Genomic DNA, 121646 nt, shown 5'->3' with positions numbered 1-121646 from the left:
GCTATTGAAGTTTTTTTGAAGGAGAGTAACACTCTTATGTTCTAGAAAGATTAATTTGGCAACAACATATAAGATGAACTGAAAATGGAGGAACTGAATTGAAGATAGCATTTAGAAGTCTGCAACCCGAAATAACTGGCATTTTCCCTTATCAAAAGAAGTGCTATGGGAAAAACCATCACACAAGAAATTTTTGAAAATTCAAATCCATTGCATTGTAATTTATAGTTTATTTACTACCCCCATTGGACATATTTCAAGGGATTTCATGTTAGTGTAGCTCTGGAAATGGCGTCTCACCCAGAAGTTTCACAGATAGCTTATAATCAGGTTTATCCGTGTCTTTACGTTTTATCTCATCCATTAGCTGATGGGGACCCAAGTTGTACCAGATCTCTTTTTCAAATTCACTGAAAAGTTCTGTATCTAGTAGGGGGCAAAATCTAGATTCAAAGATGTATAGTTAGTAGTGTCAGGGCTTTGGGGAGAGAAATATGCAACCCGAATTGGCAAAAACTAGAAAATACTTGGTATTAGATGCCATTTCACACGTTTGATCCTAACAGTCTCCTAAGAGAAAAGAAGTACCCAGGCCAATTTAAAACACTAGTAAAAAGGAACACAGAATTTGTCAGTTTTAATTGTAGCATCCACCTTCTCCCTGATATTTTACTGAGGACTGAATTTCAATGTGTCCACAGTCACTAATAGCAAAAGAGAACTTTATATGCTGATACGAGAAATTTTAAAAATTAAAAAAAAATTATAACAGGTGAGAAAAGTCCAGTTTTATGAGGGGGTTTTCTAAAACGATAAGAACTTAGAGGTTGTTACTTTTGTATTTGTAAGGTAAATAAAAGGAAAGGGGGCAAAGTAGTAACCTGTTCTAGGTATAGGAAATAAGAAATTGGTCATAAAGTTTAAAGGAGACATCATGACCTAGCTAAATGTAAACATCACATATACCAACTTAAATTACTTTATGTTCTCTGATATCATTATCGTCCTACAATTTAGAAGCATACCTTACCAGTCTGGTTTAGCAGTAATAGAAAGGGTTAAGAAATGACTGTGTCTTGCGTTGAGCTTTTTCATATTTTGAGTTTTGCTGCTAGTCTCTCACTGTAGGATGACAAAAGCATGAACAGCTCTCAGTGTAGGAAGCAGCTTTAAAAAGCTAATTTATTTTTAAATAAAATACATTGAAATGTTCTAAAAATGGTCTTCTACCCCAAACATCACCTTACAGCAGTTCATGTTGTAGAAAATAAGACAATAAATAGAGTGATATATGCTTGTTTCTATGTAAACTAGCAGTACTCTCTGGGATCAGAAAAAATCAGATAATTTTAATTTCATGGTTTTCATGAGAGAGAATGTATTACAGTTCTCGGGTAACTCTGTTTGCCATAAGCAAATACTTCATTGTGCTCTTTCCATTGTGTAAGGTAGGAAGTGACCAGAAAAAGGTTACATATACATTCAGACATTAGATTTTGGGGGAATATTAACATCATTTTGTTCAGCACCTTGCAGGATAACTGAGTATATAATGGGATGATGGAGAAATAGGATTACTTTCAAAGTTAAGGGAGGCTTCTTTTTTTCTGATATTTTAGTTGTTCACCTGAAATTTTTTTAATGCTCCCTTTTCTAGGAAATAAGGGCTAGGTAATTCCATTTGGAGGAAAATAAGAGAAGACCAAGTGCTAAGAGATTTCATTTAAAAAATATTTGGAGGGAATTCCCTGGGAGTCCAGTGGTTAGGACTCCATGCTTTCACTGCTGTGGGCCAGGTTTCAATCCCTGGTTGGGGAACTAAGATCCCACAAGCCATCCAGTGTGGCAAAAAAAAATTTTTTTAATTTTTTAAAAATTTGGAATTTAGGGCTTCCCTGGTGGCGCAGTGTTTGAGAGTCCGCCTGCCGATGCAGGGGATGCGGGTTCGTGCCCCGGTCCGGGAAGATCCCACATGCTGTGGAGCGGCTGGGCCCGTGAGCCATGGCTGCTGAGCCTGCGCTCCGCAGTGGGAAAGGCCACAACAGTGAGAGGCCCGCGTACTGCAAAAAAAAAAAAAAAATTGGAATTTAGAGCCTACCATATGTCTGATACAGCAAAGCAATATTGTTCCTGACCTCCAGGAATTCTAGAAAAGGTAAATAAGTAAATAGATAAATTATAATGCATGTGACAAGTACTATATTAGAGCTGTAAACAGAGTACTGTGGGAACAGCAACCCAAAGAACTAAGTAGGGGCATCTGGGAAAGCATCAAAGAGGGGTAATGATCAAAGCTGAGTTTCAAAGGCTGAATGAATTTCTCCCAGGCCAATGGTGAGAGGTAGAAGAGGGTATTCCGGGAGGAGAATATGGAGAATATAGCATATGTAAAGCAGAGGCAATGGAATTATCAGGGATCTGTGCAAGGTTCAGTGTGGCCAGAGCCTAAGAGAGACTATAGGTAAAGGAGAGTGATGAGAGATAAGGCAGGAAGTTCAGTGGGTTCAGGCCAGATGGTAAAGGGCCCTATATGTCTGCTTAAAAGTTTGTACTTAATTCTATTGGCAACAAGTTTTTAATAGGAATGATGCTATAGCGTGAGTGGACAAGCTTCTTGCGTATAGGTACTGGTGTCATATTTGTTTGTTTCCAGTGCCAGACACATAATAGATGCTCAAAAATTTGTGGAATATAATTTGCTGTAAAAAGACTGCAGACAGGCCAGCTATGGTAGTTTAGGCAAGAGAGTAGAGCCAGAACTAAAGCAGTTGCTGAAGGGCTGAAGAGAAATGCTCACCCAGAATTTTGATACATTTCTGCCCTTGAAGACCAGTTAGAGAAGTGGGGAAGAGATAAAGAGGCTTCTAGTTTGGGAGAGGGGGTGAAATGTGACACCATTAGCTGAGACTGAAAGGGACAGATGGAGGAGTAAAAAGAGATAGTTTAATATTGTATATATTTAGTACTTGAGGGAAGGATTTTTATTTTTGTAGCTTGTTTAGGAATGAGGAGTGGTTTTTGTTTGTTTTTATCATGTTTGAAGAGTAAGAGAAGCAGCTAGTAGAAAGGGAGGGGTTGAAGACAGGATAACAGAGAACAAGGTCTGGTATGAAGCAGGAGAGGATAAAACACAGAGGAAAGAGGGAAGGAGATGAAAGCCTAAGGGCTTTTAAACTAGTATGTAAACAGGTTCTAAACTCCTTCACATACAAAAACTCAAGGCTTGGCTTGTAAGGAGGATCTCTTATGTAGTGTATATAGATAGAACTATTTTGGTACTCTAATCCTGGAATGTTAAAGTTTTGGCTTTGTGTGATAGACTGTATGCTTGTGTCCCCTGCAAAATTCATTGGTTGAAATCCTAACCTCCAGTGTGATGGTATTAGGAGGTGGGGACTTTGAGAGGTAATTAGGTCATGAGGGTGAACCATCATAAATGGGATTAGTGCCCATTTAGAAGGGACCCCAGAGACCTCTCTCTTCCCGTCATTCCACCATGTAAGGATACAATGAAAAGTCACAGTCTGCAACTGGGAAGAGAGCTTTCAGCAGAACCCAACCGTGCTAGTACCCTGATCTCAAACTTCTAGCCTCCAAAACTGTGAGAAATGAAGTTCAATTGTTTATAAGCTACCTAGTATATGGTACTTTGTTAGAGCAGCTTAACCTAAGACAATTTGCCAAAGACGATCAAGCATATATCAAAGTGATGATTTCATACAGATCTGATCACCTCTGTATAAACATTAATGATAACCAATAACAGGAATGGGGTATTATTGATAGAGTCCAGACACAGATACAAGAATATTTTGTACTGGACTTCCCTGGTGGTCCAGTGGTTGAGAATCTGCCTTCCAATGCAGGGGACGTGGGTTTGATTCCTGGTCGGGGAACTAAGATCCCACATGCCACCGGGCAACTAAGGCTACATGCTGCAACTACTGAGCACACACGCTCTGGAGCCCACACGCCACAACTAGAGAGCCCACTTGCCACAACTAAGACCCGACACAGCCGAATAAATATTTAAAAAAAAAATAGTGTGGTACTGGCTTAAAGGCAGACATGTAGACCAATGGAACAAAACAGAGAGACCAGAAACAAACCTTTGCATAATGGCCGAATAATTTTAAAAAAAGATTTTGTACTGAAACTAATATAATGTTATGTGTCAATTATATCTCAATAAAAAATAATTTTAAAAGGTACTTTGTTATCTAAATAGTGAAGTTTTACCACTTTTTTTTTTTTACCACTTTAATATTTTTATTTTCACTATAAAATTGTAGTTTTCTTGGGACTTCCCTGGTGGTGCAGTGGATAAGACTCCATACTCCCAATGGAGGGGGCCCGGGTTTGATCCCTGGTCAGGGAGCTAGATCCCACATGCATGCCGCAACTAAGAGTTCACATGCCACAACTAAGGAGCTTGTGAGCCGCAACTAAGACCCAGCGCAACCAAATAAATATTTTTAAAAATTGTAGTTTCCATAAAGTCAGAGATTTTGTTTTGTTTGTTGTACTCCTAGGGCCTGATATGTAATAGGCATTTCCTCCATTTATTCAACACATATTTATTGAGCACCTACTATGGCCCAGGTGTTGTTGTAGATGCTGAAGATATAACAATGAACAAAAGTCCTTACCGTCATACATCTTACATTTTAATGAGGGAGACAATAAAGAAGCAAGAAATATGCTGAGATGCATTATTCAATGTCTTTACAAAAAGATTTAAGAAATTACAATCACCTCCAAATTATCTAATATATATTAAAATTACACATTCTCAAGTATGTGGCCAAAGAAGGTTGCAAGGAAATGAATTGGTGATGACAAGGTTGCAGTTATTGGTGATGCAGTTATTTGGTGATGACAAGGTCATATAATCATTGAAATGGTGGCTCAGGTATGGTGAAGGAGAATATCATTGGAGGAGAAGAGGTCAAGGAACTTGAAACGCCAAAGTATTGAAGGGTTATTGATATCACCAAGAATTCTGATGGCTGTCCCTGGAGAGGGTGATAGAGAGCCAGGATCTAAAGCCTTAAAGGAATGAGTAGAAGTAACCTAGGGAAAGAGGCAATAAATTACAAGAAGAGCTAGTGTGTAGTATACAGATCTTCCTCAATTTACGATGGGGTTATGTCAAATCCATGGTAAGTTGAAAATACTGTAAGTCAGGACTTCCCTGGTGGCACAGTGGTTGAGAATCCACCTGCCAATGCAGGGGACACATGGTTTTGAGCCCTGGTCTGGGAAGATCCCATATGCCGCGGAGCAACTAAGCCCGTGCACCACAACTGCTGAGCCTGCGCTCTGGAGCCCGCAAGCCACAACTACTGCAGCCCGCAGGCCTAGAGCCTGTGCTCCGCAACAAGAGAAGCCGCCGCAATGAAAGGCCAGCACACCGCAAAGAAGAGTAGCCACCACTTGCCACAACTAGAGGAAACCTGCATGCAGCAACAAAGACCCAATGCAGCCAAAAATACAAAACAAACAAACAAACAAAACCAGTATGGAGGTTCCTCAGAAAACTAAAAATAGAACTACCATATGATCTAGCAATCCCACTCCTGGGCATATACCCAGACAAAACTATAATTCAAAAAGTTACATGCACCCTATGTTCATAGCAGTACTATATTCATAGCAGTACTATTCACAATAGCCAAGTCATGGAAACAACCTAAATGTCCATCGACAGATGAATGGATAAAGAAGATGTGGGACATAATATACAATGGAATACTACTCAGCCATAAAAAAGAACAAAATAATGCCATTTGCAGCAACATGGATGTAACTAGAGATTATCATACTAAGTGAAATCAGAAAAAAAGGCAAAATACCATATGATATCATTTATATGTGGAATCTAAAATATGGCACAAATGAACCTATCCACAAAACAGAAACAGACTCACAGATGTAGAGAACAGACTTGTGGTTGCCAAGGGGGAGGGAGGAGGGAGAGGGATGGACTGTGAGTTTAGGATTAGTAGATGTAAACTATTACATTTAGAATGGATAAATAACAAGGTCTTACTGTATAGCACAGGGAACTATATCCAATCTCCTGGGATAAACCGTAATGGAAAAAATATTTTTAAAAGAATGTAAAAATAAACGAATAAATAAGGGAGTTCCCTGGCAGTCCAGTGATTAGGACTCAGTGCTTTCACTGCCATAGCCCCGGGTTCAATCTCTGGATCTCTGGTCGGGGAATTAAGATCCCAGAAGCCACATGGCATGGCCAAAAAACAAACAAAGCAAAACTTTGAATAAATAAATATAGTAAAGTCTTGAACATCTCATGTAACTTACTGAATACAGGCATGCCTTGGAGATATTACAGGTTTGGTTCCAGACAACCACAATAAAGCAAATGTCAAAATGAGTCAGGCTTCCCTGGTGGCGCAGTGGTTGAGAGTCTGCCTGCCGATGCAGGGAACACGGGTTCGTGCCCCGGTCCGGGAGGATCCCACGTGCCGCGGAGCGGCTGGGCCCGTGAGCCATGGCCACTGAGCCTGCGCGTCCGGAGCCTGTGCTCCGCAGCGGGAGAGGCCACAGCGGTGAGGCCCACGTACCGCAAAAATAAATAAATAAATAAAGTGAGTCACACAAATCTTTTGGTTTCCCAGTGCATATAAAAGTTATGGTTACACTATACTATAGCCTAAGTGTGCAACAGCATTATGTCTAAAAAAACAATGTACATACCTTAATTAAAAAATACTTTATTGGTAATTCCCTGGCGGTCCAGTGGTTAGGACTGTGTTTCCACTGCAGGGGGTACAGGTTCGATCCCTGGTTGGGGATCTAAGATCCTGCATGCTGCGTGGCATGGCCAAAAAACCCCAAACCAAACCAAAACAACAACAAAACTTTATTGCTAAAAAATGCTAACCATTATCTGAGCCTTCAGTGAATCATAATCTTTTTGCAGTAGTAGCATTAAAAATCAGTGATCACAGATCACTATAACAAATATGATAATAATGCAAAAGTTTGAAATATTGCAAGAATTACCAATATGTGACATGGAAACAAAGTGCTGTTGGAAATAATAGCACCAATAGACACGCTAGATGCAGGGTTGCTACAAACCTTTAATTTGTAAAAAATGTAAAGTGAAGCACAATAAAACAAGGTATGCCTGTACTGTACTAAAAGCGAAAAACAGAATAGTTGTATGGGTACAGAATTGTTGTCAGTGTATGGCTTGTTTACCCTTGTGATCGAGTGGCTGACTGGGAGCTGTGGGTCACTGCACTGCCCCGCAACACAAGAGAGTATTGTACCACATATTGCTAGCCCAGGAAAAGATCAAAATTCAAAATTTGAAAGTATGGTTTCTTCTATATGCATATACTTTTGCACCATTGTAAAGCTGAAAAATCACCATGTCCAACAATTCTAAGTTGGAGGCTGTCTGTAGTCTGATAACTTATGATTTAAAGAGGACACTTACCCCACCTCTAGGCCCAATAGTAACAGAGTGTAGGAGAATAGCTACATTCAAGAGGGCTGCAGGGGAAACATTGCCATCAAAGGAGAGCCAGGTTACACTTAGAGCAAGAAGGTGAAGGAAATGTTCAGAGAAGAGATTGAGGATATAAGGGATTTTGCAGATATTTGATCTTGAGTTCAGTTGTGAAAGGATTTCAAAATGTGGGAAGGCATGTAAAATGGAGTTAGAAGCAATGATATACAGACTGTAGGAATTTTAGAGTCCAGGGCATAAGGCATGGCTGGGGACTCCTGGATTCTAATGATAACTGACTGCACAGGGATAAAGGGCATAATGATCTCAAGGGAGATGGTGGTAGAGAGGCTGTGAATATTGAGTACAGTGGGGAATCTTTTTTAAAAAATTAATTAATTAAGGCTGTGCCGGGTCTTAGTTGCAGGATGCAGGATCTTTTAGTTGCAGCATGCAGGATTTTTATTTGTGGCATGCAGGGTCTTTTAGTTGTGGCATTTGGGCTCATAGTTGTGGCATGAATGCAGGATCTATTTCCTCGACCAGGGATAGAACCCAGGCCCCCTCCATTGAGAGCATGGAGTCTTACCCACTGGACCACCAGGGAAGTCCCACAGTGGGGAATCTTGCCAGGACATGAAGAGTTCTGGGGTTCCCACTTGACCTCTGCTGATAGAGGTCAGTAGGGAGACATGCAGAAGGGCTGTTCTCACCCTGAGGATACTGACTCCCTCACTTTTTTAAAAATAAGAATTTGGGAATTCCCTGGTGACCTAGTGGTTAGGCTTCCGGGCTTTCACTGCTGTGGTCCTGGTTCAGTCCGTGGTCGGGGAACTGACATCCTGCAAGCCACACCGCACGGCAAAAAAAAAAAAAAAAAAAAATTGTATTAAAGTGTACAAATCTGAGTCCCTCTTGACTTCTCAGGAACCTCCACTCCAGGCTTATAGAGGGACATTCTTAATTCCTAGCCCATGGGTCACTCTCTTTTATTTTATTTTTAATTTTTAAAAATTTATTTAAAATTTTAAGATCCTGGCATGAGGGATCTTAGATCCCTGACGAGGGATCGAACCCGTGCCCCCTGCATGGAAGCAGGGAGTCTTAACCACTGCACTGCCAGGGAAGTCCCCATGGGTTACTCTCTTGACCCCTGCAGATGCCAACAGCAGTCTTTACAGGACTGGTTTCATTTCTAGTAGCTTTTTTTTTTCTTCTTTTTTTTTGCCACATCGAGCAGCAAGCGGGATCTTAGTTCCCCAATCAGGGATTGAATCCATGCTGCCTGCAGTGGAAGCGCGGAGTCCTAACCACTGGACCACCAGGGAAGTCTCTATTTCTAGCAGCTTTCTCTTGATTCCTGCTCAATAAATAATTTGTTGAAGGAGTGCATCAGGTGCCAGATCTGTGATAGAAATCACTTTTTACCTCAGAGGACCTCAGATCACTTGAGTTCTGTGTTTCCAGATTTGCAACATGGAAATAAAACTAATATCTAACTCCCACACAATATCTAAGATATATTTCTATATGGGTAACTTTAAGGGCTTCGAAATCCTCAGGAAAATGCCAAAGAAGCCCTTATGTTTTTTGATCCTCTGTTCAGCATGTATGGCTTATTGCCTGATGCTCATGAATAGAACACTGATTAAGTACTAACAGATATTTATAGCATTCATCAATATGAGGAAAGAGTAAAGGGATAGATATGATAATTGCTAAATTATTTCTATATCTAGATTGATTTTCTATCATAACTTCTTATCAGCTATATTCCCATCCAAGCTTCATATGTTTAATTCCCCACATTAGAGAAATGATCCTGAAGTGATATTAAATTTCAACTATTTCAGTTTTTAAACACCACATCTTAAGAAGAGCATACTAATATTGCGCCAATCTTTATTTTTCTAGGGCAACCCGAGGTTTATGAAATGTGAGGGTGAAGAAAGAAATATTTGAATGCGAGAATAGTGCAGGGCTATCTTCATCTTCACTGAAACTGAGGACAACCCTAAGTGCCATTTAAAAATTGTGAAGTACACACACACAGGATTCTGGAAATGGTATGGAGAGTTTGAGATATCATCAGAGATCCAGATTCTTTAAGTTTTCCACTCCTTGATCCCTAGGGCCCTTGTCCTTATGGTCTAAGATATCTGTTGGATTTCCAGCCATCACATTCATGTTCCAGGCAGTAGGATGGAGGATTGGAGAAAAAGAGAGAGAAAGAAGACATCCCAGCATTCTTTTATTTTTATTTATTTATTTATTGGCTGCGTTGGGTCTTCATTGCTGCGTAGTTGCGGCGAGCCGGGGCTGCTCTTTGTTGAAGTGCTCGGGCGTCTTATCGCGGTGGCTTCTTTTGTTGCGAAGCACGGCTTCTAGGCACGCGGGCTTCAGTAGTTGCAGCACATGGGCTCAGTAGTTGTGGCACAGGGGCTTAGTTGCTCCGTGGCGTGTAGGATCTTCTCTGACCAGGGATCGAGCCCGTGTCCCCTGCATTGGCAGGTGGATTCTTTTTTTTTTTTTTTTTTGCGGTACTTGGGCGTCTCACTGTTGTGGCCTCTCCCGCTGCGGAGCGCAGGCTCAGCGGCCATGGCTCACGAGCCCAGCCGCTCCGCGGCACGTGGGATCTTCCCGGACCGGGGCACGAACCCGTGTCCCCTGCATCGGCAGGCGGACTCTCAACCACTGCGCCACCAGGGAAGCCCGGCAGGTGGATTCTTAACCACTGTGCCACCAGGGAAGTTCCCCAGCAATCTTTTATTATTTTTTAAATTTATTTTTTACATTTATTTATTTTTTTTTTTTTGTGGCTGTGTTGGGTCTTCGTTGCTGTGTGCAGGCTTTCTCTAGTTGCGGCGAGCGGGGGCTACTCTTCGTTGCGGTGTCTGGGCTTCTCATTGCCCAGCAATCTTTTAAATCAATCTGCCAAAAGCTGGCACAGAACCTTTCTATTTGCAACTCACTGGCAAGAACTTACGTGGCTACATCTAGTTGCAAGGGAGAATGGGATTGTTTACCCAGGTGATTATGTGCCAAGCTAATATCAGAGATTGTATGATTTAGGAAGATAAAGAGATGTTGGAATAGGTGTTTAACAGTTTCTGTTTCAGATATTTCACATATTATATTCTTATTTATTTATTTTTATTATTTAAAAAAAAATTTTTTTTTGGCCACGCCGCTCAGCTGGTGGTTTCTTAGTTCCCCGGCCAGGGATTGAACCCGGGCCCTCAGCAGTGAGAGCACAGAGTCCTAACCACTGGACCGCCAGGGAATTCCCTATACTGTTTTTTAAAAGGTGGAGGAAAAGTGCAGTTCTCAGAAACTTAAGAAATTGGTTAACAGGGGTGGTTGGAAAAGGGGTAAAAAGAGGAGAATGGGAAGGGGTAGTACAGATGAGGATAGGGTTAACACTTCTTTGAGAAAACCTTTTTGTATAGCACCATGGTAATTCTTTACATGCCCTTCATATTCCCCCAAAATAAATAAAGCAAACAAATGAGGGCTTCCCTGGTGGTGCAGTGGTTAAGAATCCGCCTGCCAATGCAGGGGACATGGGTTCGAGCCCTGGTCCGGGACGATCCCACATGCCGCGGAGCAACTAAGCCAGTGCGCCACAACTACTGAGCCTGCGCTCTAGAGCCCGCGAGCCACAACTACTGAGCCCGCGTGCCACAACTACTGAAGCCCGCACGCCTAGAGCCTGTCCTCTGCAACAAGGGAAGCCACCGCAATGAGAAGCCCGCGCACTGCGACAAAGAGTAGCCCCCGCTCTCCACAACTACAGAAAGCCGCATGCAGCAACGAAGACCCAACGCAGCCAAAAATAAATAAATAAATATATTTTTTTTAAAAAAAAGAGAGAGAATGTGGAAGGAACCCAAAATGGTATACAAACAGTAACATATGGGTCTAACTGTATTTTACATAAAAAAACACAGTCACACTGAAAGAGTGATGAAGAAAAGAACTACCCTCAAGTAACTTTGGGAAACAGTATCTTGTCTAGATACTGCGAGGTTAAAGACAAAAATAACTATACATAAATTATGTAATAGAATTAGGAAGACGGGCTAGCAGTTCTGACACTACTTTATGGGCATGCTAGAGCTGAATAATTAAGTAAAAACACTATTAAAAAATAAACAAAAATTGTGGGCTTCCCTGGTGGTGCAGTGGTTTAGAATCCGCCCGCCAATGCCGGGGACAAGGGTTCAAGCCCTGGTCCGGGAAGATCCCACATGCCGCGGAGCAACTAAGCCCGTGTGCCACAACTACTGAGCCTGTGCTCTAGAGCCCACGAGCCACAACTACTGAGCCAACAAAGACTGAAGCCTGGACGCTTAGAGCCCCTGCTCCGCAACAAGAGACGCCAACGCAATGAGAAGCCCGCGCACCGCAGGGAAGAGTAGCCCCCGCTCGCCGCAACTAGAGAAAGCCTGCACGCAGCAACGAAGACCCAATGCAGCCCAAAATAAATAAATAAAATTTAAAATAAAATAAATAAACAAAAATTGTGACATCTACTTTTGCTTCCATAGCTAAAGAAGTGTCTTCCTTCAAGCCCAGGATGACCCTTCTCCCTTTCTTCTTTTTTTTTCCCTCTCCCTTTGCTCTTAATCTCAGTGTCTTTTGCCTTTTTCCAAGACTATGCATTTTCAGCTTGTTCCTTTAATCTTTCCATTCTGCCTACAAATATGCTTAGGTCCTCCATCTTAAAAAGCAAGACAAAAACATAAATCTTTCCTCAGGCCTCCCTTTCATGCTGTGGTCTACTAGACTTTTTCCAGATTTCTGAGGATAATATGCAATCATTTTCACAAAAATGGATACGTTGAAGGTCACTCAGCTGCCACGTTCAAAGACCTTTTTAAGTCCCCGTTCTTGACCTCTTTGAAGCATTTGACATAACTGATCAATCATTCCTTTTTCTTGAAACGGCTCTCTTCTAGTTCTTATCAGTCTCTGTGACTGATGACTGACTGGCCTTTCTCCATCCTTCACTGACTCTCTGCTGTCCTCTAAGCGTAGGTGATCTCCCAAATTTTACTCTGGAGCTCTCCTCTCCATCACTAGTGGTTGCCAAACTTTCTCGATCACAGTACCTTATTGAGATATATATATTATATATATATCTCTCAAAACAATATATATATTGATCTGTACATGTCTGTAGATGACCATGAATTCACAAACATGTAATTGTGAATAATAAGGATTGACTTTATATGCACATATATATGTATATTTATAAATTAAAAACTTGTGCTGCCAGTTATTCAGGTACTTGTCTTTGGCACCTACCTCCCTCCAAAAAACACACAAATTCCTTGAGGCAAGGCTACAAACTGATCTTTATATCTCCATCCCAGCAGCACACTATTGACATTTTGGGGGTTCTTTCACCTATGCCCCTTGTATCCAAAGATTCCTGAAAAGATGCAACAGCAGGGACCTACCAGTTAAATGCACAATATTCTTTTTTTTGGCTGTGCTGCGCTGCATATGGGATCTTAGTTCGCTGACCAAGGATCACCTGTGGCCCCTGCAGTGGAATCTCAGAGTCCTAACCACTGGACCGCCAGGGAAGTCCCTAAATGCACAATATTCTTGAAAGAATGAATCTTGATTTCCTTTCTTACCCTAATGATCTGGGTTGACTATATAGAAAACTTCATCTACCCTTACCTCAGCTTCTTAAATCCTAGACATAGTCCTAAGTAGTCAGGTCCCTATTCCTCTTCTCTGGGCCCCACCCAGAGTTCTCCATTGAGCACAGAAGCTTCCAAGAAACTTGGAGATCCAAAGCTTCAATGTTCCCTCCTATTTTAGCAGCCTTTTCCCTTCTGAATTTCTTAAAGGTGAAATTATTCTCCCCTGCTTGCCTAAGCAAGAGAATATTGGAGGGGCAGGGCACAGGAGGATGGGCAGTATTGTTTGACTTTCCATTGTAAGTTACCTCCTAACTAATTTCCTGCATTTCTGTGGTAGCTTTAATACAGACTATACTGTAATTCCTGGGTGGTTCCCATGGCCCTTCCCTAAGGTGGAGGCTGAGAGAACTACTTTACAACTTCAACATTTGATTATATATATATATTTTTTCTTAAATTAATTAATTAATTTTTGGCTGCGTTGGGTTTTCGTGGCTGTGCGCGGGCTTTCCCTAGTTGCGGCTAGCGGGGGCTACTCGACACTGTGGTGCACGGGCTTCTCATTGCGGTGGCTTCTCTTGTTGCGGAGCACAGGCTCTAGGCGCACAGGCTTCAGTAGTGTTAGCTCACAGGCTTAGTTGCTCCGCGGCATGTGAGATCTTCCCGGACTAGGGCTTGAACCCATGTCCTCTACATTGGTAGGCAGATTCTTAACCACTGTGCCACCAAGGAAGTCCTTGATTATATTTTTTTGCAGGGATTTCCAGGAATTGGGTCACCACCCACTTTTTGGGCTTTTTTGGTCATCCTCAGAACTGTCATGGCACCTGGTGGGTGTGTCATGTAGCATATGCTAAAGTATTACAATGAGCATATAATGAGGCTCAAGGTCCACTGCAAGTTGAATCTTCCGCCATCTTGGGCCTGATAGGTTCTAACCAGTTTTTGTCATGTCCTCTGGCTATGTCATTCTTTTAAAGGTTGTGCCCTGCTCTCTTCCCTCCTGTTTCATAATTTTCTTTAAAATTGTTCAGCAAATAAATAAATATGGCAAAATATTAATTGTTAAAAAACAAAACAAATATTAATTGTTGAATTTGGAAGGGAATATAGCTATTCACTATACTAATCTTTCTACTTTTCTCTATGTGTGAAAGTTTTCATATTAAGAACCCCCACCTTGGACTTCCCTGGTGGCACAGTGGTTAAGAATCCGCCTGCCAACGCAGGGGACATGGGTTCGATCCCTGGTCTGGGAAGATCCCACATGCTGCGGAGCAACTAAGCCTGTGTGCCACAACTACTGAGCCTGCGCTCTAGAGCCCGTGAGCCACAACTACTGAGCCTGTGCGCCACAACTACTGAAGCCCATGTGCCTAGAACCTGTGCTCTGCAGCAAGAGAAGCCACCACAATGAGAAGCTGGCACACCACAACAAAGAGTAGCCCCAGCTCACCACAACTAGAGAAAGCCCACACACAGCAATGAAGACCCAATGCAGCCAAATAAATAAATAATATACACAACATAAAATTTTTTTTTAAAAAAAAGCACTGAAAAATAAAAAGAACCCCCACCAAAAATATATATATATGGAAAAATGCTTATACATAAAGAAATCAAGAAAGTAATCTCATCTATTTTCCTATGCTTACTTTAACTCCCTCAGAGAATTGATAATCCATTCCTCAAAAAGAACCCTACCTACTTCAATTGCCATTTCTCCCCTTCACATTCTGTATTTGGAAGCAAAACTGATGACTCTCCTTTGTATTTGAAGATCACCTTTAGGTTCTTCCTTCAGCCTCCTGTCCTCTACTTCATGAGAAACAACTTTCAATTCCTTACATCCCTTCTCTCTGCATAACTGGGGGCAGGGAAGAGGAAGAGAGATATTTTGTGCCTTGATTTTGCCACATTCCAAATTATGAGATAACTGGTAATGTTGGAGCTGTCTACTAAATGCTTAAAATTTATTGTTGAAACAAAGTTTAACTTTAAAATGGTTTCTTCTAGGGAACTCCCTGGTGGTCCTGTGGTTAGGACTCAGCGCTTTCACTATGCAGTGCGGCCAAAAATAAATAAAATAAAATAAAATGCTTTCTTCTAATACTTTAGGGCTTCCTTTCCCTGTTGGGCTTGGGGGTGGAATGAGATGTCATATATTTTTTGGCTGCTTCTCGCAGATTGTGGGATTTTAGTTCCCTCACCAAGGATTGAACCTGGGCCCTCGGCAGTGGGAGTGCAGGGTCTTAACCACCGGACTGCCAGGAAATTCCTGAGATGTCATTTTAATAACATGTCATGGGTAAAATATAATGAGAAAAGTGAAACTCAGTATATTCCAAAAAAGAAAAACAAAACAAAAATAAAAATATTTTTCCTCAGGTAAGTTTTAAATTATATTTTACTGGCTTTAACTTCCATTACATGGACAATTGGAAATTGACTTCAATTTCAAGTGCAACTCCTAAGAAGCTTGATATTTTGATATATTCTCCATCCAGTAAGTGTAGGTTTCTTACTCTAGGAGAGGGAAGCCCCCTCCTTGCACCTTAAAGCAAATTCAAGGAGTAAGATGTTTAAGTCTGAGAACCTGTTCTCTTGTTTGGCTCAGGTCCAACAGATGGAGTATTGGACAAAATGAGATACATTCATGTTTTCTTATATGTGGTCAGAAAAAAAGATCTTTGTATCTGGTTTTCTTTATGCTAGTTTTTGGTGGAAAATCTATAATTGGATAAGACAAACTCAAATCAGCCACATATTTTACTTTATTGCCTCAAGCTTTTTTTTTTTTTTTTTCCGTGCTGCGCAACTTGTGGGATCTTAGTTCCCCAACCAGGGATTGAACCTGGGCAGTGAAAGCACAGAGTCCTAACCAATGGACCGCCAGGGAATTCCCTCAAGGTCTTTTGTAGACATCTCAAGAATAGTCATCTCTTTATCTGAGGACAACTCCCAAGGATGTGCCCATTCTATCTAAATGTATCTGGCCCATCACAATTCAGTCAGCCATTTCTGCATAACAACCACCACAAAATCTAGTAGCTTAAAGCAAAAACTTATTTCTTACTATTTTGTGGGTTGGATGGGCACAGCTGGTTTTTCTGCTCCATGTCATATCAGCTGGGGTCAGTCATGTGACAGTCTTCTGGAGGCTTGGCTGAGTCTGGGTGATCCAAGATGGCCTAATACATCGGTTAGTTGGTGCCTGCTGTTGGCCAGAGCTTTTCTCTTCACATAAACTCTCAAGCAGGATAGCTGGACTCCAAGGCTCCAAGAGTGAAAAGTGGAAGTTGCCAAGTCTCTTGCGTCCTAAGCCTCAAATTGTCACAGCTTTATTTCCAACACATTCTTATGGTTAAAGCAAGTAGCAAGGCCAGTCCAGATTCAAGGTGTGGGGAAATAGATGACACCTCTTGAAGAGAAGAGCAGCATGTATATATAGAAATGAGAGGAACTATTGGTAGCCATCCTTGCAGACAGTCTACCACACATGGGGAAGGAGAAAACTAAAAAGAGGGAAAAAGATTTTAGTTCAGAAAAGAGGAGAAACATGAGACGAGACAGGGAGTAAAACAATAGAGGTACACTTCTACAATGCTTTTGTGAGTTACTATTCTAGAACTCCCCCAGGAAAACTAGCTGAAGGTTTATGTATGTTTGTTTTAATAAGGGAAGGCAACGTCATTCATTTCGTCTGCCCTCTTATTATTATTATTATTTTTTGCGGTATGCAGGCCTCTCACTGTTGTGGCCTCTCCCGTTGTGGAGCACAGGCTCTGGACGTGCAGGCTCAGCGGCCATGGCTCACGGGTCCAGCCGCTCTGCGGCATGTGGGATCTTCCCAGACCGGGGCACGAACCCGTGTCCTCTACATCGGCAGGCGGACTCTCAACCACTGCGCCACCAGGGAAGCCCACCCCTATGTTTTCTTATGAGAGTTTTATGATTTTAGGTCTTACATTTAGGTCTTTGATCCATTTGTAGTTTTTTATTTTTTATTTATTTATTTTTTGGCTACACTGCGAGGCTTGTGGGAACTTAATTCCCCGACCAGAGATCGAACCTAGGCCCACAGCAGTGAAAGCACCGAGTCTTAACCACTGGACTGCCAGGGAACTCCCTGTAGTTAATTTTTGTACAGTAAGTCCCCTACATATGAATTAGTTCTGTTCTGAAAGTGCGTTCATAAGTCCAACAAAGTTAGTCTAGGTACCCAACTAACACAATCTGCTATATAGTACTGTACTGTAATAGATTTATAATACTTTTCACACACATAATACATAAAAAACAAACACAAAAACTAAAGAAAACATTTTTAATCTTACAGTACATTACCTTGGACAACAGCTGGCATACAGGGGCTGGCATCAAGTGAACAGGAAAGAAGGGTTACTGACTGGAGGAGGGAGAGGAGGTGGGAAATGGTAGAGCTGAAGGATTGTCAGCAATAGGAGACGGAGGGCAAGCTACAATTTCACTCACACCTGACGCTGATGGAACGCACATTTGCCTCTTTGAAAGTTTGTACGTAGGGGACTTACTGTATATGGTGTAAGATAAGGGTCTAACTTCATTCTTTTGCATGTGGATATTTAGTTTTCCCAACACAATTTGTTGCAAAGACCAAGTTCCTTTTTTTAAAGAAAAAGTAAAAAAAAATTATTTATATTTATTTATAATTTTTAAAAATATTTATTTATTTGGCTGTGCTGGGTCTTAGTTGCGGCCTTAGTTCGATCCTGACCAGGGATCGAACCCGGGCCCCCAGCATTGGGAGTGTGGACTCTTAACCACTGGACCACCAGGGAAATCCCTATTTATTTATTTTTGGCTGTACCACGTAGCTTGCAGGATGTTAGTTCCCCAGCCAGGGATTGAACCCGGGCTCTCGGCAGTGAGGGTGCAGAGTCCTAAGCACTGGACCCAGGGAATTCCATTTTTTTTTTTTTTTAATGTGAATGAATGGATAGCTGTGTCGTTCATTAGCTGTGTTAGCAGGAAATACATATGGGAAATTTTTGACAGGATAGATAACAGAACTAATTTTGGGTATCTTGAAACTGAAGATGAACTTGCTAAGTCAGAAAACTAATTTGAAGAAAGACAAATGCGGCCATGCATGAAGAGTATCCACGGGTATTAGCAACTAGGTGAACTGGACAAGAAACATTTGCTGGAGAGGTAGAGTTAAACAGCAGACTACAGGGACTTCTCGGGTGGCACAGTGGTTAAAAATCCACCTGCCAATGCAGGGGAAATGGGTTCGAGCCCTGGTTGGGGAAGATCCCACATGCTGTGGAGCAACTAAGCCCATGCACCACAACTACTGAGCCTGTGATCTAGAGCCTGCGAGCCACAACTGAGACCATATGCCACAACTACTGAAGCCCGTGTGCCTAGAGCCTGTGCTCCACAGCAACAGAAGCCACTGCAATGAGAAGCCTGCACACCGCAACGAAGAGTAGCCCCTGCTCACTGCAACTAGAAAAAGCCCATGTGCAGCAACGAAGACCCAACGCAGCCAAATAAGTAAATAAATAAAACCCTTTTTAAAAAAAAAGAAAAATAGGGAATATTAAAAAAAAAAGGCAGACTACAATGGACCAGGAAGAGAATGAATAGAACTACATCTATCATCATAGATAAATCTTGGAAAGTAAGTTGAAATGAAAGGCAATTTGCATGAAGATATGTAATGCACAATATAATTTTATTTAAAGTTTTAAAACTTGCAGAACACGAACTTTTTTGGGTATATTATAACTATGTATTAAGAGTAGGAACTCATGTACAGGAATTATAAAACATCAGTTTTTAAAAAATTAATTTATTTATTGGCTGTGTTGGGTCATCGTTGCTGCGCGCGGGCTTTTCTCTAGTTGCAGTAAGCAGGGGCTTCTCTTCGTTGCGGTGCGTGGGCTTCTCATTGCGGTGGCTTCTCTTGTTGTGGAGAACGGGCTCCAGGCGCGTGGGCTTCAGTAGTTGTGGCTCATGGACTCTAGAGCGCAGGCTCAGTAGTTGTGGCGCACGGGCTTAGTTGCTCTGCGGCATGTGGGATCTTCCCGGCCCAGGGCTCGAACCCGTGTCCCCTGCACTGGCAGGCGGATATCTTAACCACTGCACCACCAGGGAAGCCCACATCTCTCTTTTTAAATCAAGAGCTAGAAATGATTAAACTTAGTGAGGAAGCCATGTCAAAAGCAGAGATAGGTTGAAAGCTAGGCCTAAATTACACCAAACAGTTGGCCAAGTTGTGAATGCAATGAAAAAGTTCTTAAAGTAAATTAGTGCTGCTCCAGTAACACACAAAGAAAGCAAAACTGTCTTATTGCTGATATGGAGAATTTTTAGTGGTTTGGACAGAAGATCAAACCAGCCACAACATTCCCTTAAACCAAAGCCTAATCCAGAGCAAGGCCCCAACTCTCTTAGATTTGATGAAGGTGCAGAGGTGAGGAAGCTGCAGAAGAAAAATGTGACGTTGGTGGAGGTTGGTTCATGAGGTTTAAGGAAGTAAGCCATCTCCATGACACAGAAGGGCAAGGTGAAGAAGCATGTGCTGATGTAGAAGCTGCAGAAAGTTATCCAGAAGATCTAGCTCAGGTAATTAATGAAGGTGGCTATACTAAACAGATTTTCAGTGTAGACAAAACAGCTTTATATTGGAAGAAGATACCATGCAGGACTTTCACAGGTAGAGAGAAATCAATGCCCGGCTTCAAAGTTTCAAAGGACAGGCTGACTCTCGTTAGGGGATAATGCAGCTGGTGACTTTTAAGTTGAAGCCAATGCTCATTTATCATCCATTCCAGAAATCCTAGGGCTCTTAAAAATTATGCTAAGTCTACTCTGCCTGTGCTCTGTAACTGGGACAACAGAGCCTGGATGACAGCACATCTGTTTACAACATGGTTTACTGAATATTTTAAACCCACTGTTGACTTACTGCCAGAAAAAAGATTCCTTTCAAAATACTCATTGTGCTCATTGACAATGCACCTGGTCACCCAAGAGCTCTGACAGATGTAGTGAAGTTAATGTTGTTTTCACACCTAACACATCCATTCTGCAGTCCAGGAATCAAGGGGTAATTTCAACTCTTATGACTTAAGAAATACATTTTGTAAGGCTTATAGCTGCCATAGTGATTCCTCTGGGAATCTGGGCAAAGTAAATTGAAAACCTTCTGGAAAAGATTCACCATTCCAGATGCCATGAAGAGCATTAGTGACTCATGAGAAGAGGTCAAAACATCAATATTAAACAAGAGTTTGGAAGCTCATTCCAACACTCATGAATGACTTTAAGGGGTTCAAGATTTCAGTGGAGGAAGTAACTGCCGATGTGGAAACAGCAAGAGAACTAGAATAAGAAGTGGAGCCTGAAGATGTACCTGAATTGCTACAATCTCATGATAGAACGTGAATGGATGAGTTGCTTCTTATGGATGAGCAAAGTAGTTTCTTGAGATGGAATCTACTCTTGCTGAAGACACTGTGAAGATTTTGAAATGACAACAAAGAATTTAGAATACTACATAAACTTAGTTGATATAGCAGCGGCAGGGTTTGAGAAGATTGACTCCAATTTTGACATAAGTGCTGTGGGTGAAAATGCTATCAAAACAGCATTGCAGAGAAATCGTTCGTGAAGGGAAAAGTCAATCGATGTGGCAAACTTCATTGTTGTCTTATTTAAGAAAGTTACCCCAGGGAGTTCCCTGGTGGTCCAGTGGTTAGGACTCCACACTCTCACTGCTGAGGACCGGGGTTCTATCCCTGGTCAGGGAACTAAGATCCTGCAAGTCATGTGGTGTGGCCAAAAAAATAGTTACCCCAACCTTCAGAAATCCCCACCTGATCAGTCAGTAGCCTTCAACAAGACCCTCCACCAGTAAAATGAAGAATTATGACTCGAAGGCTCAGATGATAGAATTTTTTAGCAATATTCTTTAAGTAAGGTATGTACACTATTTTAATTATTTTTTTGTCCATGCTGCACGGCATGTGGGATCTTAGTTCCCTGACCAGGGATCGAACATGCGCCCCCTGCAGTGGAAGCGTGGAGTCTTAACCACTTGCCTGTACAGTAAGTCCCCTACATACGAACCTTCAAGTTGAGAACTTTCAAAGATGCAAACACGCGTTCGTTTGTCCAGTCACGTAAGTTAGTTCCTGTGTCTGGTGTACGTTGTCACGTGCGTTCATCCAAAAGTGGTTGTGCTTCTGTGTACTTTACTGTACAGTACTATATACAGTACAGTAGTACAGTATCTTTACCAAGCCCAGGATGTCCAGAAGCAAGGTTAAAGCAGTGGTGATGTAGCTGGTACTGCTAACAAGCACCAAGTGGTAACAATGGAATTGGAGGCCCAGAGAAAGGACGAAGAGACAAGAGGAAGAAGTAACTGAAGAACCGAAGAGATTCACAACACAGCAAATGGTAAGGGGATTTTCTTTACTTGAGGCAGCACTGTTAGTTTTTGAGGCACAGGACCTGAACATAGAACGGTACATGAAGGCTGCAGCAGCCGTTCAGAAAGCAATCCAGTGCTACCGTGTCATCTATGACTAGAAAAAAAGAGCTATTACCCAGACATCACTGGATTGTTTTCTCAAGGGGATAGATGGAATTGAAACCAGCAAGGAACCAGAACCTGTGCCATCAATGTCAGGCGAGTGAAATTGCAGCTTGCCCTCTGTCTCCTACTGCTGACGGTCCTTCAGCTCTACCATCTCCCACCTCCTCTCCGTCCTCCAGTAACTCTTCTTACCCGATCACTCGATGCCAGCCCCTGTATGCCAGCTGTTGTCCAAGGTAATGTACTGTAAGATTAAAAATGTTTGCTTTTTATGTATTGTGTGAAAAATATTATAAACCTGTTACAGTACAGTACTATACTACATAGCCGATTGTTAGTTGGGTACCTAGGCTAATTATTGGACTTACGAACAAACTGGACTTACGAATGTGCTCTCAGAACTCATTCATATGTAGGGGACTTGCTGTACACTGTTTTTTAGACATAATGGTATCACACACTAATAGACTACAATGTAGTGTATACATAACTTCTATATGCACTGGAAAACCAAAAAAAATTCATGACTCACTGTACTGTGATATTTGTTTATTGTGGTGGTCTGCAACCGAAGCCACATCTCTGAGGTTTGCCAGTAATACATGGTAGAAGGGGTAGCAACAGCAAGGTCTTTGAGGTGGAAATAAAGAGCATTACAGTTACCAGTGGCAGTAGTAGCCTTCAACAAGATACTTCTCTAAAAATGTAACCAAGAATTGGCAGTTTGTGAACTCTGTAGAGGGAAGGGTGAGGAAATGAGTTAATATCCCTAATTTCTTCCTGAAATGAGAATTACTAGGCTGACTCAGACTTGGCAGACTTTAGCCTCATGAGACTTTGTTCATTTAATGATCTAATTTGTTCTACTCCAGTGAAATGGAAGCAGATCATCCTCCTCCCCCAGACACCCATCTGTGCTTCTCCAGAGTAGCCTACCACAGCGAAAGGGCTCTGGTCTTTGTGGAAGTCATTTAACCTCTTTGGTCCTCAGCTTTTAATCACAACTGCTAAAATAATGCCTACTTTCTCAGAGATTGAGAAAATAATAAAAAAAGATCTAAACTTTAGTTCCAAAAGCCTTCAGCAATGTTAGTCTAATTTATTCTTATCCTAATATTCATTCTAAGTGTCTTACCACTTATTCATTTTAGGATTCTTGACTCTACATTTACTTGTAGGCTTCCTATTTCCAAATTTTAAGCCCTCCACTTTTCCCCAAACCATTTCCTAACAACCTAAACGCAGAACTTTCATTCTTCTTAGGACTTCTATAGAGCTATCTATATTTATCACGAACTGGCTAATTGTATGTACCAGTTTGCCTGGTACAGTTCTGGTTTTCATTTATTATCCTAGCATAACTATGGCTACCCTAATCATAATTTACTTTGTAGATTAATATATACCTGTACAGTGTATGTCTAAGAGCAGAGTGCTTGTACTGTATATCAATAGTCAAAATCTCTCCTTCGTGAGGTACCTTTTCATTTGCTACAAAGTACTGTCATTTCACCCCCACCCACTATGCATTCTCTCCAACTTTGTCCCAAGCTCTTACATGACAAGATGTAACCAACATGAAATGCTTGCCACAGAAGCCAGACGGGGCCCAATATGTATTCAGAAAGATCGCAGGTCAGAGAAGGGGATAATTATTAAATAAAGAAGAATCAGGGACTTCCCTGGTGGCGCAGTGGTTAAGAATCCGCCTGCCAACGCAGGGGACACAGGTTTGAGCCCTGGTCCGGGAAGATCCCACATGCCGCGGAGCAACTAAGCCCGCGTGCCTCCATGCTCTGCAACGAGAAGCCACTGCAATGAGAAGCCTGCGCACCGCAACGAAGACCCAACGCAGCCAAAAATAAATAATAAAAAGTAAATAAATTTATTTAAAAAAATGAATAAGAATAATCAGGATTTGCTACTAGTTAACATCTGGGAAAGAAATGAGAAACTTTCAGTTGTCTCTGAGAACAAGAAGTTCCTAATAGATAGCCTGAACAGTTATCATCTCACAAGAGGTGAAAAGGCTAGGTTTTAAGAGGGGAACCTGAAGTACTAAACCTTTTCATTTCTAGGGCTTTCATGTTTTTTGGGGGGAAGAGATCAAGCACCAACTGAGTTCATCCAACAAGAAGCCATAACTTTATTAATGATAGAAACAGTACAAATTTCAAACCCAGCTGCAGTTACTCTTTTGAAACACCAAAAAAAGGTCCTCTTTTCAAGATGGTTACATTGTTAATTCCTGTAAGAGAAAAGAGATCATCAGAGGTGGTTACAGGCAAATTGAGAGAATTCAGGTCACTAAAACCTGAGGCAACTCAGAAAAGGCTTTGGAAAGAGGCTTCCTAATTGGCTGATATTAAGCACAGAAAATAAAGTCACCCACGACTGGTTAGGGCAGAGGGAGTCAAGGAATAAAGGCTTGGACACTTACCATAATAGCATTTACAATATCATTACTGTTGTTCTTCAGGGCTCGGACTGCCTTTGCTCTCGACACATTTGCTTGTGACATGACCAATTCTATGTCCTTAACTTCCACACCTGTTTCATCAACCTAAAAGAGAGAGAAAAAACACTTAATAAACTAAAGGCAAGAACAACTTCAGTAGTTCTGTCAGGCATCTCCTGAATCTAGCTCTTAATATAACTCAAAAGCTACTTAACTCAATGGAGTTCAAGAGCCTAAAATAATATAGAATCCACCCATCAATACAAACATAATATTATCTTGTGAGGATTAAAAGCACAAAAGATTTCCTTATATACCTCTTCCTCTTCACTCTCCTCTTGTACAGTTGGAGTCTGTGTGTTTTCTTGAATGTTTGAGACAGCTTCACCCTGAACTTTGAATTTCTCAGCAGCTGCTAACTGTGCTTGCTGAGATAAATCCTCGATCTATAAGGCAGAAAATAGAGAGATTCATGTGAGTAGATTGATCAGCAGCAAACCAAAGAAATCATTTATATCTTTTCCAAACTCCCGCTCTTAAACCCACTTCACATTAACTTACTACGTTATCTTTAAATCACGCGGCCTCACTTGGATTATATATTACTGCAAAGAAATAACTTAGGTCTAAAGCAGTGGTTCTCCACTGGGGGTGGTGGTGATTTTGTTCCCCATCACACTGCAAGTGATGTTGCTAAACAGACAGCCCTTCCACAACAAAGAATTATTTGACCCAAAATGTCAATAGCGCTGAGGTTGAGAAACCCCGGTCTAGAGCAACTCCCAAGAACTTTCCTTACCTTGGCTTCCCCAAAAACTATGTAGGTATCTGAAGCTGGGCTCTTGTATACATCTGGTTTTGTGATGACAAAAAGGATATTCTTAGATTTCCGGATAGTGACTCTAGTAACCCCTGTAACCTGTCGAAGACCCAGTTTGGACATAGCCTAAAGAATAAAAAAGAACATCAGGTTTTCAACTTCTTTAGAAGCAGCTTCAGGAAGTAAGGAACATAATAAAACTACATTCTAAGCAAAGACTTTCTGTGGGCTAAGAAAAGGAAAAATACAGAATTGATTTCCAGGCCTCCTGGGCTTTCTGCCATAGTTAACTTCTGTTAGTTTAACTAAACGTGTTTATACCACTACCAAGAGTTCCACCACAGTTTCCCCTCTCGAAAGGTGCTTCATCAGCACCTTTAATCCTTCTTTATAACTTAAACTCTTACCTTCCGTGCCTTCTTTTCACTCCGGCTCTGTTTTGCTTTACTGACTGGTTCTTCATCGATTTCAGCTGCCGCTGCCAGCTAAGAAGATCAAACAGCTATGAGTAAACTGGAATGTAAGACCTGGATACCACAATCCCTATGTGGTTTTCCCTTTATGAAGATTCACAGCTCCAAATACGTAAGTCAGCTTCTCTGATCAACACTGGTCCTCCAATGCTTCCTTGACCTCCTTAACTTACTAGTACTTACACTAGTAAGTTAAGAGAATACCCACCTGGTGCAGTGGTTAAGAATCCGCCTGCCAATGCAGGGGACACAGGTTTGAGCCCTGGTCCGGCAAAATTCCACATGCCGCGGAGCAACTAAGCCCGTGCGCCACAACTACTGAGCCTGTGCTCTAGAGCCTGTGAGCCACAACTACTGAGCCCATGTGCCACAACTACTGAAGCCCATGTGCCTAGAGCCCACGCTCCACAACAGAAGCCACCGCAATGAGGAGCCCACGCACCTCAACAAAGAGTAAACCTCGCCCGCCGCAACTAGAGAAAGCCCACACGCAACAATGAAGACCCAATTCAGCCAAAAATAAATAAGTAAATTTATTAAAAAAAAAAAAAAAAAAGAGATATTAAAAAAAAAAAAAAAAAAAAGAGAATACCTACCTGGGCTTGTTGTGTGGTTGCCTGTGTAGAATCCTGTTCCTCAAGCTCTGGTACTGATTCATCACTATCAGATTCTGTTCCAGACCCTAAGAAGACAAGTAACTTTTACTATTTTATAGTAAAGATTACAAGGAAGAGGCACCTCACCATGGCCTCCCCAGACTAGAGGTCACTGGCTTATGCTAGACCTCGCAAAATTAAGTGTAAACCAACTGACTTGTATGAAGCCAGCTCGTACTGATACGATAGCCCCCAACTCAGTCACAAACTAGTGTGTACACATCTATTAAAGACCCAGCCCCAGAAACGAGAGATAATTACTAGATACAGCCGAGCAGTTTATGTAACTGCTTCCTTTCCCTCAAGGTCTTCACTTATGGCACAGGTAAACACCAATGACTTATGTAACGCCAAATTCTGCCCAAGAGCCCAACCGTCTTAGAAAGGTTCTGGTAAACAAGGTGCCTCCAGATATACTTAAGTGAAAAAAAAGTAAGATCACATTGTGGAGGCAGACTGGGGGTGGGGTGGGGGACGATTTCCCCTCATCCTTTAAACTGGGTTGGGGGAGGCCAAAAGCAGTTGTGTACACACATTTAGCCTTATTTTCAAACCACTCACCCTAGCAGTTTGATCTAATCAACACAGCTTGAAGATTCTCAAAAATGCTGATCTACAGTTCTGTAGCCACCTCTACTAGATACTCTCTTGTGACCTCTTCCATTTCTTCCAAAAATAATTCACATATTTACGTTTCCCTCAATTCAAAGGCCAAGCATCAATAGACTACTAAGGGAAAAAGCATACACCTGCACCATTCCCAGGCTAGGAAAAATAGGTCTTTTAAGAAAAGGGAGTCCCTGGGCACTGGTTATTACTAAGTCTAAGATGTGAAAAGAAATTCAAGTAGTTCTAGATTTCCCAATATTTTAGCAAATCCCAGGCCCAGGGACAAAGTTAGTGATATAGTAGAGTTTAGAGCAAATTAAAGGTCTAGAAGGTCTTGGTTTTCAATGTCAGATCAGTTAGGTAAAAAAGATGACAGATCCAGAGTTAGTCTGAACCACATTACACAGGATGGTACACAACAGACCATCTGAGGTGAAAACCAAGATTGTTTCATATTCCTAGAGCTTTGGCATTTAAACTTATCGTTCTACGTCCAAACACAAGCAGATATACTGGAGAAAGCGGCGCATCCTACGGTTAGTATCGGTGGGTAGCCCCCAGAGGGTTGTGGGCAACACACCATGCACACGGCAAACCAAGGCAAATACCCTTATTATTCTTCAGAACAGGCTGCTTGGCAGAGGGGGTTGGGGCAGGGATCCCAGCAGGTTTGGGGGTGGGCATGTTGACGAGGACCGGCTGGAAAGGCACTCCCCCCGAGATTGGCTCCGGGGGAATCAGAGGCGGCAGCTCATCCTCATCAGCAGGGGCTGAGGGCTTACGGGGTGATTCCAGCACCAGCCCAGGTGAGGACGGCAGAGATTGCTGTTTAGGGAGCAGAGGGGGAACTGGGGAGGGAGCAAGAGGCAGAGAGACTGATGGGGTAGGTGCTGGAGAGACAGATGCAGATCCAGCTTTAGGAAGGACCTTCTCTGGGGCAGCTGCTGCTGAAGGGGTAGACGTCTCAGACTCAGGAGGAGCCAAGGGGCCCTTTGGGGAATGGAAAGAGTCTTTGCCCTTTAAGAGAGAAGTAGGGAGGGCTTTTGGAGCCTTTGGAGAAGAACCTTTCTGAGTGCAGACTGTCAGTAGAGGAGCTGGAGCCACTGCAGGAAGGGATCCTTTAGTACCATTCTGAGCTGAGGGATCTGGGCACACAGGAGGTGAAACAGAACTCTTCTTCTGAGTGGGAGCTGTGACGACTGGTGCACTTTCTAGAGCTGGAGCATCAAGCACTGCTTTGAGAGCTGTGGGGCCTTTCTTTATTGGGGGCCCTTTAGATGCCTGAGGTGCAGTGGACCCCAAGGGACATGTGACTGAAACTGGGGAAGTACAGGGCTCTTTGGGGGAGGGAGGAATCACAGCTGGGGGAGTGGGAGCCCCTTTGGAGGATGAGGTTGCTGGCCCCCCTTTCGGGGCTAGAGACTTTTGGGGGGAGGAAGGAGTTACAGCTGAGGGAGTAGGGACCTCTTTGAGAGCTGGAGTTGCTGAGGCTCTTTTTGGGGAGGGAGGAGTCACAGATGGCGGAGTAGGGTCTCCTCTGAGAGGTGGGGCAGCTGGGGCTCTTCTGGGAGATGGAGTTGCTGGGCCCCCTTTGGGGGAGGAAGGAGCCATGGCTGGGGAAGCGGGGACTTCTTTGGGGTCTGGGGTTGCTGGAGACTCTTTGGGGACCAGAGTTGCTGAGGCTTTTTTGGGGGAGGGAGGAGCCACAGATGGGGGAGTAGGGTCTCCTTTGAGAGGTGAAGTAGCTGGGGCTCTTTTGGGAGATGGAGTTGCTGGGCCCCCTTTGGGGGAGGGAGGAGCCACAGCTGAGGGAGTGGGGATTCCTTTGAGTGATGGAGTTGCTGGGGCCTTTTTTGGAGAGGGAGGAGCCACAGCTGAGGGAGTTGAGGCTCCTTTGAGTGGAGTTGCTGGGGCCTCTTTGGGGGTGTGAGGAACCATAACTGGGGGAGTGGAATCTCTTTTGGGAGGTGGGGCAGCTGAGGCTCTTTTGGGAGACGGAGTTGCTGGGCCTCCTTTGGGGGAGGGAGGAACCACAGCTGGGGGAGTGGAATCCTCTATGGGAGGTGGGATAGCTGGAGCTCTTATGGGGGCTGGAGTCCCTTTGAGGGAGGAAGGAGTCAGAGCTGAGGGAACAGGAGCCTCTTTGGGAGATGGAGTTGCTGGGCCTCCTTTGGGGGAGGGAGGAGCCACAGCTGGGGGAGTGGAGCCCCCCTTTGGAGGTGGGGTAGCTGGGGCTCTTTTGGGAGATGTGGTTGCTGGGCCCCCTTTGGGAGAGGGAGGAGCTGCAGCTGATGGAGTGAGGGGCTCTCTGGGAGATGGGGTTGCTGGGCCCCCTTTGGGGGAAGTAAGGGCTCCTTTGGGAGGTGGGGTAGTTGGGGCTCCTTTGGGGGAGGAAGGAGTCACAGCTGGAGGAGTGGGGGTCTCTTTAGGTAATGAGGTTGCTGGTCCCCCTTTGGGGGAAGGAGGAGCCACAACTGAGGGACTGGGGGCCTCTTTGGGAGATGGGGTAGCTGGGGACTCTCTGGGAGACAGAGTTGCTGGGGCTCCTTTGGGGGAGGAAGGAGTCACAGCTGGAGGAGTTAGGGTTTCTTTAGGGGATGGGGTTGCTGGCCCTGCTTTGGGGGAAGGAGAAGACATAGGTAGGGGAATGGGAGCCTCTTTGGGGGATGGGGGAGTAGGGGAATGCTTCTTGGCTAGTGATCCTTTACGGACATGAAAAGAAAGATTGGCCTCTGGAAGAGAGGAAGGTTCAACTGGAGAAACAGTGAATGACAGATTTCCAGCAGGAGTATCAGGGATAGCAGGTACACTTTTAGAAACAGAAGGAGCAAGACTTAAGGTAGTAGTGGCTGAACCCTTCTTGGTTGGAGTTCTTTTGGTTTGAGGAGACACACTAGTCCCTAAAGGAGATGGGGAGTCAGTTAGGTAAGTTCCTTTGGAAGATGCAGTAACAGAAGCACCAGAATCCTCAGTTGGGTACCCTTCAGGAGAGGAAGCCACAGGTGCCAATGCTGAAGTTTGAGAAATACCATGAACTTTCTTTGCACCTTGAGGAGTACCAGCTGGAGGAAGAGGGGGAAAAGACTCAGACTTGGGAATTTCAGGGACCTGTGCCACAGCAGCTGGAGAAGCAGAAACATTCTGGGGAGATAAAGTCACAGCTGGAGCCAGAGGGCAACTTTCAGAGGTTGGAGGGACCAAAGGTAAAGTAGTAAGAGTGGAAGTACTCTTCTTGGCAGGGTGGCTTTTAGAATCTAAAGAGACAGCTCCTTCTAGAAAAGGACTGGCTACAGGTATAGGAGTGGAGGTACCTTTGGCAGTTGTAGGAGCCATCCCATCAATGGCAGTGCTTTCCAAAGGAAATGTACTTACGATTGGGGTAGTGAGAGAACTTTTGAGAAGCAGACTAGTTGGATCTGGGCTTGCATAAGAATCTGTCTTGATTATAGAGGTTGGGGAGTTGACCCCCAGAGAAGAGGTAGTAGTACTGGCTGGCTTAACTAGAGGGAGAGGCTCTAGGAAGCTTTTCTTTGCTAAGGTGGCTTCAGGAGAAAGAGCTATCTCCAGAGAAGATGATGTACTTTGGAGAGAAGGGAGATTTTTAGGGGCTGCCAGGGCTGGTGAAACAGGGAGACTTTTGGGGTTCTCGGGGGCTGGCAGAGGTTGAGAGACAGGTATCCCCAGAGTGGTGGTTACTTGAGGAGTAGGAAGCTCTTTGGGAGCCACAGGCGCCATAACCAAGGCAGTTTGGGAAACTGAGTCCTTACTGCTCATGGGACCTGATGAAACTGGAAGAGAGACACAAGTAGCTACCTCAAAGGTAATAGATGCTGCAGAAACTGTAGAGGAGTTAGCCATCCCAAGTGGGGTGGTTCCAACAGAAGAAACAGGAGCTTCTTTCAAGCCTGGCCTCCCTGGAGAAGAACCAAGAATCTGGGCCACCAAAGGTTGATGAGCAGCACTAGGAGAGTCTTTGAGAATCAGAGAGGCTGTAGGAGATATCAGAGAAGAGGTAGCTACATTGGAAGAGGCTATGTCAGTGATAGTAGAGAGGCCTTTGTCAGCAGACAGAGCCAGAGGGGAAGTTGGAGCTCCCCCTGGAAAAGCAGCCTCAGCAGTAGGAACCACCTCATTTTTGGAAAGAAGGGGAGAAATTAGAGATCTCTGAGAAGGGTAAGAGGTACCCGTGGAAGAATGATCTACAGAAACAGTATCCTCTATGGGATCTGACAGAATATTAGAACCTGAAGGTTGAACAGGAGAACCAAGAGCAGTGAGGAAAACTGGGGGGGCATGAGGAGCCACAGGAATAGACTGAGTTGAAAGAGATAAAGCAGCAGGTGGACTAAGGGGTCCCTTTAGGCTGAGGCTTGCAGGGTTTTGTGGAGAAGTCAGAGCTGAGGAAATAGGGATGCCTTTGACCTGAGGGGAAGGAATGGCTAAGGGAGTGGCAGGTGGCGTCTGAGGACATGAGGCTAGTCCAGACTGAAGAGAAACCAAAGGAGTTACAAGATGGGAAGAAACAGCACTGACTATACCTGGAGGGCTGGGGGTACCTTTTGGATTAGGGACTACTTGAGAGGGAGCTTGAAGAGGAGAGGGCTTTGGTTCTGAGGAAGCAACTGGAGCTGATAGAGACGTCACTGACCCTGACTCAATCACAGCAACCGAAGGAGGTGAACTAGGAGGGTTAGGTGGATAGCCAGAGCTCTTCTGAACTGAGTGGGGAGCCAAGGCCACCAGAGCCAAGGGAGCTGAAGAGGAATGAACACCTTTCAGAGTTGGAGTTATTATGGGAGAGGCCAGAGCTAAGGCAGCTGGGGAGATGGGAGGCCCTATTAGGTTTGGTAGGAAAGCTGGGGGGCCAGTGGGGGGAGGGGCAGCTCCCAAAGGCAGGGCTGTCCCAGTGGATGACTCAGGAAAAGGAGCTTCAAAAGGGGTTGAGGCAATAGTAGAGGGAGAAAGGAATGAGGAAGGCTGGTTAGGGGTTGCCAGAGGGCATTGCTGGGAGGCCAGGGAACAAGGAGGGGTAGGGGTAGGGGTAGGTTTAGGCTGCCCTAAAGCAGCAGTGACACTCAAGGCTGAAGACACAGGAAGCAAAGCTGGAGGAGAAAAGCAAAAAAAAAAAAAAAAAAACAAGAAACAAAAAACAAAAAGAGGATAAAGGAGGAAAGGGAAGGAAAAAAACAAAGGTGAGTTATACAGCCCAACTTGGTACAACATGCCTCACAGAAAACATTGGAATTTTAAATCTGAGAATGAAAGTCACCATACAGGATTAGACAAAGGTGACAAGCAACAGCAATCTTCCCCAAACATACTTCAGTGGTCAAGTAAGAATACATCCCTCTCCTCATCTCCCACATTTCCCAAGTTCTACTAAAGTAAGTGAAATATTTTAGGGTGAAAAACAGTCTAAGAGCAGCCTATTAGTCTCTAAATGGGGAGCACAGGCCCAGGAGTAAGTTGGGAACAGCATGCTTTCTACCCTTTCCCAGTTGTGCTCTTCCCTTCCCCCCTCAAACAAACCCTAAGTCTTTCTCACAGGCCATAGAATCACCACTAGAACAGTTCTACCCTGTCTACCCAAGGAGCATGAACTAACTGAAACAAATACTGAAAACTGGAACAAGGAAGACAGTCAGTGGCAATAATGATGGGGAATCAGAGCTGAATGATAAAAAACAGGCCTTTTAATGCTCAGGCTTCCACTAAGTCAGGAAAAATCTGACCCTTAATACTGTGTATTAAATACTACTTCACTTAGCCTCCCTACACTTCATTTTCCTTACCCAAGTCAAACAAAAAACCAACCACAAATGGGTGGACTCTACAGTCTCTAAGTAATGTTAAGTCTCCAAACATCAATCTAAGATGAATTAGACCACGAGAGACAGCTTAGTCACAAGGGTAGGAACTGTATTATGAAACTGTAACTCAACTTAATAAACCAGACTGTGGTTCTATTTTGAAAGTAGGGAACTGGAGTGGAGAAAATACATTGGATCCCCACCCCTTAATCCGGATGAGTATGCCATTCTGCCAAAATAGGCACTATCTGCACTAGAGTAAACCTAAGCAAAAGGTTTTCGAAATGATGAAAAAATACCATGCTTACTAATCAGGAGGTAACACAGGATTAGACCAACAAATGCTCAACACCTAGAAGGGAGTATTATTTAAAAAAAAAAAAAAAAAAAGCTTATAGCATCCAAATTCACTCAACCAAAAGTACCCCAACTACAGAAAAGACAGGTGGCTCAAGCAGTTTTTCCTCAAGAGCTGGTAGGTGAAAATCTTATGATTACAGTGCAAATGTTCTCAAACATATTAATCAGAATTTGAAACTTAGAATGTTTTAATCTCACTGGACCTCAAGATGGGATTAAGGCCCAAATTACTTGCTTTAGACACCATAACGAATCCCGAGTCAGTTTCCTCATTCATTCTAATAATTATTTAATTATAGTTATGTATTAAAAATACTCCAAGTGTTCATCACGGGTGCTTACTTAATATTATCATCTAACCTACTGTGCAATCTCAAAATATTCCGGAATAAGTTTAACAGCACTAAGGATTGCTTCAGAAGCAAATAGCATTAATTTTGAAGCTTGATCCAGATTATTCTAAATTCATCTGAATTTCAGTCTCCACATTTGTAAAATCAAGTTGAGATTCTCTAAAGTTTTGTTAGCACTGAAACTACAGAATCTTTTAGAGACCATTCCTTTATTTTTACCTTCCTTAAGTCCCTTGCAGTTCAAGGATTTCATATAGTTTACTTCCCAGCTCAGAGGCCCCCTCCTTTTTGTTTGCTAGCAGCTGTATTAATCCCTTCAGCTGCTAAAATCAGACAGGTGGGGAGGGAGAACCTTAATGCTTTCAACTATAAACAACTCTATTTTAATTCCAGAAGGAGACAAAAATTGCCGTTAAGTCACAGGTGGAGTTTAAAAGAAAATAATGCATTTACCATAAAGGGGGAATAAAAAAGGTGAGGATGGAGGTCACAGCCTGAAAATTCCCTTCGTTTAGCTCTGCACAACTAATCAGCAAGAAGACTACCATAAAAAAATTTTTTCCCTACCCCTTCTCAAGTTTTATAGAAATGTACTTTAATCAGAATTCAAAACTTGCCTTACACTATGTTCTACATTCATTAATTCCAAAGCCGAAGAGCAGTCAAAGGAAGGCTCTATTTCAATTCTGGGTTCCAGATAAGCTGTTGATGCAGGCACTGTTCCAGCACGCTAGAAACGTCTCAGCACCAATCCATAAAACAAGTTAACCAATCTAGGAGGGCCTGGGGCCCAGTAGGACACATTTACCATCAGCAAACATCTTATCCAGGCATGTGATGATGGCACAATGCCAAGCACTGCCATCTAAAACCTTGCAACCTGCTGGCTGGAACTTCACAAAAGCTCAGGTCTCCTGGACCTGCCAGTGTGTCACCTAGTTCCAACAGGTAAGAATCAGAGTCCCTTTCCTGCTCAGTTTTCCTATGTGAGGGGAGGCTTCCACAACAGAGCTACCTTTGAAGCAGCTCTCATAACCTACAAAGCAAGCCATGGAGCTTTTAATGTTCCCGAATCTTAAATATACGGTTTTTATTCCACTCTCTAAGCAAGTCCTTTCAGGAAAGCTACTATTGTGGACTCTACTCCCTGGTAAAGCTACAGCCCTATCTTCTTTAATGAGAGTCAACACTGAAATACACAAGTATATTCTATTTGTCACTTAACCCACCAAATAGTTTTAGGGTCAATCTTACTATCTTAATCAAGGGCAAGGGGTCTAGGGGAACCTACCTGTCTCAGCCTGGGGCTGTGGCAACTCCTGCTCTGTAGCAGGGACGGTTTCTGTGGCTTCACCGGGCATTTCTGAAGGGAATAAAAAGGAGGCCTGAAATGACTCGGATCCGTTCTGCTGCCCAACCCACAGTCAAGCTTCAAACTGCGGAGGGCTGTTAGAAAACCATAAGCGTGGGACAACCCTCCCCAAAGCAGCTGGAATAGGTGAAAACCACGACGTAACCCTCCCATTTTTGATCAGCAGAACCACCACCTTTTACCGCTCCTCTACACTCTGCAGAGAGCGGATTTCCCAGTGCCCAGGGATTCGTTTTATTCCACACTCCAAATCCCACACAGAAGCAATTACCACTGCGTTCTCCACCCGAGGGAGAGGCTCGCGGTCTGGCTCCTGAGCACGGGATGGGAGACTTCAGACGCTACCTTGAACAGTCGTCTCCCCTCGCCGCCCCGCCCCCCCGCCCCGCTTCCTGGGCTAGGACCTCAAGGACTGCCGTTTTCCGACTTTCAGGACCCAGGAGAAGAAACAGGGTGTCCTAGGTCCCAACACTCGCTTGTCACAATAAGAGTGTGTGTGTGAGCGCGCGCGCGCGTGCGGAGGGGCTGTTCCAAGGCTGTGACCCCTTAACCTCCTCTAGGTTCTCGTGAAGCGGTTCCCAACACCAGACGCAACCCACTTCCATCCCCGACGCCGCAACGGCTCCTATCTCCCCAGCCCTGGACTCGCGGCCTACGGCCTTTCTGCCCTGCTTTTGCCAGGACACCAACAGCAGACCCCATTTTGTCCGGAGGCCCCAAGGCCACACTGCCCAGGGCTAAGCAGGAACCCGGTGGCCCCATAAAACCTCCAATTCTCCTTAGTTCCCAGTCCTCGGGGCGGCTCAGCCCGCAAGAAAGACGGATGGCTACGGATAAAAAGTCGTGACGAAGACAGCACTTACTGTGCGGGGAACGCGGAACCAAGATGGCGGCAGAAAGAAAGCTGGCGAGAGCGTGACCCACGCCTGTTGCAGAACGAAGCCTGGCGGAGGGGGCGGGACCAGGATCCGATTCCGGGTCAGGAGCTGCCGGCAGTCACTTCCTTTAACCAGTGAGCCGTTCGGGTATTTCCAGTCTGGGGTGGTGACGAGGTCTAAATAAGGGTATGAATTTAGAACAGGACTCGCTGGCCTGGCAGGAACTCTCTTCTCTGAGCCATGCAGTCCTAAGATAGCCGACCCCTTCCCGTCCCCCAAGTCGAGGCATTTTTGATACGCGAAGGGCAATTGTAGGAGAAGCAAACTCTGCTCCCCCGTCGGTAAAGTAGCCACAGCAGTATTACTGCTACTTTCTGACTTCCTTTTCTCAAATAATTCAGGAAAATATGGTGTTAAGTAATGCTGAATGCCACAGAGATTGTATTCACACCATTGGAAGATAGCTGTGACCTAGGTTAATCCTCAATTTTATTTTTGGAATACATAATTTAGACTGAGATTATTATAAAGGTGTAAATTCCCCTATTCAGAAAAAAGAACATAGGCGCATATACAATTCTTTTTGCTTGTTTTGGACATTATATCCTGAAACTCATCCGTTCTAGAGGCCCAGGATCCCACGCTTTATACAGTAGGATTTTTGAAAAGTAGAATGTAACAGTGTTTTCTTAATGAAAAGGCTAGGGATCCTGACTCCCATATCCTCTCTCCAAAAGGACTCAACACATACATTACCTAAACCAGCTAACACTATTTGAGCCAGTGGCTTTAAGACAATGGTGGCTGCCTTTTAAGATAAGCAATGCTTTGAAAGCTACTTTAAAATTTCTGATATTTTACCATAGTGAAGTGAAGATTAGGATTAGTGAATTAGGATTAAATGAGTGGAGTTTACCAGGAATGAAAAATTCTGAAATTCTCTTTAGATAGGAGTGGCAATATTATGGAGTGAATAAGAACATGGATTTTGAAGCCAGACTCCTTTGTTTGAATCTCAGCTAGGTTACCTAATGGCGGCCTTCGGCAATTTAATTAACACATATATGCCTCAGTTTCCTTATCTATGAAATGGGGATAACAGTAGCTGCTTCATAGGATTGTTAGGAAGATTAAATTATGTACATTACTTAAAAAGTGTTAAAATTGTTAATAGAATTTCTACCTAATAGTGATCTGGGAGACTTGTCAATGCAGTCCATTTACCTTCAGAAGGGCCAGCAATAGCCATCTCCTTAGACAAACAAAACTACATTTTGACCATTCCCCTTTCTTTCCCAGCAAGCCCACTGACTTTTCTAACTCTGTTAATGATTAGCTAAGGAAGGACGTATTTTCTTTCTTTGGGTTTCTTTATAAACTGGGCAAGTTTGCAGACGGAAACCAGTTCTGTGCCCTTTGTTTCTACAATTCTCATATATGGATGAGAAGGCAAATCAGCTAGGGAAGTCAAGTCTTTATGTTTCTGTTGTCTTCAAGAACCAAACACTCTTTTGCACAAGCACAATATATTCTGTAATTTATTTTATGGGCAATTATACCGGTTTTTATCAAGGGCTCTAATATTAAAGCATTAAAATGTTTTAATGCTAGACATATTGGAAGCCTAAAACATCTCTTGCTGAAAGCATAATACCAGTCTTTCTACTCATTCTGAGTTAGGATGGACTAATGAGTCTTTAGTAATTAAAAATTTTTTATTTACTTGGCTGCGCTGGGTCTGCGAACTTGTAGCTGCAGTATGTGGCATCCAGTTCTCTGAACAGGGATGGAACTGGGGTCCCCTACATTGGGAGCACAGAGTCAGCCACTGGACCACCAGAGGAGTCCCAAGTCTTTAGGAATTTTGTATTCAGGAGTTTTAATTGACCAGTCACTGTTTTCCAAAAACACTGAACAATACATAGTAAACAGAAGCTCAGATGAGGAATTTTACACAATAGTCTTTAATATTTTTTCTTAAAAAATTAGAAAAAAAGAAATGAAAGGCATTTCAGTGTGTTGACTGTATTATAAATCTGTTTTATATAAATCAAAAACAAAAAACGGACTGTGGCAATAGAGAATACAATGTTATAGGTAGTGCAAAGGAAGGAAAATTTTCATAACTCACGGAAAGCACCAGCCTGATAGCTTGCTTCTCAGTGTTTCTCAAAAGACAGAATGTAAACCAGAATGACTGTTTTGTTAGGTTGGTTGTAAAACCAGGCAAAAGAAATCTGACACTTCAGAATCTATCACACGAAATCAAATACAGAAGAAATGAAACCTTTAAAATTAAATTTAAGTGTCTGGAGATATAGAGAGTCCAACTGTTTCGACAAGTACAAAAGGTTTTATGCTGGTGAAGTTGGTTATTTTTTCTAAATTGCTTAGAAAATTGTTCTGAGGGAAGAAGTTAGGAGCTACAATTGCCAACAGTTGTAAAAAATATTCTACTAGGCCCTAATATTGTAACATAGTAACTCGTATCTTTTGAACTAAAGTTTTAGTAGGTGTAGATGCTCATTTTAAAATAATTTTTTAAAAGACAAGCAGCGGGGTGTGGCCTGACCAATAAAAATATCAGTAAGCAAAATTAGGGAGTGACTGAATACACACTCCAGGTATAATTGACTTAAGTGTCTAAGACTTAAGAACAAAATGCTCATTCACCTAGAAATATGGAGGCTGAATCTGGTGAACTGACATCAAAATCTTGGGCATATTACTGCTCACTTACCTCCATATATGGCAACTGGTAGAAGTGAGTACCTATATCAGAAATCTTAGAATTATAATATTAAATTTTACAAATTAATCTGCAATCCACTTATATCCTCCTATTATTGCTCCTTCCAGGAGCCTGAATATTCTCCTTTGGTGGTCTCAGGAATCTTTTCAACATAATTATTTTTCAAGAAAAGAAAATTTTGCTTTGAGCATTAAGACACATACACAGTTCTGCTATATTTATTAAATGGCTCTTGAAGTATTTGATTCTTGGTTGAAGGGAGAAGGTATCCACATTGGTAAAAAGGGAGTTGTTATCTTCAGAAGTCTTTTTGTAAATCTAAAATAGAACAGATTTTTATCAAGGATAGTAAAGGAAAACAAAACAAAGCCCATTTATTTCACATCCTGATTTGCTTAATGCTTCCATTAAATTCACATCATGCATAAAGATTTGCTTTCACATTTGCTGAAGCCAACATTATAGGCTGAGCTAGTGCAGAACAAGAATACAAAGGACTTAATATGACCAGTTGGAATGGCAGCTTCAATGAGGCTTTCCAAGTTCAGAGTCATCACTGTTCATTCAACAAGCACATATTTGAGTGGCTACTATGAGTTAGAGCATTATCTTAGGCACTACTTTTTAACCACCACACATTTTGTTAAAAAATGAAGTGGAAAGGGAGTTTGTATTTTTATAACACTGCCAGTTTTCTATGGTATCCATCAATCTCTTGAATAATATTCACTGTTGATTTTTTTCCTTTTGGCTTACACATATGCTCAGGCATCTCCTATTCAAAGAACTCTTCCTTTGACACTGCTATCCTCCTAGCACCTCCTTCTCGCTCTTATATCCAACAGGATTTTATCAGTTCTCTACTGCATTTGACACTTGATAATCTCCTTGAAACTTTCCTTTCCCTTGGCTTCTGTGACACTTTTACTTAGATCTTTCAACTTCCAAAAAATCATTACCAAGTTTCAAGGATGGCTCCAGTAGTTGCACTTTTTGGAGATCTCCAATTCTACTGTTCTAATACTAATAGCTCAATTGATCTCTTGGGCTCTAGTCTATCCCCTGCTTCTCCCCAGATATACTGTTGCTAGATTTATCTTTCTATTATAGATAAAACTACAAATCATGGCACTCCCTTTCTCAAAAACCTTTAATAGCTTCCCTGTCCCATCTGAATTAAGCTCAAACTCCCAAGACTGGAATTCGAGGCCATCTATACTCTGGCTTCAGTCTGCTTCTTCGGATTTCTCTCCCATCACTTCCTGACGCATCTTTTACCAGATAAGCTGTACTACTTGATGGCCTCTAGAGTGACTTGATGCTTTCCTGCTTCTATGCCTTTGTTCCTGCTGTTCCTTCAAGAATGAACAACCTGTCTCCTTTTTCCACTCCTGTACCTTTACCTCATCAAATCTCTGCTTGCGGAAATCCTACTCATACCTCAAGGTATGATATATTAGCATTGGGGATTAGAATTCGTACAGCAGCTCACTGAAATAGAGTTCAAATACCACCCTTTTCATATAAAATCTTCTCAGGTTCTCTCAATCAGACGAGATCTCTTAGCATTTTGTACTTCTTTGTTTTGTACCAGTTAGTACTCCTTAAGGGCAGGGGAGCCATCATGTGGAATTCATCTTTGTATAATTCATTTTTGTTTCCCTCATAGTACCTGACACATAGAAGGTGTTAAAATGAGTGTGTGCTGAATTGAATTAAGGGACCCCACTTTTCAAAATACTAAGGATAGTGAGATAAACTAGTAACTTTTCTTGAGAGGAGAAAGATTACAGCTCTAAAAATTGTTCACTTGCTGGATGTTTTAAACTACCTGTACTAAGACCTAAATAGCTATAAGGGAAAGGTATAGAATCTTACCACTCTTCTTGAGAAGTTCTCCTTTTCGAGATTTATCCAGGTTTTCAAGAAACTGCTCAAAAACTTTTACAAAAGGACCTAGACTGGTCTTCTTGTAATCTAAATTATGAAGACCATGAATTATAATTAGCATTTTGGCAGCAAGAATAACATGAAAGTATAAGTTTCTTGTAAAAATTCTCTAGAATAGCGCTGTCCAATAGAAATATAATAAGAAATGTGTAATTTAAAACATTCTAGTAGCCATATTAAAAAGGTGAAATTAATTTTAATAATGTATTTTATTTAACCCATTATATCTAAAATATCATTTCATCTAAAATATCATTTCAACATGTGATAAAGATTGAAATATTTTACATTCTTTCACACTTCTTTGAAATCTAGTATTTTGTACTTAAAGTACATCTCAATTTAGATACTATATTATCATTGGAAATACTTGATCTAGATTTAAATTATAAAATATATAGATAAAAAAGCTCATATAACTAATTTTTCCAAACATACTTAAAAGTTCTCCAATAATTGAATCGATTATCAGTTTTTAAGTTTAAATTAATTAAAATTAAAAAAAATCTGTGGCTAATAGCCACATGTGGCTAATGTATCAGACAGTGCTGCTCTAAAACATCCAAACCACGTGTACACATCTACTCTAGCAGTCAGTCATAGCATCATCTACTGCTATGTGTTAAGTCCCATCAAACATTCCTTCCTTTAGAAATTGTGGCTTTAATAATAAATAGTTTTACCAACAGAGCAAAACATTAAAAATGTGAAGTCAGGGCCATGCCTTCTGACAACAATCAGAAGTTGATAGTCACATGCATTAAGTACAGGTATTCTTTGATCTATAAAACAGTCTTAAAAATGTACATAAAATTTTGAATACAGAATCTTAATCATCCATTTAATTAAACAATCTATAATTAATACCCAAAGGAGGCAAAAATCTAATTGAGATCAAAATGAGGTTTGGATTTTGTCTGCATGGAATTAAGAGTCCTCATAATAGTTTACCAGAAAGAGTAAAAAAAGAAACTAGGGACTTTGCCCTTGGTCCAGTGGTTAAGACTACACGCTTCCACTGCAGGGGGTGTAGGTTTGATCCCTGGTTGGGGAACTAAGATCCCGCATGCCACGTGGCCAAAAAATTAAACAAACAAACAAAAAATCTTAAAACAGAAAACAAAACATAAAAAAGAAACTATACTTAAAAATTTTTTTAGTAAATGTTATCTGACTTACCTGGGACTGGAAAAGGAATCTTGATGAGAGTATTATGGATGAATATCTCAATTGTGGCAATTATGAAAGTAGATTATAATTTCGTTCTAAATTTTTAATATATAAATTTTCTTAAGATAAATAAACTTATACCAAAGAAACAATTTAGTTTGGGTTCAACCACATTTTACTTTGAACCTTTAATTCAAAATTGTAAGCTCCTTGGATGAAGGCCTCTATATTTGTTTCACCATTGTGGAATATATAATAAGCTCTCCATATAATTATTAAACAAATACTTACAAATTAAACAAATATTTACAACTGCCTATTATACAATATATTGAGTACTATGCTAAATTATAAAAATGTATAAGCCATACTACTTGGTCTCAAGAAGTTTTTATTTTTTATTATTATTATTTTTTCTTTGCGGTACGCGGGCCTCTCACTGTTGTGGCCTCTCCCATTGCGGAGCACAGGCTCCGGATGTGCAGGCTCAGCAACCATGGCTCACGGGCCCAGCTGCTCCGCGGCATGTGGGATCTTCCCAGACCGGGGCACAAACCCATATCCCCTGCATCAGCAGGCGGACTCTCAACCACTGCGCCACCAGGGAAGCCCAAGAAGTTTTTATTTTTAAAAATTTATTTATTTGGGCCATGCTGTGTGGCTTGCAGGATCTTAGTTCCTCGACCAGGGATGGAACCCGGGGCCCAGTGGAAGCTCGGAGTCCTAACCACCGCAATGCCAGGGAATTCCCTCAAGAAGTTTTGGAATGAACTGGAAAAACAACTCCTATATGTAGTGATAGAAAACAATATATAATTAAAGGCCAAACAGGCATATGGATAAGTATGAGTCCAAAGAATTGACCAGAGCTTCCCTGGGGGTGCAGTGGTTGAGAATCCACCTGCCAATGCAGGGGACATGGGTTCAAGCCCTGGTCCAGGAACATTCCACATGTTGTGGAGCAACAAAGCCCGTGCGCCACAACTACTGAACCTGTGTGCCACAACTACTGAAGCCCACGCGCCTAGAGCCTGTGCACTGCAACGAGAAGCCACTGCAATGAGAAGCCTGTGCACCTCTATGAAGAGTAGCCCCTGCTCGCTGCAGCTAGAGAAACACTGCATGCAGCAACGAAGGCCCAACACAGCCAAAAATAAATAAATAAAATTAATTTAAAAAAAAAAAAGAAAAAAGGAATTGACCAATCAAAGTTGACTGAGGTGGCTATGAACTAGGTCTTAGAAAAAAAGATTTAATTAGATAGAAAGGAGAGTGGAGAACATTCCAGGATTTGAGAAGTAGAAGGGAAGCAGCAAATGGTACTAATCTGAAAGTGGACAAAAGCTTACAATCACAGAAACTAAAGAAATAATAAGGAACTTACATATCCCCTATTCCAGCCTCCCACTACCTCTAGAGCATCCCTGATTTACTGATGGCTATTAGCCTTTATGAATACTTGAAATGATAGGCAGTGCAGTTTATGTTTGAACACTTGTATTTATTACAAAGCTTCTCCTTATAGGGAGCCAAAACTTGCTTGCTCAAAACCTCTGAACAAAGGAAAAAGATGTCCACAAAGAGATAATATTAAATTTAAAAAGTTGTGTTACAGTAATATATGCACTTGGTTAAAAAAAGTAAAATAGTCCTAACAGGTTTATAGTGGAAAAAAATAGCAGCCTCCTGCCCTAATTCTGACCTTTCCATCTTCTTGAATGGCAACTACTTTTTTCTTTCCTAGCATTCACTTCTAAAAATGAATACTTCCATTGTTACTTAGAAATCTAAGGCCATTCTTCCTAGCTCTATGGCTTTTTTGTTGGGGAGGGGTAGTAGGAGGAAGGGGTCTGAAAGCTCTTAAGATCTTCTCTTAATTCTCAGTGTTAAATTTCAAAATGATGTGCCTTGGTGTAGGCACATCATTCTTATTATGCTGAGCCCTTTCAACAAGGGCTCATTTCTGGGATGTTGTCCTATATAATTTTGACAATTTTTTCCTCTCTGTTTTATTTATTCTTTTTCTGTCAGATATTAGACCTCCTGAACCAGTCTTTAATTTTATCTTTCTTTTCCTTAAAAAAACAACTAACTTGTCTTTTTTGTATTACTTTCTGGGAAATCTCAACTTTTCTCTTCCAGCCCTTCCATTGAATTTTTTATTCAAATGGTGATTTTTTTGATTTTTAAGATCTCTTTCTTATTCTCTGAGTGTTTCTTTTTCATAGCATTTTGGTCTTGTTTCATGGCTACACTATCTTCTCTTATTCTCTGAGGATATCGTTTTTCTTTTTAATATAAATTTATTTATTATATTTATTTTTATTTTTGGCTGTGTTGGGTCTTCGTTGCTGTGCGTGGGCCCTAGTTGCGCAGGCTTCAATAGATGTGGCACGCAGGCTCAGCAGCTGTGGCCCGCAGGCTCTAGAGCACAGGCTCAGTAGTTGTGATGCATGGGCTTAGTTGCTCTGTGGCATGTGGGATCTTCCCGGACCAGGGCTCGAACCCACGTCCCCTGCACTGGCAGGCGGATTCTTAACCACCACACCACCAGGGAAGACCAGATATCGTTTTTTTTAAAAAAGGTTTCCTGGGCTTCCCTGGTGGCACAGTGGTTGAGAGTCCGCCTGCCGATGCAGGGGACACGGGTTCGTGCCCCGGTCCGGGAAGATCCTACATGCTGCGGAGCGGCTGGGCCCGTGAGCCATGGCCGCTGAGCCTGCGCGTCCAGAGCCTGTGCTCCACAACGGGAGAGGCCACAACAGTTAGAGGCCCACGTACCACAAAAAACAAACAAACCAAACCAAACAAAAAAGGTTTCCTTTGTTCCTTGCATTGTCTGTTTTCCCTGAGTTCTTTTTTCCAGTTTATTTATGTTGGAGACTTTTTTCCGATATTTTAAACAGAACGCTTGTAATCATTCTACAAATAATGATGGTGGAATGTACTTGTTTACGTATTAAGTTAGAGCTAGAATATATGAAGTGATATTTGAACTTGGAATCTGAAAAAAGGGTAGCAACATTTGACTAAAAAGGTCAGAGATGAGAAATCTGCACTGCCCATTACAGTAGTCACTAGCCACATGAGGCTATTTAAAGTTAAATGAAATTAAAAATCCAGTTTCTCACATTTCAAGTGCTCAAAAGCCACATATGGCTAGTGATTACCATTTGGGCCATGCATAACATTTCCATCATCACAGAAAGTGCTATTGGACTCTACTGCTATAGTGTCTCTTGGGTATTGGTATAAGAAGATTTGACTTTCACTAACAGGAAGTTTTATATTCCCAGCTCCTTCAAATTCTTGAATATACAATTCAATCACAGTTTAGACAGAACACTCATCTAGCTATAAAGACAAAGTAGAGAACAAAATATTGCATATATAGTAGTTGTTAAATAAATAGTTGTTGAATATAAGACTGTGAGATTCACTACTGGGCATATACCCAGAGAAAACCATAATTCAAAAAGACACATGCACCCCAATGTTCATTGCAACACTATTTACAACAGCCAGGTCATGGAAGCAACCTAAATGCCCATCGACAGATAAATAGATAAAGAAGACGTGGTACATATATACAATGGAATATTACTCAGCCATAAAAGAAATGGAATTGGGTCATTTGTAGAGACATGGATGGATCTAGAGACTGTCATACAGAGTGAAGTAAGTCAGAAAGAGAAAAACAAATATCGTATATTAATGCATATATGTGGAACCTAGAAAAATGGTACAGATGAACTGGTGTGCAGGGCAGAAATAGAGACACAGATGTAGAGAACAAACGTATGGACACCAAGGGGGAAAGTGGCGGGCGGTGGTGGTGGTCGTGGGATGAATTGGGAGATTGGGATTCACATATATACACTAATATGTATAAAATGGATAACTAATAAGAACCTGCTGTATAAAAAAAAAAAAGACTGTGAGATTCAAACAACTATCAAAACCAACTGACAATTTAATCTTACAATATAGATCCTGGCATTCAGATGTTACTTGTGAATATTTGTTGACTCAAATTGGATTCAACAGCACCATCTAGGCAATTGATGAAGGACAGAAACATTGCTATAATATTATTTGTTACTGAGCTGGTTTCAGGATAAACATTGATCTATTCTGGTCTGAATCCAAGGCGAGTTAATTACTGGAGTCACAGAAAGATGTCTATATAGAAAGATTATGTTAAAGTGAGACTTCAATATATTAACCTACCTCTGGTTCTATGTTTGATATCAGATTCAGCTCCGTTCTCTTTTTCTTCTTCTTTAGTGGAAATAACATCCAATTCATGGCAAATGGAACTACAGATAGTAGAATAAGATAATTTTAAAGTTGGTTCTTGGTCAACATTACCCAGTGTATGAAAGCACATGAATCTCACAAGATTTTCTGTGAAAAAATTGTGTGGCCAACTAAATTTGGGATATTCTAAAAATGATAATCTCTTCTTGGAGTTTTCCATGCACATTAGCATATTAAAGACCAGGAAATTTTGCAGTAAATAACTTTTAATCTGCTTAAGTCAGCATTTCCCAAACTTATTTGAACTCTTTTTGCATAATAGCAGCTGAAAAACTTGTGTTCTATGGAACTCACTAGGAAATGTTGCTCTGCTAGGGCATCATCATACAGCCTCAGAGAAGCTGCCTCTCTTGAAGGGATCTAATCCAACACACGTCACATTTAGGACAACAATCACAAACAAAAAATGAGTGATCAGTAATCTGGAACATACCTGATGGTTGGAACAGTAAATGGATCAAACTGATCCACTTTCTGTAAATCAATAGGCACAGAAATGCGACCTGTGAGAATCAAAAGTTATAAACTGAAGACTGGAATACAGATCATTATAAGCTGTCTCCTATGAGTTATTTTTGGCTAAAATTTTAATCTAAGGCTTAGAAAGAGGGTTAGACTCATCTGTTAAGAACAGTATTTAGGCACATTAGGTGTGTCTTTTTTTTTTTTTTGCGGTACTCGGGGCTCTCCCGTTGCGGAGCACAGGCTCTGGATGCGCAGGCTCAGCGGCCATGGCTCACAGGCTCAGCCACTCTGCGGCACGTGGGATCTTCCCGGACCGGGGCACGAACCCGTGTTCCCTGCATCGGCAGGCGGACTCTCAACTACTGCGCCACCAGGAAAGCCCTAGGTGTGTCTTTTATTTCTCTTAACAAAACACCAAAAAATAGATGTGAAAGACTGTTGAGCTATTACCTAGTTGCTGTTATTTCTACTTTTATTTCTATCTTCCTCTTCCCTATATCCTCCTATATTTAAGTACAACAGTCTCAAATTTAGAGTCCTCAAAATGGAACAGAATAGATGGAAATAGTTCATTTCATTACCTTGAGTTATTTGCTGAAATTGAAAAGACACCTATGTGTTGGCAGTTCTGAAAAGGGGCTGTATAAATGTATACACTACAGAGTCACTGTAGATTATTAAAGGAAACAAGGCAATTTGGGAGTATTTTTAAAAAAAATTATTTATGGGACTTCCCTGGTGGCGCAGTGGTGTGTTAGTTTCTGTGCAATGGTGTGTTAGTTTCTGCTTTATAACAAAGTGAACAAAGTTGCTGGCTGCACTGCGAGGCTTGCAGGATCTTAGTTCCCTGACCAGGGATCAAACATGGGCCCCATGAGTGAAAGCGCCAAGTCCTCACCACTGGACCACCAAGGTATTCCCCACAATTTGTTTTAAGACTGTGGACAAGTCACTTAAACCTCTTGGGCCACTGTTTTCTCATCTGTACAATGAGAGCTATTGTTCTGTGATTTCTAAGTTCCTCTCCAACTCTACTTCTAACAATGAACCTCAGAAACCCAACTAAAAATTATTTACATAGTGGAAACTCATCAGGCAGCTACTAATCAACAATTGAAAAGTCAGTGAACGCGGGCATTAGCTGACAGAACAAGTCTTCAACCTTTACTATTTCAGACATTCACACCCAGTGATATGCTTTCTAAAACAAAAAATAACTTTGATTTTTCTTTTATTTTCCTTACTTTCTTTACATAGTACCTGTTTTAGGATGAACACTAAAAGGGCTCTTCAGTAAATGATTGATTCCTTTGCTAACATTGATATCCAGTCGTGGAAAACAGTACTGGAGCATGATCTCCCACTCAAGCCAGGGTCCACATTTGTCATTTTTGCTGTTATTCTAAAAGTAGATGCAAATCCAGCATGAGGATCAGTAGGAATTTTTGAGGATTTCTTTAAAGTGATTAAAAAGTGATCTTCATCATCTTTAACTTAGTAAGCAAAACAATCAGAATTTAATTAAAAATTGCATTATTGTATTTGTAATACAGATTTCAATGGAATATACCTGACATCTGCTGGCTGCTTTCTTCAAATGCTCCCAGCGCTGAAGTGAATTGTGATGCTTTTGGAAGCTTTGTTGAAGTTCATCATGCATTGGTGATGGGTCATTAAGGAACACACTCATTTAGGGCACATCAACGAACAACTTATTTTCAGTATGTATTACCACAAGGATATCTAAAGTTCACATAGAAAGTAATTATTGTTTTCTAAAATGCAAATATTAAACACATATCCTTAGAGAAATTCCCTTGTTAAACTATATTAGATATAACAAAGAATGCCAAAATAACTGTATAGTTTAAGGTAAAACTGGTCCCTGGTCTGTACATATTTTGAGGATGATCCCACATCCTTTAAGTAGTCATTAATTTTAGGAGGATCAACTTTCAAAATGAGGAAATTTATTTACAAAACGGCCTCGCTTCTTATTGTATTCCAGACTAGAGATTAAAAAACGCAGAAACACAGGAGATGTTTTGTGTAAAAACATTAGACTTATAAACATATGAGAATATGTAGGCAGAACACATTTATAATATCATAGATCAATACAATTAGCTCACATAGAAATGGTCTTGGGAAAGGATATTTTCAGGAACAAGGGCTAAAATCTTATCCCAGCTTTCTTTATTCTCAAGAATATCTTGATCAACCAAGGCATAGTCTTCAAAGTATTTTTTTATTATGTTTATAGATTTTCTGTAGGAATAACAATAACAAAGTCCCAACACTATTAGCAACACATATGCCACATGGCTTTTGTCCACTTGGAAGGCTAGTACTTATTTTCACTGAATTTCTAAAACTTAACTAGATAAAACTGGAATTACATCTCTTCACAGGGTTGTAAGAGTTAAATGAGACACTCTAAGGGGAAAGAACCTAGCATAATACTTGGTTTAGACTAGATATTCAAGAAATGTTTACTTTTTAAACTCCACAATTTAGAAGGTAATAGCATCATTAGTTTGTAACAAGGGTGGAAAGCAACCAAGTCAGGACAGCATAATAATACATCAGTAGTAGGATGTGGGATACAGTCTATAGTTTCTACTCTGAATTGCTTGCTTTAACATCTCAACACTTACATAGTGCTTAGCAGTTTGAAAATAGACTTCACATCTACTGTTTATTTATTTACCCGCGCCCCCTGCAGTGGAAGCACAGAGTCTTAACCACTGGACCGCCAGGGAAGTCCCTCTACTGTTTCATTTTATCTTTGCCACAACTCTGTGAGATAGATGGAGCAGACATTGTTCTCCCTATACTGATAAGAAACAGAGGCTCTAAAATTTATCAAGGTTGTATTAAACTGGCAGAATAGGGATTCTTACTCCTAATGCAAATCCTCTTTCCATTATCCTGGAGAAGTAGTGAATTCAGTGGAATCAAGCAGACCAGGACATGAATCCTGAATTTAATAATTACTTGTGTGAAGCCAAGCAAATTATACAATCTCTCCAAATCTCACTTCTCTCATCTGTAAATGGAGATACCATCATGTATCTAATGAGGTTGTTGTGAAGACCAATGAGAATATTTGTGAAGCACCTATCATGAATACTGGAGCGTATAAAATAGACACTCAATTAACTCTAGCTATTATTATTGTAAAATGCTACCCCAGCAGAGAAAATTAATCAGGTAATTCTAAAAGCACATGCAAGGTAAATCAGACACAACTTAAACTTCATGGAGTCTTTTCCAACAGACCTGACAAAAGGATGAATTTTTTCACTTAAGTGAACTTTCTTTTTAACATCTTGACCACCCTGAAAAACAAACCATCACAAAAACACTTCGTGTATATTATGTAACATAAATGAAATAATTAAAACTTTCTTTAACGTGTTCTAAAGATATTGATTAAATTCTGTCAAAGTATAGAACCTTCGATGACATTTTATATAGTCTCAATACATGTAACTTTCTGGGTTAACTTCACTTGACATACTTGAACCAGAAAAGTAAACTAATCTTCCTTATGCCACAAAGGAGGATGCTTAACAGCAAAATATGAAGCATCTTAAAAAATGTAGCTACTATGATTTTAATTGATCTACTGGTAAAATCATCTACTCTGAAATACAAATTCTTAAAAGATAGTTTAATTTTGTTACAAAACATACCAGGCTTGGTCATATCTAGCAAACAAAGAAATGTAAATATCATTAAGAAGACCTTACCTTTACAACACTCAAATATTCAACTATCCCAGAACGTACTGCAGAGGACAGTTTTCTAACTGATTCATCACAGACCCAGCAATGAACACCTCTTCTTCCGGAATATACCCAGAGACGATGTTTAAATCCAAAGTCCTCTGACAAGGGGAGAAAAAATAGGTTTTAAAACAAATCTATGAATTCCTGGTTCTTGCTTACTTCTTTAGCTTCATTTTTTTAACCTCTTATCCACATGTACTCATCTTAACTATATTAGTTGACCCTTGAACGAAGTGGGGATTGGCGTGCCAACGCTCCCCAGTCGAAAATCCATGTACAACTTATAGTGGGCCCTCCGTAGAAACAGTTCCTCTGCATCAGTTCCTTTGTGTTTGCGGTGCCACATCTGCAGATTTAACCAACTACAGATCATAGGGTACTGTAGAATTTACTATTGAAAAAAAATCTGTATAGGTGGACATGTGCTGTTCAAACCCTTGTTGTTCAAGGGTCAACTGTACATTATTTGTATTGGGTTGGCCAAAAAGTTCGTTCAGGTCTTTTGTAACCTCTTACAGAAAACCCCGAATGAACTTTTTGGCCAGCCCAATAGTTTCCCATGCCCCCATGCTCTTGCCTTCAGTTCTTTACCTACCCTGGTCTCTCTGCTAAGAATGTCTTCATGCCCCAGTACTTCCATTTCTCTCCCTGACCAACTGCCATTTATCTCTAAAGACCCAGTCTAGGGATATTAAGAGATTTAATAAATTTAAAGTGTTTGAAACAGTGCCTGGTACATCATAAGCCCCCTATATAAGAGTTAGCTATTATTATTATCATTATCATCCTCATCATCACCTCTTCTAGGAAGCCTTTTCTCATCTAATCTCTTCCCATTCCTGTATGCACTCCTGCTGTTCTATACCCCCATAGCATCCCGTGCATATTAATGCATATGTAATCCTGAATTTTCTTGTTTCCTCCTTAGACTGCATAACCTACCTGAAGTAAGAATTGTTATCTTTCATAGTTCCCTCATCTAGCACAGTACCTAGCCTGCAAAAGTTGCTCAATAGATTGAATTGGGAAAAAATTAAATGATTTGATCAATAGCTTTATCAAAGTTTTAACTACAACTTTATTCTAATCTTTTATTTTCCCTACCATATGTTTCAAAGAAACATGTCAGTAATTTATGAGATTTGACTATAAAATGGTATAGACAGGTTACTATTCAGAGGAAAACAGATTCTCGCATTTGACCCCACTCAGATACTGTTAATACTTGCCCTTCAATGCTCGGTCAATGATGTGTATGGCCATCGTCATGAGGGTCCAGCACTTAGAACATATGTCTGCAGAACTGGAGCAGAATCATCATTACTCCTTGTCAGTGATACCACCCACCTACCATCAAAACACGTGGAACTCACCTACAACATCTCCTCACATCATCGTAGTCTGTCATGTCAATGTCAAACACCAGTTCTTTTTCCTGAGCCTGGAAAGCTCCCAGCTTCACTGTATTGTGTTGATTGGGCTACAAGTACAAAATAACAATCAGTTTCTATAACAGCTGCCATGCTGCCAGATATGCTTATTTTCTACCTACACAGAAAAAGTGGCCAAAGAGAAGTGAAGAAACCATATAATGCCAAGTCTATGTCAGTTGAAGCTCACTGACTCGATCCTATACATCCAGAATGGATGACAGTGTAACTTTCATCTACTTAAAACAAGATGTGATAAATACGTTACCATATTTTTTCTCTAGTTCCATTGAGATATAATTGATATATATGACATTGTATAATAAACATTTGTTGATCAATAGAAATCGTAACAATGAGTTTTTAGGTTTCTGATAAGGAAAAGTACATACAAATAATTAATGCCCTACTGCAAGGTATTTTAAGGACCTTAATTGTTACTGAACATATAAGTAACAGAAATGTATTTAAAAATTTTCAATAATTCAAAAACATCTCTCAATTAGTCTGGTTCAAGCTGTAAGTAATCTCCTTTGAGGCGATAGACTACCTGGTAAAGAAGGTGGACTGAATACAAATACTTATTTGGCTTCCTCTAAACCTGTGCAAAAATAAATTTTTTTTGTTTTGTTTTGTTTTTTGTTTTTTGCGATATGCGGGCCTCTCACTGTTGTGGCCTCTCCTGTTGCGGAGCACAGGCTCTGGACACGCAGGTTCAGCGGCTATGGCTCACGGGCCCAGCCGCTCCACGGCACATGGGATCTTCCCGAACCGGGGCACGAACCCGTGTCCCCTGCATCGGCAGGCGGACTCTCAACCACAGCGCCACCAGGGAAGCCCTTTTTTTTTTTAAAAGAAAGGCACAAGTCTTTTATTCATTCACTTACTTTTTAATTCTTATTGAAGTATAGTTGATTTAAAATGTGTTACTTTCTGCTGTACGGCAAAGTGAATCAGTTTTAAATATACATATATCCACTTTTTAAAAAAAATTATTTATTTATTTATTTTTGGCTGTGTTGGGTCTTCGTTGCTGCGTGAGGGCTTTCTCTAGCTGTGGCGAGTGGGGGCTACTCCTTTTTTCTTTTTTTTTGGCGGTACGCTGGCCTCTCACTGTTGTGGCCTCTCCCGTTGTGGAGCACAGGCTCCGGACGCGCAGGCTCAGTGGCCATGGCTCACGGGCCCAGCTGCTCCGCGGCATGTGGGATCTTCCCGGACCGGGGCATGAACCCATGTCCCCTGCATCGGCAGGCGGACTCTCAACCACTGCGTCACCAGGGAAGCCCAGGGCTACTCTTGGTTGCAGTGCACAGGTTTCTTATCGTGGTGGCTTCTCTCATTGTGGAGCACGGGCTCTAGGCGTGTGGGCTTCAGTAGTTGCAGCTCGCAGGCTCAGTAGTTGTGGCTCACGGGCTCTAGAGCACAGGTTCAGTAGTTGTGGCGCACAGGCTTAGTTGCTCCACGGCATGTGGGATCTTCCCGGACCAGGGATTGAACCCGTGTCCCCTGCATTGTCAGGCGGATTTTCAACGACTGCGCACCATGGAAGCCCCTATTCACTCTTTTCTTTCTATTTATTTATTTATTTTTTGGCATGCAGGATCTTAGTTCCCTGACCAGGGATGGAACTCGAGCCCCCTGCAGTGGAAGTGCAGAGTCTTAACCACTGGGCCGCCAGGGAAGTTCCTATCCACTCTTTAGATTCTTTTCCTATATAGGTCATTACAGAGTATTGAGTAGAGAGTTCCCTGTGCTATACAGTAGGTCCTTATTAGTTACCTCTTATACGTAGTAGTGCGTATATGTCAATTCCGATTTCCCAATTTATCCCTCTCCCCTCCTTTCCCCCCTGGTATCCATAAGTTTGTTTTCTACATCTATGACTTTATTTCCTTTTTTTTTTCGGCTGCGCCCCACAGCATATGGAATCTTAGTTCCCCGACCAGGGATCAAATCCGCACCCCCTGCGTTGGAAGCGTGGAGTCTTAACCACTGGACTGCCAGTGAAGTCCCTGTGATTGTATATCTGTTTTGTAAGTAAGTTCATTGGCGTAAGTCTTTTAAAAAAGAACCAGAGAGGGGCCTGGTGCTGACCTGAGCAGCCCCTTTCCCTGCCTGACCTGCATGACCAGGCCCCTCCCCAGGAGGCACAGCTGGCTGAGGGACGGGCACTGGGTACCTCAGGGTGAGCAAAGGCCACGGGGCTAGGGGCACAGCCTGTACTCCCACCCTGAAGTTCCCCAACTGCACCTTTGTTGAATTGTGGTAGCTAGGAGGATCTTGGGGTGAAGGATGATGTCTTGGCAGCTGAAGCTGGGGCAAGAACCCTGGGCTCGGGTAAGGAGCAGGGGGAAGAAAGTATTCTGGTCTTAAGTCCAGCTCTGTCCTCAGTAGGCTCTGGCTTCCTGCCCTGGCTTTCCTCTGATGCTATAAATTTTCTGGTCCCCCTGGGTCTGGGGACAGTGTTGCCTTCCATGTCTAGAGAAACTGTTGTAACCAACCTTTTCTAACACAATAAAGAGGTGTCCTGGAAAAAAAAAAAAAAAGAACCAGAGAGGAGACAATATCACCACAATTTTTATAAGGAGAACCAAAAAACTGAATCTTCAGCTCTCAGTAAAGGATAAGAAGGAACCCAATTTACACCTCAGAATCCCCAAAAGTCTCAGGAATAGGTGACAACAGGCATCTCTGGAGGTGAGATTAAAAACAAGAGGATTGATTTAAAATCTACTTATGAAGCAGTTAGTTCCCCATAGTGCTAAACTTACTCTGTGGAGCTAGGTGACTGTGCTTCCATTTCCCTGGCAAAGATACCTGAATTATTATCTGCAGAGTGTAAAACAGAGGGTCTCTGGGCTGGGGAGAGGACAACAGTTACAGTTGAAGAAGGATGTGTTGTACAGATATTCAGAGGATTAATTAGACCTTTACATGGGGAATGCTGAGACCCAGCCCTCTCCTCCGTACCCTTCCACTAACACCCCAGGCAGGAGACGGGAAGATTCCTTTCTGAAGACTCTGTCCAAGTGTGCCAGGCACTGTTATTAGGCTCTAGGAATAGATCAGTCATCAACTGGAGTTTTCATTCTAGTAAAGATCTAGAGAAATTGACATCAGAGATTCGCCCCAATAAAACAGCCCAGCCAGATCACTCTGTAGTAAAGAAATCTCAGCCATGTATACAGAGTCTCCAATCAGCTTTTTAGTACTCTATTCTTAAATATAAGCAACAAGCAAGAAACTACCAGACATATGAGGAAAACCTCTGATATGAAAGAGTGAAAAAAAACAGAAAAAAATGCACCTTTAGAGAAAAGAGCCTGTGGAACAGAAAAAAATTTTAAAAACTATCATTGATATCCTCAGTGAGAGAAGATGTATCAATGAAAAAAGTACAGGATGTCCTAAAAAAAAGTTCTTGGAAATGAAAATATAATAGCAGAAATGAAAAACTTTTAAGGAAATTGCCCAGAAAGTAGAGAAAAAGGAGACTGAAAAATAGGAAGAAAGGGCTTCCCTGGTGGCGCAGTGGTTGAGAGTCCGCCTGTGATGCAGGGGACACGGGTTCGTGCCCCGGTCCGGGAAGATCCCACAGGCCACGGAGCGGCTGGGCCCATGAGCCATGGCCGCTAAGCCTGCGTCTCCGGAGCCTGTGCTCCACAATGGGAGAGGCCACAACAGTGAGAGGCCTGCATACTGAAAAAAAAAAAAAGGAAGAAAAAAACAGAATTAGAAGACCAGTCTAAGACATAAAATCACCTTTAGGAATTCTAGAGACCAGAGAAAATAGGTAGGAAAAATTATATTAAAAATAAAAAGGGTCAGACAAGAGGGCAGACCGAAGAAACAAGAACTATAATCCTGCAGCCTGAGGAACAAAAACCACATTCACAGAAAAGATGAAAGGCAGAGGGCTATGTATCAGATGAAGGAACAAGATAAAACCCCAGAAAAACAATTAAATGAAGTGGAGATAGGCAACCTTCCAGAAAAAGAATTCAGAATAATGATAGTGAAGATGATCCAGGACCTTGGAAAAAGAATGGAGGCAAAGATCGAGAAGATGCAATAAATGTTTAACAAAGCCCTAGAAGAATTAAAGAACAAACAAACAGAGATGAACAATACAATAACTGAAATGAAAAATACACTAGAAGGAATCAATAGCAGAATTACTGAGGCCGAAGAACAGATAAGTGACCTGGAAGACAGAATGGTGGAATTCACTGCTGCAGAACAGACTAAAGAAAAAAGAATGAAAAGAAATGAAGACAGCCTAAGGGACCTCTGGGACATTAAACGCAACAACATTCGCATTATAGGAGTCCCAGAAGGAGAGGAGAGAGAGAAAGGACCCAAGAAAATACCTGAAGAGATTATAGTCGAAAACTTCCCTAACATGGGAAAGGAAATAGCCACCCAAGTCCAGGAAGCACAGAGATAAATCCAAGGAGAAACACGCCGAGACACATAGTAATCAAATTGGCAGAAATTAAAGACAAAGAAAAATTATTGAAAGCAGCAAGGAAAAAATGACAAATAACATACAAGGGAACATAAGGTTAACAGCTGATTTCTCAGCAGAAACTCTCAGCCAGAAGGGAGAAGGGAGTGGCATGACATATTTAAAGTAATGAAAGGGAAAAACCTACAACCAAGATTACTCTACCCGGCAAGGATCTCATCCAGATTTGATGGAGAAATCAAAAGCTTTACAGACAAGCAAAAGCGAAGGGAATTCAGCACCACCAAACCAGCTCTACAACAAATGCTAAAGGAACTTCTCTAACTGGGAAACACAAGAGAAGAAAAGGACTTATAATAACAAACCCAAAGCAATTAAGAAAATGGTAATAGGAACATACATATCAGTAATTACCTTAAACGTAAATGGATTAAATGCTCCAACCAAAAGACACAGGCTCACTGAATGGATACAAAAACAAGACCCATATATATGCTGTCTACAAGAGACCCACTTCAGATCTAGGGACACATACAGACTGAAAGTGAGGGGATGGAAAAAGATATTCCATGCAAATGGAAATCAAAAGAAAGCTGGAGTAGCAATACTCATATCAGATAAAATAGACTTTAAAATAAAGACTGTTACAAGAGACGAGGAAGGACACTACATAATGATCAAGGGATCAATCCAAGAAGAAGATGTAACAATTATAAATATATATGCACCCAACATAGGAGTACCTCAATACATAAGGCAACTGCTAACAGCTATAAAAGAGGAAATCAACAGTAACACAATAATAGTGGGGGACTTTAACACCTCACTTACACCGATGGACAGATCATCCCGACAGAAAATTAATAAGGAAACACAAGCTTTAAATGACACAATAGACCAGATAGATTTAATTGATATTTACAGGACAGTCCATCCAAACAGCAGATTACCTTTCTTCTCAAATGCGCACAGAACATTCTCCAGGATAGATCACATCTTGGGTCACAAATCAAGCCTCAGTAAATTTAAGAAAATTGAAATCACATCAAGCATCTTTTCTGACCACAATGCTATGAGACTAGATCTCAATTACAGGGAAAAAAACGTAAAAAACACAAACACATGGAGGCTAAACAATATGTTACTAAATAACCAAGAGATCACTGAAGAAATCAAAGAGGAAATCAAAAAATACCTAGAGACAAATGATAATGAAAACACGATGATCCAAAACCTATGTGATGCAGCAAAAGCACTTCTAAGAGGGAAGTTTATAGCAATACAATCCTACCTCAAGAAACAACAAACATCTCAAACACACAATCTAACCTTACACCTAAAGGAAATAGAGAAAGAACAAACAAAACACAAAGTTAGTAAAAGGAAAGAAATCATAAAGATCAGAGCAGAAATAAATGAAATAGAAACAAAGAAAACAATAACAAAGATCAATAAAACTAAAAAATAAATTAAAAAAAATAAAAAGGGTCAGAATGGCCATTATCAAAAAATCTAGAAACAATAGATGCTGGAAAGGATGTGGTGAAAAGGGAAACCTCCTGCACTGTTGGTGGGAACGTAAATTGATACAACCACAATGGAAAACAGTATGGAGGTTTCTTAAAAAACTAAAAATAGAACTACCATACAACCCAGCTATCCCACTACTGGGCATATACCCTGAGAAAACCATAATTCAAAAAGAGACATGTACCACAATGTTCATTGCAGCACTATTTACAATAGCCAGGACTTGGAACCAACCTAAATGTCCATCCACAGATGAATGGGTAAAGAAGATGTGGCACATATACAAAATGGAATATTACTCAGTCATAAAAAGAAATGAAACTGAGTTATTTGTAGTCAGGTGGATGGGCCTAGAGTCTGTCACACAGAGTGAAGTAAGTCAGAAAGAGAAAAACAAATACCATATGCTAACACATATATGGAATCTAAAAAAAAAAATGGTACTGATGAACCTAGTTGCAGGGCAGGAATAAAGATGTAGACATAGAGAATGGACTTGAGGACACAGGGTGGGAGGGGGAAGCTGGGGCAAAGTGAGAGTAGCACTGACATATATACACTACCGAATGTAAAATAGTTAGTTAGTGGGAAGCAGCAGCATTGCACAGAGAGATCAGCTCGGTGCTTTGCGAAGACCTAGAGGGGTGGGAGAGGGAGGCTCAAGAGGGAGGGGATATGGGGACATATGTATGCATATGGCTGATTCACTTTTTTGTACAACAGAAACTAACACAGTATTGTGAAGCAATTATACTCCAATAAAGATCTATTAAAGAAAAAAAAAAAGGAAAATTTCCCAGGATTGAAGGATATGAGCTCATGATCATATGTGTCCATCAGGTATCTAGCACAATAGATGAAAAAAGATGTACACCATTAGGGACAGAGGGGATAGGTAGAAAATCCTAAGAGCGGGGCTTCCCTGGTGGCGCAGTGGTTAAGAATCCACCTGCCAATGCAGGCGACACGTATTCGAGCCCTAGTAAGGGAAGATCCCACATGCCGTGGAGCAACTAAGCCCGTGCGCCACAACTACTGAAGCCCATGTGCCTAGAGCCCGTGCTCCGCAACAAGAGAAGCCACCTCAATGAGAAGCCCGCGCACCGCAACGAAGAGTAGACCCCGCTTGCCGCAACTAGAGAAAGCCCGCACACAGCAACGAAGACTCAATGCAGCCAAAAATAAATAAAATAGGTACAACATTAAAGAAATAAATTTTTTTTTAAAAAAGAAAATCCTAAGAGTTTCCAGGTCCAACACAATGGAACAGGAATCAGAATGGCATTAGTCTTCTTAACAGCAACATTGGAAACTCGAAGATAATGTAGCAATGTCTTCAAAATTCTGAGGGAAAATGATTTACAAACTCAATCATTAGTTAAGCATAAAGATAGAATGAAGACATTTTCCAGATACAGAAGGTATGAAATATTTTGTCTTCCATGCACCTTTTCTTAGGAAGCTCCTGGAGGATGTGCTCCACCAAAACAAGGGAGTAAACCAAAAAGAGAACATAGGATCTAGGCAACAAGGATCACAGGAGAGAGGTAAAAGGAAACCAGGGTGATTACAAGTTCATATTTACCCGTCAGGCTTAGAGAGGAGGAGTTAAGAAGGCTGCAGGAGAAATTTCTTCAGGATGAAACTGACAAAATACTTGATGGATCTGAATACATTGGGAGATTTATATAATTAGCAGTTTGGGGTTGAATTAGTGATCTAATCCTAATTTTTAACAAACATACAAAGAGCATGTGGTAATAGGAAGGTTCTCTGTGTGGTGAGGGTAGGGGGTGAGACTAAAAAAACCCTAAACTCTCATCTGCCAGAATGGAAGGTCAGTAGATAATGCTTAAAATGGAAAAACAGAAGAAATATAATCATGTTATTTACAGACAAGGAGGCAAATACCTTAACAATCAGCAAAAAGAAAATGCTTGCCTCTGGGGAGCAAAAACTAGGGGGAAAAGTAGGAGACCTTAAAAAAAAAAAAAGCCTAATTAATAGTAGTTGATTCTGTAAACTACGCGCATAAAACTGATAAAAATCACAAACAAAACACACAAAAAAGGTGTACAGATGCCTCTGTCTTGGTCCAATTAAAAAAAATGATACTATCCCCCCCCCTTCTGTGCCAGGGAGAAGGAGTAGAGTGACAACTTGACCCTTCTACAGAGACTTCAATTTTTTGTTTTTTGTTTTTTTTTTGCGATACGCGGGCCTCTCACTGCTGTGGCCTCTCCCACCGTGGAGCATAGGCTCTGGACGCGCAGGCTCAGTGGCCATGGCTCACGGGCCCAGCCGCTCCGCAGTATGTGGGATCTTCCTGGACCGGGGCATGAACCCGTGTCCCCTGCATCCGCAGGTGGACTCTCAACCACTGCGCCACCAGGGAAGCACGAGACTTCAGTTTTAATCTCCACCTCTGAAGAGGAGTAAACTGTTCCAAAGCATTTTCCCTGCCTGCCTTATCTTACCTCTTCTTCTCCCCTTCCCCTGGGATTTAGTCAGAAAACCTGGATTCAGGTCCCATCTCCCTCATTTAGAAATTGTGTGACCTAGGGCAAATTATCGAAGTTCTCCTTTGTGAAAAGAATAATGAGGGCACTTCCCTGGTGGCACAGTGGTTGGGAGTCTGCCTGCCGATGCAGGGGACACGGGTTCGAGCCCTGGTCTGGGAAGATCCCACATGTTGCGGAGTGGCTGAGCCCGTGAGCCACAACTACTGAGCCCAAGGGCCACAACTACTGAAGCCTGCGCACCTAGAGCCCGTGCTCCGCAACGAGAGGACACTGCAATGAGAAGCCCACGCACTGCAACGAAGAGTAACCCCCGCTCGCCGCAACTAGAGAAAGCCCGCACACAGCAACGAAGACCCAACGCAGCCAAAAATAAATATAAACAAAATAAATTTATATTAAAAAAAGAATAATGAGGATTGATATGAAAAACAAGCTATAAAACATATGAAAAAGCTCCATACAAAAGCTATTATTTCATGTGTATATTTTCCCCACCATGTGTGTATTTTTAAGGAGAGGAAGAAGGACAATTTTGGTATGTTTATTCATTCAGCAGATAATTACTGTGTACTCTCTGCCTAGCAGTATTCTAGGCACTTAGAATGTATCAGTGAGGTGAGCAGGTAGGAGGAATGGCAGGCTGCAGACGCCTCACTGAGTAAGGACTTAAAGGAGGTGAGGGAATGAACCAATAAGATATTTGGGGAAATGGGTTCTAGGCAGTGGAAACTGCTTGAGCACGGGCCAGTGTGGCAGGTGAGGAGTGACTGAGCAGGAGAGAGGGGCTCTTACTTGGAGTGAAATGGGGAGCCACTGGAGAATGGTTTTGAGCAGAGGAATCATGACAATCTTGTTTTAAAAGGATCCTTCTGGCTGCTGTGTTGAGAATAGAGTCTAGAGTCTACAGGAGCAAAGTGTTAGAAAGTTTTTACAGTAATTTAGATTAGAGATGGTGATGATGATGGTAGCAGCACTAGTAGCAGTGGTTGGATTTTAGGTATTATTATGGTAGAGCTAAAGAGATTTCCTAGTGAAACAGATACAGGTGTGAGAGAAATAGAGAAATCAAGAATGATTCTCTCCAATGCCCTCTGTGCTCAACCACGCTGACTTCCTAGTCTTTTAGCCAGATACTCTTTTTTTTGTTCTAGTGAGAATACAACCAATTCACTTCCAAACTATTTCCAGTCAGCAATGTAAAGCATCAAAGGACAATTTGTGGCTCTTCAACTAAAATAAACTCTAAAAATTTATCTCAAAATGCTAGGGGCACCAATCCATTCTTGGTTTAAAAAACAACAAACTACATAAAAAATGGATTTCTTACTCTGTGGGAATATACCGCGCCTATATCAATCTTGTACGGATTCATTTTCTGCAGCTCCTTTTCCAGATCACTCTGGTTGTTGAAGGATTGGTAACGAATGTAAATATCATCTTTCAATGTGAAGGAAAATTCACGGTGTTGAAAGTAATTCTTTACCACTGCAAAATAAATGTACACTTTAAAAATTAATTTGGTACTTTACCCAGCTCAGAGCATTAAAACATTAACCAATGAGAATATATATATTTTTTTCTTTTTAATTTGTGCTTTTATTTGCCAGTATAACTACAGTAACCTGCAAACTTTTTTATTCTAAAAAGCACATTTTACATCACAGTCCAACAAACACATATATAATGTGTATACATATATAGAAGTGAAACAAAGGTTTTGCCAAAAACGTCTACCCTGAGTGTTAATTCTTTTTAAGACTTTTTTTTAAAAATTAAGGCTGAACTGCACTGACACATCATAATCACCAAAGTCCCTAGTTCATCTTAGGGTTCGCTTTACGAAGTGAATAGTGTTGCACATTCTACGGTTTGGACAATAGTATGATGACATAAAATCATTATAATGTCATACAAAGTATTTTCACCGCTCATAAAAACTTCTGTATTCTATGTATTCATCTCCCCTCCCCGCAAACTCCTGGCAACCACTGATCTTTTTATTGTCTCCATTGTTTTGCCTTTTCCAGAATGGCATATACACGGAATCTATTTTTCTTTTTTCCTTGAATAGAGGGGTTCAAAGCCTTTATGCCTATAACACCACTCATGGCCCAGCCACACGTGGACCGGACACGCTCCAGGTGGCAAACTCCCCCACTGAATACTGTAGCTTTCCTCCCAGTACTGAGCCCTGTCCCACTGGTCCTGCCCAGCAGCCACGTGCAGGTGAAGGGGGCATACGTGTTGGGTATCTGTTCATAGGAAGGCCACAAGTTTTGTGCCCCTTGTCACAATGAACCCTAATTCCTGTTGGGTGTGTTGTAAACACATGAGCCATTTCTTCAGACCCCCTGCTCTGAGCACACCCCAGAGAAGATATTTTTAATGAGTCCTCTGTGCTCAGCACTGTGCTACATGTTAAAAAAAAAAAAAAGACAAGAAGTAGTTCCTAATTTGAAGGGGTTTACCATCCCGCATCTAACAGGGAAAAGTAAAAATGAGGAAAAGATGCAGAAATATTTTCAATATGTAATACCACCTCTTTTTCCTCGGTGGGCACTAGTAAATTCCTGGGAAGAGTTAAGTACCTCTCCTCTTTTAGGAGATGCCCCTCTGTCCCTGAGCTGATCACGCCTCTGCAGCTTCATGCTATGACCCGGTAACCCCCCCTTGGCTGCAGATAAACACCGAACCGAAAGTGAGTCCGACCACTTGAGTCTGACCAAGGAGTGATAGGAGCAGCGGCTCTGCCTTACAATGCGTAGCAGTAGGCTGGTCATTACAACCTCTCTCGGCCCATTTACACCTCAGAGGTGAGGGGGAGGGCTCAAGATAACGCAAGACGGTGCCCGGCACAACGCCTGGCGCACAGGAGGCGCTTCATATTGTCATCCCAAGGTACCCTCCTGAAACCTCCTCACGTTCCCCTCCCAACCCACTTCCCACCCCGCTCCCCGCCTCCATCACCTCCGCCATAGTTGAGCCAGCGATAGTACTGGGCGTAGGGAAAGAGCCTCCGGTAATAAAGCTTAAGCAGCTCGGGCAGCTCGGCGGGGTCAAACGCCTCCATGAAGCGCGGAACTCAACCCCGGGAGGCCGGCCACGAGAAATGGCGGGAACCACACAGCCGGAGCCCCCGCCACTGCGCAGGCGCATCGTGGCCGCGGCCGGCGGTCTGCAGGGGCCACTGGGAATTGTAGTTCCCATTCGGAGGTCGGCCTGAGCGAGGGAGGCGCTCCCGCGGTCTCCACCCGCCCGCTTCGACACTCCACTGCTCAGGTGGGCAGAAGGAGGCTGCGCCCATTCCAGGGATATCTTCTGCCTAAACGTAAGCCTTGAAGCATATAGATTTAGGTTATTAAGATGAAGTAAAAGAGATGTTCTCCGCTAACTTTATGACTGTTTTAGAAACAATGTTAACCAGTATCTCTTTTTTTTAAGATTAAAAAATTTTTTATTTATCTTTGGCTGAGTTGGGTCTTCATTGCTGCGCATGGGCTTTCTCTAGTTGCGGGAATGGGAGCTACTCTTCGTTGCGGTGCGCGGGCTTCTCATTGCAGTGGCTTCTCTTGTTGTGGAGCATGGGCTCTAGGCGTGCAGGCTTCAGTAGTTATGGTACATGGGCTCAGTAGTTGTGGCTCGCGGCCTGTAGAGCACAGGCTCAGTAGTTGTGGCGCACGGGCTTAGTTGCTCCGCGGCACGTGGGATCTTCCCGGACCAGGGCTCGAACCTGTGACCGCTGCGTTGGCAGGCGTATTCTTAACCACTGTGCCACCACGGAAACCCAACCAATATCTTTTAAAGAGGGTTTGGAAATTAGTTCTTTGTAGAATTACTAGGTCCAATATGTGGAAATAAATGATGACCAACCAAATGAGAAAAGCAAAAGCTATTTATTCAAGAGCTTGCTATGTTTAGAAAGGGAGTCAGCCACCGTCACTTGTATTTTGGCAGAGACTCATAGACAGGCAGAGGAGTGGAAAAGATTAATAGTGAAAAAAGGGAAGGTTTCAGGTATGTCCTGATTCAAGGCTGTTTTCATGGGTAAGTTGTAGGTGGGCTAACTCAAGAGAGAGGCATCCTATGTGATTGGTTAGGGGTGCACATGTGGCTTTCTCTGGTTGGTCCTAAGTTGGAAGTGGGGACAAAAATTAGGGAAGCTCTCAGTTGTTAATCAAGTCCTGGCTATTTTGAGCGGATTGTTATATGGGTTATTTGGCTTCCTGGACTATCACTAGACACCGCAGTCTGACTTCCTATAAGTCTGACTTAAGCAGGCTGGCTTCCTGGGCTGTTTATTATAGATAAGGGGGCTGGTTTCCTGGGTAGGCTTCGGGCAGGTTGTGGGTCAGAGTTCTGTTTTTAAATATGGTCTGGTCATTGTTTGTTTGTATATTCAGTCTCTCAAATAGAACACCCAGGAATACTAAAATCTGAATCAGAGGAAGCTTGCAGAAGCATGGAGAGCTTTACTCTCCATGTAAAGGAGCCTGTTTGCTATCGATGTGCAGATCTGCCAATAAGTCTGACCAGGTAAAGATACATCTCATCTCAAAGGTGGACTGGGGTGGGCAGTCTGATAATCACATCAGTGTTGTGTCACATGAAAACTATCATTTTCATGAATTTTATTTTTACAATAATAGTAGGAAAGCAACGAGAGAATAGACTCTCTAGTAGGTTATTATTAGCCCAATCTTGAAAGTGATCATGGTCCCTTAGCTTCTGTGGGCAAAGTTGTGAAAAATAGGCTCTGGACAGATCATATTTATTTGAATATTTCTAGAAATGTGACATCCTGCACAAATCTTAGTTGATTTTCACAATCTCCGTGCATCCTGTTTTCAGTAGAGTGAATTTCATTGCTGGGAAGGTCTTCACTCTAATAACAGTAACAAGAGTGCCAGTAGAGTTCTCTTTTCCAGAACCACATGCCCTGGGCTTTTTAATGGAGGTTTCTCAGTTTCTTTACTGGAGATTCCTTATTGCTCCCTTTAGGAACTGACTTCTTTGAGCTATTTGGGAGTCCCCTATTTAAATTTCAGGACCATTAAGGAGGGCACACTGTAAGGAGCTAAGACATAAGGGGGGAAAGCAAAGGAGGTTTATTTATTGAGTTCCTATTGTATGCTTCATTTATTTAACATAAGTTTTCCTCACCAGAAAAAAGGGCATAATAATAGCTAACGTTTATATAGCATTTGCTATGCTGTCAAGGATGTATGTGATAGGTACTAATATTATCCCTGTTTTACAGATGGGGACATATGCTGAGAATTAATTTGCCCCAGGTCACAAACCTAGTAAGTAGGAGAGCCAGACATCCTGACGCCAGAGTCTGTGTGATTCACTCCTAATCTACAAGCTATGTGTCTACAAGGGATTGTTGTAAGGGTTAAATGAGATAAAGTAAGAGGTGCCTGGCCCAGCTCATAGCCCAGAACCACTCAAAGTGAGAAAGCTATTATTTTGTGAAAGTGCTCTGGTATAGAGGCTTTTATCCCAAGGGCCACTGGGAGGCAGTATTGCCATTCAGTTGGTTTCCCCTTGTGCTTTCATCCTCATAGGTGCAAAACCCCTTTGTCCTTCAAGCCTTATGCTATCTACCATCCCCTTTACATTTACTATTTATGTCTGCTATCAACCTCTTTGGGTAATCTGTCAGCCCTAGTTCTCTCTCTTCAAGTTCTTTGCAGACGTAGAACCTACTTCATGGACTTGCAGTCCAGCTCCTGTTGTTATTCTGGATGTTTTTAGCATGTAAAAGGATGATCTGTTCAGGAAAGATATAGTTCATTCAGTCATTCTTTAACTTATTCATTTATTCCACAAAGAGTTATTGAAAATTTGTGTTGGACATTTAGTTAGGCTCTGTGGAGAAAAAGTGATATGGGTTCTACTTCCGAGAAAGTTATAGTCTAGCAGGGGCAATGGACCCAAATCAAGAAGTATAATGACATGTTATAGATGAATTTATAACCCAGCTGTCTATTGGCATCAGCATTTCTTTTCAACATCTTTATTGGAATATAATTACTTTACAATGTTGTGTTAGTTTCTGCTATATAACAAAGTGAATCAGCTATACGTATAAATATATCCCCATATCACCTCCCTCTTGAGCCTCCCTCCCGCCCTCCCTATCCCACCCCTCTAGGTGGTCACAAAGCATGGAGATGATCTCCCTGTGCTATGCGGCTGCTTCCCACTAGCTATCTATTTTACATTTGGTAGTGTATATATGTCAATGCCACTCTCTCACTTTGTCCCAGCTTACCCTTCCCCCTCCCCGTGTCCTCAAGTCTACTTCTGCATCTTTATTCCTGTCCTGCCCTTAGGTTCTTCAGAACCATTTTTTTTAAATTTTAGATTCCATATATATGTGTTAGCATATGGTATTTGTTTTTCTCTTTCTGACTTACTTGACTCTGTATGACAGACGCTAGATCTATCCACCTCACTACAAATAACTCAATTTCGTTTCTTTTTATGGCTGAGTAATATTCCATTGTATACATGTGCCACATCTTCTTTGTCCATTCATCTGTTGATGGACGTTTAGGTTGGTTCCATGTCCTGGGTCTTGTAAACAGTGCTGCAATGAACATTGTGGTACATCTTTCTCTTTTTTTTTAATTGTTGAATTTTATTTAATTTATTTTTTTATACAGTAGGCTCTTATTCGTTATCCATTTTATACATATTAGTGTATACATGTCAATCCCAATCTCCCAATTCATCACACCACCCCCCACCCTTACCACTTTCCCCCTTAGTGTCCACATGTTTGTTCTCTGCATCTGTGTCTCTATTTCTGCCCTGCAAACTGGTTCATCTGTACCATTTTTCTAGGTTCCACATATATGCATTAATATATGATATTTGTTTTTCTCTTTCTGACTTACTTCACTCTGTATGACAGTCTCTAGATCCATCCACGTCTCAAAAAATGACCCAATTTCGTTCCCTTTTACGGCTGAGTAATATTCCATTGTATATATGTACCACATCTTCTTTATCCATTTGTCTGTCGATGGACATTTAGGTTGGTTCCATGTCCTGGCTATTGTAAATAATGCTGCAATGAACATTGTGGTGTATGTCTCTTTTTGAATTATGGTTTTCTCAGGGTATATGCCCAGTAGTGGGATTGCTGGGTTGTATGGTAGTTTTTAGTTTTTTAAGGAACCTCCATACTGTTCTCCATAGTGGCTGTATCAATTTACATTCCCAACAACAGTGCAAGAGGATTCCCTTTTCTCCACACCCTCTCCACCATTTATTGTTTGTAGATTTTTGATGATGCCATTCTGACCTGTGTGAGTTGATACCTCATTGTAGTTCTGATTTGCATTTCTCTAATGATTAGTGATGTTGGGCATCTTTTCATGTGTTTGTTGGCAATCTGTATATCTTCTTTGGAGAAATGTCTATTTAGGTCTACTGCCCATTTTTGGATTGGGTTGTTTGTTTTTTTGATATTGAGCTGCATGAGCTGCTTGTAAATTTTGGAGATTAATCCTTTGTCAGTTGCTTCATTTGCAAATATTTTCTCCTATTCTGAGGGTTGTCTTTTGGTCTTGTTTATGGTTTCCTTTGCTTTGAAAAAGCTTTAAAGTTTCATTAGGTCCCATTTGTTTATTTTTGTTTTTATTTCCATTTCTCTAGGAGGTGGGTTGAAAAGGATCTTGCTGTGATTTATGTCATAGAGTGTTCTGCCTATGTTTTCCACTAAGAGTTTTATAGTGTCTGGCCTTACATTTAGGTCTTTAATCCATCTGGAGTTTATTTTTATGTATGGTGTTAGGGAGTGTTCTAATTTCATTCTTTTACATGTAGCTGTCCAGCTTTCCCAGCACCACTTATTGAAGAGGCTGTCTTTTCTCCATTGTATATTCTTGCCTCCTTTATCAAAGATAAGGTGACCATATGTGCATGGGTTTATCTCTGGGTTTTCTATCCTGTTCCATTGATCTATATTTCTGTTTTTGTACCAGTATCATACTGCCTTGATTATTGTAGCTTTGTAGTATAGTCTGAAGCCAGGGCGCCTGATTCCTCCAGCTCCGTTTTTCGTTCTCAAGATTGCTTTGGCTATTCGGGGTCTTTTGTGTTTCCATACAAATTGTGAAATTTTTTGTTCTAGTTCTGTGAAAAGTGCCATTGGTAGTTTGATTAGGGATTGCATTGAATCTGTAGATTGCTTTGGGTAGTATAGTCATTTTCACAATGTTGATTCTTCCAATCCAGGAACATGGTATATCTCTCCATCTGTTTGTATCATCTTTAATTTCTTTCATCAGTGTCTTATAGTTTTCTGCATACAGGTCTTTTGTCTCCTTAGGTAGGTTTATTCCTAGGTATTTTATTCTTTTTGTTGCAGTGGTAAATGGGAGTGTTTCCTTGATTTCTCTTTCAGATTTTTCATCATTAGTGTATAGGAATGCAAGGGATTTCCATGCATTAATTTTGTATCCTGCTACTTTACCAAATTCATTGATTAGCTCTAGTAGTTTTCTGGTAGCATCTTTAGGATTCTCTATGTATAGTATCATGTCATCTGCAAGCAGTGACAGTTTTACTTCTTCTTTTCTGATTTGGATTCCTTTTATTTCTTTTTCTTCTCTGATTGCTGTGGCTAAAACTTCCAAAACTATGTTGAATAATAATGATGAGAGTGGGCAGCCTTGTCTTGTTCCTGATCTTAGTGGAAATGGTTTCAGTTTTTCACCATGGAGAACGATGTTGGCTGTGGGTTTGTCATATATGGCCTTTATTATTTTAAGGTAAGTTCCCTCTATGCCTCCTTTCTGGAGTGTTTTTATCATAAATGGTGTTAAATTTTGTCAAAAGCTTTTTCTGCATCTATTGAGATTATCATATGGTTTTTATCCTTCAGTTTGTTAGTATGGTGTATCACATTGATTTGATTGATTTGCGTATATTGAAGAATCCTTGCATTCCTGGGATAAACCTCACTTGATAATGGTGTATGATCCTTTTAATGTGGCATCAGCATTTTTTTAAAGTCTTGGACAGTATTGGTACAGGGAGCAAAGGCATAAAAGCGGAAATGGCATGGTGCTTTCAGGAACCTGCCAGTATAGTTCCATATGGTCAGAACTCAGACTTCAAGGGAGGGCATAGTGAGAAATGGGACTAAGAGGCAAGCTATGGCCAGAGCATTGCATGCCAAGCTAAAGAGTGTGGAAATAAAAGTTATTCATCTTCCCCCGGTCAGAGAAATTCTGCATGCCATGAGGTGTGGCCAAAAAAAAAAAAAAAAGAAAGTTATTCGTCTTCCATTTTAATTCAGTTTTGGTTAAAATTATAATAAAATATTGATCATAAAGAGTACCCTCATATTTATTTAAATGACAAAGTTTTAGTTTAATCTCACAGGAATGATTCTTTTAACCACAAAACAAATGATAACTTCAAAGCTGATAAAACATGTGTTATAGGATATTGCAATTGTTTTTTAATCTATATGATGGATATAATATATGAAATTGAATTTCTCACCTAAGCTATAAATGAACCTAGCAGATTTTTGGTAAATAACCTGCCAATATACATATTGTATTAGGTTTTCTTGTTAATCATAAAGCTATATACTGTTGGGATCTAGCTTCCTCCTTGCAGACTGCTTAAAATAAAGGATGGCAGATTCAGATCAAAACACAGTGTCAAACCTTGTTCCTCCACAGGAACTCGGATTTGTCTGAAGACAGTGGGGAGTCTTGGAAGGCTTTTAAGAAGGGGAGAAACATAATCAGAATTGTGTTTTAGAAATAAACTCTGGAGCCCTGTAAAGGGCAAACAGAAGGGGAAAGAGCAAACAGAGGCAGAGCAATCCCAAGAAACTGTTGCTGGAATCCAGGGCACAAGTACTTGTGGCCTGAAGTAAGGCAGTAAAGTAGAGATGGTTGTGATTGTGTGGACGTAAGTGACTTAAGAGATATTACTAAGAATTAATATTGATTGGATGTGGGGGATGAGGAAGTGGTCTAGGATGATTTCCCAGGTTTCAGAATTGGGCACCTGGTTGGAAGGGGTTGTTTGGCACCTAGTGGGCAATCATTAAATGTGTTGAGTATTTGTTGAATACATGTAGGGATAGGAAATAATGTGAAAATAAGGAGGAGGATCAGATTGTACTGAATCATCATTATTTCAGTTTTGAAAAGTTGAGTTTGAGTTGCTACTGTGATACTCCCTAAGCTCTCTATGCTTTTCTTTCATAGCCCTCATCACAGTGTGTAATAATATATTTATTTGTGGGAATATATGTTTAATGTTTATTTTTCCTACTAAAATAATAAGTTCTAAGATTTCAAATATCATGTCTATTTTACGCACCTCTTTTAGCTCTAGTAACTAGCATTGGACCTAGCACATAGTAGGGACTCTATGTTTATGGAATGAATGGATGAATTCAAGTGGAAGATGCCCAGCACGTAGTTGGATATGAGGAGCTAGATGTCAGGAGAGGTCTTGACTGAAGGCAGAGATTTGCAAGTCATTAGAACTCGGATCAGGATTGAAGCTGATGATGACTGAGGTCCCCAAACAAGAAGGGTGTGTACAGTGAGAAGAGAGGAAGGGCCAGGATAGAACTCTTAAAGATATTGACTTTAAAAATTGGGTAGAGGAAGAGAAACCAGCAAAAGACAATGAGAACAAATAGGAATAGAAGCAGGAGAACTAGGAGAGTGTGATTTCATAGGCGCCAAGAGAGCAGAGAGCTGTGAAAGGGTGCTGAAGGATTCTGATACCAGTTCCATTGTGGGGCATGGGTGTGTTTCCCCACACATCCAAACCAATTCTTTGGATTCCAGCCTAGGTTTCCTATAGTTCAACTCAATTCTGACACTATCTATCCAGAGATAGTGTCAGATTCCACAGGTTAAGGGTTCAGTCCCACAAGACTCCCCCGCCCTCTTCAGATGCCAATTGCAAGCCCAGGTTGTTAACCTGTGCTTCTGACTGACTGGCTTTAAATCGAAGGTTCCCACAACTCCCTCCCTGGGTTTGATTAATTTGCTAGAGCGGATTAGGACACGAAGCAGCTGCAGCTCTTTTTTTTTTTTTTTTAATGTATTTATTTATTTATGGTCGTGTTGGGTCTTCGTTTCTGTGCAAGAGCTTTCTCTAGTTGTGGCAAGCGGGGGTCACTCTTCATCGCGGTGCGCAGGCCTCTCACTATCGCGGCCTCTGTTGTTGCGGAGCACAGGCTCCAGACGCGCAGGCTCAGTAATTGTGGCTCACGGGCCCAGTTGCTCCGCGGCATGTGGGATCTTCCCAGACCAGGGCTTGAACCCGTGTCCCCTGCATTGGCAGGCAGATTCTCAACCACTGCGCCACCAGGGAAGCCCAGCTCTTTTTTTTTTTTAATTTTTTAACATCTTTATTGGAGTATAATTGCTTTACAATGCTGTGTTAGTTTCTGCTGTACAACAGAGTGAATCAGCTATACATATACATATATCCCCACATCTCCTCCCTCTTGCGTCTCCCTCCCACCCTCCCTATCCTACCCCTCTGGTAGGACACAAAGCACGGAGCTGATCTCCCTGTGCTATGCAGCTGCTTCCCACTAGCTATCTATTTTACATTTGGTAGTGTATATATGTCCATGCCACTCTCTCACTTCGTCCCAGCTTCCCCTTCCCCCTCCCCGTGTCCTCAAGTCCATTCTCTATGTCTGCATCTTTATTCCTGTCCAGCTGCAGCTCTTTTGGAAAGGTGTCTGACAGCGTTAAGGCTGAGAGCCCCAGTTTGCAGAAGCTGATCTCAGGTTGGCAATCTCAAAGGGGACTCTGCTTCCCCGCTCCCTGACTCCAGCAGAGGCTCCAACTTACTCAGAGGATGGGGGCTTCCTACTTTTAATTTTGGCTGTAACACATCTGATCCTCCAGTTGAGCAAGAATGACACTGGTGAGAACTGTGGGCTTGGCACAAAGGAGTGGAGCAACCTGGACTCTGACCACAAGAGGGCGGTGTTGTGAAGGAGGTGAGGAAGCGGAGGGTGGGCAGCGTTGGGGAAAGGAAAGGAACCCTGCCCAGTGGGGATTCACGAAGTCCTCTGAAGTCTCCAGGACAGGGAATCTTCCTGAGCAAATCGTGTGTGTGTGTGTGTGTGTGTGTGTGTGTGTGTGTGTGTGTGTGTGTGTGTGTGTGTGTGTGTGTGTGTGTGTGTGTGTGTGTGTGTGTATGTTGGCTTGGGGATAAGATCTGTTTGGAGAAAGTTTTTTTTAAAATAAATTTATTTATTTATTTATTTTTGGCTGTGTTGGGTCAGGTCTTCGTTGCTGCGTGGACTTTAGTTGCGGCGAGCGGTGGCTTCTCTTGTTGCAGAGCACGGGCTGTAGGTGTGCGGGCTTCAGTAGTTGTGGCACGCAGGCTCAGTAGTTGCGGCACACGGGCTTAGTTGCTCTGCAGCATGTGGGATCTTCCCGGACCGGGGCTTGAACCCATGTCCCCTGCATTGGCAGGTGGATTCTTTTTTTTTTTTTGGCAGGCGGATTCTTAACCACTGCGCCACCAGGGAAGTCCTGAGAAAGATGTTTTTTAAAAAAATTTTTTTAAGTTAAAAAAAATTTTTTTAAGTTAAAAAAATTTTTTTTAAAAAGATCTTGATTATGGTTTTTAATTTTCTTAAAAGACCCTTCAACTTTGATTTCTGAGAGAAATTTCATTGCCACTGTGTTCTCTGCTTTTTTGATCTTTATTCTTTTGGAGTTTGAGAAAGTATTGTTTAGAAGTTGAGAGTGATTTTATACTTATAAATAGGACCCCCTGGGTATACTCTGTAAATTGGAATTCTTGACAGTGTGGAAAACCAGCTCTTTTATGATAATGCTGGGAGCTGTGGGGTAAGTTTGTGAACTTTTGGGTAAGCAAGAGCGACCTTATATAATTAAGTCCTGAGAACTGTGTTGCTGAAGCTCTGTGGCCTAGTTTGTGTCCTGCCTTAACCCTACCCCCATCTCCTACTGTGAGCAAGCTCTTTGCAGTGGGAGTGGCGAAACTGTTTTTTCTTTCTTTTTTTTAACCCACGTGACCAGTAAACAAGGGTTTAATAGTCCCATTATTCCTTCTCACTTGTTACATTTCTAATCCTGTGGAGAACAGAGAAGAAGTAAAATTCCAAAGGTAGGTGAAATCTGATGTACATTCCCAAACAAGAATTCCTCAGGTAACATTTTTCCTTTCTCTTTGTGGAATCTCATATACTGATATGAAATGAAGTATGATATATATATACATGTGTATATATATACATTAACTATATTTCATATATGTATATATATATATTTATATTTATGCCAGTACAAGGCATCAGCTGCTGGAGTATTTGCTAATTTTTTCCCACTTGGCAGAGGGATTGAGTCAGCTTTTGGGATGAGACTGAGGTTGGAAAATCTGTTAAGTTTTATGCTTGGACAATGTAGCATCTTCAAAAAGAGTTTGAGGTAACTTATAGTAAAAGACATATATACAAAAAAGTTATTAAAATGCAAATGGAAACATAAAAAGAAATAGAAAATCAAAGTGATGAAAGAGAAGAAAAAAATGCTGTCTACAAGGACTAATAGAATTACTATGATTGAATATTAAATTTGGCCTTAAACTTCTAAGATAATATACAGAACTAGATAATTGAAAAATAATCAATAGTATACTATTTACTTAGAAAAGACAAAATCTTGCCTGGTACTAAATGCATGACAGGATTTATCATGTGGGATCTTGCACAGTGTATAGATGCACAGTGTTCTGGATAAGAATTTTATAACAAACACAGAAGTGATTTTCTTCACACTGTTTGTTTTCTTCTTCTCTTTTTAATAAAAGCGGTATTTTTATTTTCCTAATTTGAGTTGAGAACACACAGGTGGATGCTCAATGAATTTTCACAAAATTAGTACTTCTGTTAACAGCCACACAGGTCAAGTAATAGAACATTATGAGCACTGTAAACAGCTCACTAATACCTTTCTCAATCATGGACCCCTACTTCCTCCCCAAAGGTAACCAGTAATCTTTTGTAGCACCCTAAATTAGTTTTGTCTCTTTAAAACTTTGTGTAGATGGAATAATATAGTATGTGTTCTTTTGTGTCACAATATTATGTTTATGAGATTCATTCATGTGATTGTGTGTAGCTATAGTTTGTTTTTGTCACCGTATAGCATTCCATTCCATGAGCATATCTCAACTTATTTATCCATTCTACTCTTTGTGCATGTTTGGGTTGTTTCCAGGTTTTGGCTATCAAAAATAATGCTGCTGCAAACCCATCTTATGGTGCACATATTGTGTTGTTGTTGTTAAATACCTAAAATGGAATCTATGGGTATAGGGAAGGTGGGTCTTTATCTTCAGTAGATAATGACAAACTGTTTTTTTCAGATTGATTGAATAAATTTACTCTTTCAATAGCAGTGCTTGATTGTTCTTGCCAACACTTGACATTGTCAGCCTTTTTCAGTTAAAACATTATGGTGGGTGCATAGTGGCATCTAACTGTGATAAACAATTGTTGGCTTGAGTACGTCAACTGAAAGAAAAACACACAGTGTAAGAGCTGTGAGTTGAATTTATTCAAGGTCTTACTGAGGACTACAGCCTGGGAGACAGCCTCTCAGATAGCTCTGAGGAACTGCTCCAAAGGGGTAGGAGGAGAAGCCAGTATATGTATGATTTTGGCTAGGGAATGTGTGCAGTCAAGCATACATCTTGGTAACAGGTTACTACTAATCATGAGGATCAGATATCTTAGTTAATGATTTTAGTGCTTTTCTCTGTAGGAGAAGATGCAAGAATCTGGGTTCATTAAAATTTTCCCCCCTGAGATATCTCTTTCTATCTAAGGCATCTGTTTTTCCAAAGCACAGAGTGCCTTATCACATTTTTCATCCTGAATTCTTTTCAGGGTGTACTGCCGGTCAGTGACTGCAGAGGTGGGCAACATTCTTTGTTTTAAAGTAACACCTAGTCTGTATGCCCAATGTGAGAACAAAGAATGTCATGATGGATCTATCGGTCCATGAATCCATGTGCTGTTTATAGACTCACTCTTAGGATCAGTGACTAGACTGGAGCTTATAGACAAGCCCAGGTCTGAAGATTTAAAAGAAGGGAGTAAAAACTATTCTTTACTTTGCCATGTGCTATAGAGAGTGCAGAGAGAGAAGTCCTCTGCTTGAGACTGAAGAAAGTCAGAGTGAACCAGGATGGCCCAACGTCGTGATAAAAAGCAGATAGAAATGACTAAGGATGTTGCTATACCTGGAGTTGCACATATTGTGAAAAAGTGGAAGTGGTAGGGCTCAGGGAGAAAGGCCCAGAATGGCAATAATAAAACAACAACCAGGGCTTCCCTGGTGGCGCAGTGGTTGAGAGTCCGCCTGCCGATGCAGGGGACACGGGTTCGTGCCCCGGTCCGGGAGGATCCCACGTGCTGCGGAGCGGCTGGGCCCGTGAGCCATGGCCGCTGGGCTTGCGTGTTTGGAGCCTGTGCTCCGCAACGGGAGAGGCCACGACAGTGAGAGGCCCACGTACCGCAGAAAAAAAACAACAAAAAAACAAGAACCACCAAAATAATGCTAATAATATCTAACAATTACATAGTGCTTTACACGCGTTAACTCATTTAACTATCCCAACAAATCACTGAAGGGTTCTTTTCCCATTTTGAAGATGAGCACACAGGTAGAGAGGTTAATTCACTTGCCCAAGGCCACACAACAAGTAAATGGTAAAGCCTGATTTGAACCCAAGTAATCTGGCTTCAGAATCCATGCTCATATTTCTATGTTATCCACAAAGTCAGGGTTAGGGGCAGGGGAACTCATGCAGAGAGATTCTTGGAAAGGAATAAAAGGAAAAGTAGGCAGGGAATTAGCCAAGTAGTCTCATTGGTATCATAACAGACTCCAGAAAAAGTGTTCTGAGAAATGGAATATGTTCTGCACTGTTGCTGAAGAGGAAAGTCATGGAAGCCTGAAACACCTCCAGGTTTGCATATGAGAGTCTTCAGCACACCCCAAGCACAATGACTAGGTGGGGAAGCCCAGTTTAGCAGACAGCCTAAAGCACTGAGGATTGCCAATCTCCCTAGGACTTTCCCTTGGTTTTCCCTTTCATTTTCACACCCATGTCAGGTCTTTTTGGTTGCTCTACTGAGAGTCAGATGACATAGTATCATGGCTAGTTTCTGTTGGGTTTCCAGGTTGTAGAGAAACCAATCAGGGGTAGTAGTCAATATTAACATTTCTAATATCCATACCAATGGCTTGTGACCCTATGTTCACCCCAGATTCCAAGGTAACCAGAGAGGTCAATTCATGGGGCCCCAAAGCTTCCTGCTTCCTCTCTAGGGCCCCGTCACTGACCAAGACCTGGGCTGGTGAGGATGGGATCTGGAGACTGATGATGGGGAGGGAGGAACAAAGAAGGGACACCCTGGTGGGTGCTTAGGCAGAGATTAAAGCCATCTCTGCTTCCTCCTGGAGCCCCTGGACACTTTCTACTTCTCCACACCTTTTTATACCTTTCTTTCCTCTTCCCCTAGACTCTACTTTTTCCCCCATACTTACATTGCCCCATCCACAAAAATAAATACCCTTCCTTTGGAGAAGATCTCACTCTGCTAAGTGGGGAGAGCAGAAAGGGAATCTCAGGCTGGGGGATGGCCAGATGACCTCTATAGTTCATTGTAGATAGTCCCAGGATGAAATCTCCAAGACAGAATGGGCCAATGACGTCACTGTTGGTAAAGAAAAGTCTCAGGGGAAACACCTACAGAGTCATGTTTGGATTTGAGCATCTTCATCCCAAGGAGGTGGCTCAGTGAAGACACCTGCTAAGCAGAGCTCAGCTCTCAGTATTGCCCATCTCTCTGAGGCTTCTCTCAGGCTTTCCCTTTCTTTCTCCCAACCTCCTTCAGGTGGTTCTAGTTGTTCAGCCTCAGGACTGATGACACAGGAGGATTTTTCCCCGCATCTTTGCAAATACTTGTTATCTCTTGTCTTTTTGATAACAGCCATTCTAACATGAAGTGATAGGTTTGATTTGCATTTCCCTGATGATTAGTGATGTTGAGCATCTTTTCATGTACCTGTTGGTCATTTATATGACTTCTTTAGAAAAATGTCCATTCAGATCCTCTGCCCATTTTTTGATTGGATTTTTTTTTGCTATTGAGTTTTATGAGTTCCTTATATATTTTGGATATTAACTCCTTAACAGATATATGGTTTGCAGATATTTTCTCTCATTCTATAGGTTGCCTTTTCATTTCACTGACTGTTTCTTTCATTGTGCAGAAACTTTCTAGTCTGATGTCCCACTTATTTTTGCCTTTATTGCTTTTGCTTTTGGTGTCATATCCAAAAACATTGTTGCCAAGACCGATGTCAGGGAATTTTTCCCTGTGTTTTCTTTTAGGAGTTTTATGGTTTCAGGTGTTACATTTAAGTCTTTAATCCATTTTGAATTAATTTCTGTGAGTGGTGAAAATAGGGTCCAATTTCCTTCTTTTATGTGTGAATATTCCACCACCATTTATTGAGGAGATAATCCTTTCCCCACTGGCTTCTTTGTCAAATATTAGTTGACCATATATGTGTGGGTTTATTTCTGGGCTCTTGATTCTGTTCCATTGGTCAATGTGTCTATTTTTATGCCAGTACTATATTGCTTTGATTACTGTAGCCTTTGTAGTATAGTTTGAATTCAGGAATTGTGAAGTCTCCAGCTTTATTCTTCTTTCTCAGAATTGCATTAGTAGTTCAGGGTCTCTTGTGGTTCCATAAGAATTTTAGGATTGTTTTTTCTATTTCTGTGAAAAATGCCATTGGAATTTCGATAGGGATCATATTGAATCTATAGATGGTTTGGGTAGTATGGACATTTAACAATATGAATTCTTGGGACTTCCCTGGTGACACAGTGGTTAATAATCCACCTGCCAATGCATGGGACATGGGTTCAAGCCCTGGTCTGGAAAGATCCCACATGCCACAGAGCAACTAAGCCCGTGTGCCACAACTACTGAGCCTGCGCTCTAGAGCCCGTGCTCCGCAACAAGAGAAGCCACCGCAATGAGAAGCCCTCGCACCACAATGAAGAGTAGCTCCCGCTCACTGCAACTAGAGAAAGCCCACGTGCAGCAGTGAAGATCCAACACAGCCATAAATAAATAAATAAATAAATAAAATTAAAAAACCCCAAAAATAATATGAATTGTTCTGATTTATGAATATGGGATATCTTTCCATTTGTTTGTGTCTTCTACAGTTTCTTTAGTCAAGTCTTGTAGTTTTCAGTGTATAGTTCTTTCACCTCCTTGGTTAAATTATTCCTAAGTATTTTATTGTTTTTGATACTATGGTAAATAGAATTTTTCTTTTTCAGATAGTTCATTGTTAGTGTACAGAAATGCAACTGATTTTTTCTGTGTTTCTTTTTTTAAAACTTGAAACTTTACTGAATTATTTCATTAGTTCTAACAGATTTTTGTGGAGTGTTTAGCATTTTCTATGTACAAGACCACAGTATCTGCAAATGGAGACAATTTTACTTCTTCCTTTCTGATTTGGATGCTTTTATTCTTTCTCATTCCTGATTGCTCTAGCTAGGGCTTCTAGTACTACACTGAATAGGAATGGTGAGAGTGGGCACCTTGTCTTTCTTGTTCTTGATCTTAGAGGAAAAAGCCTTCAGTCTTTAACCATTGAGTATGATGTTAGCTGTGGGCTTGTCATATATGGCCTTTATTATGTTGAAGCATGTTCCTTCTATACCCAATTTGTTGAGAGTTTTCATCCTGAAAGGATGTTGAATTTTGTCAAATGCTTTTTCTGCATCTATTGAGATGATCATATGATTTTAATCTTTCATTCTGTTAATGTGCTATATCACATTTATTGATACATTCTTGTGTATATTCAACCATCCTTGCATCTCAGGGATTTTAAACTGGGAATTTTCCTAGGACTATCCCATCTAATTACTAGGTCCTAGGACATCTGCCTCTTGCGTATTTCAAATTCTTCCCTTCCTGCTCATACCTGTTTCATGTTCAACTCTTCTGCCTCCTGTCTTTGCTCAGATGTTGCTTTCTCAGTGAGGCCTACTCTGATCACCATATTTAATGCTGCAAACTGCCCCCCCTCAGCCCTCTTGATCCCCCTTACTCTGCTATTTTTCTTTTTTTTTTGGTTGTGAGGTGTGGCATGTGGGATCTTAGTTCCCCGACCTGGGATCGAACCCATGCCCCCTGAAGTGGAAACGTGGAGTCTTAACCACTGGACCGCCAGGGAAGTCCCTGCTTTTCTTCTTTTTTCCAAAGTGCATACCGTCTTTTTTTTTTTGCGGTACACGGGCCTCTCACTGTTTTGGCCTCTCCCGTTGTGGAGCACAGGCTCCGGACGCGCAGGCTCAGTGGCCATGGCTCACAGGTCCAGCCGCTCCGCGGCATGTGGGATCTTCCTGGACCAGGGCACGAACCTGTGTTCCCTGCATCAGCAGGCAGACTCTCAACCACTGCGCCACCAGGGAAGCCCTGCATACCCTCTTATAACATATTTATTATGTCTATTTTATTTATTTAAAAACTTTATTGAGGTATAATTCACACATACAATTCACCCATTTAAAGTATACAATTCATTAGCTCTTAGTATATTCACAGAGTTGTGTGACCATCACTACAATCAATTTTAGAACATTTTCATTACTCCCAAAAGAATTCCCTTACACTTTAGCAGTCACCCTCCCTATTTTCCCCCAACTCCCCCAATCCAGTCCTAGGCAACCACTCACCTACTTTCTGTTTCTATAGGTTTGCCTATGCTGGAAATTTCATATAAATTGAATCATACAATATGTGATCTTTTTCAACTAAGCATAATGTTTTCAAGGTTCCAGTGCAGCTATACCATTTTATGTTGCCATCAGCAGTATATGAGTGGTCAGCACCTAACAGTGCCTGGCACATAGTGGGTGCTCAAAAAATGTTGATTGAATGCATAAATGACAAAATTGAGAACACAATCTACATTTTTTATTTTTGTCTGCGTTGGGTCTTCGTTGCTGCACGCAGGCTTTCTCTGGTTGTGGCGAGCAGGGGCTACTTTTTGTTACAGTGCATGGGCTTCTCATTGCGGTGGCTTCTCTTGTTGCAGAGCACGGGCTCTAGGCACGTGAGCTTCACTAGTTGTGGCACATGGGCTCAGTAGTTGCGGCTCGTGGGCTCTAGAGCGCAGACTCAGTAGTTGTGGCACACGGGCTTAGTTGCTCCGTGGCATGTGGGATCTTCCCGGACCAGGGATGGAACCCGTGTCCCCTGCATTGGCAGGCGGGCTCTCAACCACTGTGCCACCAGGGAAGTCCTACATTCTTTGGTATGCCAACCAAGGGCTTTCATGATCAGGCCCCTACCTGTCTTTCCAGCATCACCTTTTGCTACTCCATGGCATATAGCCTTATAAACCTCTGTGCCGTCTCCCATCCTGTTCCTGCTGCCTGAGGTATGCTTCTCTTCATTCTGCTTAGTGCGCTGAGCTTCTGTTCACCTCTAATGCTACCTCTTCCGTGACACCTTAGGCAAAAATAAGCACTTTCTCTTGTTGTCCTTTCCACATTTTCTTAATAATTTATTTCTGTTTTTATATCCCCTACTAGTTCTGTGAGCTCCTTAAGGGTAGGCACTAGGTTACGCTCATCTCTGTATTCTCAGCACTTACCCAGAACTTGGTGCAGATTTGATGTTTAATAACTGCTTGTTTCAGTGAACGAGCAGAGGAAATAGCAAAAGCAAAGCCCTAGAGGTCAAAATACACTGGCAGGTTTGAGAAACAGTGAGTTTCCTAACTAGACTGCAAGCTGACATTTGTGAGATGGACTATAGTGGAGGGCCTAGAATCATCTGGTGAGGAGTTTATCCTGTATTTGGTGGACCACTGGGGACTGCTGAAAGGGAATGGCATGACAGGGCTTGAGAAAAATTCATCCAGCAGTGGTGTGTAGAATGAACTGGAAATGGGGAGATAATTTAGGAGGCTTTAGGCCAGGTAAGAAGAGTGAAGGTAAAAACCAAGATAGAATGTAAGGAAGGGCAGAGATGTAAGAGATAATATTAAAGAATCTCTAGGGTTTGGAATGTGACTGAATATGATGAGTGAGGATGTACCAGGTTCCAGGCAGAATGGTCAGGGTGAGGGAGCACAGTCTTGCGTTACTCTTGCTTCTCTGTGTCTTCATGAAGTTAGACACTTTCTAAATATCTATAGAGAAGGAAAAAATGTGTAGAAACACTTACTATGTATTATATTATAGTTGCTACTTTCAAGAAAAAGAAAAATAATGCAGCAAATAAAATGGTGATGTACAACCATAGTTGATCAATTGGGTACAGTGGCACCGTTTTCTGAATATATATTAAAAACAAACAGGCTCTTCCAGAAGTGGTAACTGTTTATTCAGTTCAACTATATACTGGACCAAAGCCCTGAAGTAGGTCCTGTGTATAAAGATGAACCGGTCACAGAACTACCCCAGGAGTACCAGTCCAGTTGGAGAGATGAGCTACACAGGAGAGGTATGAATAGATTGTTATGGGAGAGCAGACCTGCTGTTGATAATTCAGAGATGGCTTTATATGGAGGAAGTGTGATTTGCTGAGTCTTGCAGGACAGGTAGTCTACTGACATGCACAGATAAGCAAGAAGGGCATTTCAGGCAAAGGGAATGGTGAGACCACAGATCTGGAGCGTGGAAAGAGCAGGGCATGAATAAATGGAGAGCAGCAGGCTGTTTGGTTTGGATGGAACATAGGCCATGTGAGTGGGAGGAGGGGGAGATAAGGTTGAGGCCCAATCGTGGATTAAGATGATTTAGATTTTATTTGGTAGGTTGGATGCTTTTCAGGTAGTCACATCACCAGAGCTGTGCTTTAGGAAAATTAACCAGACAGCACCATGTGGAGGAGAGGGGAAGGGACTGACGCTGTGGGGATGGTGAGAAGGCTTCTATGATAGGCCAAGCAAGAGGTACTGAACGTTGAAGGCTTGAACAATGGATGTGGCCATAGGAATGAAGGGGAGGGGACAGGTGCTCCAGATACTAGAGAGCTAGACTCTACAGCCTCGTCTCCCGAGGGAATGCATGGGGCAATGAAGAGGAAGTGTCAGAGCCTTAAGACTAAAAAGTAATACAAATAGAAATTGGGAATACTGGAGGAGAAACAGTTTTAGGAGAAAATATGATGTGTTCTATCTCGGATATATTGAGTTTCTTGCTACACAGCTGGCTGGAGAGTACTTAAGGAAATTAGAAATACAGGACAGAACCTCAGAAAATGGTCAGGTCAAGGGATATAGATATTTGAAATAGTCAAGGCATCTGCAGGTATTTGATTAATGTTCACTTTTGGCTCACGTTTTGGGATTCTGCCTGGCCTGGCATATTTCTTCTGCAGGTTTAGTCTTCTTGCTCTGTGGTGGTTGAATAGTAGTAATACCCAGAGAGGCTGTGGGTTCCAAGCTTCTTCCTAATGGGGGAAATGGATTTTCATCTTTGACTGGCATCAGGAAATTACCCTTTTAGTCAGTAAACAAGCAGGATGAAGCTCTGTTACTACAGTGCACCAGAGAATGACAGTTGGGCAGAACAGAGGCAGCTGGCTAGAGAACACAGAGCTCTCAGATTGGAGAGAGCAGAAAGCTTGGGGGAGGGGAGAGAATAGGGAGGTGGGGGGAGGGGGAAAAGGAGAGAAAGAGAAGAGGAGGGAGGGAGTATTAAATGTCTCTATCCACTGTTTTCTCCCCTTCACTGCCTCTATAATTTTATTCCCCTATACCCTTAACAGTTCTGGACCCAATTACAACAAGCAATTCTCTGTAACACCAGCTAGATGTCCCACAATTCAACTCAGTTCTGACACTAACTACCAGGAGACAGCATCAGATTCCACAGGTCAAGGGTTCAGTCCTACAAGACTACCCTCTTCACCCCTCACTTCAGACACCAGTTGCAAGCCCAGATTATCATCTGTGCTTCTGACGGACTGGCTATAGATTGGAGGATCCAACAACCCCATCCTTGGGTTCGATTCATTTGCTAGAGTGGCTAACAGAACTCAGAGAAACATTTTACTTATCTGATTACTAGTTTATTAAAAAAGCATACAACTCAGGAGCAGCCAGATGGAAGAGATGCTTAGGGCAAGTTATGGGGAAAGGGTGCAGAGCTTCCATGCCCTCTCCAAGTGCACCACTTTCCCTGAATCTCCATACGTTCATCTGGAAGCTCTCTGAACCCTGTTCTTCTTGGTTTTGATGAGGCTTCATTACTTAGGCATAATTGATTTAAATCATTAGCCATTAGTGATTGAACTCAATCTCCAGCCCCTCTCCTCTCCCTGGAGGTGGGACTGAAAGTTCTAACCAGTTCGGCCCAATGTGGGACTCTACTGGCAGTCTTTGCTCCAGGACCCTCATCAGCCTAGCTGAGACTTTCTCAGGGCTGAACTGTAGTTAAAGTTTCTTCCTTTTAATTCCTTCTTTCTTCTCTCTCTTCTTTCAGAGGTGTCAGACATGTATTGGCACCTATTCCTACACTTTCCTCCTTTATTCTCTATAAGTTGTTTCCTTCAGTGAGTCCCTTGCCTGTCTAGTTCTGTCTTGGCATCTGAACCGACACACAGGGATATTGACAGGACCTGCCTTATGGGGCTGTTGTGAGAATTCAATAAGTTAATATATGTGAAATGCTTAGAACAGGGCCTGATACACAGCAAGTGCTATGCAAGCATTAGCTGCTTTTGTTTTTAGTTTATTATGCTTTAGATCTCAAGTTATATTTTACTCTCACTAGGAAACTTCTCAGATCTCCCTGGACTGGCTTGGAAGCCTCTCCTGTATGCTCCAACAGCATCCTGCCCTTACTTCTATTGTGGTTGGCTCTCTATATCTACGAGTTTTGCACCTGCAGATTCAACCATCCACAGATCAAAAATATTAGAAAAAAAAATTCCAGAAAGTTCCAAAAGGCAAAACTTGAATTTGCTGCATGCCAGCAACTATTTACATAGCATTTACATTGTTTTTATAACTAATTATCGATACATAGCATTTACATTGTGTTTACAACTATTCCATAGCACTTAGATTGAATTAAGTATTATAAGTAATCTAGAGATGATTTAAAGTGTACGGTTAAAACACCATTGTAAAGCAATTATACCCCAATAAAGATGTTAAAAAGAAAAAAAGTGTACGGGAGGATGTTCATAGGTTATATGCAAATACTATGCCATTTTACATAAGGGATGTAAACATGTTCAGATTCTGGTATCTGTGAAGGGTCCTGTAACCAGTCCTCTGTGGCTACCAAGGGACGACTGTATATTGCATTGTTTTCTTGTCAGTCTTTACACTTAGACTGTGAATTCAATGAATAATGGAACCTTGTTTTGTTCACTTGTGTGTATCAGTGCCTAACATCATGTCTGACTCATAGTAGATGTTGAATTGATGTTTGTTGAATGAAAATGATGGTTCAGTGGAGGCTTAACAGATGAGTATTATTTGTCAAGTGGATGAGAGCTGGGAAAGAAGGAATTGTAGAGAGAGTTGTATGCTGAGGCATGAAAAGCCTGTACTGTGTGGAGTACTGCAGGGTGCTTGTTATGCAAAAGAGGTGTGGTAAAAGAGAAAGCTAAGAAGGAAATCAAGGGCCAGAGCACGGGAGGACCTTAAAGCCAAGCTAAGGTAGGCATTGTGTAGGCCTTATGATGTCCTAGTGGGCCCACACCCGTCTTTGACCTCTGCCTATGACTTTATGAGTCATATGTTAGTTCAGCCAACAACTATAGATTGCCCCAAATGGTGGATGTTTCTCTAGAACTACGTATAGAAAGGTAGGCATCTCTGAACACTCATTTCAATAGTGCATCTGATTGGTCTATATTTACAAACTGCTTTGGCTGCAATGTCTCACCCAAACTGCTGGGTCTCTTAACTAATCTCTTTGCCTTCATCACACCCCTTCCTGTTTAATCCATCCTCCACTCCCACTGTGAGACAGATCTTGCTAAAGCTAACTCTGGACATTAGTCTTCAGTTTAATACCTTCTAATGGCACACCCTTGTTGCCTATAAGATAACCTCCAGATTTCTTAGTGTGACCCACAGGACCCTTCCTAGTCTGGCCCTTCACTACCTCATCTTCCATTTCTTCCTCCATGTGCTCTCTGCATCATCTGAACTTCTCACAGGTATCAGGAAGTTTTATGCTGCTCACCACTCCATTCATGTACACACTATTGCTGCCTGGAATGTCCTTTTATCCTTGTCCACTTTTTTTTTTTTTAGAATTTTATTTATTTTTTTATACAGCAGGTTCTTATTAGTTATCCATTTCATACATATTAGTGTATATATGTCAGTCCCAATCCCCCAATTCATCACACACACCCCCATCCCCGCCACCCGCCTTGTCCACTTTTTGAACTCTTAACTATTTTGTTGGAAGTAGTTCCAAAATCACTGCCCCTGTGAATCCGTTTCTAACTTCGCAGGCAGTGGGTCACCCTCCTTTATAGTCTCATTAGACTGTATATACTTCTGTTTGGCACCTACCACATTGCAGTGCATTTGTTTGGTTACTTCCCTGACTCCCCCCTCTAGACTGTGGCTAGAGGGTAGGACCAAGTATTAGTTAATACAGAGTCCCAGCACTTAGTGCAATGCCTGGCACATAGTCAATACTCAGTAAATACTAGTGAAAGAAAAAAGGAAGGAATAAAATGAAAGCTCTTTTTCTTTTCTTTTTTTAAAAAATTATTTATTTTTGGCTGCGTTGGGTCTTCGTTTCTGCGCGCGGGCTTTCTCTAGTTGCGGCAAGAGAGGGCTACTCTTGATTGCAGTGCGCAGGCTTCTCATTGCAGCGGCTTCTCTTGTTGCGGAGTACGGGCTCTAGGCGCTCGGGCTTCAGTAGTTGTGGCACGCAGCCTCAGTAGTTGTGGCGCACGGGCTTAGTTGCTCTGCAGCATGTGGGATCTTCCTGGACCAGGGCTTGAACCCGTGTCCCTGCATTGGCAGGCGGATTCTTAGCCACTGCGCCACCAGGGAAGTCCCCCTTCTTTTTCTTTCGAAGGAGGTCCCCTCACCATGTGGCTGTACCTGGCGGTCCTTGTGGGCCTGTACTACCTCCTGCGCTGGTACCGGGAGAGGCAGGTGGTGAGCCACCTCCAGGACAAGTTCGTCTTCATCACGGGCTGTGACTCGGGCTTCGGGAACCTGCTGGCCAGGCAGCTGCACCTGCGAGGCTTGAGGGTTCTGGCTGCGTGTCTGACGGAGCAGGGGGCCGAGCAGCTGAGGAACCAGACATCAGACAGGTTGGAGACGGTGATCCTGGACGTCACCAAGACTGAGAGCATCGCTGCGGCCACTGAGTGGGTGAAGGAGCGTGTGGGGAACAGAGGTATGGAGAAGTATTTTTTCTTTCATTTACTTAGGAATGAAGATGTTAAAGTTTTATGTGTATATATATATATATATTATATATATATAATCTCAAAAGCAGGGCTTGAAAAGCTGGCTTTGTCATTTGAAGGACAGTTGTGATCTTCTGCAGTGTTTCATTTCCTTAACAAGGTAACATTGAAAAATGAACCCAGTAGATTTGAGGCTGTTATCTCACCTTGCAAGTGGAGTATTTACAACCGCAATTCTTTATGTCTGAAGAATTTTCAAGGTGTTCTTAAGAATCTGATTCTTCTACTATCTAAAATATAGACATCTGATTCTTCTACTATCTAAAATATAGACATCCCTGGAAGTCGGCCTTTGGTCTTTTATTTTATTTTATTTTATTTTTTGCGGTACGCGGGCCTCTCACTGCTGTGGCCTCTCCCGTTGCGGAGCACAGGCTCCGGACGCGCAGGCTCAGCGGCCAGGGCTCACGGGCCCAGCCGCTCCGCGGCACGTGGGATCCTCCCGGACCGGGGCACGAACCCACGTCCCCTGCATCGGCAGGCGGATCCTCAACCACTCCGCCACCAGGGAAGCCCTATTTTACTTTTTGTAATTAATAGACTGTATCTCTTAGAGCAGTTATAGGTTTATAGAAAAGTTGAAAAGTACAGAGTTCCCATATACAACCCCCCTCTTACAGTTTCTCCTGTTATTAATATCTTGCATTGGTGTAGTACATTTATTACATTGATAAACCAATATTGATACATTATCATTAACTAAAGTCCATAGTTTACATTAGGATCCACTTTGTGTTGTACGGTTCTATGGGTTTTGCCAAGTGTAAACTATCCTGTATCTACCGTTATAGTACAATAATGTAGAATAATTTCAGTGCCCTAAAAATCCTCTGTGCTCCACCAATTCATCTCCTCTGCTCTCCCCACCTCCCCCCAAACCTTGGCAAGTACACAGCTTTTTACTGTTTCCATAGTTTTGCCTTTTCCCCAATGTCATGTAGTTGGAATCATATTGTATGAAGTCTTTTAGACTGACTTCTTCCATTTAACAATATGCATTTAATGTCCCTCCATGTTTTTCTGTGGCTTGATACCTCATTTCATTTTATCACTGAATAATATTCCATTGTAGGTACCACAGTTTGCTTATCCATTCACTTACTGAAGGACGTCTTGGTTGGTTTTAATTTTTGGCAATTATGGATAAATTCTCTTTTCTAAGTTTCATTTTCTCTGGATATTATCCAAATCCTCTTTGATCCCCTTCTTTTTCCTCCACTTGTTTTATGATTCAATAGCTCCTGATAATTGGACCCCCTAAATATATATTCATCCTAGGAGTTGCAAACTAGTAATAAAATTGTTTTGTTTGGATTGAGGAATTTTTTTTTTTAATTTACTTTAAATTAGAAAGTTGACTTTAAAATGTTACTCCTACCTGAGGATGTTCTTGACTCTAGAGTCAGGTGTTATGGGTAATTATAGCCTCTGTGCTGCGCACAGTGGTTTATTTCTACTGTATTGTTATTATTATTTTTATTGTTTTCCCATCTGTTAGAGAGTGTGCTCCTTGAGGACATGGACCTCTCTTACCCATTATTGTATTTCCAGTTTCCGACATATTGTCTGGTACATGTTAAGGGCTCAACAATTGTTGAATGGACCCTAGTTACCCATAGTTTAACCTATTACCTTTTTGTCCTTGATTTCTAAATTATTTCTTCCCTGAATTCCCAACTACTTGCTGGCTTTCTCATCTGGAAATTCTGCTGGAACCTCAAACTCACCAAATCTAAAGGAGGAAGGACTCTTATTATCTCATCTCCACCAAATCTTCTTTTCTTTTGGTCCTTGGGGCCGATTCTTCCCTCCTCCCCCCAACACCAGAGCTCAAGATAGGCAGTTTTACTTTCAGTCCTTTGAAAGTCCTTTCTATCTCTATCACTAAAGAGATAGTGTAGCCATTTAGGATTCCAGTTTAATGCAGAAAGTGTCTTTTATTAGACTCCCTACCTTAGGTGGGCCCTGGACTTCGTGTCTTCTTATTGTATATGTTTTTTGATGCTATAAATACTAAAGTTCAAAGTCACACTGGTTGGCAAACTCCCTCGAATCAAAAGCTAGCGTCAGGGCTCTGTTTATCCTCTCTGGATTTGTGCCTTCTCTTAGTTTTTGGCCTGAACTTCCTTTACCTTCTTAGTGATAGATGTGTTTAAGAAGATTGAAAAAATATGTTTTGTCTAGCATTTTTAGTTGTCTTCAGCAGGAAGATCGATCAAGGTAGAAGTCTGTCGTTTTTGTGTGAAACTGAACTCCTGCTTTGATTTTTATTGTTTCAGGGCTCTGGGGTCTGGTCAACAACGCAGGCGTTTTTCACCCGCATGGCTACACTGAGTGGCTGAAGATTGAGGCCTGTATGGATACCCTCAAAGTGAACCTCATTGGTTTGATAGAGGTGACCTTGAGCATGCTTCCCTTGGTAAGGAGAGCACAGGGGAGGATTGTCAATGTCTCCAGCATTCTGGGAAGAATTGCTTTCTTTGGAGGAGTCTACTCTTGCACCAAGTATGGAGTGCAAGCCTTTTCAGATATTCTGAGGTAACTCTCAAGTTAAAACAAAAGCAACTACTGAGCACTTAAATATGTCTTAGACACCATGCTAGTCACTTTCACCTACATTATCTTTTTTCTTAATTTTTAAAATTAAAAACAATTTTATTTTTGGCTGCGTTGGGTCTTCGTTGCTGCGCGCAGGCTTTCTCTAGTTGCGGCGAGTGGGGGCTACTCTTCGTTGCGGTGTGCGGGCTTCTCATTGCTAGGGCTTCTCTTGCTGCGGAGCACAGGCTCTAGGCACGCAGGCCTCAGTAGTTGTGGCACGTGGGCTCAGTAGTTGTGGCTTGCAGGCTCTAGAGCGCAGGCTCAATAGTTGTTGCGCACGGGCTTAGTTGCTCTGTGGCATGTGGTATTTTCCCGGACCAGGGCTCGAACCCGTGTCCCCTGCATTGGCAGGCAGATTCTTAACCACTGCGCCACCAGGGAAGCCCTCATCTGCATTATCTTATTTCATCACTTCCAAAATCTGATGTGTAGGTATTATCACTAGTCTGTTTTATACAGGAAACTGAGGCTCAGATTTTGGTATCTTTCTCAAAGTTCAGCTGCAACGACCATGATTTGGCAGACCTGTGTTTTGACCCCAAGTCTCTGTCTACTGTCACCACATCACATTTTAACTCTCAAGGTTTATCCTTAAGAAAATTTCATTTCTGGAGAGAGGATGACTGTCTTCTTTCCTCCTTAAAGTAAACCTATCCTCGTTTCTTCACAGTGACTCTTTCTGGTGCTCATCTGCTTCTAACTAACTTTTTCCATCCCTTTACTCTGTATATCTTTTCTTTATCTAATAGCTTCTTTTCTTTCTTATAGCTTCAGTTTGCCACAATCCCTAATTGCCCTGCCTCTACCTCCTGGTTTTTTAAAATACATCATTTCAACTTCATGTCCCTCTATCAGCTGCTCCTTCTTATTATAGTCCCCCTTATATTTTAATTTCTGAGACAGAGATTCCTACTGGCTGAGTTCATTTTTTGTGTGCCGGGTGACACCGCATCATGTGATATTTTTTGCACTTATTATGTGTCAGGCACTGTTGTGAGTACTTTCCATCTAATAAATCATTTAATTTTCATGGCAACCCAATGAGAAAGGAATTATTTTATCTTTATTGTGTTGACTATATCTAGGGAAACTGAGGCACAGAGGTTCAGTAATTCGCCAAGGCCATATAGGTAATAACAGGCAGAGTCACTGTCTAGCCCTGAGAGGGGCTCCCCTCCCATCAAGTACCATTCCTGGTCCAGTCAGCTACAGACATGAGGGTGCAGTCACATGGTACAAAATAGTGCTGCACAGACTCTCCCTTAGCAGGGGCTGACTCTAGGGCAGTTTCACTTGGAAATGAGCTATAAATATTATAGGCACCATGTATTAGCTTCCTATGGCTGCTGTAATAAATTACCACAAGTAATTTATGGTATATGGTGTCCTACAACAACACACATTTATTCCCTCAGAGTTCTGGAGTCTAGAAGTCTGAAATCAGTATCACTGGGCTAAAATCAGTTGTTGACAGGGCCACGTTCCTTCCGGAGGCTCTAGGAGAGAATTCATTACTTGCCTCTTCCAGCTTCTGGTGGCTGCCAGCATTCCTTGGCTTGTGGCCACATCACTCCAATCTCTGCTTTCATGATCATGCTGCCTTCTCTTCCTCTGTTGGTCTTCAAATCTACCTCTGCCTCTTTTATAAGGATAGTTGTGATTGCATTTAGGATGCACCCAGATAATCTGGCACAGTTTTCCTATCTCAAGATCCTTAACACAATCAAACTTGCAAAATCTTTGCCACATAAGGTAATATTTACAGGTTCCGGGGATTAGGACCTGGTATCTTTGGGGGCCATTATTTAGCCTATCACATGCCATGACTGGTATATATCTAATACATTGTGCATATATTATCTGCTCAGGAAGGGAATAGGGAAATAACTGTGGACACTACATGAGTTGTTACTATGTGGCAGGCACCTTGTCTGGCTTTCTGCCTACCCAACATCCTGTCTATTTCCACAGGGCTGCTGCCTTCTGATTTACTACCACTCATGACTCTTGGACTCCTTGACTCATTCCCAGACCAAGAACAAAGATATGCCCTTCCAACCTTTAAATCACTAATTCCTTTAGAAAATTCCAGTTTGCCTTAATTGTGCTAAGGATTAAACAGGAAAAGGAAGTTTTGTCCCACATTTGAACTGGAGTTTTAGAGGGGCTGGAGATGTTGTGGCGTGTTGGGAATCTGTGAGAAAGCTGCAAGGGGAGGTGCAATGTAGAGGGCTGAAGCACCCCTGGCTTGCGTAGCCCCTCCTTCTTCCCCAGCACGCACAGGCACCTGGAGAATCATTTTCTGAAGCTCTGACTTGGAAAGTTTTAGGTTTGGGTTTGATAAGGGAGGCTTTTCCTTTAGAGCAGTGGTTCTTAACTTTTAGCATGCCTCAGAGCCACCTGAAGGGCTTGTTCAAACAGATTATTGGTTCTCACCCCCAGAGTTTCTGACTGTAAGTTTGGACTGGGGCTCAGTAATCTGCATTTCCAACCAGCTCCCAGATGCTGATGCTGTTGATCTGGGGTCTACACTTTGAGAACCACTCATGGCTTCAGAGACTCATGATGCTTTACGTTTTACATTCTGATGGACCATGGTTCCAAACATTTCTCCTTGACATCAGCTTGGGCTTCATCTTCTCGAACGAGGCTGCTTGAACCTCTAGATCAGGGAGCACCCCTCATCACTGTCCCCGGAGTACTGAGAGAATACCTCTCACATGGTGCGCCATGTCATCTTACTTTACTTGGTGAAGGCAGCACTTAGCACAGTGCCTGGCACATACACAGCTCCTGATAAGTATTTTTGGAACTGTTTTTTGAACTAACCCGAATATTCTGGAATGACCAATGGCCTGTTATTTTAATGCCCACATCATATTCCACTAATGGTCTCTTGCTGTCTTTGAACACACTGTAATTTTGCACAGCCCCCTGCGCTCTGTGTGCAGTTTCTGCTGCCTGGTATTCCATTCCACCTCTTTCCTCACTGGGAAATTTCCTCTTTATCCTTCGAAGCTCAACTGAAACATTTTCTCCTCAATGAAGCCTTCTCTGACTCCCTCAGAAAATCTATATCCTCCTCTCTACTTATGTAGCCCCTTGAATACCTCTCCTTTAAATTCTTTTGAATTGTATTGCAATTATTTGCTTACTTGTCAGACTCACCCACTGTGAGCTTTTTGGGGTGGTGAACAGAGTCTTAATTTACTGAGGTTGTGCATGTAAAACACTTAGCACAGTAGATTCCATGAAAATGCTAATTTTCTTTATTATTCTTTGTAGTTTTCATATTTCCAGTGTATAGCACGTGGTAGAAACTTAATGACTCTGTTAAATGAGTGGGTGTGGGATTGAATGGTTATGGTGGTTTGTATAATCATGTCCCAATTGTTGCATCTAGGGATGTTTAAAATTTTATTTTTTTCCTTTCCATTTCTTTATTCTTTAAAATATTCAGTAAAGGTGTTTTTATAACTATTTTTTGTTTTGTTTTGTTTTTTCCCTGAGAACGTTGAAATTGTGGTATCTTTCAATCAGAGGAGTTAACTTGAGGATTTCTTTTTCCTAGGCGTGAGCTTCAACATTTTGGGGTGAAAATCAGCATAATTGAACCCGGCTACTTCAGAACAGGAATGTCAGATTTGCAGAAGTCCTCAGAGGCAGCGAAACAAGTCTGGAAAGAAGTCCCTGTGCATATTAAGGAGTCCTATGGACAGAAGTTTTTTGATACCTGTGAGCTTTTCTTTTGACGGTATAATGGATAACCTTGCATGAGAAGGACAAAGAGGGTTGGTGGAGAATGATTGGTAGATCTTCTGAGAAAAAAGCTCCTTAAACAAAGCCTTCCCAGGACAAGAGGGGTTCAGGAAGGTCCCAGTGCCTTCATGGTTGGCTTGGTGATGGCTGTTGTGGCTGAGGAAGAGGCCATATAGGCAGCCTAGGGCCAGGGCCTGCCCTGCCTTGTCACCTGTGAGCCTGGCCACCTGCGCACCAGGGAGGTATTACATGGTTAGAGGCATGGAGCCTCTGGGTCTTGGGAGGGGGTGCCCTCCACAGTTTGTCAGGACTGGTGTGGGGGCCTGCTTCACTAAAGTTCAGCCTTGAATATTATCTACCCTTTGGGTAACAGCCTAGCCACAAACTCCACGTTTTATTGTGAGGGGAGGGAGGGTATATATAGGTGGGGAGAGGTAAGTGAGTTAGGACCGGATTTGCAGGGCCCTATTGGCCATTCGCAGAGGCTAGACCTCATGTGCAGGCCCTGGGAGCCTGGCAGGAGTGAGATGGTTTAATTTCGTGTAAGAATGCCATTCTGATGATTTGGAGGAGGAGGCAGTTTTGGGGGAACAGGGAAGGCAGTCCTCTAAGTAGAATTAAGTCATGCACACTGTGTGGGTCTGCACCTTCCTGGGGGGAAGGGATGCTTTTTCTTCACACAGAGAAGTCAGCAGCTTGCCAAGGGCAAAGGGAGCAGCTCTCTTTTCCCTTTCACAAAAAGGCCCTGTGGTGGGTAGCAGTAGTCCTGTGCCTGGCTTTGGGTGATATTGCGGTACAGAGAAAAGAAGGGGGATGTGCAGACAGAAGAGTCCCGACCTACAACCCTGTCTTCTAGGTGCATCAGGCGTAAGAGGGTCACCATCAACAAAGGGGAGAGAAATTGGAACAAGGAAAAGCTAGCTGACAGCGAACTTCCTCAGCCTCTCAGAACTCAAGCTAGAGAACTACAGTTCCTAACATGTCAGGGGCACAGCCATTGTTCTAAGCTCTTCTCCACCTAAAGTTTTAAACTATTAGGGAATTCGTTTCCCCTTGCGAGTACATGTAGTTTGGCAATAGAAATCAAAGGAAAATAGAATTTACTAAGAAGTGACAATATGTAAAAGGAGAGATATATGTATTTCATGATTTAAGAAGTTGAAATTTTTCATATACTTGTCCATGGATCAGAATAATCTAGATCAGTGCTGTCCAACAGATATATGAGAGCCACATATGTAATCTTAAATTTTCTAGTAGCTACTTTCTAAAAAAGGAAAAGAAACAGGTTAAATAAATTTTAATAATACATTTTATTTAAGACTGATATATCCAAAATACTATCATTTCAACATTTATTATCAATATAAAAGCTATTAATAAGATATTTTATATTCTTTTTCCTATTAGTCTTTGAAAATTGGTGTGTATTTTACACTTATAACACATCTCAACTTGCATGCTAAATTTTCCTAGGAGGTACTTCTTCTGTATTTGGATTAATACAATTTATGGTTACCAGCAGCATTATTCATAAGAGCCCCAGAGTGGAAACAGTTCAGATGTCCATCGACTGTTGAATGGGTAAACAAAATGTGGTATAGCCCTACAATGGAATATTACTTGGCAATCAAAAGAAATGAAGTACTGATCCATGCTATGACAGGATGAACCTTGAGAACATTTTGCCCCTGAGAGAAGCCAGTCACAAAAGACCACAATGTATGATTCTATTTACATGAAGTGTCCAGAAAAGGCAAGCCATAGAGACAGAAAGTAGATTGGTTGTTGCCTAGGGCTGGGTGGGTTGGCAGGAAATGCGAGTGATTGCTAATGGGTATGGGGTTTCTTTTTGGGATGATGAAAATGTCCTAAACTTAGATTGTGGTGATGGTTGCACAACTCTGGATATACTAAAAGTCATTGATTTGTATACTTTAAATGGATGGTTTTTATGAATGTGAATTATCTCAATAAAGATGTTAAAAATTTTCCAGTTGAAAAAGTAGATTCACATACCTATATTGTTCCAAACATACTTAAAAGTTTTCCAATAACAGAATTGAGTTTTAAAATTAAAATCAATTAAATTAAAAAATTCAGTTTTCAGGGAATTCCCTGGCAGTCCAGTGGTTAGGACTTGGCGCTTTCACTGCTGGGGCCCGGCTTCAGTCGCTGGTCGAAGAACTAAGATACCGCAAGCTGTGCTGCGCAGCAACACCTCCCACCCCCCCAAAATTCAGTTTTCAGTCATGCTAGCTGTATTTTAAGTGCTCATTAGCTGCATGTGGCTAGTGGCTGTTATATTGCGAAGCACAGGTCTGATTGGCCTAATCCCTGTGGCAATTAAATGTAATTAGACTTCTGTGACTGCATGCAACAGGATCTTAAAAATATAAGCAATAAGATTGCTGACCACCATTTTTCTTTTTGTATACAGATCACGATCTCCTGAAACAAGGGATGTTGAGTTGTAGCACAAACCTGAACCTGGTTACTGACTGTATGGAACATGCCCTGACATCTGTTCATCCCCGCACTCGATACTCAGCTGGCTGGGATGCTAAATTTTTCTTCATCCCTCTATCTTATTTACCTACATCACTGGCAGACTACATATTGACTAGATCTTGGCCCAAACCAGCCCAGGCAGTCTAAAGAAAACGGGTTGGTGGCTCTTGAAATGAAGAAGACAAAAATCTGAAATTGATTGTTAGTGTCCCAATAATCTTTATGTGTCATCTATACTTTTTGTAACAATAAACTTTCTTGCCTAAACTCATTTATCTGGCACCATCAGAGAACCAATAGGTTTTTATTCCAGATATCCAAAGCTTACACCTTTAGGTGATAAATCTTTACCATTTTAACCATCTTTTGATGATAGTATTTCCAAAATGCATCAATCTTCCTTGCCCTATTAAACAGAGTAGACCAGAAACAATTTAGCTTGTTTTGATGTTATTTTTTAATGTAAATGAATAGCTGTTCTGTGCTGTGCTAAACTATTGCTCAAGGACTATTGAGAAATGTGGATCTGTTCATCCTTAACTTGAAATGGGTCTATACTTTGGTACTTCTAGTAAATGTTTAATTTTGTTTTCTCCTCCCTATTTGCCAGCTGTTTTGGGATATATTTCTTCCTTATTTAAAAAGAAATGATTTTTATTTTTATTTATTTATTTTTTTTGCGGTACGCGGGCCTCTCACTGTTGTGGCCTCTCCCGTTGCGGAGCACAGGCTCCGGACGCGCAGGCCCAGTGGCCATGGCTCACGGGCCCAGCCGCTCCGCGGCATGCGGGATCCTCCCGGACCGGGGCACGAACCCGTGTCCCCTGCATCGGCAGGCAGACTCTGAACCACTGCGCCACCAGGGAAGCCCATGATTTTTAATTTTTAAATCAAAATAATATACACATACATAGTTAAAAATTCAGTTAATACTCAAAAGCTTAAAAATGAAAGCACAACAAACAGTTCGCCACCTTCATTGCTGTTCCTCAGAGGTGAATGCTTTTGACTTTTAGCTATTTTTTCTGGTATTTACTGCTATATTTCTGAATAATATACTTCATACTGTTTTTCTTGATTTATTAATTTTAGATATTCTCAATTAACTTCCTGTTAGGGTAAATGAGAATTTAGCTTTTTACACCACTTTCCTGACCATTTCCTTTATCCCCATATTTCTAATATAATTTTTATCACATTTCAGTTAAATTAATAGTGTTTGCATTATTAGCATGTGTTTTTTTTGTTTTTCTTGGAGTTAATTATTACCTTTCTTTTTCTTTTTTTTTTTTTGAGCCATGCTGAGGCTTGTGGGATCTCAGTTCCCCGACCAGGGATTGAACCCAGGCCATGGCAGTGAAAGCCTGGAATCCTAACCACCAGAGAACTCCCTACCTTGCTTTTTTATTTGCATAATTTTTTATTCACTTTAATATTTTCACCTGTTTTCTCTGATTTCAGAATACTTTCAGTAGTATTCTTTAGATAGTTAAATGGATCATAGAATTATCCATTCCATTTCAACTGATCCAATACAGGATCACACTTTGACTTAATTTTCATGTCCCTGTACTCTGATTTATAATAGTTTCTTAATGTTTTTTTTAAAACTTTTTATTTTATATTGGAGTATAGCCAATTAACAATGTTATGATAGTTTCAGGTGCACAACAAAGTGACTCAGCCATACTTATACATGTATCCATTCTCCCCCAAACTCCCCTCCCATTGAGGCTGCCACATAATATTGAGCAGAGTTCCCTGTGCCATACAGTAGGTCCTCGTTGGTTATCCATTTTAAATATAGCAGTGTTTACATATTGATCCCAAACTCCCTAACTATCCCTTCCCCCAACCCTTCCCCCCAGTTTCCTTTGCTGTGCAAAAGCTTGTAAATTTGATTAGGTCCCATTTATTTATTTCTGTTTTTATTTCTATCGCCTGGGAGACTTACCTAAGAAAACGTTGCTATGATTGATGTCAGAGAATGTTTTGCCTATGTTCTCTTCTAGGAGTTGTATGGTATCATTTATAGTCTTTTTTTTTTAATTACTTTAAAATTTATTTTTATTTTTGGCTGCATTGGGTCTTCTTTGTTGCACGCGGGCTTTCTCTAGTTGCAGCGAGTGGGGGCTACTCTTCGTTGCAGTGTGCAGTCTTGTCATTGCAGTGGCTCCTAGGTGCCATTGCAGAGCACGAGCTCTAGGCGTATGGGCTTCAGTAGTTGCAGCATGTGGGCTCAGTTGTTGTGGCTCGCGGACTCTAGAGCGCAGGCTCAGTAGTTGTGGCTCATGGGCCTAGCTGCTCTGCAGCATGTGGGATCTTCCTGGACCAGGGCTCAAACCTGTCTCCCCTGCATTGGCAAGTGGATTTTTAACCACTGTGCCACCAGGGAAGTCCCTATAGTCTTATATTTAAGTCTTGAAGCTATTTTGAGTTTGTTTTTGTGTATGGTGTGAGGGAGTGTTCTAACTTCATTGATTTACATGCAGCTGTCCAACTTTCCCATCACTACTTGCTGAAGAGACTGTCTTTTCTCCATTGTATATTCTTGCTACCTTGTCGGAGAATAATTGACCATAGGTGTGTGGGTTTATTTCTGGGCTCTCTATTTTGTTCCATTGATCCATATGTCTGTTTTTGTGCCAATACCATGCTATTTTGATTACTGTAGCTTTGTAGTATTGTCTGAAGTCTGGGAGGGTTATGCCTCCAGCTTTGTTCTTTTGTTTTATATATAAATTTATTTATTTTATTTTTTGGCTGCGTTGGGTCTTCATTGCTGCATGTGGGCTTTCTCTAATTGTGGCGAGTGGGGGCTACTCTTTGTTGCAGTGCACGGGCTTTTCATAGCGGTGGTTTCTCTTGTTGCGGAGCACAGGCTCTAGGTGCGTGGGCTTCAGTAGTTGTGGCTCGCAGGCTCTAGAGTGCAGGCTCACTAGTTGTGGTGCACGGGATTAGTTGCTCCGTGGCATGTGGGATCTTCCCGGACCAGGGCTTGAACCCATGTCCCCTGTGTTGGCACGTGGATTCTTAACTACTGCACCACCAGGGAAGCCCCACTCAGGCACTTCTTTTTATCTAAAGTCCATATGTTATCAAGAAAATAAGACATTGGAGATCATCTGAAGCATAGTGTCACCATCAAAGTTTTGGTGACAAACTTCCAATAGGCCTGACCCAGATATCTTGGAAAAGCTGTCTCATCAGATGTCATCTGCTTCAATTCCAGGAAATCTTTACTTTTAGGTCACCAGATGAGGTACAGGTCCAGTCAGTGTTTGGTGCTTTCTTTTTTCTTTTTTTAAAATAAATTTTTACCGGAGTATAGTTGCTTTACAATGTTGTGTTAGTTTCTGCTATATAGCAAAGTGAATCAGCTGTACGTATACATACATCCCCTCTTTTTTGGATTTCCTTCCCATTTAGGTCACCACAGAGCACTGAGTAGAGTTCCTTGTGCTATACAGTAAGTTCTCATTAGTCGGTGCTTTCTTTAAGTGTGTCACATGAATCCAAGAGTCTTTTCCTTGGGGTTCAGTGGCACAAGGGTTGGTTAGCAGTACCTGATGGGGGCCTCTCCAACAAGGTTGAAGAGAGTTCTTCTGGAGATGTCTTTTGCTATAGATGAAATCTCCATTTTGCAACTTGTGATGCTTAAGGTCTTCATCCTCCTGAGAGTCCACTGTGAAAAGACTCCTCTAACAAAACATGGCTATTTTTAATAGAAACAATTAGGCCTTTGCAATACTGGAGTTTCTCTCCTTTTATCAGTTGTGGGTCAAAAGAAGCAGGAGCCAAGTGTGTTTGGCATCCTGTACTATCTCAAAGGGTGAGACTTTATGAGTTCCGGAAGTGGTGGATCTGAAATAAGAAGGACCAGTGTCAATGCTTTTGGCTAAGGTATTTGGAGGGCCTCTACAAATTTTGCCAAATAAGTCTTAATAATGTTGTTGGTGCATTCAACTAAACCAGAGGATCGAGGGTGGTAAACACAGTAAAAGTGTTGTAAAACTGGCCAAAGAGTACAAACCTGTCAAAGTACCTGGCCAGTAAAATAGGTTCCTCAATCACTATGAAGTTTGAGAAGAGTTCCCCAGGTAGGGGTAATCTTTTCCAAATGGAATTTAGCCACAGAAGCGGCAGTAGCCTGCTTGCAAGGGAAGGCTTCAATGCAGTGTGAAAACATACAGATCATGACTAAAACATATTTATATCCATTAGACACAGGAAGTTGTAGGAAATCCATTTGCCTACAAATGTAGGAAAATCCGTCAAAAGAAGTTGCAGTAGCACACCTAGCACAATATTTGCCATTGTCACCTTTTAAATAAGAACCAGCAGTGAACCACAAGAAGTCAGTGTTACCTAAAGGAACTTCCTTTAGATCATCACAAAGAGTGAGAAGATGATCTGTCAGCATTAAGAAATTGTGAGAGGGACTTCCCTGGTGGCGCAGTGGTTAAGAATCCACCTACCAATGCAGGGGACAAGGGTTCAAGCCCTGGTCCAGGAAGATCCCACATGCCGCGGAGTAACTAAGCCCGTGCGCCACAACTACTGATCCTGCGCTGTACAGCCCACATGCCGCAACTGCTGAAGCCCGCGTGCCTAGAGCCCATGCTCTGCAACAAGAGAAGCCACCGCAATGAGAAGCCTGCACACTGCAACAAAGAGTAGCCCCCGCTCGCTGCAACTAGAGAACACCCAGCAACGAAGACCCAAGGCAGCCAAAAATAAAATATAAATAAATAGATAAATTAAAAAAAAAAAGAAATTGTGAGGGACTTTGTTGGCAATGGAGGGGAGAAGAGTAGCAGGGTTAATGGGTGAAGGGGGATGAAAACATACAAACTTCCAATTCTAAAATACATAAGTCATGGGGATATAATACATAGCATGGCAACTATATTAATACTGTATTGCCTATTGAAATTTGCTAAGAGTAAATCTTTAAAGTTCTCATGACGAGAGAAGAATTCTGTAACTGTGTGGTGATGGATGTTAACTAGACTTATTGTGGTGATCATTTCACAATATATACAAATATGGAATCATGTATGTTGTACAACTGAAACTATTATAATGTTGTATGTCAATTATACCTCAATTTAAAAAAAAAAGAATAACAAGTATAAATTGAGTTCTGCTGATATGTGGACATGGGGGTGTTTTTAATTCTTCCCTGAGAGTCATTAAATTTGTATAATTTTTATTGAAACAACAACAACAAAATGAGTAGCAGGGTTAAGATTACTACAACATAAAGGAATAATGTGAGGGGCGGTTAACAAAAAGACTTCATAAGAGTTGTGGTGGCTGACTGAGAAATGTTTTGTGTGGTGAGAGTTCAGGAGAGCTTCTACTGTATTAGGTACAAAAATGGTTAAAGGGGATCCCATAATGATTTTTCTGATAGTCTTAACCAAAAGGGCAGTGACTGTAGCGGCTCTAGGGCAAGGGGGTAGGGGGGAATCTCTGTGCCACAGGATTCAGTTTCTGGCTATAATACACTAATGGGTCAATGGTGGTCCAATGTATTTGGGTGAGTACCCCAAGGGCATTTCCCTCCTTTTCAAATACAAAAAGGAAAAAAAAAGTCTGATCATTGGTATGACTAAGGGCACTGGGTTCATCAGACTCCTTTAAGGACTTGAAAGCTATGTTGTCCATAAAATTGGGTCAGAGTTGTTATTGTTTAGTAAAACATACAGAGGTTTGACCATAAAAGAGAAATTTGGAATCCAATTTTGGCAATAGCCAACTAGCCAGAGAAAACCTCACTTAGTTTTGGGTTTGGGGAAATTTAGGACACCACAAAGTCTATCTGGATCTAGGTGTAGCCCTTGTTCTGATATCAGATGACCTCTTGCAGGGGTCCCCAAGCCCTGGGCCATGGACTGGTACCTGTCCGTGGCCTGTTAGGAACCGGGCTGCACAGCAGGAGGTGAGTGGTGGGCAAGCAGGGAAGCTTCCTCTGCTGCTCCGCATCGCCTCCCGTCACTTGTATCACTGCCTGAACCATCCCTTCCCCACCCCCTACCCCCCCACCCCATCCGTGGAAAAATTGCCTTCCATGAAACCAGTCCCTGGTGCCCAAAAGGTTGGGGACTGTTGCCCTATCAAACCAGAGTTTGGGCAAACAGAAAAATTTCTTTGATGACCTTATGGCTTTTTAAAGTTAAAAGCTTTAGCAAGTAGATACTTTCTTCCTGTGAGGAAGCTTGAGAAGGAGAGCAAAGAAATCAAATCCTCCACATATTGCAACAAAGTAGAACCTCCAGGGAGCTTTATATCATCCAGATCAGCTTTCAGGATTTGGAGGAAATAAGGACTCACAGTAAAACCCTAAGGCATTGCTGTCCAAGTGAATTGTTTTTCTTCCCAAATGAAGGAAAAAAGGTATTGGCTAGCTTCATCAACTGGAATACTGAAGAATGCACTACATAAATCATTTACAGAAAAGAAATTACTTTCGGTGGGAATGGATGCTAGTAACATAACGTTAGGAACAACAGGGTGTCAAGGGATAACAATGTTGTTTATTGCTCGGAGGTCCTGGACAAATGTCCACCCGCGGCCCTTAGATTTTCTTACTGGTAAAATGGGAGTGTTACAGGGGCCAGTACAAGGGATAATGAGGCCTTGAGCTGTGTAATCTTCTATTATGGGCTTTATGCTTTGAAGGGCTTTCTTTACTTACAGGGCATTGATTAATATTGGGAAGAGGTTTTGAGGGACCTATTTGAATTTTCATGGGAGATGCACTATAAATTTTGCCAGCATCATTTGGAGATTTTGTCCATAAGAAGGATGGTAGCTAATTCAATAGGGACAAACAATCAGTTTTTCCAGAATCAGCTCTATTAACATCAGAGGTGGAACAAATAAAAGATGTCAAAGAGTCATTTAATTCACCTGGTGGTTTACTTTAATGACTACTGTCAAATTCTAGAATTATTTCCTCCTTTTGGGGGAAAGAAATTCTGGCTTAATACTCCTAAGAAGTCTCAGATATGGAAAGAATATTAGAATGAATAGGGGCAGAGTTACTAAGGGAAAAAGTACGTATCTCTCTCGAAGGGCCTAAACAAAGGCAATAGGTTAAGAGGCAGGAACCTCTTAACCTATTCATTGGAGATCTTCACTATTTGAACTGTTTTAGCTCTCTGAGGCAGGGGCTGCTTTATAGTAGTGGGGCTGAGCACCAAGAGTGTGGCTCCAGTGTCAGTTAGACCTGGAAAAAATTCATCCCCAATCTGGAGAAATGTTTCTCAAAGTTGATTAGGAGGGAGGATTGGGAAGAGTCCCAACTACAGTTCCTTGGAGCCCCAACATTAAGAGTTGGGAGGAAGTTGGAAAGGCTGGTTAGACGGCTGAAGGCACCTAAAGTGCTTAAATTTGGAGCAATCTCTTTCCCAGTGTCCTGGATCTTTGCAATAATAGCAGAAACTAGGAGGGTGTTGGTTTCATTTAGGAGCCTTCATTTTCCAGAATTGTATATTAAGAATTTTGGTGACCTTCCTTAGAGATGACTCATCTAGAGAGTGTAAGGGAGCTGGTTTGCCAGATTAACTAAATCTGGAGTGGAGATAGTTTCTGATTCCATCCTGGTCCTTTTTACTAAAAGGGAAATCTCCCGGTTCATCCCATTAATAAACATAGAGTTAAAAGCTAGCTGGGTATTATCAACATCTGAAGGAAGACCAGAATTTTCTTCAAAAACAATCTGAAGTTGATTACAATAGTTATGAACAGGTTCATCAGATTTTTGTGTGCAAGCCTGAATTTGGTTCCAATCAACAGGCTTTGGAAAATCCCTAGGAATTTCTTGATGAAGTCGCCTTGTGATTGCCTGAGCCTGACCATATAAGAAACAGGCTGGTCTCCTAGTTGTAATTCTAGAGAACTTACAGGACTTTCCCAGTTAGCGATTTTCATCTAATGGTGGGCCTGGCCTTCACCGACAAGCATATGAACTAGTTGATGTAAGTCAGAGAAACCAAGCTGATATGGCTGAATGACTATATTATATTCCTCAGCAAATCTGTGAGGATTTTCAGTTACTTTGGGAAAATCTTTGACTATGGTTTACAGTTCAACTTTAGTTCAGGGAATATAAGAAATTAATGGTTTACCCTCTGGATCCTCAGAAGGCTTAATTTAATTAATCATTTGGCTGCGTCAGGTCTTAGTTGTGGCATGCGGGATCTTAGTTGTGGTATGCGGGATCTTTCATTGCAGCTTGCAGGCTCTTCCTTGTGGCGCACGGGCTTCTCTCTAGCTGTTGTCGTGCGGGCTGCAGAGCACGCGGGCTCCAGATCGCATGGGCTCAGTAGTTGCGGCATGCAGGCTCTCTAGTTGTGGCGCATGAGCTCTAGAGCACACGGGCTCAGTGGTCGAGGCACGCGGGCTTAGTTGCCCTGCAGCATGTGGGATCTTAGTTCCCCGACCAGGGATCGAACCCACATCCCCTGCATTGGAAGGTGGATTCTTAACCACTGGACCACCAGGGAGGTCCCAGAAGGCTTAATTTTAAAGGGAAAAGTTCTGACAAATTCAGAGGAAAAGGGAGTAGGGAGAGTTTCAGAGAAAAGGGGAAGTTTGGCAAGAGAATTAGTATGGGAGATTTGAGGGTATAGAGGAGGCATAGGCAACATAGAAGGGGAGGAGGAAGATGGTGCCAGAGGCAGAGTCTGAGACAAAGAAGCCAAAGAAGAGCCTTAGCCTTCAGGAGTCATTTTATCTTTCTCTAATCATTTGTTTGCCTCCATAAATCTTAAAATCTTATTTTGCAGAGAGGTAGCTTTAGACACACACACACACACACACACACACACACACACACACACACACACACAAAAGGGAATACTACTCAGCTGTAAAAAGGAATGAAATTTTGCCATTTGCAACAACATGGATGGACTTGGAGGGTATTATGCTAAGTGAAATAAGACAGAGAAAGACAAATACTGTATGATATCACTTATATGTGGATCTAAAAAATAAAACTAGTAAATATAACAGAAAGGAAACAGACTCACAGATATAGAGAACAAACTAGTGGTTACCGTGGGGGGGGAGGGGCAGAATAGGGGTAGTGATGAGGAGGTACAAACTACTGTGTATTGATATAAAATAAATAAACTACAAGAATATATTGTACAGGGACTTCCCTAGTGGTCCAGTGGTAAAGAATCTGCCTTCCAATGCAGGGGACGTGGGTTCGATCCTTGGTCGGGGAACTAAGATCTCACATGTCATGGGGCAACTAAGTCCGCGTGCCACAACTACTGAGCCCACGCACCTCAACTAGAGAGCCTGCGTGCCACAAACTACAGAGCCCACACACTCTGGAGCCCATGCGCCACAACTAGAGAGAGAAAACCCGCATGCAGCAACAAAAAGATCCCGCGTGCCGTGACGAAGATCCCACATGCCGCAATGAAGACCTGATGTAGCCAAAATAAAAATTAAAAAAAATAATAAAATAAATAAAGAATATATTGTACAACACAGGGAATATAGCCAATATTTTATAATAACTATAAATGGAATATAACCTTTAAAAATTGTGAATCACTATGCTGTGCTTCTGCAACTTATATAATATTGTATATCAACTATATCTCAATAAAAAAAGAAATTAAAAAAAAACTGTCTGCCATGAAAGGGCCAAAGTAAGGTGATCGTCAGTTCTAGACTCAGACTGTGCGGTCACTAAGGGCCATGGAACACACACACACACACACACACACACACACACACACACACACACCAGGAAGGACACCCTTCCCCCCGTGATGTTCCTCCAACACCCTCTACTAGCCTCTATTGACAGTACTTAATTTAAGAAACTTCTTGAGGGACTTCCCTGGTGGTCCAGTGGTTAGGACTCCATGCTTCCACTGCAGGGGGCCTGGGTTTGATCCCTCGTCGGGGAACTAGATCCCGTATGCATGCTGCAACTAAGAGTCTGCATGCCACAACTAAGAAGTCCACATGCCACAACTAAGAGTCCTCATGCTGTAATGAAGATCCCATGTGCCACAACTAAGACACAGCACAATGCTGGAGAGGATGTGGAGAAAAGGGAACCCTCTTGCACTGTTGTTGGAAATGTAAATTGATACAGCCACTATGAAGAACAATATGGAAATTCCTTAAAAAACTAAAAATAGAACTACCATATGACCCAGAAATCCCACTACTGGGCATATACCTGGAGAAAACCATAATTCAAAAAGAGACATGTACCACAATATTCATTGCAGCACTATTTACAATAGCCAGGACATGGAAGCAACCTAAATGTCCATCGACAGATGAATGGATTAAGAAGATGTGGCACATACATACAATGGAATATTACTCAGCCATAAAAAGAAACGAAACTGAGTTATTTGTAGTGAGGTGGATGGACCTAGAGTCTGTCATACAGAGTGAAGTAGAAAAACAAATACCATATGCTAACGCATATATATGAAATCTAGAAAACTGGTACTGATGAACCTAGTGGCATGACAGGAATAAAGACGCAGACATAGAGAATGGACTTGAGGACATGGTGGGTGAGGAAGGGTAAGCTGGGACAAAGTAAGAGAGTGGCATGGACATACATACACTACCAAATATAAAATAGATAGCTAGTGGGAAGCAGCTGCACAGCATAGGGAGATCAGCTCGGTGCTTTGTGACCACCTAGAGGGGTAGAATAGGGAGGGTGGGAGGGAGGCTCAAGGGGGAGGGGATATGGGGATATATGCATACATATAGCTGATTCACTTTGTTATACAGCAGAAACTAACAATATTATAAAGCAATTATACTCTAATAAAGATGTAAAAAAAAAAGGGACCTGGCGCACCTAAATAAATAAACAAACAAAAAAAAAGGAACTGCTTGAACAGTCCAGTCCATTGTCACAGAGCAGGTTCTGAAGAATGAATTTGGAGCTAAGAACAATAAATTGATAATTGGCACAGATGGTCAATTGTTCCAATACCAGTTAGTGAAAATCCATTCTTTTCTAAGTAATTTAAAACATCATCCCTTGTGGTACATATATACAGTGGAATATTACTCAGCCATAAAAGGGAACGAAATTGGGTCGTTTGTAGAGACATGGATGGACCTAGAGACTGTCATACAGCATGGAGTAAGTCAGAAAGAGAAAAACAAATATCATATATTAACGCATATATGTGGAATCTGAAAAAATTGGTATAGATGATCTTATTTACAAAGCAGAAATAGAGGCACAGATGTAGAGAACAAACATATGGATACCAAGGGGGAAAGGGGGAGGTGGGATGAATTGGGAGATTGGGATTGACATACATACACTATTGATACTATGTATACAATAGATAACTAATGAGAACCTACTGTATAACACAGGGAACTCTACTCAATGCTCTGTGGTGACCTAAAAGGGAAGGAAATCCAAAAAAGAGGGGATATATGTATACGTATTGCTGATTCACTTTATTGTACAGTAGAAACTAACACAATATTGGAAAGCAACTATACTCCAATAAAAATGTTTAAAAAAAAATAAAACATCAGCCTTATACTTTCATATATTCATGATTCTGTTTGGGGATTCTGTATTCTACAAAACTATTTGTAAATCTCTGTGTTAAGACCACACAGTTTTATCACTATGGCAAAACAAGTTTTGACACTTGGTAAGGCAAGTTTCCCCTCATTATTCTTTTTCAAATATTTTTACGATATTCCCAAGCATTTTTCTTCCAGGTGTACTTCATTACCAATTTGTCAAATCCAATTGGTTTACATTAAATTCATTTGTTAACTTGGATAGATTTACAATATCAGCCTTCCTGTCTAGGTGCTTAAGAAAAATATAATTCCTTAAAAAAATATTTAATGTGTGGTAAACTGGTGCAGCCACTGTGGAAAACAGCATGGCTCAAAAAATTAAACAAAATCACCATATGATCCAGCAATTCCACTTCTAGGTATACACCCAAAAGAATTGAAAGCCAGGACTCAAACAGCTGTTTGGACTCTCATGTTCATAGCAGCATTACTCACGATAGCCAAAAGGTAGAAACAACCTAAATATCCACAGATGGATGAATGGGTAAACAAATGTGGTATATACATACAATGGAATATCATTCAGTCTCAAAAAGGGATGCAACTCTGATATACGCTATAACGTGGATGAACCTCAAAGACACTGTGCTAAGTGAAATGAGCCAGTCACAAAAGGAGAAAGATCGTATGACACCACCTATATGAGGTACCTAAAATACGCAAATTCATAGAGACAGAAAGTAGAATAGTGGTTACCAGGGCCTGGAGGAGGGGGAAATGGAAAGTTCGTGTTTAATGGGTACAGAGTTTCAGGTGGGGAAAATGAAAAAGTTCTGGAGACGGATGGTGGTGATGGTTGCACAACAACGTGAACGTACTTAATGCTCACTTAAAATGATTTAAATGGTAAACTTTATGTTATATATGTTTTACTACAATAAAAATAAATAAAAATAAAATGTGTGCGTTTTATTTACTTTATTAATTATGAAATGATATACAGGGAATTCGAAAATATAGAAAAACATGAAAAAAGTTATCCATAATTCTATCAATTAGAGATAACCATGATTAAATTTTGATGTGTTTCCTTCTAGTTTTTAAATAATGTTTGTATATACATCTTTGAGATTATACTGAATATGCAGCTTTGTATCCTGCCTTTTTAATTTAACCGAAACTTTTCTCTTATGCTATTAAACTTCTTCAAAATGTCATTAATAATGGTTATGTAGTAGCACATCTTTCAGCAGCAAAGTTTGTTTAAGGATTCCTATATTATGAAACATTTAGTTAATTTCTAACTTTTCAGTATTGTAAATTTTGCTGCTACAAATGTCTTTGTGTGAGAGTTTTTCTGCATTTGTTTTTTTTCCTTAGTGTAGGTGCCAAGAAGTGGAATTGCTAATTCAAAGGATATAAATTTTTGAAGACCCTTGATAAATTTGAAAATTATTCTCTACAAGTATTGTAGTTATCTTTACCCTCAGCAGTGTTTGAACATGTTCATTTTCCCCAAACTTACCAGTATTTAGAATTTGTCTTTCTAAAAAGTTTGTGTTTGTTACTACAGAAAATGAAAAATGTTATTTCTGTATTTAAATTCACATTTCTTTGCTCACTAGTGAGGCAGAACATTTCATTTCTTTGTTATTTCTTGTTCATGATTTTTGTGTTCAGTTATTTTCTTATTGATATATATGAGCTTTTTATGTATTTTCTAAATTAAAGAAAAGTTTTTAGAGCCCTTCATATTCTTGCAATACATCACCCTGCCCCTTTGCTTTCTCCACCGCCCACCCCCACCCCAGGATTAGCCTAAACCCAACAATACGATGTTATGTACTCCACTCTGTCCCCAGTTCCTTTGACCCTACCAACTGTTAGGAGGGAAAAATTCTCCCCTCTTCTCCCTTAGTTCTTTTGACTGGTTGAATAATTTAAATGACATAAGACGGATTAACAGAAGAAAAAAAATTAAATTACGTATATACGAGGAATCCAGGCAAACATAGGAGATTCCAAAGACAGGCAAAATAAGGTATATGCGTCATTCAGGAGTAAGGAGAAGCGGGTAGGGGTCTGGGACTTCAAAGGGAAGGAAGGCAACTCACAGGAAGATGAAAAAGAGCAAATGTTTGGTAAACAAATATTTGCTATGCTGTGGAGAGACAATAGGACAGAGAGGACTTTGGTCTCCAGGCCCTGCAGGGTTCCCCCTACCATACCTAGTCCACATTCTTTGTGGGTATCTCTGGTGATAGTGCTTTCCCTGGGCCAGGCCTGTATCCAAATTCTGTAGGCAGTTAAGGAGGAGGTAAAAAGAAGGACTTCCTGAGTCTTCTGTTTCTTAAATATAATTAGCCTAAAATAATCCTCATGCCAAAAAGACACATATCGGGGTGACAGATTTTGCTCCCCTAGACAATGAAGCAAACCCTTAAATATGGGTAAACCAATGGCTGCTTCTCTGCTCTTATATCCCTACTGCTGAGTACTACAGTTAACCAATTCCACAGCTTTTGTGAAGGTTGGTGCCACTACATGGTCACTAATCAATTTCCGCTCATGCTCCCCAACCTCTAGTCTCCCTTCACCTCCCTCAATTGCATTTATCCACTCATATTTCCTTTTCTCTCAGGAGATGACCTTGCCTTTTACTTATATGAGAAATTAGAGACCTCAGGTTAATCTCTTTCAGTGCCCTGCACCATTCCACTCCGCCAATTTATCCACATCCCAGTTAATCCTTATGATTTTGCCCATAGTACAAAGAACAGATTTTCCTTTCTTCCAACTCAGGCTATGGATCCTATTTCCTTTCACTCTTCGCAATCACCTTGCCCCATCAACTATTTCCACTCTCATTGATTTTTTTGCTAAATCTTTATTCTCACCCTTGATCCACCACCCCCTCTTCCTCTACTCTCAGCCTTCTAATCTTTCACTTCTCCACCCTCCCTCCCCACCTCAGGTCTTTATTATATAAATTGATTTAAGTTTTTTCCCCCAGTAATCCTTGTCTTATTCCACTCATCTTTCAGGAAGGGTCCTCCTCTTCCCATTTTCTAGAACTATTTATACATTGTTGTATAATAAACTGGATTGATATTTCTGGAAAATATGCATCAAAGCTAAAAACAAAACAAAACAAAAAACTATCCATACCCTTTGAATCAGCAATTTCTGTAAATAGGAAGAGTACCTTAAGGAAACCATCAGAAACAATCCAAATGGACAGCAATAAGGAATTTACCAAAGCCCATTCAAACATCACCTTCATTCATTGATTTATGCAACAATTATTTATTGAGCCACTGACTTTATACAGATGTAGAGAATACAGTGATAAAATAGATATGGTCCATGCCCTAAGGAGTTCACAGTCTTGTATAGAGGAAAACACTAGAGAAATAAGTAGCCCTTCCTCTTCCCCCGAGGGGCTGCATATTCAGAGCTGAGGAGACCACAGCAACCGGCACATTCAGGATCAAGGAGATGGCCACCAGTGGGATGGAGGCTGAGGAGATGGCACCTTGCCACCAAGGAGGCAGTGGGCATGGCCAGAACCAGTGGGGTGAGGTCGAAAAGGCTAAGGAAGTGGCTGGTGGGTCAGTATATTGGTTAGGGGCAGGAGAAAGATAGGAAGTTGTATAAATACACAGATTGACGATAATGGAAGCCATAATTCTCGCTATTGGAGAAATAATTTATAAATAGGAAAAGGGAGAAGGCAACAATCAACCCTGTACTGTTGGACTGGAATTGGAGGTATTGGTATAAAGGCCACCAAAAGAAGACCAGGCTCCTTGAAGAAATGGCTGAATCCAGGGCTGAGGCAGGGAAAGTGCAAGATGAACCTGGAATATCTTGTTTTGCTAGAAAGTAAGAAAATATTCAAAGAATGATAAAGATGTTTTTAAAAGGGTAGAGGGGGAGGCAACTTGGCTCCCACTGGTTAAATCTAGACTATTTGAGCATCAAAATAAACAATGATGGTAACAAATTATAACCCATTGAATAAAATAGGAATCCATGAGTTGATATAGATTAAATAAATAAATAAATAAATAAATAAATAACTCTTCCTTACTGTAGAATACCAATTAATAAATGTAGAAGAATGATGGAGTTAGAAAATCACCATTTCGCAAGCATCACAGAAATAATTGATTCAAGCAAGAATTGTGAATGGATGCTAAAGCCAGTGGGTGAAAATTTGATGAGAATTAAGGTATTTACATAATCTCAAAGTGTTTCCCAGAAAGTACTTATGAATTACAAAGGGAAAATAGTAAATTTTTTTTTACATCTTTATTGGAGTATAATTGCTTTACAATGGTGTGTTAGTTTCTGCTTTATAACAAAGTGAATCAGTTATACATATACATATGTTCCCATATCTCTTGCGTCTCCCTCCCTCCCACCCTCCCTATCCCACCCCTCTAGGTTGTCACAAAGCACCGAGCTGATCTCCCTGTGCTATGCGGCTGCTTCCCACTAGCTTTCTATTTTACGTTTGGTAGTGTATATATGTCCATGTTCATCAGTGATATTGGCCTGTAGTTTTCTTTCTTTGTGACATCTTTGGTTTTGGTATCTGGGTGATGGTGGCCACATAGAATGAGTTTGGAAGTGTTCCTCCCTCTGCTATATTTTGGAAGAGTTTGGGAAGGATAGGTGTTAGCTCTTCTCCAAATGTTTGATAGAATTCGCCTGTGAAGCCATCTGGTCCTGGGCTTTCCGTGTGCTGGAAGATTTTTTTTTGGCTGCGTTGGGTCTTCGCTGCTGCTCGCGGGCTTCCTCTAGTTGCGGCGAGTGGGGGCTACTCTTACTTGTGGTGCATGGGCTCTCATTGTGGTGGCTTCTCTTGTTGTGGAGAACGGACTCTGGGTGTGTGGGCTTCATTAGTTGTGGCACGTGGGCTCAGTAGTTGTGGCTCATGGGCTCTAGAGCACAGGCTCAGTAGTTGTGGTGCATGTGCTTAGTTGCTCCCCGGCATGTGGGATCTTCCTGGACCAGGGCTTGACCCCGTGTCCCCTGCATTGGGGGGTGGATTCTTAACCACTCTGCCACCAGAGAAGTTCTTGTTGCAAGATTTTTAATCACAGTTTCAATTTCAGTGCTTGTGATTGGTCTGTTCATATTTTCTATTTCTTCCTGGTTCAGTCTCAGAAGGTTGTGCTGTTCTAAGAATTTGTCCATTTCTTCCAGGTTGTCCATTTTATCGGCATATAGTTGCTTGTAGAAATCTCTCATGATCCTCTTCTCCCTTTTTTTCTTGATGAGTCTGGCTAATGATTTATCAGTTTTGTTTATCTTCTCAAAGAACCAGCTTTTAGTTTTATTGATCTTTGCTATTGTTTCCTTCATTTCTTTTTCATTTATTTCTGACCTGATCTCTATGATTTCTTTCCTTCTGCTAACTTTGGGGTTTTTTGTTGTTGTTCTTCTTCTTTCTCTAATTGCTTTAGGTGTAAGGTTAGGTTGTTTATTTGAGATGTTTCTTGTTTCTTGAGGTAGGATTGTATTGCTCTAAACTTCCCTCTTAAAACTGCTTTTGCTGCATCCCATAGGTTTTGGGTCATCGTGTTTTCATCGTCATTTGTTTCTAGGTATTTTTTGATTTCCCCTTTGATTTCTTCAGTGATCTCTTGGTTATTTAGTAGCATATTGTTTAGCGCCCATGTGTTTGTATTTTTTACAGTTTTTTTTTCCTGTAATTGATATCTAGTCTCATAGGTTGTGGTAGGAAAAGACACTTGATATGATTTCAATGTTCTTAAAATTACCAAGGCATAAAAAAAAAAAATTACCAAGGCTTGATTTGTGACCCAAGATATGCTCTATCCTGGAGAATGTCTCATGAGAACTTGAGAAGAAAGTGTATTCTGTTGTTTTTGGATGGAATGTCCTGTGAATATCAATTAAGTCTATCTTGTCTAATGTGTCATTTAAAGCTCGTGTTTCCTTATTAATTTTCATTTTGGATGATCTGTCCATTGATGAAAGTGGGGTGTTAAATCCCCTACTATTATTGTGTTACTGTCAATTTCCCCTTTTATGGCTGTTAGCATTTGTCTTATGTATTGAGGTGCTCCTATGTTGGGTGCATAAATATTTACAATTGTTATATCTTCTTCTTGGATCTATCCCTTGATTATTATGTAGTGTCCTTCTTTGTCTCTTGTAATAGTCTTTATTTTAAAGTCTATTTTGTCTGATATGAGAATTGCTACTTCAGTTTCTTTGATTTCTATTTGGATGGAATATCTTTTTCCATCCCCTCACTTTCAGTCTCTATGTGTCCCTAGGTTTGAAGTGGGTCTCTTGTAGACAGCATGTATACAGGTCTTGTTTTTGTATCCATTCAGCCAGTTTATGTCTTTTGGTTGGAGCATTTAATCCATTTACATTTAAGGTGATTATCGATATATATGTTCCTATTACCATTTTCTTAATTGTTTTGGATTTGTTTTTTTAGGTCTTTTCCTTCTCTAGTTTCCTGCCTAGAGAAGTTCCTTTAACATTTGCTGTAAAGCTGGTTTGGTGGTGCTGAGTTCTCTTAACTTTTGCTTGTCTGTAAATGTTTTAATTTCTCCGTCGAATCTGAATGAAATCTTTGCTGGGTAGAGTAATCTTCGTTGTAGGTTTTTCCCTTTCATCACTTTAAATATGTCCTGCCACTCCCTTCTGGCTTGCAGAGTTTCTGCTGAAAGATCAGCTGTTAACCTTATGGAGATTCCCTTGTGTGTTATTTGTTGCTTTTCCCTCGCTGCTTTTAATATTTTTTCTCTGTATTTAATTTTTGATACTTTGATTAATATGTGTCTTAGCATGTTTCTCCTTGGATTTATCCTGTATGGGACTCTCTGCACTTCCTGGACTTGGTTGACTATTTCCTTTCCCATGTTAGGGAAGTTTTCAACTATAATCTCTTCAAATATTTTCTAAGACACTTTCTTTTTCTTTTCTTCTTCTGGGACCCCTATAATTCAAATGTTGGTGAGTTTAATGTTGTCCCAGAGGTCTCTGAGACTGTTCTCAATTCTTTTCATTCTTTATTCTGCTCTGCAGTAGTTATTTCCACTATTTTATCTTCCAGGTCACTTATCCATTCTTCTGCCTCAGTTATTCTGCTATTGATTCCTTCTAGATAATTTTAAATTTCATTTATTGTGTTGTTCGTCATTGTTTATTTGCTCTTTAGTTCTTCTAGGTCCTTGTTAAACGTTTCTTGTATTTTCTCCATTCTATTTCCAAGCTTTTGGATCATCTTTACTATCATTACTCTGAATTCTTTTTCAGGTAGACTCCCTATTTCCTCTTCATTTGTTAGGTCTGGTGGGTTTTAACCTTGCTCCTTCACCTGCTGCATATTTCTCTGTCTTCTCATTTTGTTTAACTTACTGTGTTTGGGGTCTCTGGCCGCTGAGGGACCACAGATCATAGCGAGAAAGCAGCGCCACTACTGTACTGCATTCACCCAGTTGCAGCTGCCGCAGCTGGAGAACATTTTCCACAGCCATTAGTACCCTGACATGTTCTTGCAGTTTGAATCATTTTTTTGACTTAACCCCTGGCACTAGCACCAGCCTGAGCATGCTTTTACAAATGACATGGTTCTTTTTCTGTTTATGTAACCTCTCAAGTAAAATCTCCTCTTGCTGAGCTCAGCCCAGGACTCATCCAGCTGGTCCAGCAGCACTGGGCACTGACAATGTCCTTATGTAACTGTACAATGACACTTCTTCTCGCTCACTTTCCTTATTTGTATTTTCAAGGCAGACTCTACACAAATGCTTACCTCTACTTTCTATGGCAGCCATGGTTTGCAGTAATTCACCTGAGTCAGTTGACTCTATTATGAATTCTGCTCGTACTGCATTAACTTGTTCTGCAGACCTGACCAACTCCCTTATCTCAGACAGTTGACTAATCTTACTAGCCTTTGGCCTGCTGGTCGTAGGCTTGTTCACTTAAGGTCAATGCACTCAATTTGTAGCTATAATCCGAAAATCCTAAATGACTAAAGCTAATAGCTACATTGTTCCAGTTTTAGGAGATTTCACAGAGCATAATCCCTCCCACACCTTGCACCAAATGACCAAATTTCAATATGTGAGCTTGTCTTCTGAGGTTTAATATCTTGGATCTGGAAAGGACCTGGATTGGAAAGAATAGATGGCCTTATTTTCAAGGCAGCAGGTGCTTCTTTCTAATTCTTCAAAGTGTTGGCCAAGGCAAGGGTTAACTGACTGCTCTAATCTTTGTCAATATCATGTATTTATCAGGGTTTTGTAATAAGAATAAATTCTTTCCTTGTAAAGTCTGGTTCCCAATTAGATGGATGAGAAATATATCACTTTACACTCTTTCCACTAAAGTAAACTGTGTCTGTATTTGGCCTCCTTTTGAATAACTTAGACAGTCTTTACCTTGATAATTGCCGTAACTATGTTCAGAGCTTGAAGTCCCAGGATCTGTTCTAAATCATCACTCAATTTTTGTTACTAACCGTTGTTTTTCCTAGGTCATACCACTAAGGATAGTTGTGTGAATTGAAGTTGAAAGATCCTGGTCAATTGATCTCCAAACATAATTTAATACTGTTGAATGGAACATTAAGGGCCATTGTTACGGATTAGTGCTTCTTGATTTTTTTATTTGTCTATGAATTAGCTGGAGATCTTGTTAAAATGTGGATTCTGGGGCTTCCCTGGTGGCGCAGTGGTTGAGAGTCCGCCTGCCGATGCAGGGGACACGGGTTCGTGCCCTAGTCCAGGAAAATCCCACATGCCGCGGAGCGGCTGGGCCCGTGGGCCATGGCCGCTGAGCCTGCGCGTACGGAACCTGTGCTCCGCAACGGGAGAGGCCACAACAGTGAGAGGCCCGTGTACGGCAAAAAAAAAAAAAAAAAAAAAAAAAAAATGTGGATTCTGATTCAGTAAATTTGAGGGGGGTGCTGAGTTTCTGCATTTAAAAGTAAATTCCCAGGTAATGCCAGTGATGCTGGTCTATAGAACATATTTTATTTTGTCTTATTTTATTTATTTATTTGTTTTTTATCTTTTATTTTTTGGCCATGCTGGGTGGCATGTGGGATCTTAGTTCCCCGACAGGGATCGAAACTGCATTCTCTGGATTGGAAGCATGGAGTCTTAACCACTGGACTGACGGGGAAGTCCCTACAGAGCATATTTTAAATAGCAAGGTTCTAGACAGTGTGATAAGTGGCTTCTCCTGACTTTTCACCGTGCTCAGAGTAGGTGTCATGAACACTTTCACAAGCAGGTTCCCAGAAAAACTGGACAGCTACATGTACAAGAATGAAATTAGAACATCCTCCTACACCATACAGAAAATAAACTCAAAAATGTATTAAACACCTAAATGTAAATCAGATACTATAAAACTCCTAGAGGAAAACACAGGCAGAACACTCTTTGACATAAATCACAGCAATATCTTTTTGGATCCATCTCCTAGAGTAATGGAAATAAAAACAAAAATAAATGGGATCTAATTAAACTTAAAAGCTTTTGCAGAGCAAAGGAAACCATAAACAAAACAAAAAGACAACCTACAGAAATGGGAGAAATATTTGCAAACAACCAACAAGGGATTGATCTCCAAAATATACCAATAGCTCATACAGCTCAATGTTAAAAAATCAGACAACTCAATCAAAAAATGGGCAGAAGATCTAAATAGACATTTCTCCAAGGAAGACATACAGATGGGAATTCCCTGGTGGCCCAGTGGTTAGGACTCCATGCTTCCACTGCAGACAGCACAAGTTCTCTACCTGGTTGGGGAACTAAGATTCCGCATACCACGTGGTGCGGCCAAAAAAAAAAAAAAAGACATACAGATGGCCAAAAGGCACCTGAAAAGATGCTCCACATTGCTCATTATAGAGAAATGCAAATCAAAACTATAATACTAAAATGAGGTATCACCTCACACCAGTCAGAATGGCCATCATTAAAAAGTCTACAAATAATAAATGCTAGAGAGGGTGTGGAGAAAAAGGAACCTTCCTCTACAGTTGGTGGGTTGTAAATTGCTACAGCCACTATGGAGAACAGTACGGCAGTTTCTTAAAAAACTAAAAATAGAGCTACCATATGATCCTGCAATCCAACTCCTGGGCATATACCCAGAGAAAGCCATAATTTGAAATGGTACATGCACCCCAAAGTTCATTGCAGCACTATTTGCAGTAGCCAAGACATGGAAGCAACCTAAATGTCCACTGACAGATGAATGGATAAAGATGTGGTATATATATGTACAATGGAATATTAGTCAAAAAAAGAATGAAATAATGCCATTTGCAGCAACATGGATGGACCTACAGATTATCATACTAAGTGAAGTAAATATCATATGATGTTACTTATAAGTGGAATCTTAAAAAAATGATACAAATGAACTTACATACAAAACAGAAATAGGCCCACAGACATAGAAAACAAATTCATGGTACCAAAGGAGGAAGGCGGGGGGAGGGATAAATTAGGAGTTTGGGATTAACATATACACACTACTACACATAAAATAGAGAACTAACAAGGACCAACTGTATAGCACAGGGAATCATACTATTTTGTAATAGCCTATAAGGGAAAAGAATCTGAAAAAGAATATATACATACACACATATATATACATATATGTATAACTAAATTATTTTGCTGTACACCTGAAACTAACACAACATTGTAAATCAATTATATTTCAATAAAAACAGCAACAACAAAAGCAGGTTCCCAGAACCTGTTTGTGCATCTGTTGTGACATTTGAGATTGAATGGTAAGAAAAACAATACACAGTGGCAGCTTTAGCATATTAATTTATGTGTGCTTCCTCCTGAAAATCCACTAAAATGATAGTAAATATCTTTTTAAATAAGGCAATAAAACCACAAGAAATAGAGAAGACTCACAGCATCACAGTTTTAGGAGAGAGAAAGCAAATGGAAAGTGTTAAATGACTTAGCAGAATTGAAAATGTTGAATAACAAGCCAGCAACGGAGGACCTAAGAAGCAACTCAGTTTAGCTGAAGAACTCCCAAAGGCTTAAGAATTGAAGCACTAGATATCTCTGGAATTAGGGGTAGAGAAGGGATGGAGAAAAGGATTGTTTGAAAGCCTATTTAAGAAACAGACCATTGGATCCCCTCCCAAATATGTACAGCAACTGTCCCTCTCACACCTGGGAAGAGGGGGTGTAGATACAACAATATGAAGATACAGCAAAAGGTATCTAGATGAGAATGGGGTTGGGCATTTGGCAGAGTTGAGGGCATGGATATTGTACTGAAAATGGGATGGAGTGAAATGTACATAAGGAGCACTGAAACCCTGGGCCCAGCATTCTTCCTACATTTAGCAACCAAAATGGTGGCAGCCAGAGATACTCTCTCCAGGTGGGAGACTGGAGGAGCTTCTCTAGGGAATTTGACAAATCCAAGAGAAAAAAAAAAAAACCAAAACAACAACAGCCTAGGACACTGGTATCAGGTATCCACTGAAATAGTCCAGTCAGAGCAAAATAGCAAAGATAATAATTGACAAGCACTACCAATTTGCAGTTCTTTAGTTCCCCACTCTTAAATGTGAGCAAATAGCTAAGGATCAACAGACTTTAGAAGGAAACATCAAGTATGAAAGGTAGAGACCAAAATGAGCTGACAGAATAAAGTCACCTGAAGGAAGCAGAAAATGCAAATGGAAAAATATACATAAAGCATTCTCAATATCTTCAGAGAGATAAGAGAAAATACTACATACATGAAGCAAGAAGAGGATACTAGGGACTTCCCTGGTGGCCCAGTGGTAAAGAATTTGCCTTCCAATGCAGGGGACGCGGGTTCGATCCCTGGTCGGGGAACTAAGATCCCACATGCCGCGGGAAAACTGAGCCAGCGCGCCTCAACTAGAGAGCCCGCATGCCGCAAACTACAGAGCCCATGTGCTCTGGTGCCCACGCGCCACAACTAGAGAGAGAAAACCCTCACGCCACAACCAGAGAGAAGTCCGTGCACCACAACTAGAGAGAAGCCCACTTGCTGCAACAAAAATATCCCGCATGCCACAATGAAGATCCTGCATGCCACAACGAAGACCCGACACAGCCAAAAATAAAAATAAAGAAATAAAGAAGAGAACACTATTAAAAAAAAGGAACAATCAGAGAACAAAAAAGAGCTCTCGGAAATTACAATAGCACAATGAAAACTCAGTGGAAGGGCTAAGGCAAAGACATAGAATGCAGAAAAGAAAACCATAGAAGTGTAACTTCCAAATAATAGAAATTCTAGATAGAGGGCACAAAAATAGTGAAGAGTATAAAATTATCAAGGAAAAATTCAGTAAGATTTTCTAGAAACGAAGGACATGAATTTCCAGATTGATAGGGCCCAGGGAGCGCCCAGCACAATGGGTGAAAGCAGACCCTGGCTCTGGCACTGGGGCATATCAGAGTGAAAATAAGGAGCAGCAAGGACAGAGAAGATCCTACAGACATCCAGAGAGGGAAGCATGATTCTTGTAAAGGGTCAGGAGTCAGAATGGCATCAGATTCCTCAATAGCCATGATGAAAGCTAGAAGAGAAGGGAGCTAGCTATGCCTTAAAATTTCAGAAAGGAAGGGCTTTCCATTCCGGGGTTCCGCACCCAGCCAATATCAATTAAATATGAATGATGAGGGGGAAGGGAGAAGGGAAGAAGGTCAATTTAGTGGTAAAACATCAAAAGGTTAGCCAATAAAGATAATTATTAACTCTAGAGAAAATAAAATATTGTGCAGAGAATCAAAAACAATTATTTACAAAGTCAGCATAATGCCAACACTGAGTAACAATCTGGCCAAATTTCTGCAAGGATGAGGGTGATTGGAATGTACCTGGGGGTGGGATGGGAGTGGTGAAACAGGTTAAAGTCTTATCTCCCCATAGAGAAATCAATGGAAACTACACAAATCAAAGACAAGCAACATAAGCATGTTATTTAGATATATAGAGGTAAATACCAAAATAATCGACTAAAAGAATCTAAAGGGTGTCCTCATTTCCTCTTCATAGCAACTATTTGACTGCTGTGCCCATATAATTTTTGTAAAATTAAAAACCACAATTTAAAAAGGAACGAGATAAAGAGAAGGGCACTCATTTCTATAAGCAGTCATATGTTGCAAAGACTAGAGCTGTGGTTTTGGAGAAATATCAAAATGATAAGGAAGGAAATAAAAAGCACAAGAATCTCACTACCCAAAGATAATTGCTATGAGGATTTCAGCTAAGATTCAGTGTATTTTCTCTGAACTGAACATTTAACCTAGCACATTTCTGTTGCACCCCAAGATTCAATTGAATGGAACAAACATGAGCTGAGCACCTACTCTGTGCCAGGTATTGTGTTAGGTGCTAAGAACATAGAGACAAAGATACACAGTCCCTGTCCTTTAATTCTGTTACAGGTTAGACTTAGAGGTAAAAGGAACATGGAGTTTTCATTGCCTCAAGAAGTCCCCTTCTTTAATTTCTTATTAACAAACCAACACTGAACTTATTAAACAATCTCTGTGGCTCCAAAAGTTCTAAAAGGAGAAGAAACTTTGCCAAGGACAGTAATATACCTTCAAAATGAAACACACTACAGGCTAATCAGGAATTTACCAAATTTAATCCTTATATACTCACTACCAGCACAAAATGTCAAGCATAGTAAGTGGTTGCAGCCCTTAATTTGCCTGACATAACTAAGAGTAATCACTTATCTTCACTGTGGTTTTGTCACCAGCAAAGCCCATTAACAATTCCCAGGAAATAAAAAAAGAATCTGGGTAACAAAATTAAGTCTAACTTTTTTTTTTTTTCCTTTGAGTCCGTCTTGTTTTACTCGCTCATAGGGTGCTGCGTGCAGAGGCCTTGCAGCCAGCACTTCAGACCAGAGTTCCTAGTGAGTAATGGCTGCGCCTGACACCTCAGCTCGGTGGACCGTGTGGAGAAGCGCTGCACAGGGCATTGCAATTCAAGATGGCAGCCGTGTGCCGTGTGCGGAGATGCTGCACCAGGCACAGTGATCTGGAGCATGAGCAGCCCAGCTGTGCCGTCAAGCAAAAACTCTGCCCCCGACTTCCCTGGTGGCTCAGTGGTTAAGCATCCGCCTGCCAATGCAGCAGACACAGGTTCGATCCCTGGTCCAGGAAGATCCCTACATGCCCCGGAGCAACTAAGCCCGTGAGCCACAACTACAGAGCCTGCGCTCTAGAGCCCGCGAGCCACAACAACTGAGCCCATGTGCCACAACTACTGAAGCCCGCGTGCCTAGAGCCCGTGCTCCGCAACAAGAGAAGCCACCGCAATGAGAAGCCGGCGCACTGCAATGAAGAGTAGTCCCTGCTCGCCACAACCAGAGAAAAGCCCGCGCAGCAATGAAGACCCAAAACAACAATTAAAAAACAAAAGAAAAACAACTCTGCCCCCTCCCACCTACTAAGATCCCTAAAAAGCAGCCCCACCCACGACCTTGGGGGGAGAACCTCACTTACAGGAAGGGCTCGCACCTGACCATTCTTTGATCAAAGAATTAAGCTTTCCTTTGCTTCTGAACTGAACTGTCTCGTTTTAGTGGCTCGAAAGACACTGAGCAGAAGGACCCTTGTTGCGCCAACTGACTCGAGAGGGTCGGTAACA

The 121646-nt window shown here is 41.4% G+C and overlaps 3 protein-coding genes across 8 annotated transcripts; 1 reads left to right on the top strand and 2 right to left on the bottom strand.

Annotated features, from left to right (window-relative positions):
- Nucleotides 1-23873: 23873 nt before the first annotated feature.
- NACA (nascent polypeptide associated complex subunit alpha) lies at nt 23874-35445 on the bottom strand. Of its 2 annotated transcripts, none has more exons than XM_079937224.1 (7): nt 27370-34549; nt 26093-26178; nt 25431-25508; nt 25003-25149; nt 24521-24649; nt 24186-24308; nt 23874-23993 (listed from the first exon to the last, which is right to left on the bottom strand). In XM_079937224.1, exons 1-7 carry the CDS (start codon nt 31982-31984, stop codon nt 23979-23981), a joined length of 5193 nt encoding a protein of 1730 aa, XP_079793350.1. In that variant the 5' UTR covers nt 31985-34549; the 3' UTR covers nt 23874-23978. The 2 variants fall into 2 exon arrangements, with proteins under 2 accessions (XP_079793350.1, XP_079793351.1); XM_079937225.1 differs by lacking the exons at nt 23874-23993; nt 27370-34549 and adding exons at nt 34576-34647; nt 35424-35445 and having other exon boundaries at nt 24144-24308.
- A 2039-nt stretch (nt 35446-37484) lies between these two features.
- PRIM1 (DNA primase subunit 1) lies at nt 37485-63045 on the bottom strand (the record flags this gene model as incomplete). 2 transcript variants are annotated; one of them, XM_079937066.1, is made up of 13 exons in its annotated part: nt 62903-63045; nt 61263-61420; nt 51359-51465; nt 51215-51288; nt 49947-50083; nt 49474-49532; nt 48350-48459; nt 47762-47853; nt 47452-47593; nt 46160-46229; nt 45637-45725; nt 40165-40263; nt 37485-38604 (listed from the first exon to the last, which is right to left on the bottom strand). In XM_079937066.1, the coding sequence occupies exons 1-13, from the start codon at nt 63003-63005 to the stop codon at nt 38585-38587; spliced, it is 1260 nt and encodes a 419-aa protein (XP_079793192.1). In that variant the 5' UTR covers nt 63006-63045. The 2 variants fall into 2 exon arrangements, with proteins under 2 accessions (XP_079793192.1, XP_079793191.1); XM_079937065.1 differs by lacking the exon at nt 37485-38604 and having other exon boundaries at nt 40130-40263.
- Nucleotides 63046-63168: 123 nt separating this feature from the next.
- On the top strand, nt 63169-95658 carry LOC307194579 (17-beta-hydroxysteroid dehydrogenase type 6). 4 transcript variants are annotated; one of them, XM_079937747.1, is made up of 5 exons: nt 63169-63263; nt 86108-86434; nt 88787-89045; nt 92677-92840; nt 95305-95658. In XM_079937747.1, the coding sequence occupies exons 2-5, from the start codon at nt 86122-86124 to the stop codon at nt 95520-95522; spliced, it is 954 nt and encodes a 317-aa protein (XP_079793873.1). In that variant the 5' UTR covers nt 63169-63263; nt 86108-86121; the 3' UTR covers nt 95523-95658. The 4 variants fall into 4 exon arrangements, with proteins under 4 accessions (XP_079793873.1, XP_079793876.1, XP_079793874.1 ...); XM_079937750.1 differs by lacking the exon at nt 63169-63263 and adding an exon at nt 73066-73093 and having other exon boundaries at nt 86111-86434; XM_079937748.1 differs by lacking the exon at nt 63169-63263 and adding an exon at nt 73066-73093.
- The last annotated feature ends 25988 nt before the right edge of the window (nt 95659-121646 follow it).

The sequence above is a fragment of the Stenella coeruleoalba genome, assembly GCF_951394435.1.
Source record: "Stenella coeruleoalba genome assembly, chromosome: 11".
NCBI classification, from domain to species: Eukaryota; Metazoa; Chordata; class Mammalia; order Artiodactyla; family Delphinidae; genus Stenella; species Stenella coeruleoalba.
The sequence above is the reverse complement of the archived record's forward strand: the minus strand, read 5'-3'. Positions and strand labels throughout refer to the sequence as shown.

Bases quoted from the DNA above. Each gene is read 5' to 3' on its own strand.
- NACA (XM_079937224.1), bottom strand. From the start codon at position 31,984: ATGTTGTACCAAGTTGGGCTGTATAACTCACCTTTGTTTTTTTCCTTC. The intron at 25,509-26,092 runs GTAGGTATTCTC...TGATCTTCTTAG, and splicing joins CAACCACACAACAAGCCCAG to CTGGCAGCGGCAGCTGAAAT. The intron at 25,150-25,430 runs GTAAGAGTTTAA...TTTATTCTTTAG, and splicing joins GTGAAAAGAAGGCACGGAAG to GCTATGTCCAAACTGGGTCT.
- LOC307194579 (XM_079937747.1), top strand. From the start codon at position 86,122: ATGTGGCTGTACCTGGCGGTCCTTGTGGGCCTGTACTACCTCCTGCGC. The intron at 86,435-88,786 runs GTATGGAGAAGT...TTATTGTTTCAG, and splicing joins GGAGCGTGTGGGGAACAGAG to GGCTCTGGGGTCTGGTCAAC. The intron at 92,841-95,304 runs GTGAGCTTTTCT...TTTTGTATACAG, and splicing joins ACAGAAGTTTTTTGATACCT to ATCACGATCTCCTGAAACAA.